Consider the following 144,179-nt stretch of genomic DNA (forward strand, 5'->3'; position numbering starts at 1 on the left):
GTATAAAATTAAGACCAGGGCTATGAAAGCAACTCAGAGGGAGCAAGATTCCCAGCATGCTCTGGGCTCTGACTCCATCATCACTATGCTGTGGGGAAGATGTGGTCGGATAATTCTTAGCAGAAGGAGGCAGCATCTGGCTGTTGGCTTCTTTTATTTAGTAATGAAGATGTTCTTTCCTTTTTTTCTCTGGAACATTGCCAAGTAGAAGTTAGCTCAGAAGTGGGAAGGCAGGAAAGGCATGCTTGGAGTGTCAGGGAGGAAACGGAATAGGTTTTAAACGAAAGATTCCTAATCCCAGATTGTATAGAGTTGGACCAGGGGTGCTGGTTGTCAAGAGTCTATGCCCCTACTTGTTGCTTGGATACGTGTGTGAAAGGCTGCTCACTAGGGACTTCAGGCCACCAACTCAAAGTACCACAGATAACATTCTCAAGCAGAAAGAGAGATTCCCAAGCCCACACAGCCGTACTTACCAGTCTCATCGTATCCCATTCTTATACTAGTTAATGACACAAAGACGTGTTTCGCTTGTTTGAGATACTGATTTCATTTCATCCACATTCACTGTCCCAAATGGTATTCTCAGTCAGTAGATTGCAGTCCTGTGGGTTAAGTACTCCTCAGGCAGCGATTAAACAGAAGAAACCCACATAGCTGGCTAAATAGGAAGCCCGTGGAGCATTAGTAACGCCACTGTCCGGTCCCTACATCTGTCATTCTCCTAGCTCAGACGGACACCTCCATAAGCTGATCCATAGGAAGCAAGCAGTTGCAAACAGTCTCTTAATTGCTGCTCATTTGCAGTTGAGACAAAATGCTAAATGCAAAAAAAGGACGTCAAAGCCAATGGAATCTTCACTGAAAAAAAAAATGAGTTCTTAATACACATAGCTGCTTATTATTGCAAAATTAGAATAACAAATGCACCCAGCATGAAGCCAACATAAACTTGCCTGATTTTTATTCACCCTGAGACCCAGGCAGCCTTCTTGTCTCTAACAGCAATAGACTAGGCATACTTCACAGTCTGTTTGTTATTCTATACTGTTCAGTTAATGATATATTTAGGTCTCCGTCACACTTGGTATTTTTACACGTAATTACCCATATTAAAAAAACACTCATTAGTGTTCTGTTCCACTGACTTAATTATGCCCCTTAATTAAATCTTGACTAACTGGGGGTCACCACAGTGGCAGTGGGATTTGTCACTGTTTGTCAGCAGGTATCTGGTTCCATCTATTACTGGTTTTCCTGTGGCTTGAATCTATTGAAGAATTGGTTGGGGTTTTTTTTTTTTTTTTTTTTTTTTTTTTTCCTTCTTCTTTCCTTTCCAGAGAGTTCTCATTGGAGGGAAAGAACTGTACGTGTATGACAGGCTCCCCCAAAGTGTGTGTTTGTAGAAGGAAACTTTTGTTTTCATTTGTCTGGAAAGTTTTCTTGGATCAGGAGAAAGATGCTGAGCACACTGAATAGGTTGCAACATACACTTTTCTTTCTTTACGACAGGGTCTCGCTGTGTAGTCCTGGCTGACCTGGAACTTGGTTTTTTTTTTTTTTTTTTTTTTTTTTTTTTTTTTTTACACATAGCTTTAAACTCTTCTGCCTCCTATGGGGATTAAAGGCTTGCATTTGCACAACCATGCCTAGCTGACATGAACTTTTTAAAAAAGATTGGTGTTTACATTCCAAAAATTAACATATCTGGGTATATCATATAACTTTGAAACTTCTTTGAAGAACAAAGATTCTTTGCTTAGTGGTGTTTTAAGCACCACATTGGGTGCTATATACCAGTACATATAGTCGTTACCTTATATGTATATGGCATTTCTGGGAGTATGGTACAGAGGTAGAGTGCTTGCCTTGCAGACAGGAGCCCAATACCACAGAGAATTATGAATGGCGGCTCACTCCGGCAATGCAAACACTTGGGAGATGGAAACAAGAGGTGGTGGTGGCACACACTTTTAATCCCAGCACTTGGGAGGCAGAGGCAGGTGGATCTGTGTGAGTTCAAGGCCAGCCTTGTCTACAGAGTGAGTTCCAGGATAGGCTCCAAAAAGCTACAGAGAAACCCTGTCTGTCTCTAAAAACCAAAAGCAAGAGAATCAAGGTCTCATCCCACACAATGAATATGATGTTCCCTGAGACCCTGTCTCCCTCCAACTCTTGCTCACCACATAGCAAGAGGAATCAACCTGGCGGGGGGAGGGGGGAGTCTACCATGGATTCAAGCACATTCATTGTTTGGAGGGCCTTACACAATACAGCTGCTCTGGCTCCCCATTTTACAGTAGAGTGTTTTACACTCATGGTTTTAGCACATTACTTCAGGGAGACATAATTCCCATGTTTCTGTGTATAATAGTCATCTAATGTTGATCTGAATAATTGATTAGTCCCATCAGGCTTTTGCCATGGATTGTCATGTTCTCGACATAACCCTTCAAAACACTGACTACACACCTAAAAAGCTCCCCCCCCTTTTAAATTATTAACGGACTTCCTTTTGCTTTTAAAATTATTATTGCAGTACTAGCGCTTGAACCCGGGACCTTTTATATGCAGGGTAAGAGATCTGCCATATCAATTATGTGTATATGTATATTTGTGTATATGTATATATGTATATACGTGTGTGTGTGTGTGTGTGTGTGCGTGCGCTCGCGCACGTGCGAACACATGTGCACATATGCAGGGTAAATAGCTATTTAAAAAGGTAAGGTAAAGCTCATGCAATGGCGTGAACCTGGAAATTGATTCTCTTTTCCCACCTTGCAGGGCCCAGGATGGACTCAGATTGTCAGTTTCAATGGCACATACCTTTAGGCACTGAGCTATCTTAGCATCCCTATTGTGGTGTGTCTCCCCCACCCCCACCCCCAGTCAGGATTACTCTGTGTAGACCTGGCTGTCCTGAAACTCACAGGCTGGCCTTGAACTCAGACATCTTCCTGTCTCCATTTCCCTAGTACTGGGATTAAAGGGGTCCCTTAGCTCCTTTAGTGGGCTTTTAATCTTGCAAGCTGAGAGCAATTTATTTATTGTTGGATTGGGATGACCCTTCTAACATGTGCTCACAACACTTAAGAATTTAAGCTTAGAAGATTTGGGGATTTTGGAATACTGTTTTTTAAAGTAATAATAAATATATATATATATATATAAATTTAAGGCAAGAGGTCATGATTTTTTGTACCAGTTTGTAGGTTCAGCTTATTAGACCTGAGACTTCTAATACTTCACATGAGACAATAGATTTCAGATAGTCTATGAATATAAAATAGTATTTCAACCTCAGTAGCGTTTTGAAAGTAATTGCACATTTGTTGATTTACCTATTGATACAGTATGAACAAAGTAAGGAAACACTTGGTAAAAGACACACACATAGTTCAACTTAGTACATTTTTGAAATTCAAACCAATTCGTTGTATCCTGAAAAATGAATTGCAGTTGCCTATTCTTATTGGCAAATGCTCTCACTGGCCATTCCCTTCTTGAAACAAGGTTGTGTCTGCTTATCCTAGACCTTGCTGTAAACCAGGCTGACCTCAATCTCAGAGATAGACCTACCTGCTTCTGCCTTCCAAGTGCTGGGAATAAAGGCATGTACCACTGGGTAATTCTAAATACATCATTCATTTGACATTTTCTACATTCTTTGACCTCTCTGAAGTAATGTAGAAGTTAAATATTAGAGGGTCTTTTCGCCAACTCAAATGATGAAATAAGGAAAAAAAATGTATATCGCTGGGATTCCAAAGGCCTGGATTGTTGCTGGGTCTGGAAAGACCGGGCTGTGTATCACAAATCAACAGTGCCTATTTCTTTCCATGTCATAGTTTAATAATCATAGGGTTGGCCAGGTATTCTTTTTTCCATTTCTCTTGTGTTTTGCGTTAAGATGGTGTTTATATAATCCAAGCTTGTCTCTAACTGGCTAGGTATTCAAGGCTGGCCTCAACTGTTCAGTCTTGCAGCTTCCGCCTTCCAAATGATGGAAGTATAGGCATTTATTCGTTGGGTTCCTTCTTTCATTTAATAAAGGTCAAGCATCAGTTGTGTTCAGGTAATGTTTTAGAGCTCAGAAATTGTACATGTAAATCCTAGACACCATACTTGCTTTGAAGAAGCACATTTAGTCTCTTCTAGCAACTGAAAGTCTTCTAGATAACCCTTTTCCAAGTTAGCAAACAGCCTGACCAAGGCTGTGGGTCCTCCTGCTTTCTCTGCTGACCCTTAGTCACCTTAGTCACCCACTGTGATGTCCCGGGAGTTTCAAGCTTTTCCCGCCCATCCATGCTCAGGGGTTGTTTTGTTACTATTGATTGGTTGGTTGGTATTTGCTTGTTTATTTCTTAGTTGGTGACAGGGCTGTCTTGCTTGCTATGTAGCCCAGGCTGCTCTTCTTATGCCAGCCCCAGCCTCTCGAGTGCTGGAATGTCAGGCATGTGCCTCTGTGCCCGGTGTTAGTGGTGTTTCCTGAAGCTCATGGTCAAACAATAATGCTGCAAGGAGTAATAAAGTGTGTGCGTTCGTGTGTGTGTGTGTGTGTGTGTGTGTGTGTGTGTGTGCGCGCGTGCATATGGGTGTGACAGGGCAGGTTTCAAGAGTGGGTTCCTTCTAACTTGTTGAGGCAGGCTTTCTTTCTCTTGTTAGCTGGCTGGTCCATCTCACTTTAGGATGCTGCGGTTGCAAATGTCTACAATTGCATCCAGCTCCTTTAAAAAAAATTTTTTTTTTCTTTGTTTTCTTTTTACATGTTAGCTTTAGGGATCAAACTCAAGTTGTCAGGCAGGTTTTCAAGGCAAGAATTTTACCCACTGAGCCATTTCACTAGTCCCCATTTGTGTTTAAGTGATAAACACCTTGTTTGTTGTTGTTGTTGTTTGAGACAGGTTTTCCTCTGTGTAGCTTTGGCTGTCCTGGAACTCAGCCTCCCGAGTGCTGTGAGACTAAGGCGTGCGTGCCTATGAATACCTAGTTTGTGACTTAAAGTGAACGGATCACAAAAATGACAGAGATAGGAAACTAGACAATGGGGGTGTTTTTATTTTCCATGTTTTACTATGACGTTTTTGTTCATGGTGCGTGTATGTGGGCACACGTGGCATTGTGCACATACCCAGATGCTATGTGAGTTTTGCAAATTGGTTTAGGGTTGTCATTCTTGGGGATAAGCACCTTACCCCACCGCACCACCTTGACCGTGCATTTCAAAGTAGACTCTAAGAATATTTTCTCATTACCAAAGATTTCAGAGAAAATTCTGTCTTGTGTAATCCTCAGAATTGTCTGCTATGTTTATCAAATAGCAAGTTATATTATGCAAGTTCATTAACAGTGCACTAATTTCTTTGTATTTAGTGCTCTTAATTTAGTCCATAACACGAGCAATAAACATTTCTAGTGGTTTAAAAAAAAAAAAAATGCAGTTCTGGGTAGAGTGCACTCTAGCTGTATCTGTGAGATGTAAGAGGAAAACAAGTTTGCTTATGTTGGGAGACCAGGCTGAATGCTACTAAATGGTAATCAATACGTGATAAAAAGTTCCATCATAGGACTCATTCAGAGAGATGAAAGTCGGGCAGGGGACCTGGAGTGGCCCCAGGAGGACCCAAGATAGCGTCTCCAGTCCATAAGGAATGCTTCTGCCTAGTTGTAGTCCTTGGGGGTAGGCGGGAGTGGCCACACCCCTTTCCTAGTTGCATGTTATTAACTTAGCTGTTTGCAGGTTGTTTCTTCAGCTGTAAAACATGCAGTTAACCTCTTTTGGAGAGCTTAGTGAGGATTAAATGACTTAACACACAAATCAAGTTCCTGGTAGATAGTATATATCCAAGGAGCGTCAATGTCATGCAAGTCCAAAAGGGCCCTCTGCTGTTGGATTTCCTCAAGGGAACGCTTGTTGTTGGCTCAAGGCGCTGGGTACAGCACATTCTCTTCTGCTATATATACACCAGAGGGCACCTGATTTGGAAACGGTGCAAAACCCCACACATGACACCTATTTGTGTGCAGAGCTTAGCAGACTTCTGAGCCATTGTGGGTAGGTGACTGTCCTGTTTCCCTAGGGTCTTGCTGTAAGGTAAGCTAGCCGCCTCTGAGAGGGAATGAGGTTTTTACTCAGGAGCGCCGTGTGTGTCTGTCTACCTATGCAGCAGTGAACACATGAAACCCTTCTTTGGAAGTGGGGGAGAAAAGGAAAAGAGCCACCAAGCACAATGCGATTCATTTATTATTATTGAGAGCCTTGTAGCCTTTCTTTTATTAGCATGCCAAACAAGTCTTATTTATGCCAAATAATTAAGCCCATTATTAACGGAAAGGTATGAGGGTGGGGAGAGAATAAGTTCCGGAAACTTTTTTAGAACTGAATAAGCTCACTAATTACCTTACAATATGGCAAGTGTGTTCAATAATAGAAGTCCCGTAAAGGAGGGTCACATCGAAGCAAACTTGAGTCTTTTTTTTTTTTTTTTTCTTCTGTAACCCTGACCTGGGTTAAAATTGGGGCCATACAAACAAAGAAAATTTTTAGTCTCTGAGGTAGCTGGAGGGGCTTTATTGAGTGGCCTCCGTCTCTTAGATGCCACTGTAGGCTTTGGGATTGTTGGCTAGACTCTCCACTAGCTGTTGAGTATGTCTGTGTTCCCATATTCCATGCATTTAGCTCCGCTTTTGGAATTTGAGCATACCGTTCTCAGTGTTCATTGCACATACAGCAAAACCTCAAAACACCCCAGCTAGGCGATACACTCTGAGCCATCCTTCCCCACAGACCACAGCTGACCGGACCAAGGCAAACCGTCACAGAGCCATTCCACCTCACAGGATCTGGGCTGCGTGAAGATTGCCATTGCATACTTTCCCCCAAGCTCACACGTCTGTCCCCAACCCCTGCTCATCACCATTTGTCCCTTAACTCAAGCACTTAAGAGTTTTGAACATAGCAATCCCTAGTATTCATTTATGATGTTATGGAAATGATTGAGACGGATTTAAAATAAATAAGGATCTTGCTTATCTCAGGATGCTCGGCATTCTAGGAAACAAAAATAATTTCCCCCTTTTTGGTGGATCTGTGGATGGAACTCATGACTTCCACATGCCAAGTACTTGGCTGTACAACTGAGCTGCACCCCACGGCTGTGTCAAAATTAATACATTAAGAGTTCAAAACAGAGAATCCCCAAAGCACACATCCCATTTGCCACCAGAGTGATGATGTCATTACATCCGCAGCCTCCAGGTAATCCAAAGAGGTGGAGGGTCAGAAGAGTTGAGAGGGCAAACGACATCTTTGGTATCACTGAGGAAATAATTTTAACCTCTTGTGGTCTCAGAGCAGACTTAGAAAACTACTGTTTTAAATATCATCACTCTGTGATAGATTAAAGTCTGGGAAAGTTTGATACCAACTGAATACAAACCCCAAATAGAATTTTTTTCTTCCTTTCTTTTTTTTTCTGTCTGTGTCTTAGGTTTTCTTTTTTTTAATAACTGGATAGAACCTGGGGCCTTGTTCATGTTATACACTGAATGGTATAGGCAGTTTCCATCGGCAGTTTTAAGATGGAGTCTATCTATGGTGCCCGGGCTGGGCTTCAGTTGGTTGTGATCGTTGTGCTCCCCATCTTCTGAGATGAGGTTATGGGTATACCTCACCAGATCTAGCGTCAATGTTTTCAAGTCACGAAGTGGAATAATGTCTTTGTCTGCACTCCTGGCTCAGCGTGGGAGGAGGCGCTGCTTATGAAGTATGAAGGATAGTATGGGTATTTGTGTAGGGCACTAGGTATTAGGGCACAGGATCTCTTGGTGATCCATCTATCATCATTTCCCCAGTACAGACCACACATACGCGTGCACACGCACGCGGGCGCACACACACACACACACACACACACACACACACACACACACACACCCCGCGCACGCGCGCGCACAATAGAATTTCTGAAGATCTCAGCATATTCCCTCTGTCTGGTGCCACCTTGAGTTTCCTCTAAGGGCCAGCAGGTCTCATTGGACTTAATGTAGCTAAGGTTAGAGTCTGTCCGGGTTTCTCTGACAGCTAGAGGTTGTTTTTGATTAACTCCCAGGACAGGTAAGAGAATTAATCAAGGAGATCATATCCAAAGGAAAGTCTGGAATTGTTTTGACAGTGATTTTTAAATAAGCCTTCCTTTGTCTTATTTGATCAAGCTAGGGATCATGGGAAAAATGTGGTATACTGTTACTTGTTGAGCCCAAGTTTTGTCTCAAGTCCTATTTGCACATTAGCTCAACTAACCCTCACAACAACATGGGGCAATGCACCAATATTACTTAGAACTTTCCAGAAGTGGGAAAAGGCTCAGTTGCCTATGTTGTCTGCCCAACTTCACACTGATTCTCTTAGCCCCTTGTGAAGCTGGGGTTTGAATCCACTATCTGACCCCGCAGTGGCTACCCTCAACTGTTGGAGCAAATGACCTTCATCTATATTCCCGTGCCTCAGATGTCAGTGTATGAACACCCCAACATGTGTGATGATGCAGCTTCCTACAGATTTTTATTCTAAGTGTGGTGCATCAACCGTCAGCACTGGTGGTCCACTCAACTTTGTTTAATACACAGAGTTCCACTGAGTCACCGTGAAGTCTCGAGATGGACTGTGTAGGTATATTAGGCTCTGAGAACACAGAACCTGCTGTGTAGACCAGGATGGCTTCAAACTCACAGAAATATGTCTACCTCTATGTCCTGAGTGCTGGGACTCAGCGCTACCACCAACACCCAGCTAAGAAGCATAGCTGGATCTCCCTAAAGTTTTAAGCGAGAATTAAGCCAAGTAGGACACTCCCTGCCAAGACATATAGTACCTGTAATAACAAAATGAAAAAAAAATACTCTTAGAACAATAACTTTATTTATGCATTTATGACATCATAACTGCAGACATATCCTTCATGGCCACCTCGCCTGTAAAGGCAGGATATATTTTCTGTGGTCATCTTGAGGTTGGCCTGCAGTGTGCTTTATTAAAAGCAAGCGAATGCTGAGGGTCCCCGTGCTTGACTGTGGTTTGTGGGAGAGTCTAATTTGTACTAGGGAGCAAAGGTCACGCGGAGGAGCTCGTCAATGCACTCACTCCAGGATGAGATCAATCTCCATACTTCACCATATTGATCCGAGGGCTCATTGGTACTCTCCTCCTTGAACTGGTTGGATGGAGACAGATAGCTATTAGCCTGAGGATGCTATCAGGGAGGATGCTCTCATCCTCACTTAGGCAGCCTGTCTGTCTCCCAGCATTAGGAGCTTCTCCTTGTTTAGGAAAGGGTTTAGCACAATAGGTTGTCTTTCTCCTATGGGTAGTGTTGATTTTCCTGAAAAATGCCGTTTCTCATGTTAGATAGGAAAACCACCTCTTAGTCATTTAGAGAACGTGTGTGTGTGTGTGTGTGTGTGTGTGTGTGTGTGTGTGTGTGTGTGTGTGTGAGTGAAGGACTATAATAAACCCAGCTTGAAGGTGGAGAATATCTTTGATAGCTAAGATTCCAAGTCTTGGTGCTTTGCCTACACCACCTTTGTTCAAGCAGATGGCCCCACTGAGGAGGAGGCTGCTGTTTGCTCTTTAGCCAGACTCTGCCTTCAAGCCACTAGAATCATAAGATGTCTGAGGTGCTTGGTCTGAGTAGCCATGCCTGGGCTGCTGCTGGAAAATGCACCGACAGGCCAGGTTGAGCTGGTGTAGAACAGAGCTGCTGTCTTGTGCAACTTGCCTTGGGCCGGAAGCATGGTTGGGTTGAGTGGCAGATTATTACCTCCTCTCTCCAGGGAGGGAACTGTGATTATTACTGGATATCTTCTAGAGAAGGGTCTTGGATCATCATAAAGACTTTAAAATACTTTGCAGTCTGGAAGATTCCCACCCAGTCATGATAGCAAGTACTTGCATGTTGGGTCTAGAGATCCCTTTCTTTCTAAATTGTGTGTGTGGTGGCCCCATCCCACAGACTAATAATAGGAGATTCTGATCATGGTGATGCCTGCTTACTACTCCAGTGTTGAAAACCCTACCTGTTCCATCCACAATGCTGTTTAGCACTTATGTACAACATTTACATGAGCAGCTGAATGAAAATTTGAGGTGGGCTGAAGTAAGGGTGGTGTGTGTTGCCCGCAGTCACCAGGCAGTGTCCCGCTGAGGTACATCCCCAGCCCATGGTGTGTGAAAACAGAACTGTGTGATGATGGCTCCGTATGTCTACATCTATCTGTACAGTGTAGAAGCCATTGACCAGATTTCAGCTAGACTTGAATTACCTTTCTTGTTTGTCATAAAAATAACTAGCCCACTCTAGCTAAGCAGCCTGCCAGCTCTCACTGGGGATGCATCCAACAGTGTAGCACACATGAACAGTCATGTGCATGAGAAGCCCCTGGGGGCCACGCAGCTCTGTCTCTGAAGAACTCTGTTCCTACAGTAACTGTATGTACGTAAAAATGGTGAACAACTTCCTCCTATTTAATTTTATATTTATATTTATAAGCAGCATACCTGCTTTTGTGGAGCCATTCATCGAGCAAATTTTGACTGTGAAACCAGGAGGAATACAGTTCCCTCCATTCCTCACACCTTTTCTGAGAGAGAGCGAGGATTCCATCATTCCCAGGAGAAAACCGTTCTTTATTGCAGTCAGCATCTCTCTCCTTTTCCCATGGGATTGAGTGGGAGTGTGGGGCTCAGGCCTTGAGCTCTGTTCAGCTACCTTTGTGTGTGTGCTTGTGTACCGGGCTTCCGGCTGCCTGCTCAGTCCTCAGTTCTTAGGCACTCAATGACAGACACAATAGTTTAGATTCTATTCTGTCTCTCTATATTTATTTCTATGTTTGGTCCTTTGAGACAAGAGTTTCTCTGCATAGCCCTGGCTGTCCTGGAACTCACTCAGTAGACCAGGATGGCCTTGAACTCAGATTTCTGCCTGCCTCTGCATTTCAAGTGCTGGGACTAAAGGCGTAAGCCACCACTGTCCCGCAGTTTTAGATTTTTATTAAAGGGTGACTAAAAGAAAGAATGCCTAGCTAGGAATATGAAAAGTGGAACAAACTGGCTTGGGTTAAACTACATGATCTTCTGTTGCACGGGGATATGCTCTGTCTCATGGGTTTGTACTGCATGAGTGTTTGGGAAGGGAGCAGATAGCATATAAACTGCAGGGTTCCTTTCAGAGTTATTTTTAAAATCCTTTCTACGTATTTATTTACTTGTTTGGGGAGGGGGACACCTACCTACCACAGCCCTTGTGTGCAGGTCAGAGGACAACGTGAAGTAGTTGGCAGTCTTCTTCCGTTTTGAGTTTGGGGGTTGAACTGAGGTCATCACCTGGGTTGACATTGAGCAATCTCACCGGCTGAGCCATCTTACTGGTCCAGCACGTTTATCTCTCAAAGTCAGTGGTTCTCAGCCTTCCTAACGCTGTGCCCCTTTAATACGGTTCCTCATGTTGTAGTGACCCCAACAAGAAAACTATTTCTGTAACTACTTCATAGCTGTAATTATGTTACTGTTAGGAATCCTAATGTAAATATCTGGAATACGGGGTGTCTAATATTCGTCTCTAGTAGGGGCTGCAACCCACAGGTTGAGAACCACTCTTAAGATGTAATTGAAACAATATGAAAATAGAGATCAAGGTAAATACGCTGTCAGGCGTACTTTCTTCACACAGGCAAAGAAGAGCTAGGCATGATGTAGCTAAAGCTGACTCTAAAGTCATTAGCTTGGGCATGTACGGGAGCTTCCTCTAACTGGGATGAGTAAGACACGGATTGAGACTTGTGTTTGGTGCTTGTGTTTGGTGGGCAGTGTGTTCGCGTTAATGGCGACCCTGCTTTAGTTCCCGTCGAGGCCCTTTAGTGGAGGTTTAGGGTCTGTACTCCGCCATGCCAAGTTGTAGATAGCTAAATGGGACACCTGTTGGACACAGCCACTAAATTCATCTATAGATGGCTCTTCTGCAATTGAGAGGCTTGGCTCTTTCCATGAAGACTCAGCAGGGGACTGACTGTCTTAGTTACTGAAGAGATACCACTGCCAAGGTGTCCTATAAAAGAAAGCATTTAACTGGGGATTTGCTTAGAGAAAAGAGATGTGGGGACAGGGAGACAGGCAGAGGAGAGAGAGAGGGAGGAGAGAGAGAGAACAGTTAAAGATGGGAGGCGGGCAGGGCCCCTTTAAAAGGGACCCTAGTGAATATGCACAGGTAGTACTCTCCGAGGCTGCAGCTGAGGGCTATCCCGAATGAACCCCAAGGGCAGGCCTTTGTACTAACAAACGTAGTTCCTCCAACAAGGCCACACACCTCCTAAATCATTGTAATCCTTTCAAATAGTGCTGCTGCCTAGTGACTAGACATTCCAGTATGTGAGCCTATGGGGACCATGTTTATTCGTACACCACAGGGACTAAGAAGCCAGGCTCCTCACTGAAGCAATGGCGCCAGGCGTTTCTTCCAGGCTGCTAGCACAGGGCTGTGAAAATCCCATTCTCTTCCCTATGCTGGTCTTGCACATACTTAAGTTTTGTAGTTTTACACTGTCTTGACTTCTATCTCAGGCAGTTTCTGCATTTCCATTCTGTCTTTCCAAGGAGCACTCCCTTCTCCTTCCGAGCATAAAGCCTGACTCCCCGTGGGATCTAGCAAACACCAGCTCTCCATCCTCAGCTGGCTTCAAAGCCCCACCCCCCACCCCCAAGGCCTGGAGAGCATGGGAAGCTCTGTTATGTGGGTGTCTTGTTTTTGCAACTTTCCAAAGGTCTCTATTTCCCTCGTCATAAATGTCTTTACATTTGAAATAGAGAAATTATATCACTGTCAACATATGTCCTTGTTGGCGGTAACTTGGGCCGTTTATGGTCAGTCCTCTGTTACTGTGACAAAATCCACGTAGTCAGAAGAACCACTTATTTTGGCTCGTGTGTCAGAGCTTAGAATTATGGTCAAGCCTATTCACTTTTGGACAGTTCATTGGCAGGGTGATGGTACATAGAATTATGGGAGCACACTATGGAGGAGCCTATTCACCTATAATGATGCGGGGGCCGTATCTGAACAACCCCTTCAAGGGGAATTGACCTCCTTCTATTAAGTCCCACCCCCTCAAAGGTCTCACCAGGAGTCTGGAAAAAACGTAAGACCCAGGCGATAACAGTTAGGGTTTTTTGTTTATTTTTTTGAGACAGGGTTTCTCTCTGTAGACCTGCCTATCCCTGTACTGGATCTGTCGACCAGGCTGGCCTGAAACTCCCCGAGATCTGCCTGCCTCTGCCTCTCAAGTGCTGGGATCAGAGGTGTGCGCCATCGGCGCCATGTTCACAGAGTTTTAAGGCTAAAAGCGAGCAGGCTGCTCTTAATTTCTCTGTGACTAGTGTAGTTAAATTTTACTGGGGTGAGATGCCTGGGTTCCTCTGCTGTTTCTAGCACCTGTAGTCAGTGTACTTTGAGATTATAGCATACCCATCATCTGGAATTTCTTCTTCTGAAAAAAAAAAAAAAAAAAACCGAAATCATTGAATCCAAGGTCTTTAATTGGGTCCTTTCAGTCTTGAGCAAGCAAAGTCTAGTTAAGCCTAAACGGTGAACCTAGAGCTAGGGCCAGCACAGAGTGTTGGGGATTAACTTTCATTCACACCGCCAGTGACGGGGTTTTAGTGGGAACTGTTTAACACTAGTGTACTATTTTACAGCACTGGGGTAAGCATCCCCAGACATACACTGCTGGAAACCTTTCATTTACCTAGAAATGACCTGTCCACACTTGAGGTCACACTTTCCACCAGGCTCTTCTGTGACACCCCCCCACCACCACCACCTCTGAGGGTCTGTGAAGACACAGAACAAACCTACATCGGCACTGTGGTGATCCGAAAAAGGAATATGAATATTGCAAAGGGACCAGGCCTGTGTCTATTCCTGGGGAACTTGGAAGAAAAAGTCTCCTAGGAAATTTTGTGCCCAGAGAATTCCCATCACCAAATAGTCCCTAGGGACCGTGGCTTCATTTCTGTCCTAATTTTAGTTTGTGTTTTTGGCAAAAGATATTTAGGCCACTGGGGTGTTTTTGTTTTGGCCCTTCCTCACCCACCCACCCACCTTTTTTTTTTTTTTTTTTTTTGGCTAACTGCCTTATTGAAGGAGCCAGCCAAAAGGAACCAAGGACATGTTAGCCTCTAAACACTTTTTTTTTAAAAAGACAAATGCATTCTAGAAAGGACAATTGTTAAGTAGAGGGCACAGTATGCTCTGTAGAAGAATATCGCCTGCCTTGTCATCTCAAGGACCTCAAATGTATTTTTCTGTTCCACCAAGAATGGAACAGTCAGAACCTTCTCCTATTCTTGTCTTAGTCTAAGATGCTAAATGATGGGCTTATCACATCCCTGGAAATCTCTCCCCTGTCCGGGTCGGGTGGCCTGGTTATTGTTAAGACAGTCACTGGAAATGGAGACCCACAGACATAACCACAGACATGTCACCATAGTCACAAATCCTTTCTTGACATCGTAGTATGCCAACAGAAAATACATGGTCTTCTTAGAATTTCTGTTGCTGTGTGAAAGCACCATGGCCAACGGCAACTTGGGCTTATGCAGCCATTTCTAGACTGTTTCAAAGCAGACTTGCTGACAATCTAATGATATTCTGACCCTCCTTCTCAGGTGTTCCCTGAGCCATAAATGTAGGCAAATGGTATTGATGCATTGATATTGGGACGATGTCCCCCATGATCCATAGATCTTAAATTGTGTTTTTTGTTTGTTTGTTTTTTGGAAACGGTGACAAAATATAAAAAATATAAATGAATGTGACATGGAAGTGGGAGATTTTCACAAGACCCCACATTTAGACAAAGAACTGGAGGCAGTTAATGATGCTTGTAGGACGAGAATTAGCCGGTCCTAGAGATCAGCCCCTGTATTGGTTATCCAGTACATTACGGTGAGCCACGAAACCATATCCACACAAACCACAAAGATGGATCAGGTGGTTTTGTCTGTGTGTCTGGTGTCTGCGTGTGGACACATACATGTACATGTGTACAATGAAAAAGAAATAGGCTGTCAACCTGAGTGGGCTTCACGAGAAGGGAGGGAATCGAGTCAGGGACACTGGCGCAATAGCTGGAGAGAGTAAAGGAAAGCGAGACCCTTCTATTTCAGTTAAAAAATACTGTTCTTCAGCAACTTGAGGAAGAGTTCATTTCAGCTTTTAGTCTACCGTGTAAGGAAGCCAGGGCAGGAACTCAAGGCAGATTCCCTGGGAACTTGAGCAGAGGCTGTGGGAGAATGCAGCTATACATCCAGCTTGCTCCGCATGGTTTTCTCAGCCTGTCTTCTTACCAGCCAGGATGGTTGGTACTCTCACATCACTCGAAGAAGAAAATGCACCGCAGGCTTGCCCACAGGTCCGGCTAGAGGGGCTGTTTCTCTCAGCTGAGGCTTCCCCTATGTACATGCGTCTCATCTGAGATAACAGCAGAGTCAGCTCTGCTGGGTTCTTTGTCTGAAGCTCCCTGGCCGTGGATTCAATAGTTAGTAAGACCAGGTATTGTTTTTTCCATTCTGTGTAAATTCTTGACATAAGAACGCAGTCACTGAGCCGGACCAGGTGGCCCATGCTTTTAATCCCAGCAGGATTAAGGCCGGCCTGAGCTACAAATCCAGTTCCTGGACAGCCAGGGCTACACAGAGAGACTCGGGGGCAGGGGCCACCAAACCAGGTCAGGTATTCAAGGAGTCTTCGGGGTCCTCAGAACATGTTGTTTAGTTTTTATTGCTGATTGGGAATTTGTTTACAATCTGACATAATAGTGGTTTTAGGTTAACTAGTTCCCTGCCTTTTATAAATCTTTTGATTTATTTAAGTATATGAGTGTTTGCCCGTATCTATAATGTGTCTTCACACCAAAAGGGGGTGTCATGTGGGTACATGGAATTGAACCCGGGTCCCCTCTGGAAGAAGAGCCAGTATTCTTAAGGGCTGAGCCATCTCTCCAGCCCCTCACGTGTGAGTTTTTAAAAATTACTTAAGTGTATAGATATTTTGCCCATGCACCACTTGTACGCTTCATGCCCCAGGAAGTCAGCAAAGGGCACCAAGAATCCCCCGGAACTGAGTTACAGATGGGTTTGAGCCTCCACATGGGTACTGGGAACTGAACCCAGGCCAATGCTCTTGACCGCTAAGATAACTCCTCAGCTTTCATGCAGATTTGAAGAAAGGCTCTCTCCATATAGCCCAGGCTGAACTTGAGGCTAAGCCTTTGGAGAGCTGGAATTGCAGGCACTCGCCTGTAATAAGTGATTTGAATATGTGTCTCTGAACAGTGATATCTGATGTTTGCATACTCTGCCAGCCTTATCCATCAAACTCTGAGTAATTCACATTTACTCCCTACTGTGAGCGCAACTTTACCAAAAGCAGGGTTTCCTAAACTTCCCTGGGAAACAAGGCATTGGGCACTCACTCACTCGCCCATAGTCTGGATAATTAATCTTGGGAAGCATGGGACTAGGGAAAAGTAAACCGTCTCTGATAGAAGTTCACATAGATGGGTTCCCAACACCCCTGGCTTCCTTCCTGGAGGACTGTGGGTTTGCTGAGGCCTCTTCTGATGGTGGGTGTCCACTGTTGGACACTTAGGGGATGGATCATGAGGTCCAGGACTCTGCTAATGCCACACCCAGTGTCTCTGGATAGTGCCCGTTAGTTTTCTGTCCAAGGTCAGTGTCATAGACATTGCCTGAGGGCTGCTTGCTTCCCTATTTAACTCTCAACCCCACACCACCACAGGAGGGGCCAGCTGGAGAGGACAAGCTTCCTCCGACAGCCGCTCTCCTTTATTCCTGGTTAGGGCCTTGCTGCACGTGGTTGCTTTGTTTTTAATTTTTTTTTCCGATACAGGGCTTCTCTGTGTAACAGCCCTAACTGCCCCTCACTCAGTCAGTGGAAATGATTGGGAATACAGCCCAGTGGTAGAAAGCTTGTATAGCATGCAGGAGACTCTAAATTCAATGTCTAGAACTTTAAAAAAAAAAAAAAAAACAACAACAACAAAACTGGTGTTAATGTGGTTCGTGAAGCTCTGTCCTTAGGGGAAGCTTCGGGGACAAAACCCTGGTTCCTGTTAGTTGCTATAGTTCAGTGTGCCCACAGGGAGATGACAGTAACCAACAGGTGATGCTCCTGAGAGAGAGAAAGAGAGAGAGAGAGAGAGAATGAATGACATCGGATAGGAAGGAGGGTCACCAGAAATCCTCACCATTTCTGAACCTGTCTCAAGGTGACACACCCACACCAACTGAGCCGATCGCCATTATCCCAGGCAACTCTGGTTAGCTGCTGGCTACTACGGCCATCCTGGCTGGGAGATCAACTTGCACACTGACAACTGTCCAGTGTACACCCATCCATCCACCCACTCTCGTGTGCTGAATGAAGCACCTTGGAGGAGAGTCTGGGGAATCTGGAAGAAGTTCAAGTCCAGATAAAGAATATGCACACATCAGATGAGTTCCAGTTTCCACCTACAGGATGGGTTTCAGCGAGAGAGAGTGTGTCCGCCATCTCAGTCCTGGGGTCTGGGGACTGCTTGGTCTTGGCCTGAATGGAAGGGGAGGTGGATGAAGATCTCTCCCTCTCTTCCCCCTCCCCCACCAGTGGCTTGTAGACATGAAAGGGGGGGGAGGTAGATGGGTAATTAATACCTTCTGCTCCCCTCCTTAAGGCTTGATGGAGCCTTTGTCACACCATCCAGGAAATATAGAAAGGGCCAGGATAGCTTAGATCCCAGTACGTTGTTACCAGACAGGTCCTTACATTGTTAACAATAGCAATACAGTTGGACGCCTCCTGTACTCCTCCAGTTATCTGGGAGGGGGAGGAACCAAATCTACCAGCATTGAATCAGCTGACTAGAGATTCACTAGCTGGTAGTTCTCTGGCTCAGTATTGTTTGCATTGCTTGTTTAATTATTGTTAGTGTGAAATCATTTTTTCCCCTTGGACTTTGTAGAGGTTTACTATAGATAGTCTTCTGTGTTCTTTATAAAAACACTGCAAGTTTAAGGTAGCCATGTGTCTCCGTCTGTCTTGCTTGAAGCAGGTTCCTATTGAAATTTGTTGACCTTTGAATGGTTTGGGTTTTGATTTTTCTCACCGCTTTTGAATATACGTATATGAATGTCACCATAGTTACAAACTGAAACGTGATGCTCGGAGATTTGTTTGCTTGCTTGCTTTTTGCTGGGTGGGTGGGGGGCATAATAGTACCATGGGCATTGTTTTTGGTGATGATGAAGGATGTTTAAATAGCGCATGCATAGGTATATGCTTGTGTGTGTGTGTGTGTGTGTGTGTGTGTCTGTGTGTGTGTGTGTGTGTATGTGTGTGTGTGTATGTGTTTTTTGGGGGGGGGGCCCGCGGGGGGGGCGGGGCCCCAGCCCAACCCCCCCAAGGGGGGGGGCCCCCCCCCCCCCCAGGCTCGTGTCTATCTATCTATCTAAATTAACGAGAAGGTACATGAACTTGATTGGAGGGTGAGGCGGGAAGGGGCCCTAGGAGGGGTCCCTCCCGGAAAAAAAAAAAAATATTTGTCCCCCCCAACCCCCCCACCAGTGCTGGACAAAGGAAAAGGATATGGCCAAACCTAAAATCCTAACACAACAAACACCCTGGGAGAAGGAAAGTGAAATATTAGTTCAGCCAGTCTGTCACCTCTTCAGAGTTGAAGGGGAGGAGTAAAAACAAAAAAGGCTTGATACCCTGAATGTGGAACTGAGAAGGATCCATAGGTTTTTCTTCTTTAGGTTGACTGCCAAGTCCTCTGGGCCCGAGAGTGCTCCCACTTCTAATGATGAACAGGCTTGGGGTATGGGAAACACCAGGATAAATCGTTTCTTCTGGGACAAGCTGTCTTATTACAGCAGATAGTGCATGCTTATAGGGGGTGCTGTCGCTAACGACCAGTGAGATGTTTCTCTCTGCAAGGGGACCCATAGCTAAATTGGTCCTCCTGGGCTCCCCAGATGCCACCCTAAACATCACAGCATTAACGCTAGCAGAATGTCCTTGTAAAACATAAGTCTGTTTTTCCTTCTGGCTCTTGGTAGTCATCTCTTTAAAGCTCTTAGGAAAAAAAAATTATACAAACACAACTTAAATATTGTATATACACACATGTGTACACATACACATACACATTCCCATGAATGTATCAAATTATCAGCACTTGTTATCCAGCGATAGATAAGAAGACATCATCCTTTCCCAGCCCCTTGTAATCACTGTGCTCATGAAGACAGTGTCATCTAGAGCAGCATATGAAGCCACGCTCTCACCAATTTCAAGATGTTGTAAAATATCACAGAATCAGTCACAGAAAACAATGGTACAGGATCCTTGGGTAGAACCATCAGGGGGTATTCAAACAAAGGCTCCATTTCTGGGGTTGGGGGGCTTTTGAAATCATAGTCAATCCAGAAGTCCTCACCAAGGGCCAGCTTCGAGTGCAGTCGGGCAAGGCGCAAGTGGCTGGTCACTGTTGGCAAAAGTGGTCATTTCTTTTACGAGGGCCAAAGGAGACCCTGGCTTACCCTGTTGGACTGCCTGCCTGAGATACACAGGAAGAAAGTCAACCACCACCATGGAGGGGGAAGTGACTGTTCCTTCATTTTCAAAGCACCCTGCGCCTCTTAGGGGAGGACAGGCAGATGAACAATTAGGATTTGTTGTGAAACAAAGTATCGGAGATTCTCAGAGAACAAGTGATATCACCATCAGCACAGCATCTAAAACAAAGGGCAAATCCAAACCACACTCATTGTAGAAGTGGATACTCTGTCACCTACCCATTCCATCAGTTTCCAAAGGCGGGGGTGGGGGGTGGGGACGGGACATAACCGAGCGGGTCTAAATGTGCCCCGTGAACTCTAAAGGACCAGGGAAGGTTGCACCGCAGCCGCCGTGGCAAGCCCTGTTGCAGTAGCCATGTCTCCTGTGTTACGTGTGGAAAAACAGGCAGTCATCAGATATAAACAAAGGGTAGGGGTTTATTTTTAATTACGTGTCTGTTATGTCTGTGTGTGGGCATATACACATGAATGCAGAAGCCCCAAGAAGCCACAGGAGTTGGATCTTTCAGAACTGTCAGAACCGGGGAGTTAGATCCCTCACAATTGTCAGTCAGACAGTCATAAGCCACCTGACATGATTTCTATAAACCCTGGAATAGTTAGTGCAGGATCTCACTATGTAGCTCTGTCTGACCTGGGACTTACACCAGGCTGGGCCTAAACTCACAGATCAACCTGCCTCTGCCTCTCAAGTGCCGGGGGTTAAAGGAGTGCTCTGTCACAATGAATTTTCTTGCTGTATAACTGGAATCGTACGCCAGAGTCCCCATTCTTTACCAGCGTGCCCGGACTTTGGAAGTCTGCCTGGCCCCACTCCCTGGAAGTTGTGTACAATGTTCTCATGTGTGGTCACTGTTGGAAAGGTGGCTCTGAAAGAACAGTTTTGGGGCTTCCCTGAAAAGAGGGCCAGATTAAATAACTAAAGCTTCATATCACGTTTTACAGGCCGAGCGGAGGCAAATTACCGCCGTAGACTGATACATTTGAAATGAGATGCTGATAGCATGGGGGTGTGTGTGTGCGATAAAACTCTGGGGAGCAGCCTGCACTTTGCTCTGAAATCACCCTTAGCATGAGAGAGAGAGAGAGAGAGAGAGAGAGAGAGAGAGAGAGAGAGAGGGAGGGAGGGAGGGAGGGAGGGAGGGAGGGAGGGAGGGAGGGAGAGAGAGAGAGAGAGAGAGAGAGAGAGAGGGAACTTCAGATTCTACTCTGGGGGCAATGGCATTCCTGTTGCTGGGTCATGGGGCCCAGGGCCTCGCCTGCAGTCGACCCTTGGCAGCGGGGTAAAGTACCTAGCTACTTACTGCACCCACCTGCCTCTCCCCCACGACACCGCACAGCTCTCGGGGGACTCACCTCTAAAGAGGGAGGAGGACTCCCATTGTCAACTGTCCCACGGGGTATGGGGCCCAAGCAAGTGGTTCCCACAAGTCAAGGGGTCCCTGCTTGCCTTGTTTAGCCTTTTACCCCAGAGCCCCACGCTTGGTCCCACTAAATCACTAACTCAAAAAATAGCCACTTGGGCTTGCTCATCAATACAGCATTTGCCCTAGGGTCCTAGGTTCCAATCCCAATCCTGAAAATAGATGGGATTCTTAGTGGCGTCCTTTTTTCCTGATGGAAGACTTTTTGCCTATCACCCAGCTCAGTGTAGGCTCCTTCAGTCCATGCAACTGGGATCTGGAAGTTAGGGGTACTTGGCGCCTAAAGGGTGGGGGGGGGTTATTTAGAGACTTTTCACACTGCTTGGTCTAATCTGGCGACAACCTAGATTTGGGGAGGGGGGAGAACACATCGCCGAGACCTCATTGTACCATCCGAGAAACGAGCAGAAAGGTAGCAATTTGCTAACTTCAAAAGTGTGTTCTGTGAGTCAAAAGCTGAACTAAAATACAGAACTCTTTGTGTAACCTGAGAGGCGGGAAATGCCTTCATGCCTGTAGGCAAGCTTTAAAGTCTACCGTGTTTTCTCATCATCATCATCATCATCATCATCATCATCATCATCATCATTATTATTATTATCTTATTTTCTCCCTTTTTTCTCTTGAATTTTGTTTCATTGGGAGGGTGGCAGGTGGACTCAAAGGGACAGGGATGGATGGGATCAAGATACACAAGGTGAAAGACACATAGAATAAAAATTATTTTAATTAAAAATTTTGAAAAAGGATTGTAGTTAACACTCACAATCAATGTGGCCGCTGTTCCTGTACCTCCAGAAATCCCTTGGGCTGCCCTGTTACTCTTCTTTTTGTTTGGCAGCAAGCTGTGATTTGTGACTTTTGCATGTCAGTCTCTCAGGGTCTGTTAAGGACCATCTAGGTGCCAAACTCCAGGAGCTCCTGAAATGCCAGCTACAACAATTTTATGGAATGCCTTTTCCAGCAACCCATTGATTACAAACACTTAGTTTATACTCTGAAGTATTTGTCTAAATAGAAACAGTGTTTTCCAAGCGTAGCAAGGTGGATGCTGAGCATCTGGATACGAGTGGTCATCGACGGGGACTTCCTCGCTTTATTGATTTCCTTGTTATTGAAAGGTAGCAGATAACACGCTCTTGTTTTCCCATTGCAGGTTGATGACCAAATGAAGTTGCTTCAGAACTGCTGGAGTGAGCTCCTGATCCTCGATCACATTTACCGGCAAGTGGTCCATGGGAAGGAAGGGTCACTCTTACTGATAACTGGGCAACAAGTGAGTATCCCGGTCAGAACAGAATAACATCAACAAAAACACATGCACAAAGCACTTTCATGTTTCAACAGGGAGGGATTTGCTGCAAAAACTGAGAAACGATGACCCTGGTAGGAAAAGAAACAACCAACAGCCTGCAGGCCGGAGAGACTTGTCTGTCCCGAGCCAGAGCTACAGCTAAATCCAACTCAGAATCTCAGTTTCCAAATGAGCGCACCACATCTGTATGTTAGCCAGCCAGTTTAATCCCTTTATAAACCGGACAGTCCTTATTGTTTTGGTGGTGGTGATGATGATGATGACTGTGATGTGCTAAGGATAAAGCTCAGAGTCGCGTGCTCGTTAGGCAAGTGCTCACCACTGTTGAGATACCCCACCCAGCCCCGGAACCTTTGCTAGTTTGGAATGATGTAAGCAGAAGAGTGATTTAAATGTCGCATAGAGTCAAAACACTTGGTATAGGGACAAGTGCATGAGAAGGGGGGACAGAAGTTCCAGTTCTCATGAAAGAAAAATTCTGTGAAGTTAGGCTTGTTTTTGGATTCATATTTGGTGACTCTATAAATACTTCCCGGGTGCCATGCCGTGTGCCGGCCACTATCCTGAGGCGCTGGAGTGTATTAGGGAATAAAACAGAAAATAACTCCCTGTCGTTTTGGAACTTAATGTTGTAGATTTGGGTTGACAATAATAGTCTAATACACCAGCCGGTAGTATACTGGAGCAAAGGAATAATAAAGAAATCGGACCCAGCAGGAAACGGGCATGTGTTTCAGTGGGGGCCTAATTATTACAGAATTAACTGGGTTAGTTGTTGTTTCTTCTTCTTATTGAGAAGGTGACTTTTGATCAACACAAGGTGGGAGAGACTGCAGTGTAGACATCCAAGGAAAGGGAGGACAGTGGGCTTCATTCATGATTTAGGGTTTGGGTAAATTCTCCTGGTTTTGTTCTCTCTTCCCTACACATGATGGATTGATTGGTAACATAAACTCCCAGTGCACTGTGAGTTCTGTAGTCCATTTGGTCGTAGCTGTTCGGGGCATCGTTCAGCCAGGGTGACTCCTGCGCGGAGGCACCGTGATCTTTTACGTTTAGCCATAAATGTTTATGTGCTGTGAAACCACAGCAATGCATATTTGAAAACGAAAGGCTGTCTTCACGCCATTTGCCATGTTATTAATAAATCACGTTTCCCAATCAAATTAAAAGCAAGCACCATGTCAGGGCTTTTGCCGACTGGATCAATCCGACTGGCTTTGTCGCTATCTGGTCCATGATCTCAGACAGGAAAGTCTGTCTATTTTGACTTCCTGGACTTCCAAATCTTGTCTGGTGTTTTCATTCTGTGACCCAAGTCTTTGGACAGAACCTGGTCATTTTTGAGTTAATTCACAGCCACCCAATTAGAGGCTGTGTTAGAAGTAAAAGACACAGCAGCTCATGAGTTCATTCATTCATTAGTAGTTTCCTATCTTAATAAAACTGTGCCATTTCACCCCAGTTCTTTGGAAAGGTGCCTTATTCCTAATCCACTTTGCCTCGAGCACTTAGAGCAATGGTGATTACTGTTTGAAAAATAGAGAAAGCACATATACCTCTTGTCTCTCTGATTTTTAAAACCAGAGCAGCCACAGAGTAAACAGTGTTACCCTTGCTGTCAATTAACTGTCCCTGCAGACAGTACCATGAATGGAATCCCCGAGCCTTTTCCTTATACCTTTCCTGCAGTACAGATGGCTCACCTTCCCCCATGCCAGCACCCGATGTTGGCTCCTGTAACCAAGCATTCTCATTTATGGTAACTATGGGAGAAGAGGCTTTTACCGTCTATCATGGAGCAAGCAGAATAAGCATATGCCCGGGTTCCTGTGGTTACAGAGAAGGCAAGCAAAGGCAGCACCTCACAGGAAGACTTGAGGGAGTCATGATCTTTCCAACAGCATGGAAAAGAGGGTGTGTGTGTGTGTGTGTGTGTGTGTGTGTCACAGACGCCAGGCACAGAGTGTATGTATGATGTATTACGCATACTGGGAGAATATAATGTTGAGCCTCACACATGCTTTGCCATGGAGTCCCCCCCCCCACTAGATTTGAAAAGGATACTTGAGATCAAGCTGATAGGCATCTGCTAGCACCTGCTGTAGCATTAAATACACTAGCCAAGTGGTAAATAGTAGATCACGATGCATAAGGAGAAGTTTTGTATCTCCAGCCTAAAAACCTGATTAAAATAAGTTAGGCACAACCCAGATGCTAAGCCATCCTCCTCACCCTAGTCTTAATACCACTCTGCCATTCAGCCTGCTCTCATGGGTGTGGGCTAGCAATAATGTCTAGTCACTAATCTCCTTGTTTAGACTACTTTCTAACCAGTAGCTCAGGGACAGGAGAAATCCTAAGTACTTTTTCTTAGGATGATCTCAAAAGCAGGAGAAGAGGACTAGAACAACAGTAATTAATTTGATATGGCCTGTATGCCAATACTGAGACAGTTGGTGCAGTGATGGAAAGAGGAGGGATATATTTATTGAATCTAACAGCCAAGCAATATTCTAGAGAAGACAAATATATTAAGTACATGACAGAAACAAGGGCTTCCTCCTTGCTCATTATTTCGACAGCCTAGAAAAGGTAGGGACAACTTTAGGGGACACCATGAGTTTTCCTATGGGGACGGGTGGTTTTTTTTGAGACAGTTGACTATGTAGCCAGGCTGAGCTTAAATTCATGATCCCCATATTTCAATCTCCTTACTGCTAAGATTACAGTCATGTACTAACACACCCAGCTAGATTGCATTTTGACTATTAATACATTGACTTTGGTTTGGAAATGGTAAGAGTACGCGTGTGTGTGTGTGTGTGTGTGTTAGTATTATGAGTATATATGTATATGTCCATATGTGTATATTTGTATCTCTATATGACAGGACAGCCTTTGTACCTTTTTTAGAATTTACTAGCTACACGTAGATCTTAAAGTCATCCTACCTTTCATGTGTCAGTTTCCTTGCCTGTTTGGTAGGAACCATTATGCTATCCACAGGAAATAGTTGTATAAGTTCTGGAAACAAGGTTGACAAGGAGGATTGTTTAGTGTGTAGACTTTCACACTAAAATGAAAGTCTGGTTCCATGAGCCATCGCATCAAGGTCCTAGAGAAGAAATTCCGCCACATTGTACTGATAAAGCATGCAAAACAAGGATTAATGGCTGGCACTCGCCTCTAGCTTTTTCATTTAGGTAGAAGGTATTCCTGGAGGGTAAATGGAGAGCAACCAAAGCTGTGAGAGGCGAACTATTAGACACCACCCGGCAGTGAGCAGTAATAAGAGAGGCCCTTCCTCCATCTGCTTGATAATGGCACTTTGCAAAAGTCCCACAGCACAGTCCGAAGAGAAAGCGTGATCGGGACATGTACACTGAAACAAGACTTCACCTCCCCAAGCTGCTTTTATTTATTTATTTATTTATTTATTTATTTATTTATTTATCTATCTTAAGCTTATGCACATTGGTGTTTTGCCTCCATGAGGGCATTGGGTCCTCTGGAACTGGGGGTACAGACAGTTGAGAGCTGTTATGTGGGTGCTGGGAAATCACCTCAGGTCTTCTGGAGGTACAGACTGTGCTCTTAACTACTGAGCTATCTCCTCGGGCCCTGGTCATGGTATTTTATGATAGTAACAGGAACCCTAACTAAGACAAATACCAAAGCCACAAAGAGGAACCTAGACAGTAATTTCCTATTTCCTTGAAACACACGTGTGATTGCCATACGTACCTCGATGGCAGCCTTCTGGTCAACCAAAGCGTGCAAGGCCCAGTGTGTTCTTGCTTTCCTCCACTATGTGTGGGGTGCTGTTCTAGCAGAGGAGGAAGAAAAGTCTGCACTACGTTTTTAAAATGAGCGCTTTGAGGATGCAGCTTGGTGGGCAGTGTTTGCCTAAAAATGTGTGAGAGCCCCGAGCTCATCCCTAGAACCACAAAGAAAAAGAAAAGGAGAGAGAGGGAAGGACTTGAGGGAGGTAGAGAGCGGTAAAAAGCGAAGCGAGGTGTTTCCAGGAAACCATCTTGAAGCCTGAAGAGAATACAGGTAAGGAAGCATTAGCATGCACCTCAAGCCTGGGGGCAGCCAGTTGTCTCAGGCATCATCGGAGGAGCCGAGGCCTCCCGCGTCCAAGCTGCTAGGACTAGCTCTGTATTCCATACGTGAGTTTAGTATCACATTTTAAACTTATGTTTTATGTATGTTCACACACACTCTCTCCCGCTCCTTCCCCCACCCGTGTGTGTGTGTGTGTGTGTGTGTGTGTGTGTGTGTGTGTGTGTGTGTAATTCAAATACAGGGTCTTGCTATGTAGCCCTGGTGGGTTTGGTAGTTTGTTGTGTAGACCACGCAGGTCTGGAATTCACAGAAATCCACCTGCCTCTGCCTCCTGAGTGTACACAAGCATGTTAGCTACTTGTATGTTTTTATCCAGCATTGATACGAGTGCAGATTGAATAACTCTCAGGCGAAAAAGGAAAGTAATTATCACTAAATTCAGTACTGTCAAACTAGCTTGCTACGATCTTACATTTAAGGCCGTTCTTTTTTTAAATCCAGTATTTTAACCCCTGACACACACACACACACACACACACACACACACACATACCTGTGTATATATCAAATAACAGTAGAATAGAATGCTCTGACATGAAGTCAGATTTTAGTATTTGCATATTGTACCTAATACACAGCCAATGTAACATTATCCTAAGGGAAAGGTCTACTGTCAACTTAATGCCTTCTGTTATGAGCGTATTAAAATGACAGGAATCTTATAATGTCCAAGTCATCAAAATTTTGGGTATTTAGAACTAAAAGCAATTTAGCTTAAATTATTTCTGCATCTTCAGGATGAGTGAAATTTATCCAGAAGGGACACAGGCTTAAAGTGTCCCCCTTAAATTTAATGGCTTCAAGATTACACGTAAGAGCAATCAATTAATTTTACCAAGTACATAAAAGACAAGGCCAGCTGCTCCTGATACAAGCACAAACTCTCCATCCAACAATGAAAATATAATTATGTTTGCAATAAAATATAAGGAAGTTGCAGGTCTGTGATTTATCAGGAGGGAACCATCGCTCTCCTTCAGAGCTGTGCAATTTGATAAATCATCCTTGGAAGAAAAGTTATCATAGCCCCCATTTAATAAGCATGTTTGAGCTTTCAAATTAGCATGTAAATAAATGTATGACTATAAAGGTTGAGATGCCAATTGATTTCTTGAGGTATATCTTACTAAAGGTCTCTCACTGAATAGCTAATCCTGGGAACCCACTGAGATTCTTTTAACGTTGGGGGGAGGTATGGATTTTGTTTTCGACTATGAGACTCTGCTATTAAAACTTACAGTCAAGGACGTGTTAAAAGTTGACACACACCCAATTTGAGTTACCTCATCTTCATAGTAAAATTAACCATGACTGTGTGTTTGCATTTTATGTTAATACAGCCTTTCGGTTCAGGGCTTAACCACCTGTGACTTTTACTCCAGTGTACTTGTGTACATTAAGCAGAACCCACAGTGGTTCTGCTCCAAGCATCAATTAGTATTGTTCTTACTGGGATTATCTCTTCACAGCCACAGAAGTGATCGGTGCCTTTTCTAGCTCAACTGTTATTGAATGGTGCTTAACACTAAGAGACGGGGATGGTGGTATTCTACTTTCCCAGCTGTCTTGTTTGTAAGAGGCATCATTTCATCCATTTCCTCTGTCTTTGTCTCCCAATTTCTTCCCTCGTTGTCCTCTATTTGGATCTTCTGCTGTCATTCTCTCGACTCCCGCCCATTTGCCCTGTACAATTTCTCTTACTTACACACTGACTGTCCCTCATCTGGAAATGCTTGGGACCAAATTTTAAGTGCCAGAGAGTCACATACACTGAACAAGATCTCTAAGGGGCAGACCCAGTTCTAAATCTGCAATTCAGTGGTTTCATATATGTGTTATAGACATAGCCCAGAGCTGATTTTGTCTAGCACTTTTTGGTGAGCCCATGTAACACAGAGCCTGATACTTGAAGTTATCCTGTTGGTGCTCAGAAAGTTTTAGATCTGAGAGCATTTCTTATGTCTTTTGTTGTTGTTGTTTGTTTTTTCGGAGCCAGGGTCTCGATAAGAAGCCTGGGCTGGCTCTCAAATGAGTTCTGAACTTTAAGGATATGAGCAACCAGACTTGAATACTCGCCAGGGTTTTATATTTAGGATGTTCTGCCTGTGTTATTCCAGTAACTTAATGGTATTTACTTTGGTTTGACTGTTGAGGTTTGTGTCATTAAGTAGGCCTGGTTGGCCTAGAACTCGATGTGTAGTTCAGGCTGGCCCCAAGCATGTGGCAGTCTCTGCCTCCCCAGTTGCTGCAGATTGGTTTTTGTCACTGCGATACAAACTAGACTCGCCTCTCAGAGACTGGCCTGTGGCCAAGTCTCCGGGGTATTTTCCTGATTAATGATTGATGTGGAACAGTGCAGCTCACTGGCCGCTGCCACCTCTGATCAGGTGGTCCTGGGTGGCGTCCGCAGGCTGAGTGAGTCAGCTGCCGCGTCCCTCCAAGGTCACTGCCTTGCCTTCCTTCCATGATGGACCGTGACCTGTAAGATCTTTCGTGGTGTCGGAAATGCTGTCTGGATGTCACTCTGAAGCCCTACGTGCCCGTTATGCTCTCTCTGCACTGTTCCTTGATTCAGGGTTCAAGTTGTCTGCAGACTGACCCTTCTTCCCACACCCTAACCCTACACAGACTGACCCTTCTTCCCACACCCTAACCCTACACAGACTGACCCTTCTTCCCACACCCTAACCCTACAGCGGACTGACCCTTCTTCCACACATTCCTGAAACACCCTGAGGGAGCTCGTGGAACGTTGGACATTTAAACTGCAGGGGTAGATAGATGCCAGCCCAGGGGTGTGTGTGTGCAGAACAGTTGGATGGTACAGGGCTTGAAGCAGGAGCTCCGTTCCTGGGCAGCACATCAGCGGTGGGTGGCTTTTTCATGGGCAGTTTCTGTTAGCTGATTGACCCTTCGGGGAGGGGATCGTCTTCCCACTGACTCATAATTTTCCTATTCTTGAAAAAAAGATTTCTTCACACCCAGTATTCTCTAGTTAAAGCCGAAAATTCAACTCATCATATTTACACAATAAAAAAAAAATCCATTCTGCCTTGTTTTTAATTGCAAATTCTACTCGAGGGACTAGTTCTCATGCGTAGGAGGCTGCCCGGTGCCATCTCCTAGTGAAGCAAGTGCAGTCAATTATGGTAATGAAATGTCAATAAATATAAAAATTTAATACAGTCTGCTCTGGGTGAGTGGCAGATGAGGACTTGCCTCCCAGACAAATTTGCTGCTCCTGCAAAAATTAAATGCACCTAAAAGAGCATCTGGTTGCTTGAGAGTGGTCCAGAAGAGCCAGGCACCAACTAGATCTTCCCATGCTGTGAATTCAGGAGCAAGCCAGGACTACCAGGGTCAGCCACCCTAACCTCTTGTTATTATAAACTGAACTTCTCATGTCCCTGTGAATAAAAGAGATGGACGCCTCTTGGTATGTTTTACAAAAAGAAAATGGAAGTAAGACTTTGGGGGTTTGTTTTCCAGATCAAGAAATTATTCTGCATAGAAATTAGGACATGCGTCGGGGGTGTGTGTGTGATGGTAATCAGTTTGATGGAATCTAACTTAATCATCTCCAACTAACAGCTTCATGCCAGCTTCTAAGGAAGGCAGTAAAGCAAATAAATAGTCTTAGCATGGAGACAGTGAGTTGGGAATACTAAAGCAGGAGGATGATGAGTTCGAGGCCAGCTTGGGCCACATAGTGAGGCTGTAGTTCTAAAAGACTCCTTTAATCACCACACTTGAATACTGCAATCACCTGCAAGCAAGCAGTCTTGTACCACGAATATATTAAAATGTTTCACAGTGCCTACATTATTTTATTCTTCATGCCTGTTGATGCACATGTAGAATCATTATGTAGCTCATTTTGTGTGTAGTTAATTTTTCTTTGAATTTATAACTCAGAATTAAAATAACAACCTTGTATGGAGATGGTCACACTGCTTAGAACACAGGTACACATACCTGCAAAAATGTAGGCAATAAAAACAAGTCCCTATGAAAGCCATCACATTGGATTTTTATCGGAGTAAGTGTAATACATTTTGCAGGAGGTACCCCCCCCAGGAGCAAAGCTCTCCGTAGTTAAACTGATAAGTGGCTGTCAGCTTGAGTCACCTAAAAGGGTTGGAACCTTGGGTGAGGAATTACCTCCATCAGATTGGCCTGTGTTAGAGAGCGATATTGCAACCCGACTTTTCCCACAGGTCTTAGCAATGTCTGGGGGCGGGGGAGAATGGTGTGATTCTCGGCCTGTCGGTAGTTGTCACAGCCATGGTTCTGTGTTGCAGGTTGACTACTCCAGCATTGCCTCACAAGCTGGAGTCACACTCTCCAACCTCGTCAGTCATTCCCAGGAGCTCGTGCTTAGGCTTCGGTCCCTGCAGTTTGATCACCGGGAGTTTGTGTGTCTGAAGTTCCTAGTGCTGTTCAGCTTAGGTAAGTTTGGTTTTCTTGGTTTTTTTCCCCCCTCTCATAGTCCATGCAGCCAAGCATTCTTTTTTCAAATGCCCGACGCGGGGTGTTCGATGCTACAAAGATAATGCCTTTCCTTCCAGGTAGTGAAATCTTAGACATGACCGCGCTTTCACATGTATGATTCTTAGCCCTGTAGCACATGGGTTGGAGTGTAGGGGTAGTTCCTCAGATTTCCTCCCTGGTGGACAGCTGAGCAGTGGACAGATAGCAGCGACCGTCGGAAAACAGAACCTTTACCAAGCTGGCGCCGTGTTTCTGTCATTTGTATTTGAATGTTTTTTTAGTTTTCCTGTTCTGCCTTAACTAACCTCTGCTGCTTTTAGTCTTCTAAAATGGGTGCAGTAATCACATGCCTGCTTTCCACATTTCTATCAGCGTTAGTTGAAGAAGACGAGCCACTCTGCACAGATAAAGGATAGTGGTTGTCAAGGGGAAGGATGCTTCTTTAGCAGGGGTTTGGAGTGGAAGGATAACCAAGCGAGATAGATTAGCTAAATCAAGGTTCTCGGTGAGCCAGGTGAGAAAAATCACCCCTGCTTGGAATAAAAAAGGGATTAAGGAGATGGATTTTTATTGACTTCAAAGGAACAGATTTTTCTGCCTGTCCCTTATTTGATTTCTGTATTCTGTTGGCTTAACAAAGCCAACTTAAATAAACTTTTTGCCAAGTCCATTCATCCCTCATTGGCAGAAGGCTGAGGGAGGCAACTTCCCCTTGAACAAAAATAATGGCAGAAATCAGATTTACCAACACATGCTTTTCCTTTAGTCCTCGGTTATGAGACAGTTGTGAATTCATAGCTGAAGAAATAAAACAATAACGCTAACTGCAAAGTAAAGCAGATGTATCTGACCTCCAGATTGGACCCCTTGGTTTCGGAACTCAGTCTTCCTGGCAGCACTGTGCAACTTTTGCAAATGAAGAGGTGGCTTGAAGTCTTAGGACCATACTTAACTTTCCTCATGTAGTCAACGCCAAAAATAAAAGGTGTTTTTTTTTTTTTTTTTTTTTTTTTTTTTTTTTTGGTATTTTAGAAAATGGGATGAATACAGCAAAAAGAGATGTCAGTGTAAATGTAAAAAGACAACAAGCCCCCCCTTTTTTTTTTTTTTAAGATGGAGTGTCCAAAGGTTTACAGGGCCAGCGTGGGCCCTAAGTGGTTTCTCTATTAACTACAGCAAACAGGGCAGGTTCTATTCAAGGAAGTCTGTGTCTATTATGCAGGAACAGTGTGTGGACCATCACCAAGCATAAGATAGATAACACAGGCCGGCTTGCTGTGATCCCACAGGTTCTGTTCATGGCAACATCTTGATGTTTCCAGCTGGTGGGAAATAGGGGTGTGTGTCTGGCAGCTTCTTCCTGGCAGAGCACTGAGATCTCAGCCCAGTGGCACTCTGAATGAGTTAGGACTGCAAGTGAAGATGTGTGTGTCACACAGCTTGAATCCCAGCCCCTTGGCAAGCGGAGGTAGGACCATGTGTGTGAGTTCAAGGGCAACCAGGTCTACAGAGCAAGTTCCAGAACAGCCAGGGCTACATAGAGAAACCCTGTCTCTCGAATAAACAAAACAGACAAAAATGAACGCCATGTAGACTAAAGGAACTGTTTTGAATGTGTGTGTATGCATACATGTTTTAAATGCATGTGTGTGTCCGTGCATTGTGAGTGCCTGATGCCCAGGGAGGTCAGAAGAGGGTACCCAATCCCCTCCAACTAGAGTTTCTGCCTTGTGGGTGCTGGGAATTGAACCCTGATCCTCTGAAAGAGAAACAAGTGTGTTTAAGCACTGGGCCACCTCTCCAGCCCTGATGTTCATTACTTTTACCTTGCTTTCCTTTGTTGCTCTCCAAACTACTATATCTGCTGCCAGCCCAGGGGAGGCAGGTGGATCAGAACCACCTTCGACCCTTGACCTTACCAATGATCTTCTGGACGAACAGCTGTATTTATCAGAGCCTCCATTGCATGCTTCCTTGTTCGCTGGCTGCTAGGGAAGCATGAAGCACTGGGAAGGGCCAGCCTAAGTTATCTGCTAAAAACTTGTCTACTTAACTGCTAGAGGAAGAAAGGGAAATAAGGCCTTTTGATCACAGGTGTAATAAGTTTAGGTCAAGAGTTCATGTTTAAAGAAGTAGTAAAAATATAATTAGAAGTGTAACTCAGGTGGTTTCCAATTTATGAGTGGAAAACTTTCATTAATTTTCCCCATGGAAACAATAGATAATCTTAAAAAAAAAAAAAAAAAAAAAAAAAACTCGGTTGAGTTATGTAGCTAATGAACTTTAGATCCCAAGTAACTGTTTCTTCTGTGACTGAGGAAGAAGTCACATAGGGTTACCAGTCTGTTACCTAGGCCAGGAGCACCATTGCTCAAACTCAGCAACCTTGAGCCTGAATCAAATATAGCCGGATTCCAGATCTTCCCGGCATTGGCCCTCGACCGTCTACTGAGGCTGCAATAGAAGTGATGAAGGCCAGAGGCTGTGCTGAGAGGTGGGCTGCATCTCCTCCACGTGTGAGAGATGATGTTGCCCTTTCCCGGTAGATTGAGCCAGAGAAGATGAGTATGGTCTCAAGCAGGCACAACATTTTAAGCTGAATTGGCAGCCAGTGCTGACATTCAAAGGCAGGATGAGTTGAAGGAATGGGGAGGTGGGAAGCAGGAGACAGGCTGGGAAGGTAGGTAGGCAGCCTGGTCTTAGAAGGTGAGAACCAGCCTTGGTCCATCCAAGCGGACTGGGTGGAATGGACAGAGATGCTGGGACTCATTCTGTACACACCCGGGAGGCACATCACCGGGCTGGTGTGCAGGCAGACTGGCCAGCGTGTGTTCATGTGGCGTTATGGCTACAGCTCGGAAAGAAGTGGCTTTCCTATCTCATGGGAGTCTGAAGGAAGGTAGAGGCATGAACCAAGGAGAGGTTGCCAGGCTGTGACCGAGTTGGGGGGCAGAGACCCACCAGGACCTTGTGTTTTGGTACTTAGCCAGGAAACTCTGTAGGGACCGTAGCTGATAAATTAGTCAAGGCCGGTCACACACACACACACACACACACACACACACACACACACACACACACACACACACCTCTTACTAGTCACTCACTAAATGACAAGACTAAAATAAAAAGTACTTGACTGAAAGTTTTCAGGTCTACTGACTGAATCCACAAATAGACACACTTGGTTTATTTAGCTGGTCAAGAAAGGAAGTAAAAATGAGAAATACCAAATCTCTCAATAGCTCTTTGTATGTGACCTATGCTAGACTGAAAAGGTCAATCTCTGCTAGTTGTTATGTGTTCCTTCTACTAGACTGGGGTTAGGGGTGCAGCTTGGTTTGGAGTGCTTACCTAGCACGCACAAGGGCCTGGGATGGGGTCCCAAACATATGAGCTAGGCATGCTAGGAACACACCTGTGATCTTAGCACTAGGAAGGCAGAGTCAGCAGTCCAGGGTCATTCTCAAGTACATATCAAAATCAGCCTGGGGTAGATGAGGCCTAGTCTCATAATACATATCTGCCAAATTACCAAATTATCATGGTTTGTGGCCTAATAATGTAGTCTGCGCCGGTTTGATATTCTGACAGGGAAGAGACGTTGTGAGCCGGCTAGTTGTTTTAGTGTTTATTTAACTGACTTATAGGCCATTCTTTCTTACAAGGAGTTACAGAGGAAGAGTGTAGCAATAGCATCCTCACTATCAATACAGACAACAGCTTAGATGAGTTTGGTGACCACAGACTATAACGCAGGCGTGGACAGCACTTGGTTGTGAGTAATGCCATCCATGTTCGAGTCCACGAGGAACATTAACATGGTTTAAGTGTTCAGTGCAGCAAGTCACCAAAATGTCCCGTGGCCTGGAGACTTGGATGGCAGGATGCCGCCGGGCCTTTGTTGTATCCCAGGTGAAAATTGAAAGGCCTAGAAGCCTGTTATGTTTCATCTCCCTGGGTGAGTACCCCGGCTTTCTTGTAAACTGCCCTCTTCTCCGATCAGACGCCAGGTCTGGAAGTCCTTGTGATATTTATTTATCTCCCATACAGTTGTTTCCCTCGAGGAGAAATAGCCGCATCTAAGCAGCGGCTAAGGTAACTGTTGTCTCAAGTCTGAGTAAAGGGTAGCTCACGGAAGGACAGGCTTTACAGCTGCTTTTCGGTAGAATCCGGCTCCATTGACGTTAAAATTCCTTTTTTATGTTTTCTTTACATATAGGCTTCAGGCCCATCACTGAGTACACATTAGGGACCCTACAAAATGTTTATTGATAAAATACCTAAATAAATAGGCACAGGTTGTTTTCAACCCAAAGCCTTTGCCAGAGCAAGTGTAGGAGTAACAGTTCCGCCGAAAGGCTGCGTGCCTATCCAGCTGTTCCATGAATTTCCAGTCTCCAAGTTTATGAGAGGAGACTTTATTGATCAGCCCTTCGGGGCAGCTAACTTGCAGAAAGATAGAAAGGAATATTTGTGACTGAAACCTGGTCCTATGTGGGCATCTTTTGGAAGTAGGGTAGGAAACGGCAGAATCTCTTACAGTTCCTCCCTGGTGCTGAAGGAACCCTACACCCGGTAAAACACACAAGCACGTCCTGTTTTTATTCATCCATTCTAGCTCTTTGCTTCATCCTAAATTTCCAGTGTTGGCTATGGATTATCCATCACAGACGACCTGTGTGAGTCATCCTTCGGCAGCAACAACTCCAGACAAGAGGGGTTTGGTGGTCTCAGGGAGTGTCATGAATGGTTCACGTAGAAAAGCTACAGCATCTTGCCTGCCTTCACCTATCTGCCCTCTCTGTGGAGCACTGATGCTGCGGAGTGGGTTGCTCCAGCCCAGGTCTGGTCCTCTGCTTCTGAACACCACCCATTTATCTTGAGGGGACTACTCAATGGATCCAGCCTCTATAGGATCAGAGAGTAAATATCATGAACCTTGAAATGTTGAAGGATCTGAGGCAAAACAAACAAAAAAACCCAAGGCATTGTAAGGAGAGCAGATCATTGCGCAGACGAAGGCAGCTGCATGGTGAACCCTGGGCCTCTTCACTCCACCAGTCAATGTGCTGCACAATCATATGGAGCATATGTTTGGATTCTCGTCCTCTGCCTGACAGATAAGGGGTTTTAGTGAATATTTATTGCCTTCCCTCCCAATCTCTGCATTTCGAAAAATGTAACAGGAAATGAGCTAATAGCTGAAATAATAATTACAAAAAGCAGAAGCGTGAGATTTGGAGAAAGATAGCCTAGGAGGTCGAGCCCATGGAGAAATACTAGAGGATTTGGCGTGTTTTTATTTTAGAAGGCAGGGTTCTGTCTTTGCATTGTGAATATGGTTATAAGATGGAGTCCATTTCCTTCGAGAAGAAAACCATGCAGAACCATCAGTATTTTACAGTGAGAATGAAAGACCACGGTGAGACATGCAGGAAAGTTCTTTAACACCTTCAGTGGTGTTAACAGTAATTATCTTCACACAAACCCAAATTTTAATGTCTTTTTTGGTTGTTGGGGTTAGCGCTGCCCCCCCCCCAATCCTGGGTTTCTCTTTGTAGTCTTTGCTGCCCTAGAACTCACTCTGTAGAGATCTGTCTGCCTCTGCCTCCCAAGTGCTGGGATTAAAGGTTTTTGGTTCTTTTGAGTCAGGGTCTCCCATTGTAGACCAGTCTGACCTCAAACTCAGATACCCACCCACTTCTGCCTCTTAGGTACTGGAATTAAAAAATAAATGCAGCTAATTCGATGTCTTCTTGACAGGAGAAAGGGACCTAAGTCAACACCCCACTCCAGTTTTGCATGTAAAGAATGATTTACTCAGTGTGCCAGCAAGGGGTCAGGTCTGGAACCAATAGCTGGCTGTGTCAGGGAGCTCTCCTGGGCTCTCTGCTCTGTGCACTTGGCCTCTTGGAAGATCTTAGAAGCCATCACCACTGTGTATGTGCAATGATGAGATTTATATGGGCAAATCAGAAATAGGGCAATTAATTGAAAAATGAAGAGAAAGTTTTGGTGGCCACACTTGGTACCTCTTATTGCAGATCTAATGTTCAGCTGGATAAAACCCTTTGGGGACTGAAACTGTGGTCTCTGTCTCCAAGGGAGAGGCTCTGACTACGAAAGCGCTCGGCGTTCACTCTGCCGTTGTGTTGGTAAATACAATCACTCAGTGTTTACTGTCTGGACAGTGCGCACCATTTAGCCTTTGGTTAGTTTCCAGTGGTCTTCAGTTTCTGATGTGCACCCCACCCCCGTCTGAGTTTCAGCCTCTGATAAAGACCGTGTGCTTGGCTCACTTTACCTTTGTCTGTCTCTATGCAACATGCATCCTCTTGATCGCGGGGCTCAGTGGAGGGCAATGTGAGAGCTCCCTGCAGGCAGTTAATCACTGCGACATTGTGGGGTGGGGTGGGGTGGGCAATGGACTGCAGTGCTGGCCTCTTGAGTCCAAGCCAGTCAGAGTCAAAGGAGCCCATACAACCTTCCTGGATGGGAGTGTGTGCGTGCGGCTGCTGGGGATGCATGTGTCACTTGGAAAGGAAGACTTGATAAATGGGCACTGTAACTCTTCATCTCCTTCCCATCTGACACAGCAGGGACTTAGTGAAGAGTAAACCTGTGAGCATTAAATGTGGTTTAAAGAGGTCTCTGTCATTTCTTGGGCATCAGTCAGAGCTCTTTTTTTTTTTTTTTTTTTTTTTTTTTTTGGCTTGCTTGGGGCACTTGTGTTTAAGCCAGGGAAACTGTTTCTAGAGTTTCTTCCAAGACTGACAACAGCACTCGTGTGACAAGAAAGATTTCACTGCCCACAGGGCTTTCACCCTGTTTGCTCAGTGGCTGGCTGCTCCCAGGACAGGGCCCTGTCTTGTGCAGTTATTGGTACATGCTGGTGGCTTCAACTGCAATGCCATGTGCTAATTTCAAGTCCAGATGCCAGCAAGGCATTGGAGTGTAAATCCAGGAGGAAAGAGCTTGGCAGGCTGTCTGGTGACTGGGTTGGCCATGGGATATCTGGTGGAGCCAGGAAGCATCGCTCTGGCCTGGGCTGTGCTCATGCCTCATCTTCCTGATTTGCAAGGTCCCAGGAGGGACACGTAGGGCCCACAAGAGGTGTGGTGCCTTGGTGCGTCTTCCCTCAGCTTTGGGATCAGCCTCCATACACACATTGGGTGGGGGGGAGAAAGTACCCAGGGTTTACAAAAAGGCAGGAACTTATCTTATAACGCCCCCTCGAAGAGGACCAACCCACAGTTGGTTGGGCTTGGGAGGAGTCATTTCTTCATCATGGAGCAAAGTAACCCCATCATATCTAAGGCGAGAAAGAAAAAGAAAGGGAAATCAAGAGTTCCTCTTTTGCTTTTGCAACACTAAATTCAGAGACTCCCAAACCCAGCTGAGGAATCTGACGGCATTGATTAAGCTCTCTCTGTGTTTGCAGTTCTAATGCAAGAGGAACGGTTCCTTTCCTTTGTAAGTCCCAGGGGATCGTTTGCTGGAAGTCCTGTTCTCATTCTTTATTGAGGATGTGGCTCACAGGGTGTCTGGATGGATGGCTCAGCAGGTAAAGTTATCTGCCACCAAATCTGATGACCTGAGTTCTATTCCCTAGGACCCACTTGGTAGAAAGAAACAAACTTGTCAATGTCTACTTAATGCATTGCAGTCTGTGGCTTGAGTGTGGAGATAAACTACATGTGAAACCTGTTAAAAGGTGTTCTGGTCTTCCCACTCTGGTAGGCGCTGCCGTTTCTCGGACTAGCATGCTGTGTGCTGTGCCAAGTCCTCCACCTTCGCAGACTGGCCGACAGAGTCCAGCGATGCTATATATTCCTCTCACATCTTACCCCATGTGAATAGGTTAAATTGTTCCTTGTGAAGTCCTATAAGCAAAGGAAATATCTCTGGGTTCGCGTGTACAATTAGCATGCAGGGTTGGTTTTTACCTTTTCATCTGTGATATTCTAATTTAGCAAAACACTCACTAGACACTTGTCAAGTGGCTTTGCATATCTTCATACGGTCGCCCTGCTGAGGTATCTGTAGCTGAGGGAATGCCAGCAAATAAGCACTTCCTAAAATTTATGTAATCATTTGAAATTCAGAACGGATTGATTAGCATTCAGGAAGATGCCACAGTTCAATATTTATACCATAGAGATTTGGCAGAGGCAAATAATGGTACATAAAGCTGGTGCTTGCCTTAATTAAATGCAGTATAATAGGTGTTGTGTGTGTTTCCACACCCCCCTCCCTCAGTGAGCAAAGCAGTTTAGCCATGACCAGATATAATTCATTTTGGAGTTCTAAGTTTGAACTTAATCAATATGTATTTACCGCCACTGGAGAAGTGATTATCATTTGTTATCTGTTGGCACCAATATAATTGCCAAAATAGCATTCATCTCAGCATATTTCTGAGTAGATTATGTTTAAATAAAAATATTTAGTTTATTTTAGTTGTTGATGAAATACTGTCATTTTGCTAAGTACCGCTACTTAGTGAGATGACGTGGCGTGGCAGGTTGAGCCTAACCAGAAAGGCCAATAAAGGCAGAAAGGCATTTCTTCTGCTTAGTCACGCCAACTGCTCTGCTCACATCTCAGAGGAAGGGTTAGACCATAGTGTAGACCTTTGCACAAGCGGCTACTGATCATCCCAGATCAGCGCACCAGTGAGCCTCAGACCCAAACACCTTGGGCCTAGAATGGGGTAAGCCAGTGAGCCATGTAGCCAAGCTTCCTCTTGGTTGACTGATAGGATCCTGCGAGTCTAAACTTGTGTCCTGACAGTGTTTGGTTAGGAGGTAAAATTCTAAATGGACCCTCTATAATCCAGGAGGCAAGAATGGCTGGGAATGTGAGAGACACCCAACAAACAAACACCTGCTGTTAAAAGTGTTGTGTCACGTTGGGCAGTGAGGATATGGCCGCATATGGCTTTTGTAGAGAAGGGCTCGCCTAGCATAGACCTGCTCTTCAGATCTTGGGAACACCCTTCTAAACAAGGCATGGTGAAACGTTCGTTACCCTTTGCCCCCTTTCTGGTAGCTTTCCCCACTGACCCAAGGCATGCCCTACTAATGCAGCATGTAGTATGTGAGTTAGTGACAAGGCCTTTGTCACCTCTCCTGTGGAAACTGAGCGGGGCCAACCCCAGGAGCTCACCAATCCCCGAGCCACACAGGTTTTGAACATCTGTCTCAAAATTGGAAAGGTGGAATTCTAAAGCAGCTTAGAACCTCTAACGTAACAAAGCTGTGATGCTGTCAAACCCGATCAAGACAAAAACATTGAAGCCGGCAGAGGTTATGTGATCCGAACCCCTCTCTAGTAAGGGTTGGAAGCCAATTCCACCTTGGGACGGGGGCACAGGAGGGACTTGGGCAGACAGGGTTTGCTGTTCTTGTGTAGACCCTAGATTACGTTCTCGTGTTTGTTGGGGGCTGGGCATGTGCCACAGCTTGCTGTCTATCCAAAAAAAAAAAAAAGGACTTTATCATCGCATCGGGATGGGCAAACTTTCTCAGAAAAGGACAGAGTGCATGTCCCAGCACCATACATACCACCATGCTATTGTTTGTTACATTGCGATCAGTTGTGGGGCCTGCACAGTCTGGGTGTTTGCTCTTTGGAAGACAACAGTTCTACCTTCATTCTCTCATGGACTTTCCTGCCTTTGCTGAGGCTGCGAGGAACTGTGGGCCTTCTGTGTAGGCCACTGTGACCCGAGTGACGGTTTTGTGTGTGTTCAGGGCTGCCTAACTAGTCAAGAATGAATGACTGCATTTCAGCTGTGTGTCCTATGTTTTTCCTGTGTTGCTTGTATGTAGACACATTGATAGCTCATCTGAAGGAATCCTTTCTTTCCAATATTTATCCTAAGAGAAGTAATTGTTAGACTAGGCTTGCTAATAATAACTATACATTTTAAATCTTCCCTCTTTCCCCTTGGGCTTTGTATACACATAGGTTCTTTTTACCTTAATTTGGTCTTTTTTGGAAGTCCACCCCCCAAGATGAGGTCTCGTGTACCCCAGCATGTCCCAAAAGGCCTGATCTTCTTGCCTCTACCTGAGAAATTTGACAAACATACTTAACAGCTTTCGGAGGTCCATTTTTCTGGCTTTGGCATGGCTCAATAGTAGGCCAAGGGCAGTTATTTCTCAGCACTGAGCAGCTCTCACAGCTGACAGCCTAGCACTCACTAGGCCAACAGTCTGTCCCTGAGCTGTAACCCAGCAGGCTTGTTAGCTTGGGGTGAAATCTATACATCAAACTTAACATTTTATAACATTTCAAGCATACAGTTAAATACATAAGCGCTGTTGTAGAGGCTGTCTATCCCTCTCCTTCCAAAATTGAAACTTTGTTCCCATCAATCTGTAATCCCCATCTCCCCTGCCCCTGGAACAACCTTTCTAGATTCTGCGTAGCGACTCATCTAAAATAATCCTTTCCAGTATTTATCCTAAGAGAAATATTTCTTACACTAGTGTCACTAATAACTATAAATTTTAAGTGTGTATTCTCTTCCCATCTTTATTTAGGAAGGATCCTCTACATTTAACATTGGCCTTTGCCTATCACATAACGTTTGTTCTGTAAACTGTGCCTAGCTTCTGTGTCAAAGGTCACACATCTAGGAAGCCAAGAGACTCCAAGCCTGCTTTCTCACTCCATACCACAAATGTGATTAGAAAAGAGCACGAAGGAGCTAGTAGGAAAGGGAGGCATTCTTAACTAGTTCTGACCAATGGGGATGATTGGGGGGGATGGGGTGTAGCATGTTGGTAAGACCTGCAGGCTTGAATTTGGACTCTTTCTGGTGTATTTTGGGGGAACTATCTCAGTGTCCATATCTGTAAATTCAAAACAATCCAGCTCTACTTAAATACTAGTTATGAAGGATTTAGCAAAGCATCTGAAATTGTGTCAATAAATCATTATCTCTAAAAACATCTGCACTCCCATTAGTGAAAGTCTCTACGTGAAGGACTCTTTTAGGTGTAATCTTTGGGATGTAGATGTATGGACAAAGGACTTTCTCCTGCCAACATAAAACTGTTCAGTGTTTGTTATAGTTTTGGTTTTTCGACACTAGGGTTTGCCTCTGTGTTATCCTAGAACTCATTCTATAGACGAGGAGGGTCTTGATCTCAGAGATCCACTTCCCTCTGCCTCCCGAGTAGTGGGATTAAAGGTGAGTGTCGTAGCTGGTTTGTCAACTGTACTCCAAGCCCCAACTTTAACTGATTCTATCCACTAACCAGAAGCATTATTTTAACTTTTAATATTCTGAAGTTTGTCAGATGAAGCAACTCTAGCCATCCCTTTTAATCCGTCTACCATATACCTCCAAAGCAAACCAAAGTCAAACAGCAAAGTTGGGCCTCTTTCCACTTCGATACAGAGCTAGTTTCCTTCAAGTGTAAATGCTCTCCATCACTCGAGCTGCCTACGACAGACAGCTATAGTTCTCTAGATCTGCTGTGGGTGGGTGGTCTCTAAGACTAGTGATTAAACAGAAATCTTCGATCTCAAGAACACAAAATGTGAAGGCTTCACTTAGGAAGTCTGTGTTAGTAAGAAATAAAGCCCTACACCAAAACCTGTCAGAAAAATTAGTCTAGCTTTGTCCTGAAACATAGTTTAAATGAATAAAAATATGAACAGCCATCATACTGTCCCATCAAAGCTATCTATGTGCAATAGCAGTCCAATAATGAACCCCTTTATTCATATTGCTAGTTTCAAACGGAAGGGACCAAATGGAGTCAGAGAGGAAGGGATGGAGAGGAGAACATGAATTTGAGCCCAGCGTTGGTAGCTCATGCCTTTAATCCCAGCACTCAGGAGGCAGAGGCAGGTGGATCTCTGTGAGTTCGAGGCCAGCGTGGTCTACAGAGTAAGTTCCAGGACAGGCTCCAGAGCTACACACAAAAACCCATGAACTTTTAGCCACCGGCACTACACAGGGTACATGAGGAACTGTCAACCATGAAATCAACAAGCAAATAAGCTTGTGCATGTTTTTATTATATTTCCTGTCAAAGACGTAAACTTCAAAATTCCAAGATCTTCGTCCTGTCATCTAGGAGAGCAATTGTATCACAGGGGGTCATTTATCCTCACCTGTGACACTGGGAGTCACCCGGAGTGACAGTTTTCTTGGCTATCAAGCTTCAGACAGTGGCACACATGCTGTAGGCCGTGTGTGTGTATGTGTGTGTATGTGTGTGTGTGTGTGTGTGTGTGTGTGTGTGAGGGAGCCATCCTACATTCATTTCTTCGTCTGACTTTGTGTTTCTTCTTTGACGGGGCGCCATTGATCATTTTCTATGGTAATTGTTTTGTGCTCTAGAGTACTGGCTCAGTTCTCTCTCTGTATTTCGAGCCTGATTCCTGGAGAACCCTTCCTGAAATGCGGCTCATCTGTGAAAGCAGCGCTCTCGTAGTTGGCACGTGCGCTTATGATTGCCCATCCCATTGTTGTGTGTGAGCGGTGTGCTTGGCATCACCTGTTGTTTGTGAGCGTCACAGCAGGTTAAGGCATGGCTCCTGTGCTGGCAGAGAGAGCCAACAACCATGTAAACACCACCCAGGTGGTAAGGCGCAGAACCGAGCTCTGGTACAGGTTAGATACAAAGGCCAGAGTTTCTGCACAGTTCCCAGTTGCTTTTCTGGCTAACCGATGGCGGTGATGGAAACACAAGGCATTGTCCACATTTGTCAGTTTTTTTTTACATTGATGCTAACTCATTCTAAGTAGACCAGTCAGGAGCCTAGAGGAAACCAAATCCTTCCAGACTTACTTTGAAAATGGAAGCCAAGTATGGGCCCAACCACATGCCTTTACCCATATCCACTGCAGCCCACAGCTTACAGCCGGGTTCTCTCATTTCCCAGTCTGGGGGAGGGGGGAAGTCACTAGTTTCCTCCCTTCAAAACTAGAAGCTTGCAGAGTATGGATGTTTTATACTGGCCACCATGCCTCTATGCAGAGTTCTAGAAGCTTGCAGAGTATGGATGTTTTATTTTGGCCACCAGCTGCCTCTATGCAGATTTTCTTTTTTTTTAATATGAAGCATCTGGGAACACAGCTCCCATCCTGATAGTGGAAAGATCCTGGTCACAGGTTCTAAGCCTGGACTCACAGCAGATTCTCTGGCTTCCCTAATGAATGGGGGTCAAAGCATGGCGAACCAGATAATAAAAGAAAGCAAAGAATTTTAGTACAGTTAGTGATTTCTCCTAAAATTAAGAGAAAATAACCTGTTGTTTATCATTGGCAACAAGGAATTCCTAGATAAATGGGTTAAGCACATGTTCTGGCGTGTGTCCAGGGCAGGCAGGGCCCATCAGCAGACCTAGAGCCCCTGGATACTGTAACAGTATTATTTCTAATTATAACTTCAAGGAAATTCCTCTCTCAATGAGGTGGCCGCAGCAGCTTATTCTGGTCTTACAAAAGAATACAGCTTTTAGCATTTTGAAAACATCTTGACTTGCCCTCTGCTCTGGGTTATATTTTGCAGATTTCTGTTTTGACTTGAGAATCTTTGGAATTCTTGGGAAAGCTGGGTCACCTGTGACAGCACCACCCATATCATCCCATTATATGTGGCAAAGTCCGCCAGTTGGTGATTCGCTCTCCAGTTTGTGGATGTTTAAGAAAGCATTTTTCTCCATATCTTATCCTTTTCATTTCTAGAAATTTCTAACACTCTCCTGACCAATTTGGCTGTACCAAATGACATTCTACTGCATAGTAAATAACAGTTCCTATTAATCCATATCATACTCAACGCCATCATTTACTATAGTTCATTAGAAGAAGTTGCCATTATTTAGAATTTGTACTTGTGATTGTCACTGGCTTTCAACAACCTTCTACCCTGTTTCTTTAAACTGTTGGCCCACTGGGAAATATGTTTCCCTTATTGATGCACAGGGCCTTCCTGCTTCTATGGGAAGATAAATGGGTGGGTACTTTTTTCTTTCACAGAAGTTAATCGATATTTTCCTATGTGATTTTGGTGTTTTTATTTCCTTTAGGAAATACTTTTCAACTTTTAAATATGTGTGAGTGTATACTTATTACAATGTGATCCTTCTCCTTATCTTCTAATTAGTTTATAAACACATAGCTAAGCATGGTCTTATTATTTGAAATGGGTTTTCTGTTCTTTACGTTGGACTGATGAATATCATAGTCCAAATAGGAAGGTAAATATCTTATATATATAGACCTTTAAAATGCTCAGACTTTATTATTTTTTATAGTGTGTGAGCTTTTATTTTTTATAGGTAGTTCATCGTCCCAACATACTTATGAATAAATTACTTACTCATTTTTAATACTGTTTTTTATGTAATCAAAGTGTGTGTGCGTGCGTGTGTATGTACATGCACACACATGTATGGGTCTCTGAATTTTTTTTAAAATCATATGTCATTGACCGTTTTGTTTACTTCAAAGCAAAATCATGTGTTTTAACCCTTATAGAAATCCTTCCAAACTTTTTCCTTTTTCTTTTATGAGACAGGCTCTCTCTATATAGCCTTCCTTGGCTGTTCTGGAACTTACTATGTAGACTAGGCTAGGCTGGGCTCAAACTCACAAGAGATCCATCTGCCTCTCCCTTCTCTGTTCTGGGATTAAAGGTGTGAGCCACCATGTGTGGCTCCTTACTGTGGATCCTGATACCCAGGTAGCTGTTCTCATTTTTAAAATAGTCCTAATCTAGACTGTTGCTGTCCCATATACATGGTAGGACTGGGTTGTTTTATTCCACAAACAAAGGTAGGAGTTTAGCTGGGATTGATTTGGGGAAAGTTTACTTCCCAGAACTGAGTCCTTCCCGTTCATGGTGGTTTATCTTCTCTTCAGTTGGGGAGGGTATGTTGATAGCCTCGGGGAATCCGTGTCATTTCCTCTGCTCTGCATTGTCTCTTAATTCATGCTTTCCAAGCTACTGTGCAGCTTGATGTAACAATGCATGCCTTTCCTTGACATTAGTTAATGTTTACGCACTGAATAAAGGTCTCATAAGCCACCAGAGTCCCTGATTACATGAAATGGCTTTCCTGTGGTGTACTCTGGTCTTTTCCCTGTATTACTTAGTTGCTTTGTTGACTAGATAATGGTAACTTGGAGGTGTCATAACAATTCTACCTCTTAATAGGATGATTCTGAAGTCTCAGAAATTACTATGAAAAGTTTTGTTTCTATAGGAGGGAGAGAAAGAAATACATTGCTGACCTTGAAAGTAGGCAGCTATATTTTTCTTTGCCTGCGATCTCAGTAGATTCCCCTTCTTGAGTTGAACATCCTCATCATCTGTTTTTAGTAATACATTTATATTTTTCTGGAGAGAATCAGTTAGAAAGTTGCCTCTTGGCACAGCCATAGTTGTTATCTTCAGCAGCCATCACTTTCAGGGAGTCTAGAAGGTCATGCTTGTCAATCTCCGTAACTCTAGGGGGCGGCACTCACATAAGGGTCTATGTCAGAGCCTGGTATACACCTCCAAATATTTCATATTTCTGTTGTGTCCTACTGGGGCATTTAAAAAAAAAATCAATGGTTTCTCTAGCAGTACGCTTTTACATCCCGAAACAAATGTGAGTTTGGCTACGTTTTCAGTTCTCAATTGTAAACCGAGCTATACATCACGGACACTTTCTTTGTAATGTGATATTTTGTTCATTTTTGGGAAGTTTGGCTTATGTAATACAACATCTGTGTCAAGTGTTAGGTTTTATTCATTTTCGTCATTCTGATCATTTTGATACATTTTCTTGGTAGACTCTTAGCTGTAAAAGAATAGTTTCACATAATTTTTTTGTAAATATGTGGGGTCGGTGGCACATATGACTGTGGGTGCCTTCAGAGGGCAGAGGCAGCTGGATTATAGGTGGTTGTGAGCTACCTGGAGTGGGTAGCTGGGGACTGAACTCAGACGGCTGAGCCATCTTTCTAGCCCTGCACAATAATCGTGTTTATCATATCCCCCACCTGTCACCTCTATCTCATCAGTGTTCCCCATCCCAAATGCTTATTATTTATTGTCCTTTTAATCCTGAAGAACATTGCATCATCTTTTTAAAGCGGACGTTGCTGTTTCTCCATCGGTTTAGTTTCAGCTGCTTGGCTGATGCAGCGGTATTTCTTGAGCTTCTGCGTGGCTTCCCTGGAAGCCCCGTGTGGTTGTGCTGTATTTGTTTAGTCTCTTTTGAGCCTTCTAATTTTGATAGAAGTCAGGGGGAAAATACTCCCCCAGGAGGTCTGCGTATGTTCTAACATCCCCCCCCCCAGCAAAATGCCTTATTCTTGTGATATAAATGGGAAAGGTAGTACTGGTTCAGTCCAGTGAGTGTGTATAGCTGCTGTGTTTGTGTGCTTCTCCGGTTTCTCATGTGCTCATTTCTGTGTGCACGGTACAGTTCCGTCGGGGAAAGTCTGATCTGCCATTTCTTTCGCAACCCATCTTCCTGTTTGAACCGCGACATGGACTCTAGGTTGCCTTTCCAAATTCACGTGGCCCTGTCCTGTCTTCATGTGGCCCCGCCCCTAGCAAACCTGATGATTTGGGGAGTTTCTGCCAAGTCTTTAACCATTTGTTCTGCCTTCTAGAAACAGCTTGCCTTTTATTTCCCCGTGTGAAATTTCTGTCGCCACAGTTAGAAAGACGGTCCCTTAGCCAGTCTTCATGAGAAGCCCAGATTCCTGGGACTTTGCTTAGGCCTACTAATTGGAAATGTCAATGGTTGGGGCCCAGGAATCTGAATTTTTGTGACCTACCCTCCACCATCCAGTGTCTGAACTCCTAAATGCTGTTGCTCCTCAGGAGTCAATGGAGGGTGAAAGGGTTAGTGAATAATGCCCAGAATTAAACCAGAATGTTTCTGGGCAACAATGTCCATATTTTCAGTAGCTTCCTGGGGCCAGATGGCCCACTTTCTCCTGCATGAGAAATATATTACACTACACAAATGTCTTAACACAGAATCCTCTCGGCAAGGGTCTCAGAAAATGGGAATCTGAGGACCTGTCTGAAAAGCGGGGCACCTGTCGATATATGTCCCGATGTTCAGCTTTGTAAGTGTGCCTCGATGGCCCAGATAGATAGCAAAAGGGAGGGGACTGGAAGAATTAGAGACATTGTCATAGTGATGTCTTCTCTGCTGTCAAACATTTAGACACAAGAGAGACAACCTTCAAAAGAGATACATTTATAGGGCAATTATACTAAATCAACTAAGTAAATTATCCACTGTTACCAGAACCTCATTTCCATATTGAACTTTATTCTTCAAAATGGTCGCTTATGAGACGGTATTGGTGACTGAAATGGCTCAGCTGAAGGGTTGCTCGATGTCACCAAGCCTGATGACAAACCCTGGGGACACACATGATGGAGAGAACCAACTCCTGTAAATTGTCCCCTGACCTCCATGTGGTATGTACACACCATACACACACATCTGTGTATATACAAAGTAAGTAAAATAAGTAAAATGATTACTAAATATGGAAGACCACTACATACAAGATGCTAGATCGCTAACAAATTCACTAAGTGTCAGCCAGGAGATTGCCACAGACAGACAGACACACACAGACAGACACACACTCTATGTCACTGTGCTACATACACCCTGCATCCAGGAAGCCATCCTTTCGTTTTGCATTGGTTTATAAAGATTCTCCTCAGTGCATCTGACCTTCCTTTACACTCCAAGCAGAAAGGACAGCAGTCGAGCCTGCTGTTCTGTGACTGCCATGGAAATCTGGCTGAGGAGGCGGGCCCAGGGTTGTTTGTCTGTCACAGAGATAACTGGCTGTGATTTTTAATAGGTTACATAAAAAGCTGTCCGTGCGTCCGTAGGTAGCAGTCAAACCTCACTTCATGCCATTCTTTATCCCTGGCTTAGTGAGCCGGCGACCTTCTCAGACAACCTGTTACATGTTTAAAGTCTTACCAATTAACAAGAAAGGGCATCTGTGGTCATGAAACAAAACTAAATTGGAAATTAATATGAAATTAACGCGCACATCACAAGGGTGGCCACTCTCCAGGTCTCTGGGAATCTTAGCTTCTGGACTAGAGGGCCAACCAGGGCTGGATCTCAAAATGAGTCACCAAGTCTCTCAAAGTACTCTCAGCCCTCAGAAATTATATTTGAGAATTTGCTCGGGACTGGAGAAGTGCCACCAGGGGTTAAGAGCATGGACCGCCTCCCGAGGATCTGTCTTCTGTTTCCAGCAGCCACCCTGCACAGCCCACAATCATCTAACTCCAGTGCAGAGCTCCTGCCTCTGGCCTCCAAGGTCCATGTACTTCCATGCTCACGTGTGTGTGTGTGCGCGCGCACACACACACACACACACACACACACACACACACACACACAGAGAGAGAGAGAGAGAGAGAGAGAGAGAGAGAGAGAGAGAGAATTAACAAATCTCAGTTGTTTGCAGAGACTCGCTTGTTCTAAAGCAAGCTTATGATGGGTAGATAACACAACGTTTTCGTTTTTAAACTGTCAGAAAAGCAGCTATTGAATTTTGTAGGTGTCTGAGTTACCATTAAGCATGAATTTGATTGGCTCCAAAAACAAAGCTGGATAACTAGTAGTTAAAGTCACATTAGTGAGAAAAACTCAAAGTCAAGAGAGAATGTTACTGTAGTGTAAAGAATAAAGAAGACTCACTGGGAGAGATTTCTGAATTTAAAAAAAAAAAAATGAGAATTGCAAGCTTAAAGGGAGGACGATTAAAGGGAGGCTCCGGGATGCCAGCACGCAGGATGCGGAGGTCACCCTGGGCTGTGTGGTGTGACCCTGGTCAAAAACAAGCGAGACAAAGTCTCCCTGATAAACTCTGGTTTATTTAGGTTGTTTTCCTTGTGGGAGACTTTCCCCTTGTGTATTTCATTGACTCGGTAATGTTCTACAAGAAAAGTGAAGTGGAAATTGATTTCTGGGCATATAGTGATGGAGTTTTCTGTCCTTGTCTCTAGCTGCACTTTTTAGGACGGTGTGTTTCCCGCCCTTATTGAGAGGGTTTGTGGGGGAAACGCCAGGTCAGATGCAGCTGCTAGGGACTTCTCCCCCAAACCCCCCATCCACTCCTGTTCCAAAACTCAGCGATGAGCTATAGCTTCAGATTTGGTTTCTGGGGCCCTCTGCTTTGTGGTAAGACTCTTATAGGTGTTTTTTTTTTATTTTTATTACTATTATTATAATATAAAAGAGCCTTTCTTATTATGCTTGTGGCACAGTAAGTGTGCCTGTCAGCCACTGACTCGTGGCAATTTGAGAGCACCCGACACATGGGTGTGTCCACCCTCACTCAACACACCAAAGCACAGTAGAGGAAGGCAGAGAGGCCCGAGTACAGCACCCAGGCAGCTCTCAGGACACAGCAGCACAATCGCTCATGCCATTGCCAAGAGCACACACCCCGAGCTCCTCATTGCGAGAGCTGCCCTGCCCCTGAAGCCTGAGCCTGTGTCTACATTATGAGCCCCTGGCCATCACTTAGACCTACGTGCTGATTTTTCAGCAGTATCTGCTTGCCCCTGCCTCCAGGTAGTGCCTGTATCAGAGTTATTGTATGAATGTTTCTGCCGCTTATCTGAAGTCTATGATGCCCAAACTGAGCACAGAGTAGGAGTAATGTATCCTAGAGGTGGCTGGCTGGCTGGGTGGGTGGGTGGGTGGTGGATAACTGTACAGTGGTTGAGGATTAAGTTAGAAGCCGTAACAGGCCGTTTGAAATCATCTGCCCCCTCCCGCCCGCCCGCATGTCCTCACCATCATCTTCAGTCCGTTCGATCTCTGGACTGGTGATGAAACAACCAAAGCCAAGTGGAGAGATACAAGACCACACCCTCTCCTGCCTCCCTTGGATCCCCGGCATACAGGTTAGTGGGGAGACCCTCTCCACTTTGTCTTTATGCCGTCAACCTGGTTTAGAGACAAGTAAGTCTTCCATGCCTGCACTGAGTACCATCCATATTTAATGCTCCATGCAATCGTGGTCAAACTACTTGGATGGTCATCAGCACCACTTAAAAAAATATGACTCCTTGTTAAATAATAAATAAGCAATGCTCAGAGCTCCAGTAATTAATGGACTGGTTACAAGATGCTCATAGGATGGCTTAACCACTAAAGCTACCGTAGTAGTAGCTTTCAGTGTCTTAACATTAATCCTGTGTGCATAGATGACAAACAAGAAGGTTTGGTGTAGAGCTTGGAGGCTTTAGCTCTTATATCCAGTGAGTGAATACAGCCCTTCCTGGCTCCAAGCATCCCCCACCCTGTCTCTAATTGCAGTAAGATCCTTCAATAGTTGATGCTTTTTTTTTGAGGGCAGAAGCTGAGACTTCACAACCCTTCTGTCCTGGCTTCTGTTTCTTCATCCACCTCCCTTGGGAATTAGGGATGAACCTGTTTGCTTTCTTGTTTGCGCTCTATTGTTGGCTGTTCTCAGAAATTAACCTGGGAGCTTTCTTGGAGGAATTAGTCAGCATCATCTCAGTTCTAGGAATTGAGAGAGGAAAATGGCCCCATGACTGCTCACCAGCAGGCAGGCCCCCACTCAGCCCACCCCGCCTCCCCTGAAGGGAAGAAAGGCTTTGAGAGATGAAACATTGTCTTGCGTTGAAATGCGCCATTCTGGGCAGTCAGTCTGGTAGGAAGTATGGGGCGATAATAGGATGGTCTTTTCAGAGAAAGCCCTGGGTTTCAAGTTAGCAGGAGCCATCTATCAATGTATTCTGTGATTTTCTGCCTCCCATGAAACATTGTGCTTTCCTTTTCTATTGATGTATCAACTATAATAGTTACAAGCAGCTACAGAAAAATCAATAGAAAGCTTTCGTTACTGTGTACATCAAGTAGAGAGCCCCACGCTTCAAGAGCATGCCTTGTTAGTTACTCACCAGTGGAAGAGGGCTGTACTCTGGTTTTTTCCACCCCCAGCCTGAATGAGAAAAACCAACTTAGAGAATTCTAAGCATTTAGACTGTATAAATATGGTTGTCATGAATGTAATATAATTATATGTCATTTATATATATACACATATATGTATATGTATATATATTCATATATACATGTGTATACATGTGTATACATATACATATATGTGTATATATATATTGTCTTCTAAATGGAAGCAAAGAATTCTGCATAGGGTATGGATGGAGGTTTCATCTTTTCATCAAAGGAAAACAACCATCTGAAAATGAGCATAGAGGTCAGTTGCCACGTGTTCTGTGCTGCAATTTTCTTCAGGTCATCCAGGCTGCAGGAGTAAGAACTGGGATGGTAATAGCATGCTATTACCATGTTCCACACCAGGCAAGCAGTCAGCCTCAGAGAACTAAGAGGTTGATGTTAGCCCGGTCTGAACCAAACTTTCATTCTCCTTCAGAGTACATGCAGCATATAGAGAAGGGTGTGGGGTTTAAAAGAAGAAAATGTTTACTGTGTTTGGAATCATATTTAGCTATAGTACATGTAAATAAGGATGACTGGAGAATGAAATGCATGTACAGGTATTTCGGGGGCTGCCAAAGCCACCAGGGTTCTCTAGTACTTCAGGGCTGATTTGAGCAACATGCAGAGAAAACAAGCAAAGCAATTCTCAGGGGTCCTGATTCCGAGCCATGCAAAATCATAAAACTCAGTTTTAAAACCTGTGTGATGGGGTGCATCTAAGGCTGTGTAACAGTCCACATAAGTAATTTTCATCTGCCATGATTACCATCCAACTCCAAACCCCCATTTGAGCTTGCGAAATGAGAGAGGAAAATGGCCCCATGACTGCTCACCAGCAGGCAGGCCCCCACTCAGCCCACCCCGTCTCCCCTGAAGGGAAGAAAGGTTTTGGGAGATGAAACATTGTCTTGCGTTGAAATGCGCCATTCTGGGCAGTCATTTAGAAAGAAGGGGGAAAACAATCTATGCCTTGGCCATTTTTGTGTTCATATAAGAATCCTAAACTATAAAATACTTTTAGAGAACTCTCACCAACATTTGAACCAAACACCCCAACAAACAGAAACCTTGAGGGCTATCTCAGTCTCTCCCAAAAGGCCACGTGGAAAAATTGACGAATCTAAAATACCATTTTTGCCCTTTTCACATTCAAGAAGAGTGTGTGCATGCGTGTGTGTATTAAACTAAAAAAAATATTTTTTTTAAATTTTAGTTGTAAAACTAAAGCCAGGCAGGTTTAGCATCCTCCTCTGACATCTAACAGTACAATAGACTGCCTTTCCATGGGAAACCCTGCACTCAGTGCTTGGTACTCTGTGTGCATTATGCAAGGATTTCTTGTAGTTAGCCCATGCTGGTTACAGCTGAGAGCCCTGGGAAGTCAGCCACAGGCTCCCCAACCCTTCTTCTGTATCCCTTCCAGGGAAAAAGCTTTCCATTGCCCAAATTAGCTAGGCAATGGTGACATCAACAAGATTAAATTGTCCCTTCCCTTTCTTTCCATTGCCGAGTTGGAACCTATAGTCTCATAGCATTAGGCAGGCACTCTGCCATCCGTTTGCATCTTCTGTGAATGTATAGTCAGATGGCACACCCCACGCCAAATATACCACACTCCAGTTTTCCCCCCTTGAGGATTACAGGATCATGCCACTCCACCTGGCCTACTATTGGTCTAGCAGTTAAAACATTTTTTTAAAAGAAATCATATAATTATATCTGTGTGCCTCTGTGTATGCATGTCATATGGTTGGGTTTCCTGTGGAGATCAGAAGAGGGTATCAATCATATTCCCTGGAGTTGGAGTTTGCGGACACCAGTAAGGCGTTTGGTGTGTGTGCTGGGAACACCAGAACCATACATCATACATGAATGTTAAACACTGAGCCATCTCCAGCAACACCCCCTCCCCTGCATGAACACACACGCACGCACACACGTTAAAAAAAAAAAAACAAACATACATTTTCAGTATGGCTATCCCAACTCTAGGAGATATGTGTAAACATCATTCAGAAGATTACAGAATCTCTGATTGTTGCAGCTGATACTCCCTCTGGATAGCACTTAGGCTCTTGATAAAAGTCTTTCCAGATGCTTGCATAGTTGAAAGGGAATCCTAAGACTGGGGTATGACTCAGCTTAAGATGGGGGGTTGGTCCCCAGCTGGGGTAGAGGGAGAGACCCACCCTTCCATGGCATCCACAGTCACCCAAGAGAGGGTTTGCTCTGGCTTAACCCGGCTCATGCCGGAGGGGAGGTCAGAGGGTGCAGACTCCAGCAGGATGTTGTAGACAGCAGGGACTTTCCAGGCTGGCTGTTCCGAGCTCTGTGGGACCACACTGCTGGGGAAATCCAGAGTGAGAGCAGGCATACCACCCACCCACCTACCTGGCTCTCTGCCAGAGAGGTTGCCAAGTGTGTGTGTTTTAGTAGGCTTTAAAGATAGATATTGTGGAAAAAAAATCTTAAGCAGAAATTGTGAGTATATTAAGAGTCAGGCAATAGCCAGGGAACGGTGGCTCACACTTCTAATCCCAGCACTCAGAAGGCAGAGGCAGGTGGATCTCTGTGAGTTCAAAGCCAGCCTGGTCTACAGAGTGAGTTCCAGGACAGCCAGAGCTGTTACACAGAGAAACCCTGTCTCAAAAAAGAAGAAAAGAAATAGGGAAGGAAAAAAAGAACCAGGCAATAATGAATATGTGGACTTATAGAGAAAGAAAGAGAGAGAACGTTGGTTTGTATCAAGCAAATACAGCTGTGGTTTCAGTTCCTGTCACTGGTCACATAGGATTCGAACTTTCTTCCCAATTAAGGAAAACAGAAGAGGCTTATGTTAACATTTTTTGTTGCAGTCACGTAAGTGTTACTCCGTGAGCCCGTCGAATTCTTAAACTAGTGTGGTGTTCGGTAAATGACCTAAGACGTGACGTCAGGTCTTTCCTATCCCATGAGGCATTTTTCACTTTAAGCCTTTGTTCCCCACAAGTGTCTTGGAGATCCTCATTGAGGGGCCCTTCAGGCTCCTGCCTGCTGACCCGGTGCTGTGCTTGTGTATAAGCCATTCGGTGTGCTTGTGTGCAACTGTGGCCTGCCCCGCGGCTAGTGTTATTTCCTGTGTTGGACTTCCTGATCGCGGGTAACTGCTCTCACACCGGACATACTTGGGCAAGGGACAGACAGGGCCATGCTGTGTTCTCTCTCCTTACTGTGTCTAGCCCAGCCACGGGCAAAGGCTTGCATGAAGCCTGACAAGTAACCTATAACCAGGCTGGTTCCTCAATCCTCACTCATCCCCAGTGGATAAAGAGAAAGGTTCACTCTCCACTGGTGCCTACTACCTGACAGTAGGTAGATAATCTCATCAGTAGGGGCCTTCTGGAAGTTTCAACTAAGCATGTGAGGATTTCTTGTTAGTGACCAGAATGGTTACAGTGTTGGGCGTGTTGACTACCAAAGTGTGGGCTATCCTGCCTCTTTCAGAGGTGTTAAATGAGGTTTCCTTTTGCTGCTGACTCATTAATGTGTGTGCCCATCACAGCAGCTCACCCCTGCCTGCAACTCCCAAGTCCGGGGAATCTGACACCCTCTTCTGGCCTCCATGGGAACTACCACTCACGGAGGGTTGTAGATGGGGCTTCTAGCATAGCTCGGATCCAACTCTGGTATCAGGATGGGGCGGGTTTTTGGTGGTAGGAAGTACACCTCATATCCATGCCCATCAAATTCTTAGTAACAAAGGGACAAGGAGGTGATAGGCTTGTAGGGGGTGGTGCTTAGACGGGGGTGGGTCTTCCTCTTTAGCCAATGTTAGAAGAGGGAATAATATTGTCAACACCACTGAGTCTTAAGCATTACATCAAATAATGCCTACATGGGTACTTAAATACTCATTGCTGAATTAGTATTAGTTAATACATCATAACTCCAAAGCACAAAACTTCCTGCACTTATAAAACTGTTTAGTCACCACTGGTAGGTGATACGGAAGTCCTCTGAGCGGTCACACACTTTCTACCAGGGTGTGGCCTGGGGTAGACCGTGCCCTTGGTTTTCTATGAGTTGGATGATTAGGAATTTGTGTTGAAGTGGTGTGGGGGAAAGTAAACAGACTTCCTTCAGTAAAAGAATAGTCACATGTCTGTTTTCTCTTGAAATTGCATTGAAGAAAAATAAACACCCTTGCAGGCAACCCCGCCCTTGGCCACAGCCAGGATGGCTTAAAAGCTTGCAGTTCTCTAGCAAAAGCTATCTTCAGTTTCCTTCGTTGTTAGTCTTCTGTCCACAGATAACCCCAACATCAAATCTTGGGCACCAAAGAGAACTTGGCTCTGGAGGCTGCCCTGGACTCTGGCATGGGGTAGAATTGATGATTCTGCAAGAGGCTCATGGGAAGAATATTTGGTTTGTCTTATCCTTTAAAGCATAAGATCCCATGAGGCAGTCATGGTTCCACAGTGACAGCCTGAGCTGAGTCAGCATCTGGGGACCTGTGTCCTCCCCTGCCTCAGGGAAGGCCAATGGAAAGGTCAGAAAAGCCCTAGGGGCTAGTGTCTGGAAGCCTGTGGGTGGGTACAGAGTTTTATATGAGCTTTCCTAGGCGAGGAGTAACAAGGACAGTTGTTCGGTTAACACTGCAGGGAGAGGGCATAACTAAGCTGTCCTATCGTAGCCTGTAGCCATTTCTGTTTCTTCTTTTTAATTCATCTTGAAGATGAATAAACTGGGTTGGAAAGGCAGTCTCTGAAACCAACATAACCGGAGATTTAGGTATAAAATAATACTATAGCTGTCTTAGCAACATCTGGAGTTAGTTCTATTTTTTAAAAAAATCACAGATGAAGATAGCTTCCTCAGTAGAAGACAAGCCTGCTGGACCTGAGTTCTCAGCTAGATCTCTGCCACATGATTACACAGATACGAAACAGATTGGTGATATAGATTTTCTGTCTTTCACAGAGAAATATAAATCCATGAGCAATTGAATGAATTATTAATTTATGTCCAAAACCTAGATAAGTATTTGGCTCTCACAATCTTGTTAGGTAACCAGTTGTTACCTAACAGCACCCCACCCTGAAGACCCTCCCTTTTCCCTTTTAATTTTTCAAGCCAAAATTCAAGCTAAGTATTGGTTTTCTGAATAATTTTTCCTTCCCTTCTTTTCAACCTCTGTCTCACTGAGCAGAATTTCAATAAGCTAAGGGAAATGATACAATAACAGGCAAGGCGTGCTTCTGGCTCTTAAAAGGTGGTTTCATTTGAGCTTCACACTCGTACTAGTTAAACCCTGGGTACTAGGTGTGAGTGTGTAATAACAGTTCTCACGGGTCTCTGTGCGCAGGGTAGTGTGGATTGTCATCTTCAGAGGAATTGGGGAGAGCATCCCAGTAGAAAACCCCACTAATGCAGATCCTTGTGGCACCCAATAGCCAAATGTACAAGTCTGGTAACCTCAAGCCGGTGCTTTCTCCAAGAAAGGGGTACTAAAGTTAAGTAAATGTGAAGGCTATGGTAGCATACTTAAAGGCTGGAGAGATGGCTCGGTGGTGAGAGCACTAGCTGTTCTAAGAGGACCAGAGTTTGGCTCCCAACACCCAGATTGGCTACCTAGAATGTCTAATTCCAGTTGCAGGTTCTCAGACGCCCTCTTCTGGCCTCTGTGAGCACTGACTGCACACAGTACACAGACACTAATACACCCTTCTCCTCCTGACTCTATCATTTGTTCATCGTATTCAAAAAGTAATAAAATAAATGGAGAGGCTCTGGCAATAATTAAAAAAACAAATTTTAATTCACAGAAAACCTGCATTTCATAAAATGTTGGTGATACAATGATACTCTTAATTCCCTGATGTTTAAGAGTCTGCTGTGCGTTGAGGGTTGAATTTATTTCTCCTAAGTAAGATCTTCAGAACCCAGAAAAGAAAGTAAGTTTAAACTTCCCAACACAGATAAAATTGAAATCTAACATCTAAAGTGGTGGGGATCAGACTGCTCGGGGACCATCACCAAGCTCCATAGGACATCTGGCTGTTAAAAGTCACGGCTTTTCTTGTTGCTTAGAGTTTGAGTCCGGTTCTCACCTTGGGACTCTGGCTGAATTGCAATTCACTAGGTAGACCTGGCTGGCCTTGAACTCACTTCCCAGGTGCTGGGATTAAAGGTGGACACCACCACACCTTGACTTTTGTTTGTTTTTAAGACAGGGTTTCTCTGTATAACAGTCCTGACTATCCTAGACTAGGCTGGCCTTGAACTCTGGTGCTAGGATTAAAGGTTTGCCACCACGCCTGGCCTTATTTTGTTTTTATAAACTTGACACTTCATTTTTCCCTCCTTAAAAGCAGGGCCTCCAGCCTGGGGGGGGGGCAAATGTCAGATATTACACTACAATTCATAACAGCAAAATTGCTGGTATGAAATAGTAACAAAATAATTTGTGGTTGGGGGCCACTACAACATGAACTGAATTAAAGGGTTGCAACATTAGGGAGGCTGGAAAACCACTGTTCTATAGCGATAAGTATTCTTTTAAATAGCAAGCAGATTGTACTAGGATTCCCTTTCTACCCAAGTGAGAGGAACCGTGAGCATATTTCTCCTGCACTCACAGCCAACCACACACCCCCCCTACCCTCCCCACGCCCCATGCATCCGTCATCGCCACAGGACGGTACGACACTGAAGTCTGCTGCTGCTGGGCAGGATGCACAGGACAGTGGAGGCTACATCTGGCTTAGTGTTCAACTGTCCTATGAGCAGGCTGTTTCCGTTTGACCTTTGTATAGGCAGCAGGTAGCAGCGAGGACCCGGTAATTATTTTGTATAATGTTGAAGGTCATCGTTGCCGTTTGGAAAAGACTTTTAAGACAAGTATTCTGATACTCTTTGGCCTCGAAGAAGCCTCCTTTTCCTGGGCTTCTTTCTCCCTTTTCCATCTATGTCCATTTTCTACCTGAAGTGGTCTCCCTTGCTCTCCGGGGAACACGTGGCTGTGGAACAGGCTAGAAGCTGCCTTGTTCAGCTAGCAGAGCATAGAAACAGCAAGTGGCCCCTGGCAATCCACAGTGTAGGTTATCTTCTGGTCAGGCTGGCGTTTTAAAGGAAGGAATTTCTGTAAAAATGCGGAATTATGAAAGAGTATTGATTGTGCGGGTAGAAGTATCTAGAAGTCTCCATCTTTTGTCTTCTAGACTTATTATAATATACTCAATGCAGTGCCTTGAAAACATATAACAGTTTTGGTGCTCAAATCTTACCTTTCTTCCTTAGACATCATCTCTGTGGAAGTTGATATTGCTAAGTGAGGTGAACCGGAATTGAGTGGATAGGTGCATGTACCCAAAATAATATTTTAATTGACTGAGCTAATATTTGACCCAAGTTCATAAAAGTTTGAAGTCAGATAATTAAATGCAAATACGGTCTTCATCCCAAAGACAATAAGAATGCCTTTAAGCTAATATTTTTAACAAGAACTGTTCAACTGCACTCTCTTGTAAATTTTATCATACCTGAGGCGGTTTTCCTCATTCGATTAGCTGGAAAGCTGAATTTATCCCGAGGCAAACCAGACATCTAGTACAGGCTAAAACTCCACAACTGGAGCTTAAATTTGCCTTAATATATCCCCACTTGGATCTGCCTGTTTAATTCTCTTTCATATGATAACGTTGGTTTATTCATAGTCTTGACTTGCCACCTGAACAAACCGAACCTCCTATCTTATTTTAAGAAAATAAGAAAACTTTGCAAAAAAAAACTCACCAAAGATCCTGAATGGAAATCAAATGCAAATATGCTTCAAAACTGTTTTGCAGTGTGGCTGTCCCCTAGGACTCCCAAGACCAGCTAAGGTGGCTACAGTTCTGACGCTCACACGTGAAATGTGGCACCTGCCTATTTTTTTTTTTTTTTTTTTTTTTTTATCAAACATTAGGCTTTAAGTCTGATTCACACACAGTCTTACGACGTTTAAGGGCATCAAGGAAATATTAAGTACTATGATGCCACCTTTAAATTCTGCCTCTTACTGTCTGTGCACGTAGAGATAGATAGTGCCACTGGCACCTGGCCTGAACACCATGTGATCTGTTTGCTGCCCTTACAGTGCCATACACCACCTTTACTTTCTTCCGCATGTTTTGTCCCTAAGGATTTCGGAAGTTAAATCGTAAATCGTTACAAAGACAAAGGGCAAATTGTTACAAAGACGTTAAAATGTTGCTAGGCACAAGGGTACATACATACCTTGGAGGCTGAGGAGCATGGGCTTTAGGTCAGCACCTGCTACACAACAGGACCATATCGTATTTCAGGAACGCAAGGAACACTCATTTCTTCCTTTTCCACGTTACCTGATACAGTGCCCCTAACATACACTACAGTTCCAAACCAGCGCTTTCCCACTCTTCCTGGACCTCCGTTCCTACAATTTTCAATCAAGTTGTACTTTTTTCTAGAGATAAAATATAGGAGATGTTTTCTACTGTACCTGAAATTAGTTTTGAATTTGACAAGGCAGTAAACTTAAACTCCGTAGTGGGGGAAAGAAAAAAGCTTAGTAAATTCCTATTGGATTAGTTTCTCTACATGTCATACTAAGTTCCGTAACCTGGGCACTGGGTTTGGGAGGGCATGTCTGTGTGTGTCTGTGTGTACGTACTAAACCACAAGAGAGGCTGGAGGTTGTCTCTTTCCAAGACAGTGTGCCTAGCAGCATAGACAAGAACAAGCCAAGGAGTAATGGAGAGAAAGGAAGGTAGGAAGGAAGGAACACAGAAAGCTTGGCGAGAAAGTTGTTACCAGACACAAGCTAGGTCGATGTGTATAAAATTAATATTCAGGCATATTGCTTAACTTGAAAGGCCAAGACATCATCCTAGGCTGGCGCTGGGCATGTTGCTGTCTTGCAACTAACAGACAAGCGGCCATGGAACAAACACTCAGTGCCCTGATGGGGAAATAGAATGTGTCACTGAGGCATTCGTAGACAGTGGTGTCTGCCCTGAGTCCCGGGATCAAGACCAGTTAGTGGAATGAAAGTGAAGGGAAAGAAATCACGGTTAGAGGGCCCAGCACAGGTCCAGGCCCGTCTGAAAAGCGGGGTGAAATCAGACCGGAGAGGTAAATGCTAGATGAATGTCTTTAATCTTTAGCCCAAGGGCAGTAGCAAGCCACTGGAGAATTTCAGGCACACAATCAGATTCCCATTTAAAGCTATCCTTCTGACTGCGCCGAAGAATTGAGAACAGTTAAAGAGGTTGCTGAAGCAATAAAGGCAAGTGATGGTGGTGACAGAAAGTAAAGGATAGATTGGAGACATCATTAGGAAGCATGTCGTACAGGACTTGGTGGTGTGTGGGCTGGCAATGACGATCAGCAAGTGTCTCCACCTGAGACTTGCAGTAGAGCCAGACGTCTGTAATTGGATGGATTCGGGCCCAGGAAAGACAGAACACTGGAGATTGGGGCCGAGCTGTAATCATTACAAACTTAAGAACTCCCTGGCCATCTGGGTAGAGAGGGTATACGCTCCCTAAAGCCAAATTTCATTCGGCAGCCTCCATCCAGCATGGGCATTGACAGGGCTGGTGAAGACGCTGAGCACAGTAGAGTACCACATGTCCCACACGGAAGAGTCTAGATGTGAGAGACACAGGTACGCCACCACACAAGATACCTGGCAAGACTCCCGACTGTTTGCCCAGACAGAGCAATACAGGATGGAATTGGAGTGTGCGTTGCTTGCTGCTAGGGAATGATCCTACAGGAAACAAACACAAGGCTGTTGTGAATCCATTGTGAGCGAATGTCAACTTTGGGAGGTGGGGGGGACAGATGCTGGTTTGGAATATTCAAGAAACTATTACATTTGTCTAACTGCTGGGGGACTCAGCTGCAAATACCATGTCTCTCCCTTAGTTGTCTTTCCCGCCTTCTAGAAAGGCAGTTCTAACTTTTAAAAACTTTAAAAACCACACAAACAAAAACCTGCCCTTTACTTCAGGTACTTATTTTTTTTTTTAATTAACCAAAAAGACTTTATGCAAACTAACAAAAATCTAGGAAAATATATGTGTAATGTAAGCCACCAAAACCCAGCAATGGTACTGATGACTCTGGGCCTGGGTATTGATAATAGGGAGAGCATACAGATGACCCCTATCTCACAGAAGCAGTAGACTGTGCATGTTAGATTGTGCTTAGAAACATATGCATTGTATTTTACTTTCCATGTTACTGGAGACAGGAGCATGGTCTCCTACATGCTAGACAAACTCTATCATGGCCTTAGTCCCGTGCACATTTTTTTCTAAGTGTTTTATGTGATCTTATCAGGGAGAGAGAGAGAGAGAGGGAGTCCGGTTCCTCTCATGGCCTACATCTTGACTCCTCTCTACTACATCTCTCAGAATCCTTGTCTCCTAGTCCCGCCTATCTTGCTTTCCTATTGTCCAACAGTGCTTTATTCATTAACCAGTAAGAGAAACATATTTACAGAATGACATCTCCCATATTTGTTCATTAACATTTAGCAGGATTTAAAGAAAATATTCTATCATCTTATCCTATCTTTCTGAGTCTAAAGTCCTATATGTAACTAAGGAAAACTATAACCATAACTATCTGTCTTCGATTCCATCAAAGACCACAGAAGGATAATATATAAACTCTAGAAATGACAGAGAGAACTCATCTGGGCAGTCACCTGAAGTTTTTCTGTAATCTTCCATCTTCAGCCCGTAGGCCATAGTGTGTCTGGCAGACTCCTCAGCAAAGCAGGAAACTTTAAACTGTCTACCTGTGTTGACAGTTTGTCAGTCACTTTTCTCTGTGTCCTGCAGAATGTCTGGCAGACTCTTCCATGAAGCAGGAACCCTACAGCAATGTTCATCTTGTTTCAGCAGTCACTTTTCTGTGGGTGGTGCATGTCCAGTTTATACACCATGAAGTCAAACAGTTCAGACTAGACAATATCTTGCCGAAATGGCTAGTTTTGCCATATTGGGAGTAAACTCCATAACCGAGTTTCTTCAATGTCCATCTTCCATCTTCCTTTGGTGCGCAGGTGGTGTTGCCAGGAGCAGTTAGGTCTCACTGTCAAGAAGGAAAACCTTAAACCATTTTTAATGCCATATTGTGTAGGTCTTTGAAATGTTTGAAGAATGCCTATCCAATTGAAATATATCTCTACATATCTAGAAAACCTAACCAACCTAAGTATAAACTTTGGCTCTCATAGGTAACTATATACAATCTGTACTTAATTATACATTACATTTTTAAATGAGCTATGCAAACACAATACCTAAACAAGAGGAGAAATATACTTACCACAAAATTGACCTTAAATTTGTATCAATAAATGAAAATCCATTCCAAAACAAAGTATCCATTTCTATACCACAATCCCATTTTTGCCTTTAAAAAAGAGATTGGTTGTGATCATTAACTGTTTATAACCAACCCCATTTAGAGGAAAACAAACATCTATCGACAATATTTGGGAATTTGGGCATTGTTCTTTTCAAACTGTTTCCTATCTTGGGGATCCTAAGACGACGCAGCAATCCTGGCTGTAGTGGTCTGCAAGGCTGCCTTGTCCCAGCTGTGACCCTGTTTCAGGGGGTCTTGCTTTTTATTGAGATAGAGAGAAAGAGAGAGTGTGTGTGTCTATCCAGACCTCTTATTCCTCTCATGGCCTAGATCTTGACTCTGAGTTTGAAATCTGTTCTGAGCCCCCTTGGTTGTGTTTTAAAAGACTGTGTCTCAGGAAAAGACACTTGTCCTGGCCCCTCCTTGCTCAGCGAAAGAGCTACCTTTCCAAGTGTGTACAACAGCAAGGTCCCGTGACGGTGACCAGGGAGGCCAAGGTTCATCTTCAGAGAGCTGAATCTGCCCCATGACAAGGGAAGTCAGCAGCGCAGTAATATATTCAAGAAGGCCTAAGGGTCTACTTCTCAATAAGGATGGGGGAAAAACCCTGAGCAACCCACTGTGAGCTTATCGTAATGTGCTTCATAGGAAAAGTTGGTAATTAGTCCCCGAGTGACTAAAGTAGAATAGATAAGCGATTGATACTTAGAAGGAAGCGCAAAATGCTCTTGCCAGTCATCAAATTTTAAAGGCTGCGGTGGCAAGAAGGGGTTGGGGATGCCTCTCTGCCTGTCTGTCTGTTTACATTCTTCAACACTGTAACAACAACTAACGGGCAGGTCCTTTTAAATTGTATGAGAAAGAGGGTTATGTAAACGCCAAAGGAGCCAAATGCAAGATGTTTGGGATCAGGTGTAAGGCGCCCAAGGAGCTGAGCTGGTGGGAATTCTGGCAGGTGTCACTCCCTTCCTCCAGCTGTTTGTTCCCCTGCTGCAACCCAGATGTGTCACACACAGTATTTACTGAGGGAAAACTGAACTGCAAGTCTCGGGACTTGCGTTTTAAATCAATTGCATTCTTAAATGTTCATGAAAGGAGATGAACTTAGGGGGGAAAAAAATTGCAGGTTTCCCGGGAGGAGAGGTTTTCACCTATATTTTGGCATTTACCATCTCTGCTGCTTTTAGGTCCTTGTGAGCTCTTCTCTATGTAGACTGTTAAACCTTGGTTTTTCCACCCAGTTTAATCTGTCAGGCCCAGAGATTCAAGAGACACAGGATACCACCCCCCCCCAGGGAGGATTGCATTTCCTATGGGGCTGCAGGCCCGATTCCCACTCGAAGCCCTCATTGGTTAAAACATCTAGAGCCAAGTCTTGCTATTTGGACCGCAAAACTTAACCACATTGTGATTTAGTAGTGAACTTTTTTTTTTTTTTTTTTTTTTTTTTTTGGGAAAGCAAGCAGACTGGCTCACAGGGTCATTTCATAATTATAGTTCAACCATTTGTGAAAATATACCAATAGTGTATTTTCTGAGGATCCCTTGACTAATGTTTCGCCCTCACCCCAGCAGCTAGCAGTCTCTGGAGGGAGATGGACAGTCTGATAGCGGAGGCAGCTCAGAGGCTGGCAAGCAACTGCTTGCCAGCAAATGGGAGACAGTTCTTCAACATGGCCTGCCTGCCTTTTTTCCCTTTCTCTCCCCTTCTGGGTTCTTTCTATGTACTCCAGGCTGGCAAGGAGCCACAGTTCTCCTGCTGATTGTGTACCGAGATTACACATGTGTGCCACCATGCCTGGCTCACCTTAAACTTTAAGTATCAGGATCTTGGCCACCTGCCTAAACATAGAAGTCTTTGGTCCAATTGACAGCATACATCTTATATTTAATGCTTAATTCGTTGAAGTAGTTTAGGCAGATAATTTAGGCCTGTGCATTCAACCCTGATATTTGCCCGGGTGTGGGGGTGTATATTTGACCAAAATATGTGAAATCTAGGTACTTTCCTCCTATGTGGAAAACTGCAAGTGTTTTGAACTTTTCAAAGTTAACCATAAATGACCATCTGAGATTCTTTAGTGCTCAGTTTAGAATAGTAGTATACAAATAATGTTCATCCTATATGTTCCATATTGTTCAAATTCTTGCATCCTCCCAACTGGTCTCTATTTCTAGCTTTTCTGCCTCATACATATCTTTAAGTGACTGTAGCCTAACTCCATGTAGAATTCTCTTTTCCTACTGAAGGAGAACACGCTGGAGGTATTTCTGACCATTTACGTTTGGTAATCTTGAGCCAAGCATAACTTTAGATCACAGCCATATCTCTAATTATTGTTAGATTAAATTACTTAACTTGAAAAATGTTTCCCATTAAGGTGGGCAGTGGTGGCACACGCCTTTAATCCCAGCACTCGGGAGGCAGGAGGCAGATGGATCTGAGTGAGTTTCCAGGCTTGCCTGATCTACAAATCTAATTCCAGCTAGGACTAATTACACAGAGAAACCGGGGTGCATGTGTGTGTTTTGGGGGTGGTGGTGGTGTCACATTTAGATGGAAGTATTTGGTTGGCTGTCAAATAAATACCAGGTGGTACAAAACTTCAATGTCCCACTCAGACAATAACCGAGTATGTTTGTACCTCTGATCTCTCTCATGTAGAGCTAGGATTTTGTCTCCAACTCCATGTCATGTAGCTACTTCTTGCCGATTCCTCACTGGTTTGAATCTGGGCCAGAGACCTGGTAATAAAGAGAAGCTGCTAGTGCAGATCTCGATTCAAATGTAAACACTCAGATCCCCCTGAACAGTCCAGGGGTACACGAAGGGAACCTTACTATATAGAGACTCACAGAGAGACGGCGGATGAACGAGAGGAACACACACGGGCGAAGCACAGCCTAGCTTTGATGGCGCCTAACATGTTGGCTGTGAGTTACTATGGTGACAGCGACCTTTCAGCCAACACGTTTAACTTTTTACTCATTTTGCTCATAGTATTTGGTTTACTTCAGAATCTTGTTTATTTTTGTCCCATTAGAAAATAAAGGGTGTGTATATGTGTGTGTCTGTTTACTCTGTGTGTGTATATATATACACACACACACACTTTCGTATTAGTTATACAATGAATATAAACATTCCACCCTTCCCGAGTCCCTCATCTGTGTGCATTTGTACGCGAGTGAGCCTGACTTTTGTGGTTCTGTGGCTCTTTCTTATTCAATATGTAGAAATACCTCCAAGGTGGATGTCTTAGAACTAGGTGATCACCCAGAGCTAGGCAGGGGGTGAATTGCCTGTTCCCGGCTTCCTCCTAGCTGTGGCCCAGGACCAGGAGAAAGAGAGGAGAGTCAGCCTTATTCAGGTTAAAGGGCACCAAGCATCCTGGCCTGTATTCTGCCTAAAGGACAGGGCTTTCATTTGATAAAGATCATTAGTCACCGAGATATATATTTGAGAGAGTTCCCAGTAGCGAACCTTCAGTTGGCAGTCACTGGAGTGTACCAGATGGTTCATTAGCATAGGCTAGACAAGGCAAAGGCTTTCAGAATCATTTAGAAAATGTCAAACAGAAACAAGAACCCTGTCACTTTTTATTAGAATTAACTACATCACACCCTGGACACAGATTTCACCTTGGGTCAGAAAAATTAATACAGAATTATATGAATTGTGTAATATACTGGTTTAAGATAGGTCTTTCTCTAGGGACTCATTTGCTGGCAATATATTATGATCCTTCTCCTCAAGCCTTTCCTTTTGTAAGATATGAGAAGAGTTGACCTTGCTCAAAATCCATTGGTGTCTAATTGGTTTGAGGTATATGCAGAATTTCAACAAGACTGCCTTGCAAAGATCTTTTGCAACCCTTTTCCCAGGAAGCTTGGTGAGTGGGGCTTCCTGAATATTCAACAGCATATAAAGCACACATTATATCAAGGGCGAAACACAACCACGAACTGAGCATTGCTTTAGTAAATAGGAATCTAAATGGAAAAACAAAAACCCACCATTGAAATCTTGTCTTTGTGTTTTTAAACGCAGACGTCAAGAATCTCGAGAACTTCCAGCTGGTGGAAGGCGTCCAGGAACAGGTGAACGCTGCTCTGCTGGACTACACAGTTTGCAACTACCCACAGCAAACGGAGAAGTTTGGACAGCTACTTCTTCGACTTCCAGAAATCCGAGCAATCAGCATGCAGGCAGAAGAGTATCTCTACTATAAGCATCTGAATGGGGATGTACCCTACAATAACCTCCTCATTGAGATGCTGCATGCAAAAAGAGCCTAAGTCACCACTCCTAGAAGCTTGCTCTAGGGACAGAGAGACCGAAGGAAGGCGAGGAGGAGGAGGAAAACATAATACTCTGAACTGCTCCAAGCAATGCAAATTATAAACTCGGTTTAAAGACACTAAATTTTAAAAAGCGTAATAATCAAATGCTTAATTGCAAATAAATGACGTATCAGGGTATTTTTACTGCAAACTGTGAATCGAAGGCTTCTCTCATCCCCAAAGGAGTAAGGATTCAGAGGTAAAGGGGTGATTGACCTCACAGTCCAATGCCGCAGCAGAATGGAAATAGACAGAGAACAACAGTTCTTGTATATTTTAAACTGATGGGTTATTAAGAAATTCAGCAGTTGATCGGTGTTATTAATTGGATTTGTCCAGAATTCCTCTCTGCTGAAGCTGAACAACAACTCTCACGAAAGAATACATGGGTTAGGCCCCTCCCTCCTCCCAGAAGGCCCTACACCTTCTGACCCGTGAGCTCTGAAGCGACACTAAGGACTTTGTTCAGCCACACCCAACAGTAGCTCCACTAAATCCTGAGTTCTCGATGTCCGTCTTAGACCTGCCAACAGCTAATAAGAACAATGTATAAATATGTCAGCTTGCCATTTTAAATATGTTCTGAAGTTGTTTTGTCGTGTGCTCGTAATTAAAAACAAAACAAAAGAGCAGGCAGTATCCCTCTTCTAGATAAGCATTAGGAAACCAAACAAATTTAAGCAAATAATCCCAGCAAGCTAGACCTTATTTCTGCTATTGTTGCCGAACTGTGGCTTTGGCATGGTTGGGTTTCACAAGAATTTTTGGCCAAGACGCTTGTTTAGTATACATCTGTGTTTAGTCGTCAGGGTTTGTAGTTCACTTAAAAAAAAACAAAACACTTAACATCTTTTGCTGGGATGCCAAATAATCACAGTCTAAGTAGCCAACAAGTCGAAGCGCGTTAAGCAATGCCAAGGGAAGAATGTATGTCCTGCAAAGGTTCACTGACAGAGAGCATCCTCCTTAACCTGGGATGCAGAAGGCAGTGGCAGTCACAGCCTGGAAAGACAGTAAAGTCACTCAGATCTGCAAAGGGCAACGGAAGAGATACTGGCCTCAGTCATAAACCAAAGTCTGCTGGAGAACAAAACTACGGGAGGGCGGAGATGGCAAACACTCTCCAAGCATGCTGTCAGTATTAATACCCAATGGCCACAGGTATGAAAGCCTTGCCTTACCTTCCTGGTCCTGAAAGGGAGCTGTGCGGATGTACATCAGCATTTGTTGAAAATAAAGTATTAATACTTTAAAGTCTAACAAAACATAGTGTTTACATTCTTTAGGTCCTGGGGAGAGTTGTTGGGGGGGAGGGGGTGCTCTGATACTACAAGATAAGCAAAAGCAGTCATTTCTCGAGTGTTATTTTTCTGGTTATTAATTATTTTAACTACTCAATTACCGTTATGTCGTGAGACACTAAAATCAAGAACGGGACTCTCCCTTAGTCCTTCATCTGTTGAGATCAGCAGCACAATCACTTGTAGAAACTGTAAAAATAAATAAATAAAAAGTATCTCCCAGTCCCTTAACTTTTTTCCACAAATGTTTCTGGCTTTGGAATAGTTTATTTATATTGTATATCATAGTTTCAACTGTAGACAATTATGATGCTAATTTATTGTTCCTCTGGTTCCCCTTTGTATAAGAAGAAACCAAATATGTGTTTACTATATATAGCATGTCTTCAAGTAAATGGGACATAGTTCAGGGGTATAGGAGGGTCTTAATGATTCAAACCATCCACTTGATTACATGTCTGCAAATTCCCATAATCCTTCTGTAGTTTATTTAATATCCATTGTAAATCACATGACTTGTAGCTTTTTCTTGTTTCAAAGTTATTTTAACAAGACTGAGTCTTACCTGGTTTTCCTTTCCAAACATAGTAAGTTGAATACCAAAGATATTAGTTTATTACTTCAGTGTGTACAAAGAAGATTATTTTATTACATTTATTATTAATCACCTCTACGCTCACAAGGGATGAACATTACCTGTGCCAGGCATTGACTCTCAGTGTTATCTTCATGGTTCGCAGAAGGAGGGAAGGTCATTAATCAGCTCAGATCCAAAGCATTAAGTAAAACAGGAGCATGGCTATTCCTCCCGACTAAAAACCACGTTGGTTAAAGGCACATGGAGAAGGAATGATCAATGAGAGAATATTAGCCTGCCTATCAATGTGGGCTAGAGGCTAGAAGAATGGCCGTGCAGAGGATTTTTTTACATTGAAAAAAAAATCCATGTTTCTTTATTTCAAATATATTGTACTCCCCACTGAATATTAAGCCTAAAATTGTCCTGCTATGGCATTAACCTCGTAGCTCTTATCCTGAGAATGGTTACAAAGGTAAAAAAGCAGGTGAGTGGGTGAGTGCTAGCCCAGCGTTGATGGCCCCTTCAGAACTGGCCAGTTGTCTGACATCAGTTGGTAGCCAGTCTGTAACTTAGCCAACTGCCTTGTCTATCAATTACAACACTTGTAGGCAGACTCAAGTGGGAAGGTACTCCGCTGAGCTAGGTGTCTCCTGTAGTTGGCCTCTGTAAACTGTCTGTAACATCTACGTCTTTGGATTATGGCTCTTCCGGAACCAATGCCGTCCGTGTTCATATGTGAAGTTGGTTACTTGTTGACAGTTCTCTTACTGTTTCAGCGAAATACATATTGTCATGTCAGTTCTTGCCAGGAATTTCTCAATAAAATGGATTTTTTTTCAGTATTTCAATAAATATTGATATGCCCACCCGGTAACTTTTAAAACCCTTTATGTTGTCCTTGTGTGTTGGATATGAAAGCATCTAATAATTAAATACACGTGCCTAGGAATGGAATCCAAAGAATTTCACAAGAACACAAACATACTTGGTGTGTAAGGGTTCGGATGCAGCAAATGGCAACAGAACATTTAACTTGTGCACTATAGTTCCAACACTGAGATATGAAACGAGACCATGTCATTTACTGTTTTAAGCAGTTGTCACAAAAATTCTTAATCTAACTTTTAGTCTACCAAACAATGCCCTAATAACTTTCCAAAGTGCCTTTTAAATTCAGATCCTCAGAATGGCTTCATTTTAAAGCCCTTTGGACAAACCACTACATGGGTCAGAGGCTAAGAGCAGGGATTGTGTTCTAGAATTCATGGCTTCACAAAGCAAGCCAGGACTTCTGGGCTATACCCTGTCCATTGAGAGCACTTTGGATAGGGGTGGTTTGACTCAAGGCGCACTCTGACAGCTTTTGCCAATCTGCCTCTTCACAAAGATGCTGGGCACCAAAAAGCAAAGAAAGATAAAATCAGGTATCAGTATTTAAAGCATTAACTCAGAGCCAGAGGCTGGGGACATGGTTCTACGGTATAGTACTTGTACAAATATGAGGACCACGGTTCAAATGCCCAGAACCCAGAAACGGTAGATAGCTGGCGCATCCTATCTATAACCCCCGCTAGGTTCCAAAGTGATAGAAGACATCCAAGTCAACATCAGGCCTTCATACGCAAACATGCAGGCATGAATGATCATAGGTCACATATATGTATCATAGAAACAACATGCATATATCTGCAAACCAAACATTACCCTCAGAACCCTAAAAGCTTTTATTCCCTAGAGTTTAACCCTAAAAATAAAATGTCTTAAAAAAAAAAACATGAACGAAATAGGCCTCCTTCAACACTACCTAGACTTTGGAGACATTCAAAGCCAACCGTAACAGCTACAAAAATTCATTTCGAAAATAAAGTATTGTAAGAGTCACAAACCACTTAATTATAAAACATCAAAGATTAACCTCCCTTTTCCTCTCTGTCCTCATCCTTTGCCGGCTAAGGCAGGCAGGATGCCTCTGTCCTACACCAGGCATTCTAACATTTATGGGAAACTGCAGAAAGTTACTAGTCAGATGTATCTACATGGGCACATACACATCATGGAACTGAGATTTTAAGCAACTAGACTCTTCTACCAATCCCAACCCCAAGAAAGAAAGAAAACAAAAACAAACAAAAAAACACTAAATGATTCTTGGCGTGTCAAGAAAAAATACAAATACATATTTGTGTTTAATTGTGTGCCCAGGTTATCACCAGATCCATCAGCTGAGGTGAGAACATCGGGTTTTTAATGTTTTTCTAAAGCAGGGGAATTTCTCCCGAGTCCATTGGCCACAGGCAAAGGTCATTCTGACAGAGCCAAGGGGGCCCAACTTCCATTCCACCCTTAGAACAACACACACCAAGTCGTTAAATCCACTGCGACACAAGACGACGCCCAAAGGGGTGGAAAACGACTCCTGCTGATGTGCACTCGGCTGTTCTGTGGGATATTCAAAATAACTCTGGGGGGGGTTTCGTACCTTTAACAAAGTTTGACGTTCGGGTTGAAGCCATCTCTGATGTGCGTCTTTTTGAGAACCATGTGGAGAACAGAGGTCAGAGAGCTCCAACACTTAGTGGTCTTGACATTTCCCTGCAAGAGCACAGACCAATTTTCGTTAGCGCCCAACAGGAAGTGTATAGTTTAGTCACTCAAAATAAATAATCTTGGAGAAGCCTTAACTGCTTCACAGAAGCATTTGTTTTATGTTAAGTCAGGAATTAATAACGTGGTGAGTGGTGGCGGGCTAGGCTTGCGGTGGTTTTGTTTGAAGAGCCTTCCGCGTTTGCTGCTAAGAAAGGGGAAGGTGGCAAAGAGGACGTTATGATTAGACTAGCTGCAGGGTTTGAAGCTGAATGATCCAGAACCCCGGTAGGATACGGAGGACCGACTCTACCTGCTCCCTCCGTTCCTCAGACCTGAACCTGGAACTTCGGCCACGCCCAGGTTGAGATCCCAGCTGCGGGACAGGTTCTGGGTTCTCACCAAGACCTTATTAGTTCAGAATAACCAAGGAGCTTCACCAACGAGGTATAGACACCTCGCTGTCTTAGCTCATCAACTTGAGAGATCCTTGCATGTGAGCCCCATCCTCTGTGGTCAGAGGCATCCTGTGAGGGTGAAGCCCAGCTCCACTAGCTATGGCCAGGCTAGAGCTTCCCTGCCCGGCTGCACCAGGAGCTAAAGCCTGGTTTCTCACCCGCAGTCCTTTACTTCAGCTCCCCTGGCTTTCTAAAGCCCACCCATCCCTTTCCTGCTTCTCAGGTCAGTCTGCCTGGCCTCCCGACACCTCAGACCCTTGGCAATTGTGGTAGATCTGTTAGTCCTTCTATTCCCACCTTCACCGGGTACAGCCCAATAGATTCACCCCAGTGCAACCTTCCCCACCACTCCCAGCCTCCGAGTCCAAGCCCCAGTCCCAGAGAACCATGGCCTCACTGCCCATGCGCAGGCTGGCCCCTCCTGCTTCTACTTCCCCGGGAGCTGGTCTCCATAGCAGACGGACTCCAACCAGGCACAGACCCCAGCCCCCGTCCAGTGTGGCTTATGCCTCTGTTTCCCATATCTGATCCCGGCCCTCACCACAAATGAATGGGAATATCGGGGCAGGTGCAGTAACTCGGTTATTTCTAAGCCTCTGGTTCAGTGCGGACATTGACAGATTCAGATTCATCCCATAATTTCCACACATAAAAAAATTAAAGCTCCCTGAACCACAGACCACATTAATACTTGCGCTACTGGTTTTGTTGTTGTTTGTTTTGTTTTTGTTTATTTTTTTGGTGTTTTGTTTTGTTTTCCTAAGACAGGGTTTCTCTGTGTAGCTTTGGAGCCTGTCCTGGAACTAGCGCTTGTAGACCAGGCTGGTCTGAAACTCACAGAGATCCACCTGCCTCTGCCTCCTGACTGCTGGGATTAAAGGCATGCGCCACCACCACCCAGCTGGGCTAGTTTTTTAACCCTTAAAATGCTAGCAATAATTAACAAGAAAAGCTAGGGTTGGTCTTTGGTATGTGTTATTTGCGGTCTTTCACGGGGCGGGGGGGTGGGGGTGAGGACTCAGACCGTCTTAGTTTCCAGCCTATGGTCAATGGGCCCCATTGTTTCTCCCCTGAGGAGAGATGGTAGAAACACTTGAGGCAACTGTTCACCTCATGGCCAAGAAGCAAAACAGAGATAGGAAGAAGTTGGGGGGTGGGAACCACGCCCACAGTTCTCTTTGGTAACCTGGGGTAACCTGTGGAGCTCCCACAAGGCTCCAACCTCCTAAAGTCCCCATCACCCCGAGGGCCACGATTTTAGCCCATAGATCTTTAGGAGACATCCTCATTTGCCTCAACTTGGACCGTGCACATCTTAGTGGAACACAGACTGAGATGTCCTAGTGCCCATCTAAGATGCGCATGTACCCCAAACCTAGAGTCACAAGGGTATTTCATATTCTTCCAAGGGCAATCCACTCCTGTTGTTAAGTGAGGTCTGACTCTTCCTGGAAAGACACGAGTCAACACCGACCAAAATGAACAACTCCCGCCCTAGTGGTAGACCAGTTAGCTCACTGGGGTCACAGGCGCTTGGGTGACTCACACATAGTGATATCACTTGTAAATTCATCTTACTTGGTGAGACTACTCAACTCTCAAAGCTACGTCCTTGGAGTTCCCTCACTAACTGGCAGTCAGCTCTACCTAGCTGTTCTGGGAAGGAGAGTTTCTCATTTTCTGAACTTATGTCCAGTAAGTTGCAAGCTACCTTCCTCCCTCCAAGACAGAATTGCTTCAATGTGGGAGATACAACCATGTCCTCATTTCATTTCTGTTGCTATGATTAAACACACACACACACACACACACACACACACACAAAAGAAAAAACCAAAAAAACCAAAACCCTAATGAAAAAATCCACTTATGGGAGAAAGCATCACTGTAGGTTTAAAGAAACTGGTCCCATTACCTCCACAGTCAAGAGCAGAGAAACAAATGCATGCATGAATGTTGCTTAGCTGAATATTCTCACTGAGTCCAGGGCCCAAACCCAGAGCAGGCTTTTCCACATCAATGAAGGCAATCACGACCATCCTCCACCCGCCAACACACTTAGAAAATCCCTCACAGAGACTGTCCTTCCAGTGCTTTTAGGTTTCATCAAATTGACAATTAAAACTAACTATCACATGCCTACATGTTTGCCCCAGGAAGTAGGCAGTGAAAAATGACGTTCTATTTACGCAAAATACCTACCATCTGGTTTTGGGTAAAGATGTGCCACGGACAAAAAAATGATACTGTGTAACTCCTGAGAGTAGAAACCGGCCTGAGTAAGACTGACAGGAGCTGCCATGAAAAAGCTTATCACCATGCAAAGACTAAAGCAAACAAAACTGCTAACAACCAAAGAGGCCCCAAACTTAGGCCACCTGTCCTAGAGGCCAAGACCTTCCAGAAACTGTCCCACTCAAGGCCAGGCTGGACGTGGGACCCTGCTTGGGTGGCTAGCCAACGCTTGTTCCTCCAAACCCGACAGTGCCCAATTCCAGAATAGCCAGACAATAGCCAAAACTTCCCCTCCCACCTCCAGGGACAATCTGCGTTCAAGGAAGATCTAATACCAATACTCCTCAAATTATTCCACACAATAGAAACAGAAGGAACATTGCCAAACTCTTTTTATGAGACTACAGTTACCCTGACACAAAGACGCAACTAAGAGAGAGAATCAGTTTCCCTCATGAACATAAATGGAAAAAAAAAAAAAAACTCAATAAAATACTGGCAAACTGAATTCAAGAACACATCAGAAAAATCATCCACCATGACCAAGTAGGATTCATCCCAGAGATGCAGGGATGGTTCAACATACAAAAATCCATCAATATAATCTACCATATGAAGAAACTAAAAGAAAAAAAACACATGATCATCTCACTAGATGCTGAAAAAGACTACAAAATTCAACACTCATTCATGATAAGGTCTTGGAGAGAATAGGGATACAAGGAATATACCTAAACATAATAAAGCCAATATACAGTAACCCAACAGCCAACATCAAACTAAATGGAAAGAAACTCAAAGCAATCTCACTGAAATCAGGAACAAGACAAGGCTGTCAACACTCTCCGTATCTATTCAACATAGTGCTTGAAGTTCTAGTTATAGCAATAAGACAACAAAAGGAGATCAAAGGATACAAATTGGAAATGAATAAGTCAAACTTTCATTATTTGCTGATGATATAAGATAGTACACATAAGTGACCCCAAAATTTCTACCAGAGAACTCCTACAACTGATAAACACCTTCAGTAATGTAGCAAGATACAAGATTAACTAAAAAAAAAAAAAAAAAAAAAAAAAAAAAAATCAGTAGCTTATCTATATTCAGATTACAAATGGGCTGAGAAGGAAATCAAAGAAACACCCTTTGCAATAGCCAAAAATAACATAAAATATAAACAACTGAAAGACCTGTATGACAAGAACTTCAAATTTTTAAAGAAAGAAATCAAAGAAGATATCAGAAAATGGAACGATCTCCCATGCTCTTGGATAAGTAACATCAACATAGTAAAAATGGTGATCCTACAAAAAGTAATCTACATATTCAATGCAGCCCTCATCAAAATCCCAGCACAATTCTTCACAGACCTTGAAAGAACAAAACTCAACTTCATATAGAAAAACAATCCTGTACAATAAAGGATCATCTGGGGGCATCACCATCCCTGACTTCAGCATCTACTATAGAGCCATAGTAATGAAAACAGCTTGGTATTAGCATAAAAACAGACAGGTGGACGAATGGAAGTAAATCAAAGACCCCACTATCAACCCACTCACCTATGAACACCTAATTTTTGACAAAGAAGCTAAAAATATAAAATGGAAAAAAGAAAACATATTCAATAAATGGTGCTGGTATAACTGGCTGTCAACATGTAGAAGAATGCAAATAGATCCATATCTATCACCATGCCCCAAACTCAGGTCCAAATGGATCAAAGACTTCAATATAAATCCATCCACACTGAACCTCATAGGAGAGAAAGTGGGAAATATATTTGAACATACAGGCACAGGAAACCACTTCCTAAATAAACACAAGTAGCACAGACACTGAGATCAACAATTAATAAATGGGACCTCCTGAAACTGAGAAGCTTCTGTAATGCAAAGGTCACAGTCAACAAGACAAAAAGGCAGCCAACACAATGGGAAAAGACACTCACCAACCCCACATCTGACAGAGGGCTGACCTCTAAAATATACAAAGCACTCAACAAACTAGAAATCAAACTATCAACTACTTCAATTACAAAGTGGGGTACATATCTAAACAGAGAATTCTCAACAAAACAATCTCAAATGGCAGAAAAACATTTAAGGAAATGCTCAGCATCCTTAGACGTCAGGGAAATGCAAATCAAAACCACTCTGAGATTCCACCCAACACTGATCAGATTGGCTAAGATCAAAAACACCAGTGACAGCTTATGCTGGAGAGGATGTGGAGAAAGGGGAACACTCCATTGCTGTGGGAGTGCAAACTTGTACAGCCACTCTGGAAATCAGAATGGTGGTTTCTCAGAAAATTAGGGATCAATCTACCTCAAGACCCTGCAATACCACTGTTGGGCATGCACCCAAAGGAGGCACATTCACACCACAAGGACATTTGCTGAAGGATGGATAAAGAAAATGTGGTATCTTTACACAATGGGTTACTACTCAGCGGTAAGAAACAATGGCATCCTATAATTCATTTACAGGCAAATGGACAGAACTAGAAAAAAAAATTTTAAGTGAGGTAACCCAAAACCAGAAAGACAAATATTGTATGTACTCACTCATTAAGTAGATACCAGACATAAAGCAAAAGATACCCAGCCTAAAATCCACAACCCCAGAGAAGCCAGAACCCTCTTCCAGAAACAGATGGAAGCAGATGAAGAAATCCACAACTAACCATTGGGTCAGGCTCCCGGAGTACAATCGAAGTGAGGGAGGAGCGATGATATGAACAAAGGAGTCAAGACCATGACGGGGAAACCCACAGAATCAGCTGACCCGAGCTAATGAGAGATCGCTGACTCAGGTCTGACAAATGGGAAATCTGTATAAGACCAAACTAGACTCCCTAAATATAGGTGACAATGGTGTGACTGGGACGATATGGGCCACTGGCTGTGGGTCCAAGATCTAACTCCAATGACTTAGTGGAGCCCACTCTATATGGAGAGACACCTTGCTCAGCCTAGACACAGGGGTGTGGGGCGGAGAGGTGCCTTGGTCCTGTCTCAAACTCAGACTTCCTAGGGGAGGCCTCACCCTCTCTGAGGAGCAGATGGGAAAAGGGGGGAGTGGAGAGAGGGGGAGGGAAGAGGAGAGGGGGAACTGGGATTGGAATGTAAAAAGTAAATTAATTTAAAAAAAGGAAAAGAAGAATGCCATAGTTTGCCTAAGCCCTGCGGTCACTAGTGTTAGGGTACCAGGCTTCTGTGTGGCTGCAGAGCCTGTGGAGGCTCGGTTAAGTAGACAGAACTGTCCCTCAAGCACTCACCAGGACACCCCGAAAAGCTGCTGTCCCTCCCTCAACTGAGAGGCCTTTTTTTTTTTTTTTTTCCTTTTAATTTTTTTCCAGACAGCTTTTTCTGTGCAGCCCTGGCCTGGCTGTCCTGGAGCTCTGTAGACTAGGCTGGCCTTGAACTCAGATCAGCCTGCCTCTGCCTCCTCAATGCAAAGCTCAGGTTCAATCCTCAAAGCTGCGAGAACGCTTTGAGGAGCTTTGAGAACGAGCGCAAGTCTTTGAGTCTTACACGAGTGAGAACACAGATCCAAGAACCTTTGCGTTATGTACTGTCTCAGTAGGCGACGGCCACCTTTTCCCAAACAGGAAGCCACGCGCCTACCAGAGTTGCTTCTTAATTAGCCCATCCTGAGCATCTCAAACACAGCCAGTCAGCGGCAATGGACAGCCTTCCTGCATACACGCCCAGTTCTCTTCAAGAACGCCTGAGCTCAGGGCTGGGAAGACAACTCAGGGGGTGAAGTAATGATACCCACAGCCAGCATAAGGAAGCCGGGTGTGGTGGCGCAGGCTTGCATGCCCAGTGCTGCGGTCCTGGCCAAGGACAGACAGACAGCTCCACAGGGTTTGATGAACAGCTCAAAAATGAAATGGAAAAGAGAAAAAGGCCTGTCTTTTCAGGTGACTGTAAATCGGTTAGTGGTGTCTTTCCATTAAACGCTTATGTTCACACGAAAAAAGCACGCAAACAAACAAATGATGCATGCAGTCTCACAGAAACAAGCAAAGAGGTGGTTCCTTCAGGACGTAGGGAATGGGAGGTGCTGGCCCAAGGACACAAAGAAGTAGCGAGTAGGGAGAACAAGTCTGGAGATGTGACGCGTGCCTGGCCTGAGTTCTACAGTCAACAGCACTGTCCTCGGCGCTCTTACCAAAAGAGCGGACTCGGCTGGTCTTACTGACGGGTCACAGAGCACTGTAGCAACTCTGCTCTCTGTGATCTCAGAGCATGACAAATGTATACAGCAGGATTTAATTTAAGCAAGATTTTTTTTTTTTTTTAATATACTTAATGGAAGGGTTGAAGGAGTAGATTTGGAACTAGTTGATTAAGAAAAAGGAAAATGGGGGGCTGCTAAAAAAAGGGACAGTGTTGTTCCTGTGGCCCCAACTTCGGTCCCCCAGCACCCAGGTCTTGTGGCCCACACCCACCTGAAACTCCAGCTCCCGGGGGACCTGATGGCTCTGGCCTCTACAGGTACCCACAATCATAAGCTCCAGGACAGCCATTGCAATTTAGTCACTTTCTAATTTTTTTTGTTTATTTTAGGTAGAACAAAATTGATAGAATTATTCTAATAAAGGGGGCTGGGAATGAATTCACAATCCAGAGTCGCACGTCATATACAGTTTAGTTAAATATGAGCACTTGTTCCTGGGCCCAGCAGGGTCAGCAGGACACACACACTGTAACAGGCAGCCCTAGAAGATATGACAGAAATCAACTGGCTGCCAGGTAAACCGGTGGCTCTGGCCTGCAACACCAACTACTTAGGGAGCTGAGGCAGGGGGAATCACACAAGTTCAAGGCTAGCCTGGGCAACTTAGAGAGCTTCTATTTCAAAGATAAAAGTGTTAAAGGGGCTGGGGATACGGCGCTCAACAGTAGAGCACTTATCTAGCATATACGAGTGCCTAGGTTCAAATACTTGGTATGAATATATAGATGTGTGTGTGTGTGTGTGTGTGTGTGCATGTATGCTGCATGTATATATGGAATATACAAATATATCAAGAGCCGGCCTCGACATTTGCTATGTTGTCCACCTTTGGCTTTCTGTTGGTAACAGAGCTGTCCCCTCATCTCAGCCCGGTCCCTGTGTTAGCTAGCGGATCCTTCACCCTCCACGCCTGGCTGATTTCTCAGTCATCATTTAGTCTGTGTCTCCTGGGGCCAACTGTTGCCAGCCCACCTCGGGCATCCGTGGTTTCTCCCCTTCCCTACCGTCCAAGCAAACCCGCAGCTTCTTCTGTGTGGCTGCCTCCTTCTTCCCAATGTGCCTAGTTGTGTTGCTTTTAATTCCTCCGAGGGGCTCTTAGCCCTCCCACAGCCTCCAGGGTGCCGCTCCAGATGTTAAACCCACCCTCCTCAGCCTGTAGTCTAAGGCTTGACAGGTCAGTCCCCCAGGCTGTGCCATTAGCCTTCCAAGGTCGGGTAGCACATCCCGGACCAGCACTGGCAACCCTGCCCTCCTCCACCCGGGCCTCTACTTAAATCACCCCACACTCGGCATTAGTTCCACACGCGCTAATGTCTAAGAGCAAGAACACGTATTAGTGCCTAACAAGCCAGTTCCCAGGGTACAATGTGATTGATTCTAACGGTTTCTTACCAGCCATCGGGACTGGGATCGTTTCCCCGTATCCATTACGCTGGCCTCATCAGACACAAAACCAGGAACTTTCTTGTATCAGGGCAGCATGTGCAGCATTCCAATAATTAAGAAATGAAGGAAACTTACAAGAGCTGTCTCTTGGAAAATAAATAGCGCAGTCCGGCCCTTGGCCCAGCCCGCCCCCCACCCAGACTGTGGTGCGCTACACATATTTGACTGCAAAGAGGGAAAATGTGCAGCTATGTACAAAAGCACCGTCTAGTGCAGTACTCAGAAGATGCACGTGCCTTGTTTCTTTTCAATATAACCTCGCCATTGCTTTCAGTTTTACTTCTTTTGTTTCTTAATATAAACCATGCTTAGGTTAACCATTTATTACCAGTCATTTTCGATTCAATTCTTCTCCTCAACGTTAAGTATTTTCCATCAACTGGAGAAGGGGGAAAAAAAAAAAGGTTTTGGACAGAGTGTCTACGTAGCCCTTGTGCGTCTTGAATTCCCAATCCTCCTGCCTCAGCTCCCAGATACTGGTATGACAAGTGTGCGCCATCATGCCAGCAAACTGGGAAACTATGAATAGATTTCTAGTTCCAGAGATGTGTCTAAATCATGTGTTAAAAAAAAGGGGGGGGGCTTATTCTTGTATCAGGGGAAACTCCAACAAGAACCGTGGAGTTTGGACAGTGCTTCGAATCCCCTGGGTTCATCTGTAACAGACAATTCTCATCTTTAAATTCCCCTAATGACTAAAACTTAGTTGTAGTAATTATTTAAGAGCTCCTTGAGGAGGAAAAGGAAGATAAAAGTCTAACCGCCAGATCAAAATGAAAGGGCTCTAATTTCACGGGGATCAGCACAGCTCGCTGGAGGTTAGAGATAATACTAATTCCATAACTGTTTTTTCTGTGTCTCTTTCATTCTACTTAACAATCCAAGTAATGACATGGGGTAGGGGCAGGGGATGGTGGCTGCTGGATTTTCTTTCTTGACGTATCCTGAATCGGTATGAAGTGGGCAGGAAGCTCCAACAGCATTTTCACAGGGAGAAGAAGAGACTGCAAATCCGCAGAGATGATATAGAAAATACCAAAGCATGTTTACAGATTCCCAACTCCAGTTGTCATCTTGTGTTTCTGATGCTTCGAGACAGGGCCTTACTCTGGCCGCAGACTCAAGGCGATCCTGTAAAGGAGCCATGAGACTTATTGTGTAGTTTCTTTTCTCCCCTCCCTTAATTTATTTTGAGCAGAGCTGGAAGTCAACTTCAGGCCTCAGATGCCAGCTGCGACACTGACCTACATCCCTAGATGGACCACTTGTGATTTTAAAATGCAAATAGGGGAGGTGTGGTGCTTTGAATGTAACTGGGCCCCCTAAGCTCACAGGCAGGGGCACTATTAGGAGGTGTGGCCTTGCAGGAGGAACTGTGTCACTATGCGACCACACTTTGAGGTCTCATATATTGAAGCCCAATGTCTCAGACCACTTCCTGTTGCCTGCGGGTCAAAATGTAGGACTGCCTACACGCCACCATGTCTCACCACGATGATGACGTACTGAACCGAAAATGTAAGCCACCCCATTACATGTTCTCTTTATAAGAGTTGCTGTGGTCATGGTGTCTCTTCACAGCAATAGGAACCCTAACTAAGACAGGACTGAGAGATTGTTTAGTGACTAAAATCAAGGAGACCCAGGTTCAGTTCCCAGCACCCACATGGCAGCTCACAACTGTCTGTAACTCCAGTTCCGGCTCTGACCTCCTCCTCTGATCTCCATGAATACCAGGAGCATATAATGATGCAGCTAGAACACTCATACACATAAGATAAACCTAGCTAGTCATGGTGGCGCACACCTTTAATCCCAGCACTTGGGAGGCAAAGGCAGGCGGATCTCTGAGTTCAAAGCCAGCCTGGTCTACAGAGTGGGTTCCAGGATAGCCAGGGCTATGCAGAGAAACCCTGTCTTAAAAAACCTAAATAAATCTTTAAAAGTGTCAAATGTAAATAAAAACAACAACATGACATTTCACCAGCATTTATTTAGAGATACCCAAGGATCTAAGTTCAATGGCCAGAACCTGTATGGGGGGGGGGGGCAGTTGTAGTGACACATGTATTGTAAACCCGGGGCTAGGAGACAGAGAAAGGAGGATTCCTGAACCTTGCTGATAAGGCTGGCCTACTTGGTGAGTTCCAGACCCATAAGAGATCTTGTCTCAATTTTTTAAAGGTAGATAATTCCTGAGGAACAATACATTGTGTTGTTCTCCAACCTTCACATACATATACAGACACACCCATACACATGTATGCACACCTACATGTGTGTACCTACCTACACACACATGGACAGAAACATGTACATATACAAACAAAGAAAAATGCTTTGGAAATGAAAAGATATTGACAATCTTCTGGGAGCCCAATTTGTTGATACTTATCCAAAGTTAAAATCCGTATAACCTTGAGCATATCTTTCTTGAGACGGGATCTAGCTCAAGCCCTAGCTGTCCTAGAACTTACGCTGTAGAGCAGGCTGCCTTCAAATTCACAGAAATCCTCCTGCCTTGAGTCCCCAGTGCTGGGATTAAAGGTATGATCCGCCATGTGTGTCTATAACCCTGAACATATTTGATCTCTAGGAATTTAGGCAATAGCTGTGTTTACAAAAAGATACTAAGCTCTGCATACAGGGCTGTCCACGACAGAATTGGTTGAAACAGGCATTAGCAGGAAAATGACTGAACATATTACAGCGCATTCATCTTAGGAGATACTAAGTGGTTTCTAGAAAACATTTTTTACACGCTGACACGGGGAAAAAAATTTATCAAGACCTACAAGGTGAGAATCGTGTTGTAGAGTGAATAATATAATTCATTTCTTTAAGAAGAGAAAACATTAACCGAGGGAGGAAATATGTGTTAAGAGACCCATTTTCTACAACACCATGCTAGGGACTGGAAACTAGAACTGATCTGTACCATGGTCACTTATATTTTAAAGGAAGAAACAGAGGGCCTGGGACATAGAATGACCATGGTGGCTGGATATAAGGACATGCTGTGTCCTAAGGCTAGTGCAGCCCTGGACTTCATGGAGGGGGGTTGGCGACGGGATAATAAGAGACTCTGTAGACACAAGCCCTTTGCGGGACAACTGCTTTTTGCCTGTACAACATCCCTTTCCCTTTCTTTTGGCAAGAAGACGTGTTCTCCTTTCAGGAGCTAATCTCCCTTTAATCCGCATTTCATGTTGGGGGCTGGACCAAGACCTCCAGTTACACGAGGGAAGAAGTATCATGATGTCTTCCAAGACAGAGACTGCCCAGCGATGGCAGGAGAGCGCCACCCACAGAACATCTACCGGAGCTTGCAGACAAAGGCGTTCATGTCCTCCGAGGGCATGGCTGCCACAGCAAATGTCTGCGACCAATGTGACCACGGTCACCAAAACCTGGGGAGTGATCTGTCTGAAAAAGCAGCAAAACCCAGGAAGGCAGACTGTGTGATGAGAGACAGGTTCCCGCGGACGTGAGACACTTGCATCCAGACTGCAGAAGACGTCCGTTTCGTACCAGCTTGTAGATGCTCGCTCTTCCCTGAGCTGCCGCGAGCTGGGTACCTGCCCGTTTCAATCACAGGAACTCAATTGGGAATTTGTTCCACAGCTGGCAGTGCCCACAGATGCTTTCTGTCCTTCTGTCCCACCCAGCCCAGAAGGAGGAGCCAAAAAGAACAGAACTTTGGTGACACTCCTGTGGCACACCTCGTGAGACTCCTCAGTGTTCTTCATCGCTCCCATTTTCAGCACGTAAGTACGTTTGTATGGCATCAGTGTCTGGTGCCTCAGTCTCATGGTGACTGAGACCAGGCTGCGGAGATGGTGAATGTACATTGCCTGCTCTGCAAGTATAAGGAACCTGATTCTGGATCCTCGGGACCCATGTAAAAGTGACACATGCCCAGAGGGCAGAGACAGATTAATCTCGGGGGTTCATTGGCCTGCAAGTCTAGCAGAATTGATGAACTTCAGATTCAGTGAAAACCCAGCCCCCCCCCAAAGAAAAGCTAAGGCAGGAAACAATTGAAGAAGATACTAGCATGTACACATGTATATACTTACACACACACACACACACACTCACTCACACATCCATCCCATGAAGTCTTAGTTTTACTAGCTATAATATAGATATCTAAGCTAAGACACAGGCATCATTTTTTTTTTTTTAATTTTTAAAGCAATCTTATTTGGCATACCAATCCCAATTCCCTCTCTCTCCAGTCCTCCTGCTACATACAGGCATCTTATGGATATAAGAGAATTGCAGTACAAGACGAGTAAACCCCAAGGCTCCTTCAGGGACGAGCACAGAGTGGCCAATCTCTGTGGTCTCTTCTGTGCACAACAGGGAAGTCACATGGCCAAAGGTCTCATAACCTACTGTATCCCAAGCTCCACATTCTCTACTCTGGGTGCAGAGGTAAGCTTCTTTTATTTATTATTTTTTAAGTGGGTTTCTAACACACTTGCAGACACCCTCAAGCAGGAAACGTGGCTGGAGGAGACGGAGGACATTTGCAGGCAGCCAGGGCTTTCTCCTGCCCCTAGCATCTGTACCATTAGTATCAGGATCCTGCTAACTCCGCAAGCTCAGGATCCAGTCCCTTCAGCACCTGCCACTCACGCCCATTGCCAACTGCTCCAGCCACCTGGCAATCCTAGGATCACCTGCCCCGAGAAGATGCCTTACTCCCTTGCCACACCCACCACAGTCCACAGTCTCAAACCTCATCAACACGCCCAACAGGGAAAGTGACAGTCATAACAAGCCACCTTACAAGCCGGTCTGCACAGATCAAACGCCATCTGTTAGCTGTGAACATGCCTCCTGTAACTTCTTCGAAGAATGACAGGCTGGCATTGACCCGTGGCAGCTATGGCTCAGTACAGTGGCCCCGTGTCCGGCTGCCGAGCTTGACAGGACTCTGGGGACCCCAGAGGCATTTCAGTGTTAGGCTTTTTTGGTCTCAACGATCTCAAAGGCAGGCACAAAACGAAGGCAAGGCAAAACCCAAGTGGGAGGTGGGAGGTGCCTCTGGTGTGTGTCGCCCAGCTGTTCCCACAACTCCACAGCTGTGTGACCTCAGGGTGCCACACACACACACACACACACACACACACACACACACACACAGCCTGGACCACTGGAATGAACACATGGCTGTAACCATGTGTTTTCTCAAAAGATAATCTGCAGAGGTGATGGGCAGTGGGTGATGAGGGACAGCTCATCCGGTTGTCTGAGATGGAGGAGTGTGGTGAGGTGAGTGAGCCTGCTTGGGAGCACAGACCCACACCCTCGTGGGTTAACTCAGAGGACTGGAAATGCTCTGCTGTCCCTCCCTCCCTGCCCTCCCTCTCTCTTTTTTTCCTCCCTCCCTCTCTCCCATCTCTTCCCCAGGGCTAGAGATGGAAGCCAAGGTCTTGCCTCGCATGTGCTAGGCAAACACAGCACCATAGAACCACATTCCCAGTCTGTGCTCCCTTCCGTCTGGTCACTGGTCCTGGTCATGCAGCTCCAGTCCACATAACGTCCATCTCTGTGTGACTTCGGAGAAGATACACCCGTGCATGACACCACACCGCTTCAAGGCCTTCTCCGGCTTTGCTGACACACTGAAGCCCACATGGCCTGCAAGGGTAAGCTACGGCACTGGCTGCCATGAGCTGAAAGCAACAGCCACTGGCAATTAAGCCTTGGGTCTGGCTCAGACTTACACCGACTGGTTTTCTAGCACAGAGCAGCTTTCCCCGGCTCTGAGCCGCACACATTCTCCAGAAGTCCCTGCCTCAGGCTTGAGTGGCCTCAGGCTTGAGTGGCGGCCCTGCGACCAGTCTTTCCTTATTTCAATCTACCCCACACACTGCCATCTCTGCGTAGACATGTGCTCTCTGAATATGGAGAAACTGGGATCAAAGAACCTTGGTATTCAATTCCAGAAGGTAATATAAGGGGCTGCAGTGGATGAGGGCACTAAAATCCGATCTATTATCTATTATCTATACTATCCAACCGGCTTCCCCATGTCTGCAGATGCTATCTAGAAGTCTACCAGGCTGTAAAGCATAATGTCCCCCAGGGGGGCATTCATGTTTGAGCACTCGCCCCCCCCCACGCGGAGGTGCTGTTTGTGGAGGTTCTGGAACTTTCTAGACACGGGACCTACCTATAGCAGACATAGGGCCCCAGCATGGAACCACAAGCCAGAATAAATCCCTCCCTCCTTTAGGTTGTACCTTGTCCAGAATTTGGTCACAGTGACTACGAAAGGATCAAAGCGAGGCCTCTCGCCATCTACTAACCGACTTCTGGAGACACGTAATCCATGCAACGTCTCTTTCCAGGCTAGTGAACCAATCGCTACCCTCCTTAGGTCTTTGTGTTTTGGTTTTTTTTAATTTTCCACTTTTATTTATTTATTATGTGTAAGGGGATTCTCTCCTCTCACCACCGAGTTGCCAGGAGCAGAACTCAGGTTTCCAGTCTTGGCGGCACATACCCACTGAGCCGTCTCACTGGCCCAACCACCCTTAAACCATCCCATTTTTTCAAGAAAGCTTTCTCTCCTTGTGTGTGAGTCACTACTACAATGGAAGCATCTTACAGGGAGGAACGGTTTCTATTTGCTAGCTTGATGCCCGACACATGGGTGATGGAGAGATCCTTCAATCAGCTTAGCTTTCTTCTTCATCCTTGTAAGACACAGCTCAAACTCTGTCACTTCCGTAGGCCTCTGGCCGTTGACTCAGGAAGGGTTCCCTCCACCCTCGCTGTTAAGAGCCCAGTGTGGGAGAAGGAAGTGTTGTTGAGGGAGCCCTGTATTGATGCCTTCACACAGGAGAGGTTCCTAGTCACAGGCTTATCGGAACCCTCTGCTCTTCCCTTCTGGTTTTCACTGAGTAGTAACTATTAATTCTAGTGCCTCCCACACCCGACTGTGAGCAAAGTCAGCCATGCTGAACTCGGGGCGCTGTACAAAAGGAAACTTGCCTGACGTCAGTGGCCAATAAAACTCTTCCTGGGCTCTGCCTTCCAAACTGGACCTGCTTCTACACCACACATCTTTGGCTCCTTCCGTTAGTGGGGTGGGAGGGGAGGCCCCATGCCCTGTGTTTGTCACCTGGGTCATTGCTGCATCTCTGAGAACTGCATGTGGAAAAAGTGTGGAGAAAGCTGGAAATGATCCACTTAATCTTCTCACTTATTGACTGAAGGCCGCTTGAGCTAGAGCCCTCCTTAATGTGGGGGAGTGTTCTAAGTGCTTCTAAGAAGCGTCCTTCATACTGCCTCAAGTTTTCTGTAGTCCAATGTTGTCACTGAGTAGTCCCATAACTGCCAGAGCTGGAAGGGGCAACACCCCAAATTGATGAAGCCTTAATATGAGTTAATCTAATAACAATGAAAAGCCAATTGCTTTATAAGAGCCCAAAAGACACGTGACTTTTAAAGCGAAAGATAGAATTCCCCCATCTTTCAGATTCTCAGATTTTTCTCTGAAACATTTTTTTTTCACTGTAAAGTTGTTTGAAAGTCAATTTTTCTACCACAAAACTTCCAAGATAGCAGGGTGCAAGCATGAACATTTTTCTCATTCTAATTTTTTCAAAACACACTTTTTAACTAGGATTCTCCAAGTGGAGGGGTCCACAAGCTAACACAAGTTAGAGGGTGTCATTGTTTCTTATACACTATATCCTTGCGATCGTTGTAAGTGTGAACCCAGCTGCTCCAATAATTGCCCACATGAGTAGAGTGGACAGGCAAGAGGTGGCCACAGTTTCTTACTTTGCCATGTTTTGCCCAGATATGATCGTGTGAACATGTGAGACGACATGATATAGACAGCCTAGCTCTGGAGGCTCAGGATGGCGAGTGTATTTGCATTCGCCAGATCCCAGGGCAGCTTGTCCTCTCTCCTCATTTCCCTGGAGAGATGGATTCCTGGTTCCTATTGAGGAGCCAACTGTCCTGTTCGGGCCCTTTTGTGTTAAGTTACTGTGTGCTTCTCTTTAGCTCAGTCTCGCCTCATCTCAGAACCTTCTTACCCTCGTTACAGTGAACCAGTAAGCGCCGAGGCTTCGGCTGTCATCTTGCACACAACCCACACACTGAGCTGCGCCAGGCCCTGCAGATAGGGCAGAGTAGAGTATAGGTACACGGGGCCTTCCACTTGGGTTCTTAGAAGGACACAAGGGACAAACCATCAACTCTCGGGAAGAAATGGGTGACGAGGAGTGGCTGGGCGACCTGGGCAGAAAGACTGAGCAACGTTTAAGATGAGACTGCAGAGAAGGAAACAGCTATCCAAAGATGGCCAAGGTCAGTGACTTGTGTAAAGCCGTCAAACGGACACAGAAGGCAAAGCCTGTGGTAACAGATGACAATTCGGCCCTTGCAGTCAGAGGGACTTTGGGTTTTCTTCCAAGTGCGGTGAGAAGCCTTGAAAGGGCTGAGGCTCCTAGTCATGGACACCCTCAGGGTCCCGATGTCTCGGTGGAAATTAAAGGAAAGCACGCAAGCATTGCACACAGTTTGTTGCTAGGCACCCTATCACCATGCTCTCCCCTGCATGGAAACCTGGTCCCCGGCAGGAGTTCCCAGGCAGTCAGAGCTGATGTCTCTGTTGCCCTTCTCTTGTAGTTCAAACCCCACCATGCCCGGGGGTGGGTGAGCCTTCGAAGCCATCCAATCTCACAGAACTGCTTTTGTGAGCGAGAGTCTCTGCGAAGTTCAATTGCGCTGGAGTCTGAAATCATTTGCCATTCTCCTGTCCCTAACACACAAGTCCCTGTGTGTTGATCTAACCAATTGGTAGTGTTTTGAGTAATACATCATTGAGGCCAACGGCGCCTTAACGATGTATTACACTAATATATCATCAAAGCCCTGGCGTTGTTATGATCTATTACTTTAATACATCATTGAAGTGCCACAGCTTTAATGATGGATTACTCAAAACCATAGCAACAGCTAGAAAGATCAAGATAAGTTTTGTATTTTTAAAAACTTATTCTCAGTAAATACGATCTTTTTTTTCTTCTACTTCTTAAGTTTCCACAGTAAAGTGCATGTTCAAAGGAAACAGGAGACCGTGGGTCGCGGGGACAAGCAGTCCCACGCCGTTTCCTTGGCTGACCTTCTGTACTGTTGACTTGCTCAACACCCAAATCTATACCTGCTTCAAAATTTATTTAAAAATCCTTTATCCATCCAGGCTTGGTGGCTCACACCTCTAATCCCAGAGTTTGGGAGGTTGAGGCAGGAGGATTGCTGTGACTTCAAGGGTAGCCTGGGCTATTTAGGGAAACCCTCTTTCCACTCTTGCAGGGGACCCGGGTTGGCTCCCAACACTCCCACGGTGATCAACCATCTATAACTCCAGTTTTAGGGAACCCAACACCCTCTTCTGGCATCTTCAGGCACTACACACATGTGGTACGCAAGCATCCACATGAAATAAAAAGTAAAATCTTCAAGTAGATAAAAATAAAATGTTTCCAATGTCACAAAAACAATGTCACTATTGAACAAAGGATTTTGTAAAATTGCTAGAGTTCTACTAGTTACAATCACACTTCTATAGTGGTTTCCTCTTCTGATGGGTGTGTATCCATGACTTTTCTAACACACTTTCCCAAGGATCCTAAACTGTCTAAATGGTGACATCCTTCAGCACACTGTTAGGGCTGTTTGCTTTTATAAGCTAGACATGGTTGCTCACACCCATAACCCCAGCATTTGGAAGGCTGAGGTAGTGTGATTACTGCCTAAACAACAAAGTGAGACCTTATCTCAAAAACAAAATAAAAACAAAAACAAAACTTCCTGATCTACCAATATCTTTACATTCTCTTGCCAATTGTCATACAAATATGTGGACATACACATGTAGGAGGAGGAAGCCCAGATGGATGGATAAATGGATGAGTGAATGGATAGATAATAGATAGATAATAAACAGATGATTGATAGGCAGATGATAGATGATAGACAGACAAATGATATAGATAGACAAATGATAGATAGATACATAGATAGATAGACAGATAGACAGACAGACAGACAGACAGACAGATAGAGCTCAGATTTTCTAACCAGCAACCTTAAGCTTTCATTAGTTTTGGCACAATAAATATTGTCAAGAAATTAGTAGCAGAACTGAATGTCCTACAACAGATAGAGTATTAGTATAAATATGGGAAAATTTAAAGCGTATTTCAGGGTAAATCTCAAGTGTTTAACCAGAGTGAGGTTCTACTAAGAAATGGTGTGAACAGCAAACGTGTGTAATATAAAAAGACACGCACAGATGTGTGAGGGCATGAATGCCCCAAAGACCAGATGCCGGGGTCAAATAGCTAATCCACAGCAAGCCTCCTTAATGGAGACACTGATATTCTAATAACCATAGCTCTCTGAATTCAGTTTTTACAAGTTGATTCTTAAGATAACTCAGAGCCAGGTTCCTGGCTGCCCTGCCTATCCCTCTCCTGACTGACTACTGGCCATTCAGTTTTTGTTTTTTTATTAGCCCAGCCAGGTGCCTCAGGCAGGCAAATGAAACAGATGCAACACAACTTTACATAGTTAAACACACATCCGAGAAACTTTCTCAGTGTGTTCTTCTCTCTCTCTCTCTCTCTCTCTCTCTCTCTCTCTCTCTCTCTCTCTCTCTCTCTCCCTCTCCCTCTCCCTCTCCCTCTCCCTCTCCCTCTCCCTCTCCCTCTCCCTCTCCCCCTCCCTCCCATCTAGGTTGAAGGGCTGCTCTGAGGGAGCCAGCTGCACAGAACAGTTGAGGCTAGAGAGGCGCTGACTCAGCACATGCTGCTCCTGCCTGCCCCGCCTGCCCAGCCCGCCCGCCCGGTGCTCAAGCTCAGTGCTCAAGTAAGGCTGGGCCAGAGGTGTCCACAGTGCCATCTTGGGGGTAAAGAGAGCCTGGCTGTCTGTACTCCACAGTGAACCCCAGGGCTCCGAAGGTCCTCAGCCACCTAGGAAGCACTGAGTGGCCCCCCAAAAGCTCAGCAACACTTCCAGAGAGCCTCATTATTGGGCTCGGTGACCATTATTGGGCTCCGTGGAAAGCAGACGCGACCCCCACCTTCTGCCCTGGGCCCCAAAATGCGTCTTTAAAACCACAGCCTAAACACCTCCTCCTCCTCCTCCAGGAAGCCTTCCTGCCTTCCCTGAGCCTCTGCACAGTTCCTCCACTCCTAGTCCTCTGCAGCTGACGGGACCTCCACTTATTTCAGTCTTTATATTACAGCCTTTCTGTAAGACGTTCAACAATCTCAACTCCAAGATCGCTGGAGGGCTGGGGTAGATAGTTCAGACAGCAAAGAGCTTGCTGTGCAAGCTTGAGGGCCTGAGCTCATCCTCAGCATGTGCACGCACATGCACACACATGCACACGCACGCACATGCACACACACAGGCACATACACATACACATGCACGCATGCACACGCACACACATGCACACACACGCACATACACACACATACACGCGCACACACAGAGGCACACAGGTACACACACAGGCACACACATACACACACACATACACACGCACACACACGCACACATGCATGCAAGCACACACACAGGCACACACATACATACACACGCACGCACATGCACACGCACACACAGAGGCACACACACACAGGCACACGCATACACACACACAGGCACACACATGCATACGCACACACACACGACATAATGGTGTGCACCAGGAAAGCAGAAAAGGACAGGTCTCTGGGGCTCGCTGGCCAGTCACTCTAGCCTAACTATGAGTCCCTGGTTCCAGGAAGGGACTCTGTCTTCGAGGAATGGCAGGGAAAGTTGACCTCTGGTTTCCACATGCAGCCGTGTGCACATGTGAACACCCTCTAAGGACTCAAGCACCTTCTCTGGGCAAGAGGAGGAGGGAATGGAAGCATTCGCCTTCAGGCCAGAAGATAAAGCCCGTAACATACTACACACTGCTCTTGCAAGAACTCCTCTTATAAGGTAGCTATTTAACACAGATTCCCGTAAACTCAGAACAGACTTTATTCCTGCACTCATTGTACAGGCTGAGGACACTCCCAATACCATTATGTGTATTTACATGGGTCTAAGCTTTATGGCAAACTGGATGCGTCAGTTATGGGCAAAGTTAAAGGAGATGGCATCAGGTTAAGGTCCTGGCACTAGTCCTTTAAACGGACTTGTAAATAAAATCTTGATCTCGGAACTTCTGGCCTCTTTTTTCATCCCTATCTACTATGGTAATTTATTTTTTCCTGACGTTAAATTTGTTACATCATTTTAATGTATTGTTACAGAGAGAAATATTCTGTGTACTGGGTACACAGAATATGCAGTCTGCAGTTAATTCTAAAGCACACGCATGCAATGTACACTACAACATGTTTGGTAACTTCAGTACAAGTTCCAAAACGGGATTAGGAGCTAGCAGCCTCACTAAAGCTTTCTTTAGGAGGCTCAATGACTAGCCAGTCTCCTGAGGACGCCTGACTTTCTGTCCACACACACATTCATAATTACCCTCAGTAAACCAAAGTTCGCACATGTTAAAAGAAGATTCTACCTTAATTCTTCTACAAACCAGTCATTTGCTCAGAGAGGACTGAATTTGCACTATATAAGAAAGAGCCCCTCCCCTGCCAAATCACTCATCTATAAGCTTTGGAAACTGAGTCCTCCTCACATAGCATCCTTACAAAGCCATCTGCCATCGAGCCAGCAACTGCAATGTAGAGGTTAAAGACTACATGCTGAGACTTAGCCGTCCAGCACACTCACACCGTAAGTCAGCTTTTCTAAGCCCCGCGTGGAATGCACGCCTTCCTCCCTGGACTAGTTCAGAACGACATGGGAACACTCTACAGGAACAACACACGTGAAAACTTCCTTTCCTGTCAGGGTCAGGATGCAGAGCTCTGAGCTTGCATACAAGGGACAGAGTCCTTTTTCACTTTCTACCGACTGCGGCGGGCGGTGGCGTGTGCGGCTGGTGCAAAGTGATGTCCACATGATATTTTTCAGAGGCCAAATCCTTCTCCCCAGGAAAAGAAAGCTGTGACGGGCATTATAGCTTCCCTGGTAACTCTAGTCTCCTCTTGCCCTTCCTTCCTGCCTGTGCCACATCCTTTGTTACCAAGATAGATTGTTTACAAAATCCACAACAGTTACTGAAAACAAGTGCAGAGTGCTTTACCTGGGGGGCGGGGAGGGGGGTGACCCAGAAGCAGACACAAGCTCTGACCCAGAAGGCAGCCTGTTCTCAGACCCCAGCTCTATTCCTGAGAGTACCGAAATTTACAAAATTGCTCTTTGCGTTCCAGAATTTCCACAGAGTAAAAGTTTTACTGTGCAAGCTATGGATGTTTTGAATTTAATCTCTTGATGTTGCGTGATCTCCCATGGTGTTGTAAATGACTGAAACACATATCCATACACTAGTAGGTATGATTGGCACATCTTGTTAAAAAAAAAAAAAAAGGAAATAAAACAAAAAAAGCAAAACAAAAAAACACCCAGGCATTTACTGTTTGCTCTGTCCGAATTGCATGAGGCCATTTCCAAAGAAAGAGCTCAGCCTCCTTTGAGTCCCAACCCTTGCTCCTCCCCTGGGACATTCTTGGGACACCCTCCCTTCACCTCCGCCAGGCTGAGGGCTATTTGTAATCAAGCTATGCTTCCTCCGTGATGTCCACAGCGTCACCAGGGTTAATGTTTTTCCTCTGCACGCCCACAGGCCAGGGCATTGCCCCTTACCAGAAACTGGCTGCTTTCTTCTCTAACTTCCTCCTGAGTGAGACTCCTTGGGGACACCTTTGCGAAGGAGCTGAATGTGACCCCTGAGTGCAAAGGTTTGGAGAAGGTGCGGAGAGCAGTTAGGACCTAACCCTACTTCAATAGCTCAATGCTAACTCACCTGCGTCCCCTCAGCCTCCTGTTCCAGGCCACCAGCTGCCTCCATTCATTGAGCAACCTGTTCTTCCCCGCTTAAAATTTCACTCTCTGGGTCTCCGTGTGTCCAAATGCTGAGGTGTTGAGTGTCAACCCTCAGTGTCACCCAGAGAGGCCTCGCCTGGCCATTCGGTCTGAATGAACTACCTGAGGACTTGATATCATCTGACGGCTCACATTGCCGTTGGATCTTGTCACTCCCTTCCCTTTCACCAGAATTTCAGTGACGATGGATGGAGAGTGTGCTCTAAGCTGTGTTCTCCACAGCGGGAGGTGTTAGGGGTACAGAGTAGGTGCTGAGTGGAATGGAGGCGATGTTGGGAAACCCTGGGTCAACTGCTGGACAATATGCAGAGAGAACACTCAAGCCTTAAAGGGGATGTCTCCATCAGAACCCTCCCCCCACCCCCACAGCTCAGAGGGCCCTGCGGAAGAGGGGCTGGAAGAGCATAAAAGCCAGAAGGGATGGAGCACGCCAAGGAAACCAGGCCCTTCCAAATCAGCAAGATCAAAGTACGTGAACTCAGAGACTGAGATAGCAGGCACAGAGCCAGCCGGGGTCCGCGCCAGCCAGGGTCCGCACCAGCCGGGGTCCTACTGTTGAAATGAGAAGCAGACACAAGCCCCCATCCCTAACCACCCCGGAAGCCGTCTCCAATTGATAAGAACTTGCAAATGAAAATGTAGTTTCATCTGAGGGAGTCTCACTGGGAAACAAACTACTCTTAAGGGTTGGGCATCAGTAGACGGCCAACAGAAAACGAACTCAATGGCATCTTTGGAGGGTCCTTGTCTCCTCATGTCAGGACTTTGTGATTTTTTAAAAAATTTTAACCATATATATATATATATATATATATATATATGTATACATATATATGTATAAGTATATACAAATACTTATGTATCTTTATTTTTTAAAATTATTTTTATTTTATGTGCCAGTGCCTGCCATGTAGTCTGTATGAGGGTGTCGGGTCCCCTGGAACTGTAGTTATAGACCGTTGTGAGCTGCCATGTGGGTGCTGAGAATTGAACTTGAGTCCTGTGAAGGAACGGCGCCATCACTCCAGCCCATTATTTTTACTTTATTTTTATTTATTCCTTTTGCTCTCTTCTGGTTCTTTGCATAATTATGGTATCCAGTTTAGTGTTCCTAAGGGACTCCTGCTTGTGTGAGCGGGCGGGTTTCTCTGTCTACGTCTGTTTCTTGTGCCTTTTCTTGGGTTCCTTTCCTTCGGACTGTTCATTTAATCCTATCCCAACTTGTTAGTTTTTGTTTCATTTCATTTCATTGTTATCCCTTAGAAGACCGTTTTCTAATGAGAGACAGAAAAGTGTGTGGATTCAGACGGGAGGGAGGGTGGCGGGAAACGGGGGGGGGGTTGCATAATCAGAATATATTATGTGCGGGAGAAAAACGTCTATTTTCAAATATAGGAAAGAGAAAAATCTGGGTCAAACACGTCATCATGAAACTCTTCAACACAGGGTTCAAGCTCAGCTCAGGAGCCACTGGAGAGACAGTACTGGGTGGCTGTGCTTGTAGGATCTTAAAGCAGAACTGGTACCCACGGTCTCCAGTACGGGACACTTAGTCCGGCTTGCTCAGGATGCTGCTGCTCAGGATGTGATCTCTCAGCTTCCTGCTCCAGCCTCCACACCTGTCGCTTGCTGTCACGCTTCCCTGCCCCATGGACTCCTGTCTCCCTGTAACTGCTTGGTTGTGGTGAGCAGGATGAGAACCGCCTCCACAGGGAGGGGCATTGCTTCAGAGAGATTAGGGGGTGTGGCTTGCTGGGGTGGGCGTGGCTTTGATGACGGAAGTCCATCACTGGGGGTGGGCTTTGCAGTCTCAAAAGCCTGAGCCAGTCTCAGCGTCTCTTTGTCTCTTTCTGCTGCCTGTGGGTCAGTCCAGACAGAGAACTCTCGGTCACTTCTTCCATGGCTTTGCATCGCCATGCTTCCCGCCGTGATGATAATGGACTAAACCTCTGGGATTAGGAAGCAAGCCATCAATTAAGCGCTTTCTGTTCCTAAGAGTTGCCTCTGCCATGGCGACTCTTCACAGCGCCAGAGCACAGAATGCAGGGCTCTTCACAATCCTCCTTCACTCTGAATTACAGCAGGGCTGTGATACCCAGAAGGACCATGGGCAGGCACCTTGTACAGCCGATGGTTGAGGAGTAGACCTGGTACAAAGAGGAGGCCACTCTTGAAGAAGGCACCTTCAGCCTGCCCCGAGTACATGCAGTCCCTTGATCTGCCCAAGTTAGCAAGAAGAAACCTCAGAAGGGGTCCACGTCTACCGGACACGGTTTTCAGTAACAAGAGCCATGGAGGTGACTTTACCAGAATATTTTAGATCAACGAGTGAGCTCGGAAATCTGTGCCTCCGGTGCTTTCTAGAAGGCAAGCATCTGGGTAAATATGTCATCCAGGTGACACATCTGGAACCTCTGTTGATCCCAACAAGGTCTTTCTTTAATCAAGCTAACAGAGGTCATCATCGAGATCAAGGGTCATGGCTGGTGTCCCTTTGCAGGGCAGCCTGCTTCCCTGCCTCCAGAAACGTGCAGTCTGGAGAGCTACAACATTGCTCCCAGTCTCAGAACTGGCAATGGCTCAGTCAACCACCCCAGTGAGACTGCCCAGCTGAGGTGACCCTGAACCTAGGCTCCTCCACTCACCAACTGTTCCTTCTAGGACAAACTATCTTATGTACTTAAAAAAAAAAACTATTAAAACTATTATAAAAGAATCAGGGCTAGGGGTGATGGCTAAGTAGGTGATTAGTCTTGCTGTGAGAGCATGAAGACCTGAGTTCAAATCTCCAGCAGCCACACACACAAAAACAAAACAAAACCAAGCCTGGCTCCAGGAAGGTATAACCCCACCCTATAGGGTGGGGACAGAGATGGGTGGACCACTCAGCCCTGCTGGCCACCAGCTTAGCTCCAGGTTCAGTAAAGACCCTGTGTTGAGGGAGAAAGTTGGAGGCTGGTACAGCAGGACACACAACATCCCCCCGACCTCAAGCCTACGTGTGTGTGTGTGTGTGTGTGTGTGTGTGTGTGTGTGTCCATCACACATACATAAAGAGAGTAGAGACTTAATAACATCTCACCATGATTGCCAGGGCTCAAACAGGTAAACTAGCTAAATTTGCTAAGGCATATGAAGCCTTTTGCCAAGAGAGAAGTGATTAAAGTTATTGTCACCCTCAATAAGTCGTTCCAGCAATTCTAACTTTGCTGACCAGAAAATGGTGGCTCTAAATGTTTAGGTGAATGAACCCCTTTCTCAAAGAGCTTTGTCCAAAGTTCACATGGCTGCACTCTGGTTCTCTGGTTCCTTTTGAGAAGCTGTTTAGCGGTTCTGGGTGTATACGCTGATATGGCATTTTATTAACTGCATGTTAGTACTTCTCTAAGCGGAATTCTATTATGTACCCACAGGATGAGGCTCTCCACTCTTGGGCTATAATTAGGTATCGTCCATTAAATAGCAGTTACACAATTTCCTTGTAACTTACTGGCATTCCAAATTGTAATGCTGTGTTTTGAAAATTTTTCTGCCTGTGTTATTTTTCCTCCCTGTCCCCACTGAAGCCTGGGTCTCTTGAACTAGAACACAGATTCACTGATCTTTTGCCTACCATTTTCTGGTCCCACATACAGGCTCACAGAGACTGGAGCAGCCTCATCAGGAGCTCTGTGTACTGGCATATAGATGGCTATTAGCCTGATGTTTTTGTGGGTCGCCTAAAAGCGTGTGTGTGTGTGTGTGTGTGTATGTGTGTGTGTCTGTGTGTGTGTGTGCATGTTCATGTACACTTGTATGTGTGTGTGAGCGTGCCTATGTGCATGTGTGTGCATGTGTATTTGCATGTGTGTGTACCCATGCACGTAGGTGTTGTGTGTGTGTACATACATGTGCGTGTGCTCATATGTGCATGTGAGCATGTGTGTGTATGTGTATGTTGATCAGGATGGGACCCAGGGCTGTGTGTATACAAAGTGAGCACTCTGCACTGAGCTACTCACAGTCCCTGTGAGTAGAGAAAAGTGATTCTGGGGTTGGTTTTCCTGTCTGAGCAAATGCAAGAAAACACAGGTCTTAGGGGTGGGGATTCCTTGGGTGGAGACTATTCCCCTGGCATGTGCAAGGCCCTGGGTTAGGTCCCCAACAAAGATGGAAGGAAGGGGTGCTTTCTGGAAATAAAAGCAAACATTTTTTAAAAAAGGAGTCGTATCATACATATAAATATGTATCTGCATTCTTTTAGACAATTTACAACAAGGCAGCATCACATGAGAATTGGGCAGCAGTTGCTTGGAAATACGTTATTTATACTACCCATTAATACCCCGCCAGGCAGCACAGTAGAAGCCCAACCCCAACGCTGAGTGGGATGCAGAGCCAACTGTTTGTCCTACTCAACCCACATCCTCACAGAAGCCACAGCCTAACTCCTCAGTGACAATGGGGCTCAGCCACCTCCTCAGGGAAGAGGGGCCTTGCTTGGTGCCTCATCACCGCCCCCTCAACTCCACACCTCTTCAAGTTAGACCTCGCTCAGTTCCTCACTGCAATGCAGAGCAAACTTGGCAAAGACTCTGGCCTGTGTTACCTTATTAAACCTTTTATGAAAAATCAATGGCATTCCATCGTCTAGGAAGGCTGGTCCCTGCTGACTTGTCCGGGAGTTGGCCGGCGGGGATAGGGGATAGGGAACCACTCTATCCCCAAATCTAAGGGAGAGATTTGAACTGCAAGGAACTTTTACTTTCTAAGCTAGGATCCAACACATAGGAATCTCTCTTCATTTTCTAAGCTGGGGTCCAATGCATAGGAGTTTCTTTTTGTTTTGTTTTGTTTTTTAAGATATGGCATTTTGCTGTGCATGACACATGCCTGTAATCTCAGTGCTAGACTTTGAAAGTAGAAGGTTCAGGCATCCAAAGCCATACTAGGCAGCAATACCAAGTTCAAGACCAGCCTGGGCTAGATGAAACCCTGTCTCAGTGAATTAATTAGTAAAAATTTTCAGGACTTGAAACCTTGTGCAAATGAACTGGGAAGGAAAACAGCAGAATGAAGCTTTCATGGCCCTTCTTTCCCCCAGTGGCCGTGCCCCAGAGCAGTGACCCCATCTCTAGACCATGGCAAGCCCAGGAAGCTGCTGTGCCTGGGGAGGGACAGGACAGGGGAGTTATGCCTGAGGAGACACAGGTCTGAGGAGTTGTATCTGAGGAGGGACAGGTCTGAGGAGTTGTATCTGAGGAGGGACAGGTCTTAGGAGTTGTATCTGAGGAGGGACAGGTCTGAGGAGCTGATCCTGAGGAGGGACAGGTCTGAGGAGCTGGTCCTGAGGAGGGACAGGTCTGAGGAGTTGTATCTGAGGAGACACAGGTCTGAGGAGCTGGTCCTGAGGAGGGACAGGTCTGAGGAGCTGATCCTGAGGAGGGACAGGTCTGAGGAGCTGATCCTGAGGAGGGACAGGTCTGAGGAGCTGATCCTGAGGAGGGACAGGTCTGAGGAGCTGATCCTGAGGAGGGACAGGTCTGAGGAGCTGATCCTGAGGAGGGACAGGTCTGAGGAGCTGGTCCTGAGGAGGGACAGGTCTGAGGAGCTGATCCTGAGGAGGGACAGGTCTGAGGAGCTGTGCCAGTAGAGAAGGGTGCTGGTGCTTAGAGCACATGCGCACTCAAGAGCTCAGACCTCTCAGGGGCTGCCATCCCAAAGCTCTCACCCAACCCTTCCCACTCAGGGCTTTGTTAGAGCTTCGCATTTTCAAAGAAACGGTAAATTGTTACTTCATCGAGACCAGGCTGCCTTTCTTTCCCTGCCTCCTGCCCATATGGCAGGAGATTTCACAGATTTGGAGCCAAGAAGCTTTTAAAGGAAAATTTCAAGTCAACTCAAGAACTAAGAGAGGAGAGTATGCTTACCTATATGATGGCCAAGGCCCTCGGTTCAATATCCAACACTGAAGTCAGAGAGAGAGAGAGAGAGAGAGAGAGAGAGAGAGAGAGAGAGAGAGAGAGAGAGAGAGAGAGAGAGGAGAGCACACTGAGAAAGCTTCTCGGTCAGCCTGAAGTGTCCACTCTACGCCCAGCCCATCTTCCTCTCCACCCTGAGTCCTGGATCCCTCCACTTGACTTCAAATCCTACTTTGTACAGACCTGACCTTGTGGCTGCTGCCCCTGCCTCTTGCCCTACAAACTGCTCAATGGTGTGTATTGCTATTTCCCAGGTAACCTAGAGCCTAACTAGGACACTCTTACCTTCTGAGCCCAGCTCACATCACGGTCTTCAACAGCTCTTCTGGGCTGTGGCAAGTAGTTTCCTAACTGTCCTCCTGGGCTCCCAGATGTCCACAGGTATGCACAACCAAGCCTCACGCCATAACGATCTACCCAAGAAGAATCCTGACCCCATTCCTCTAAGATCCTTCAACGTCCCTAGCTGTTCTGAGACGAGGAGTACTGTGGTCCCAATGTGTCCTCCAAAGCTCATGTGTGATCTCCAAGTTCATTTATACAATGCCATTTTCAAGGTGAGGAACTGGAGAGATGGTCCATGCCATTAGATGAGGTCATGGGAATAGGGGCTCCACAGCAACACTGATGGCTCTGCAAGAGATGACCCCAAGCTCACAGCCTTGCTCTCCCTCGCCACCTTCCCTCCACTAGTTCACGATAGAGCAAGACGACAATGCCCCTTGTCAGATGCTGGCACCACGCCCCTGACTCTCCAGCATCTAGAACTGTGAGCCAAACGAGCATCCATTCTTCATAAATCACCGATGACAGGAACTGAGTTATAACGACAGAGAAATGGACTAAGACGAGGGACCAAGCCCCCTCTGTCAGTCTATCGTGGCCATTTCCAAACCACTCTGTGTGAACCAGGCCATGCATGCCTAACAGAGTCAAGGGTTCTTTAAAAACAAAACAAAACCCTCCCTTGAATCAAGGGATCTCACAACCTGGTTTTTTTCTTTTTAAATTATGCTTTACAAGAACGGAGGGGGCTGGGTTCTGGGCGAAGAGATGCTCAGGAGTAATATTCTCTTGTTCCTTTTCCAGGGGACTGGAGTTTGGTTCCCCTCACTCACACTCAGAACCTATACCATGCAGCTCACAACCACCGCTGACTCCAGAGAGACCCAACACCTCTTCCCTCTGCAGACCTGTACCCATGCACTCGCCCACACGCACACAGACATGTCATTTATGATGACCTTCCTCCTGGGAAGGCAGATGAGCTGAAAAGTCCAATAGAGATGATCAGCTTGGTTGTTCTATGCCTGGCTGAGGCTGAGGCTCCTGAGAGATCAGAGCATTAAGGAGAAACAAGGGGCTGGAGTGATGGATTACTACACACACACACACACACACACACACACACACACACACACACCAAGGGGCTGGAGAGATAAATACATACATACACACACACACACACACACACACACACATACACACACAACAAGGGGCTGGAGCGATAGATTAATACACACACACATAAACACACACACATATACACACACAACAAGGGGCTGGAGAGATAAATACACACACATACACATACACACACACACACACACACACACACACACGGTAGGAGATTTCTGAATATGGAAACAGAAAAATAAAAGCCTTTTAGGTGAGAGGCAGAAATAAGATTTGAGCCCACATGACTCAGTCCTCAGCTATCAAACTGTTCCCCTAATCACTTAAAGTTTTCCTATCCTCTGCTTTCTCTTCAGGCATACATATCCTTTGCCTTTTAAAAGTTCTCCAAGGGCTCCCTCATTTTGCCTACAGAGACTTCACAAGCCATACCTTTCTTGCTGACTCATGCCATCCATCCTCTGAATGGGACAGTCACCTAAACTTCATACCTTCCTACAGAAACTCTACCCTCCATCCTTAGTTTTTATCCTACGTTTTGCACGTTTGTTTCCTGTTTGTTCTCTGAGACTCAGCCAAGCTTTGCTTCCTTCCGAGATCTTCCCAGACATTAAAAGCTAGAGTTGACTGTACCTACCGATTGACCCAGGAATATCAGAAATTACTTACAGCTGCTAACACTTAAAAAGTTCACAAAATGAGCTGGGCGGTGGTGCACACCTTTAATCCCAGCACACAGGAGCCAGAGGCAGGTGGGTCTGTGAGTTCAAAACCAGCCTGGTCTACAGAGTGAGTTCCAGGGCAGCCAAGGCTGCACAGAAAAATTTTTGGGGGGAGAGGGGAGAGAAGTTAATTTAAAAAAATTCTCCTGAGCCTATGATCACCAAACCAGACAAATCCTAAGAATATCTTTAAGCCAAGTCACTGGGGGAAAAAAAAAAAAGATAAAGTATATCAATAAAAGACAGCAAATCCATTCTCCTAGGCAAGAGTTACTAGAAGTCAAGGTTTTCTTAAGAAGAGAGTCTACAAATGTCTTGGCAGTGAGCTGGGAAAGTGAAGCTTAGTTACAGCAGTATTATCATGGAAAGGACCTGGCCCAGGCTACTCAGCTTATCATGATGCCTGCCCTCTGATGGGGATACAGTTTTTCTCTGCCTTTGACCTCAATTACCATGGGGAAAGCCTTAAAGGGGACGCCTTTTTTTGATGATAGATAAAACACGTGTGCTGATGCCTCACACAATGTGTTTGTGATTCTCCAAGGGTTTCATTGTTTAGTCGTTCTGCTCCCCGCACAGACTCATCCCCTCTCTGATGAAGCTGTGCTTTTAAATATGGCCGATTGTAGAGTACTTGCAGAGAGAGGGAGTTTCCACCGCCTTATAACCAGTTAGTTAGTCATAAAACATAAGATCATGACGGCTCAGGAAGAATCCCACTCAGGAGAAAGACACAGAGAGAATAGTGTCATCTAGCATTCACTCTGAAGGTAAATAATTCTGAGCTGCTGGATAAAGGGGAGCCCTTGCTTTAATGAGGACTGTCTGGAAGGACCATGCAGACATCCAAAGCTGAAGGGGAAACGCTCTGGGAAAGCAATCAGACCCAACAATGTTAGCACTAAAATAGAGGCCTTACAGTCCTAAGATTTTGGCTACTAGATACATTTCTTACAGAGAAAAGCAACAATGTACGGTGATGGGACTCTTGTTAGCAAAGGTGTTTCAGTCCTAATCAAACAAGCAGGCCTTATACTGCTCATGCCCAGAGCAGCTAAGTCCTTGGGGTTCTCCTCCCATTAATATCGGATGTGCTATATACTCCCTTGACTTTTTATTACATGTTTACTGTGATCACTCCATATATCAACAATGTTACAGGGAGACCTAGTGTCAGACTAATACAATCTCCCCAACTTTAATCTTGTGCTCTTTTATAAATCAGACTACAGGGTGCTGAGAACCTAGCCCCTCCCTGTGACTCGAAAACCCTGCCCTTAGTGTGGTAATTACAACACAAACTGCAAATAAACATTTAGGAGCATGAAATCAAAACCATAGACTCAAAATCACTAAGGAACAATCATCTTCAATCATGCTATTCACTTCTGTCTGTTTTCAAATAAGCCTGTAAAGAATTCATTTTCTATAATCAATTCATTTGCCATCCAAATACTTGAGTGGCACACTCGGTGCCTAGGACGCGCATGGCCAGCTCTCAGGAGGGAGAAGGGAAACTGGGAAACTGAGGGGGAGTTCATGTCCTTTTTTGTTAAGAGGTATTAAAAAAAAAAATCTTACATAATTCAAAATTATTTGGAAGGATTAGGTGAGTTTGGGGTTTTGTTTGTTTGTTTGTTTTATTTTGCTTTTTGTTTTTGGCATAATTGGAAGGAAGGGGAAACTAGACATCCATTTGTTGACACAGAATAGAAGCAGATTCTCACTACAGACTCTAACTTAGAATACCTAAACCTGACGTTTTGATAAAGTAGACAACATCAACTGATGAGCACACAAATAAGACCACACAGGTCCGGCTTCAAGGAAACCCCCCTCCCTTTTTTAAGCTGAGATGGTCACAGGGGTTCCCAGGAAACTCTGCTTGCTCCCAGAAACTTCTTCTGTCCAGAAAACCAAAACTTCAGCTTCAGACCTTTATTTTCTCAGTTTGTGCTGTTATCTTAACATACGAACAGCCCTTAGAAAGGATGACTGTGTTATTTATACTCGACGATGAACAAGCGTATAATCTCACAAAGTGTTATAAGGGGCAGAGAAATTACGAGAACCCCACCCACTGTGAGCAGTACGTAAAATGATGGCGGAGGTCGCCAACCAACCATCACTAATTCCACACATGTCCACAACCAAGCCAGCTCCTAAATTCTGAACCATTTAGGAAAGAGAAAGCACTAAAACCTCTTCGAATAAGTAGTCGGGTTAGAAATGGTGTCAACATGAGTTTATATCCATCCCCAAACCCTGGACAGCAATGAAGCTGTTGTCCACTCCTCTGGTTGACGGAGTTTGCTGTAGAAGCCTGCTTCACTGAACTCTCGACAGCATGTGTAAGAAATACCATCCTCCCTCTGAAAATGATAGCGTTCTGCACGCACAAAGTAAAACAGGAATTAACAAAATTCCAATCGATTACTAAGATGACAGATAGTGAGCCAGCTTGAGGAAGAGATCTCCCAGGGTGTGTGTGTTGGGGGGGGGGGACCTGCCTTGCGGAAGGCAAGCTTGCAGGATGTGGAACTCTGCACGCATAAACAGGAAACCCAGCAGCTTGTGCAGGGACTGACAGACAGGCTTGGAATGGCTCCTCTGAAGTGGGCACGGTATCTGACCCTTGGCAAAAGCAGGAGCTGGTGTTTGTGACATTTTATTTTCACGTCTGTGTCATCCCTGCCCTCAAAATCCAAAGCGCCCCCCCCCCCCCCCCCGCCCAGGGGATGTCTTTGAAAAATATCACACACAAACAACCACAAAAATTAAGTTCTTAGTGCAAATAACTGAGGTGCAAATGGATGGCATTAGGGGAAAAAAGAAGGGGAGGGGAGGGGACAGTTGTCATGGCAGAGTCTCAAACTCTAACAGGTAGTTGTTCCAGGGAAGGCCATGTCCACCGCACCTTTCTAAGAAGATGCATTTGTCTTTGAATTTAAATGTGGAAGCCAAAACGTTGACTCTCTTATGCTAACACAAGGAAGGTCAAGATCTCTGTAAAACCTAGGAAGGCAGAACCTGCTCTTAGCATGTTTAGCAAAGTGGACCTATTTATCAGATCAGTTGTGATGAGTCCAATGTGTCATGCTCACGGAACTCCCCACGCTAATCCCTCACTAAGGACATTACATATCAGTAAAATTGGGCTCTGCGTCATTGCTCAGTGTGACATTGCTCAGTGTCAACAAGATCTCACCCCCAAACAAGGGCTGTTTCTGCAGAAAAGGTCAACAGATCATGTTTTTAGGCATTTCAATTTATCACGGAGAGATAACTTTTCTTTACAAAAGCTTCATTAAAAACTTGAAGTGCGGTAATTTCAAAATGATACAACAAATGATGAATAATTATCCTTAAAGGCATAAAATTCAGCCCATCGTGACATAAAAATGGTATCAACAATCTACTTACATAGAAAATAATTGTTAAGCTTGCACTAGCTAAGAGTCCTTTATGGTTTTTTTGTTTTGTTTTGTTTTACCAGACCTTGAATTTTTGGACAAATCCATAAGTAGTATGCTATTAATGCCTTACTTGTTTAAGTATATTATCATAGGAGAAAGTGTAGTCAGCAACAAACTGAATACCAGGACAGTTTCCTAGAATCTTCTTTAGAGCAATAACGTGGAGGACCTTCCTATTAGTAATGTTATCAGTGGCTAAACTACCCTTTAACAATACGGCCTGTGTGTGTGCAATGTGTAAGGGTATGCCATAGTGAAGTCAAAGGAGGGAGACAGCAAAGCGTGGGTTCTCACTGATGTATATTAATCCTGAATAGACAAGTCCTGATACCACGGTGCCTCGGAGGAAGAAAACAGAACCGTGACCACATAAACATCCCCCACTGAGGAGACAAGGAGACTCAGAAGCCCTGTCTGCAGAAGGAGATAGCGGTCCCATCCATCCATTCACGGCACGCCCCCATCAGAGAAGAGGGTCTGCTTTTGGTGTGTTGGGTGTGGAGCCGAGTGTATAATAGACGATCAGTTAATGCAGAACGTGGGCCAGCGGTTTCACACATGGCAGGCTGCAGAACTAACTGGTCAACCCCCTTCACGTCCCTAACTTCTTGTGTTCCGTTTTCTGCTTAATGCCCAAGTGCCTGAACCCGGTGCAACAGGAGTTTATAAAGGGCTGGTCCTGGTGAGGGTGACACAATATAAACTTTGCTACATGAAATCCTGGAAGTTGATGTAAACAGCTTTTAATAGCAGCGAACATTTGTCCCCTTTGTTTAGACCATCTGGATGTCCCATTGTGTTCAGCCAACACTCAGCGCCGCTGCCGGGTGACAGTTGATATATGTTAAGTACAAGCAAAGTGCCTCTGTCCACTCTGGGGACCTTAAAGGGAACTTTTCAGTGTTTTGTGGGATATTCTGTCAGATCGCCGAGTCGCCTGCATCCTCAATGGCCCTGTGCCAAAGTCCTCTGGCCCTTTTTTTTTTTTTCTTTATCAAAGGAGACTTTTGCTTTGAGTGTTTGAAAGGTTAGGAAAACTATGCCAAAGTTCTTCCAGGCAGCCTGCAAGCTCAAGCTGACAGCAATGATTTTCAATGTGGAGGAATGAATAACGAACTCCTGGGCTCCTAGGAGGATCCAGGCTTTGCTTGTTTAACATGCAGTGTGACTGACAAACAAGCCATTAAAACAGGCTGCAGAAGGCCTCACCATAAGGCAGCTGGCCCTTGGAAAAGGAGAGATTACTCCAGCCTAGGCGCCCACACCTGCGCAGCCTCCACTGCAGGCATGCGCGCTCGCTAGCTCCATGCACTGTGCACATGCCAGCCGGCTTTCTCATGCAAAGTGGCCTCGCTGCTCATCCTGATGTGGCGGCGTGCCTCAGACTTACTCAAGTGAGAAACGCCACTGCAAGAAGAGTTGCCAACTAGATGTAGATGAATGCTACTATGTAGAAAGATTACCCAAGCAGAGTTGGTACCCGGCAGGCAGGCTCGGAATGAAAAGGGCTTAGAAATCTGCCTGGGCGCACTAAGCAGTTGGTTTGGAACATCTGTGGCCTGCTTAACAATATCTGGGCTCTTCCCACCCACGAGGGGAGCATCACCGCTGCCTGAGTGACTCTGGGTGAGTCTTCACATAGGAGCAAGGAGTGGTAAAGATAAAATCACAGCCCTAGTGTTTTGTTTCTGTGCCCTTTATAAAAGTGGTTGGATAAACAGAATTCCACTTTCCTACAAAAGATGCAGCGATTAGATGATAGCACACGTGAAAACAGGTTGATCTCAGGTTGGTGCTCTGAGCAGGGCCACGAGGGGCCCTCTATATGTGGGGTCCTGCCAAATCTCAATGGACAGCGGGGAAGTGAAAGAAACCCTACGCATAAGTGAAATCTCTGACACCTGCACTGTTCCGTGCACACAAGACGAGGAAAGTGAGGAACAGGTAAAGAAAATCCTCCAGCAGAAACCAAGTGAGCCGAGAATGCTCACCTGAGAGGCGGAGCCACAATCCCCTGGGAGTTCTTCTGAGGAAAACAACAGACACACACACACACACACACACACACACTGGCTGAGAGCTGTAACTGAAATTCTGATCACAGAAGCCTGCCGTACCAGCAAATAAGAACTTACAATAGCATATTTAAAAAAATACAGTAACGTGGTTGCGGGTAAATTTCAGTGGTCAGAGTACTTGCCTAGCATGCTTGGGAACCTGGATTCAGTGCCCACCTCAGCGGGAGGGAAATGTTAATAGATAGTAATTTATTTTGGAGGAGAAATCTGTATGCTCTATTGAACAAATTCTACCAAAGAGTCTAAGCAGAACGTGTTAACATAAAAGCAAACTAAATTCTCCAATAGCTGCTAAAATATGCCTTGATCATTTCATATTTCTTTTATGATTGCGCAATTAAAGAAACTACTCAATAGTCCAAAAGATAAGAGTACAAAGAACAAAGAGAACACTAGAAACATTCTACGTTATATCTGATGAATAAAGTCTACATGTGCTAAGGACAACAGAAAATGTTCTCTGAAGGACTAAAAGACCTCTTAAGGGACCACAGACAGAGAACTCCAAGACAGCAATTCTGAGTTTTAGAAAGCATCCAACACAATTGTCCAGAAGTTGTGCTGGGAGTCTCACCAAGCAACAAGCACCAGACCACAGACACTGACGCTGTTGCTGTTGTTTAAACGAGGCTCCTTCCATCAGAACTTCACAGAGTTCAAAGGATGCTGATGTACATTGGACTAAAGAACCATTGCTGTTCAAAGCCTTTTTTACATTTACTTATTGGGGGGTGGGGCATGCACATGCCGCTCTGTTAACCCCCCCTCCCCGCCAGAGGTCAGAAGATAACTCTCAGGAATCAAACAGTTCTTGTCTTCTACTGGGTGGGTCCCGGGGATTGAACTCAGGTCATCAGGCTTGGCAGCAAGCGCCTTTCCCGACTGAGCCAGCACATGGCAACTGGTTTCTATAGTCTAATCCATCATCTTCAATTTTCATTTTATCTTAGATATATGTGCTTTTATGTCCATCATTTCATTAAAAAAAATAGCCTATCTTTCTCCCCTACTCTAAACTAAAACACAATTTTAAATCCTGTTGTCTTAAGGAATAACTGTAGTGAATTCTTAGAATTGTATTTTTCCATTCACTCTTACCTCTACCAAACTAAGCTGCCTCCAGAATAAAACACTTCATATGACATTTCTGAGCAAACCATGTGTGTGTGGTATGCTGTACCCAAAGACAGCCACAGCATCTTCCATCCTTCAAGGTCAGTGATTGTCCATTCAGGTGTATGACTCTTCCCTTCAACCTGGGATCTTTAGACTGCTTTCAGCCAATGGTGTGGTATCAGTGAGACTTCCCAGGCTGGGATTGTTCCTGTCAGGTGCTTCTGTGTGCAGAACGTTTCCTGGGGGTGGCCCATGCTGCCTGTGTGGAAGTCCACATGGATAGCACACACTCCTTGGCTCTGGTGGAGTACCTAATGACACTGTGTTAAATCGCCAGCCTTCAGAGTGTGCACCCTGAACACAGCCCTTTCAGTATTCATCCTCCGTTCCCCGTGGTGCCACAAGGGGCAGAGATGAGCCCTGATCACACTGAAGAATCAGCAACCATCTTTAGTATAGACCACAGTTTTGCAAAATAGATAGCATATACAGTTTCTAGGATACATTTCAGCAACCTTCAAGGGAATGTGTATGCTAATGATCTGTAAAATATGCCGCTTAAATGGTTGGTAAGCACAATTGCTATTTGTAGGACTCTGAGACTCTAGGTAATTTCAATAGTAAGACTTATGGTGGATGCTCTACTTTCATCTACAAAATACACTGAACAACTTAGGTTTCTAGAAGCTAAATATAATATAGAGTCTACGAAATGATGACGTGGCTTCAAATCATTAGTCCTACTAATAAAATGAAATCAGCTGAATAAACTCAGCCACAGGTTTTTTTTGTTTTTTTTTTTAATTACAATACATTTCCTAGGACATAAAACTCGAGTTATTGATCAAATGAAATACTACAAATGGAAAAACGCTTTGTGAACCGTCAATCATCCTAAGAGAAGTTCAGATTCTAACGCGTACATACACACAAACTTATCATTTCAAAGTCTAGCAGTTAGCTTCAGTTAGAGACATGCTCAGAACATTGTAAATAATACATTTATAAATTCATTAATCCTTTTTAAAATTCCAGACTAATGAAAAATAGTGCATTTTTAAACAGCTACTTTGGCAGCAGGGGACTGGATTAGATGACCTCGTAAAGTTCTTGCAGAGCCCTCCAATCTGCAGAACGCAAGCTGCCCTGCTACTCATAGAGGACTCAAACATCTAATTTCGCTCATTTAAATTCCATGCTGATATGAAAATAAAAGGGCCCTCTTTGATGCCTGTGTTAATGAAGTATTAATTCAATAATATTTCATAATACTACCCATGTAAAGATTACTGCTTTTGCAAAAACCTGAATGCTATTTGCCTCTGGGTTTACAAATTACTACTGAGTTTTTTCTAATTTTTCAAATGCAGCTATCTTCGAAGAGTCCCGAGAAAAAGTGCAATTATAAGCCAAGAGGCCAGAATGTAGTACTAAATAATCGGATATCATTCAGGTTCCAAAAATAGATAGTAAAAAAAAATTTAATTGAAGAAATATTACTTAGGGGGACTTTTTTTTTTTTAAATCCTACTAAGGAGGATTTGTTTTAAGTGTTAAATGGAATCGTATTAATATTCATGACTTAATTTGCATAACATTGGGAAATGCCGTATTTGAATCCTCGATTTCCTGTATTGATATGTGTTTAAATATTTGCTGTTTCAAAAGCAAAACCATCAGCCCACTAGATTCCCAGGTAACTAAAAGAAAACATGCAGAGTAAATTTGTTGAAATGGAGTCCGGGAAGGAACAAGCCAGTGATTCAAACATCCGAACCTTAACATGAAATGTCACCTAGTTTTTTTTCTTTTTTTTTTTTTTTAAAGTGAAGATGCTAATTCTGCTGATGAAGATATTGTCCCCCCCCCTCTTGTGCCCTATTCATTATGCAAGGCTGCAGAATATGAAGTGTGGATGTGTGATCCCGACCATCTAATGATCTCCCACACCTGCTCATCTGGTACAATTTTAATTAACACTCCAAGGAGGTTTGTCAAGAGTAATCAAAAACATTGTCGCTTATAAAGCTGTGGCAAGAAATCAATAGTTTTCATCAGAAAAGGTAAAGGCTAGCATAACTGAGCCATTTAATTGCTTCATCCCAATAAACAAAAACTGCACATTTTAATGAGTTGATTCTGGAGATCAATATCTAAGCACATATTGCATTAAACAGCAACATGTGGTGGGTTATTCGTAGTCATTTCCATTCTGCAAGCTGTATTCCTCTTTATTTCATCCCGAGTGGCAATAGGGTTTCTGCGCCTCCGAGCTGCTATGATTTATTTCAAACGAGTGACCTCTAGGGCCGTAAGACTAGAACGGGTGACTAGTTCTCAATGGTAAAAGCTACTGGCACTTGACAAAGAGCCTGAGGCAGAATGAATTTACTTCTCTTTTCCTCAATCATCAACAGGCTCTGCCCTGACCCCGGTTCTGACTCCTATAACAAGAGCTCCTGTCTCAGCGTGAAAAATTTACTGCCACCTCTACTTCTCATCGAGCTCGAGTGAGGGCTTCTGTCACCTTCAGTGAGCTGAGAGCAGAGATCTAACTAAGCAGCCGTTCCAATTTTAAAGCTACCTAAGTGTGTTTCCTATAAAGCGGGTGGCGTCTGCAGGCATCTGTATGTTTGCAAAAACAGCACGGTTTTTTTTTTTTTTTTTTTTCTACAGAGTTAAATCTCTGCACTACGCTTAATTCAGAGCAACACGAATGCCCCAAAACTCGCTTATTGACGTGGAGTCATGGACAGTGCGAAGTGCTCGTTAATACTGCAGGCTTGGAGGGCTATGTGTTTATTACTGGTGGCCATTAGAAGCCTGAAGAAGATGGTGTACTTAAGTCACTTTGAAGGTTGCTTGAAAATAGAAATTCCAACTAACCACTGAAAAATACTGTCTGTGATAGGTATAAACTCCATCCCTCCGCGTCTAGCCACAGAAATACAAGCGCACGCAAGACACAATAAAGATATCAGATTAAACAAGGTAAGCCGGCTAATAACACCTGTGGTGTGTCAGCATAGTATGTGGCCCTCGGAAAGGAGGGGGGAAAGGGGGTACAGGGGGAAGGGGCAGACACGATCCCCCATGTACCTAACACACACACGACTTTTAACAATCGCCTTAAAATAATTACGCAGTCAAAGTGAATGCTTCGAACCCCACAGCAAGCACAAGGCAATTAAAAGGCTGGCGTTTGATGGCTTAGTGTCTCCTTGCCTTACGCAAAATTTCCACTCCCTCTTTAATTTCCAATCCTTCTACCCTCCCTGGTTCACAGCTCCTGGCTATTGGCTTTTACAATCTGTCCCTGGGGACCGAGGAGTTATTACCCCTGTCGATGGAGGAGAAAGGGATGTTATTCCCTTGTCGCCCTCCTCGGCTCCTGCAGATTCCAGGCTCTGATGGATAGCCTTCATTGGAGAGAGGCGGATGCGGTGCGGTTAGTCCTCGCACTTGTCAGATCCATCTACCTGTGCCACTGGTATTACTTACTGGAGTCACTGTGACACTCGTTGTCCCCAGAGCCGACAGGAAAAAAAAAAAAAAAAAAAAAAAAAAAAAAAAAAACCCTAGAGTCAACGCTGCCCGGGGCATTCTGCTACTGTGTGGAAAATGGCAGGACAACACCCAAGTGCCACAGCAGAAGGGACTCAGGCTGCTGTGACTTCATGTCCCAGATACAAACAAGTAGAAGAGCTAAGGAAAGCCTTTCAGGGTTGGACCTGTGGAGGTAAATACTGTGACGAGTTGGGGGGACCTGAGAAAACTAGGTAAAGGCAATTGGAGATGCCCTGCTAGGGTTCACAATTTCATCATGACTTAGAGACATGGACACCATCCTCCCCCTGAATCTTTATCCGCGGGCGCATCTGCTTATGCTCTGTCTCATTTAAATTTGGATGGGTGCTTCAATCAATTGCCAAAACAGAATCATGATGTTTTCTTTTCCCGAGACAGGGCTTCTCTGTGTAAACAGTCCTGGCTGTCCTGGGAACTCACTCTGTAGACCAGGCTGGCCTCGAACTCACAGAGATCCGCCTGCCTCTGTCTCCTGAGTGCCGGGATTGAAGGCGTGCACCACCAACGCCCAGCCAGTCAAAATGTTTTCACATAGCCAGAGAAATATCAATTTCTAGAATGAAACGGTGAGCTCCCATCCTAAGAGACGTCTGGTCAAGCTCAAGCTCTAGCAAGCCCTTCATCCCGTCTGTCTGTGGTCTGTACCCCACGTCTGTCTGCCTCACCTGTCCCAACTCAAGGTGGGTAGCCAATGGGCATCAAGAAATCATTGTACATGGTGCTCAGCCAGACCTGCCTGCCTGCTCGGTGAAACCTGGGCCTGCTGGGGTTACTGTCGGTGACCACAGGTTGGCGCAGTGAACTGAGAGTCTCATCACACAGCTCTATCGACAGAAAACACAAACCACAATAACACACTTCTGGGCCTGCACCTTCAACAGCTTTATATCCATGTAATTCTCTTCAAGCACAAACCTACCCAGTGCTTAGAGGCAAATGGACCTTCAAGTCTTCAGTTGTCTACAAGACCCCAGCGTTCACATATCCTAGAAGGAGAACTGAGCCAGCCGCACACAGTGAGACACTGTATACCTAGAGACACTGATGATCGCTGGTTTAAGAAAAGGTCATTAACGGCCGCGTACCTACTCAGGTAAGTTCAGGCTGAGTGATCAAATGAGTTACCAGACAACTGGCTTTCTGAGCTACGTAGACGCCAGAATTACAGCTAACCGTGAGCTCGGCTGCTGTAGAACTCTAAATCATCCTTAAATAAATAAATAACAAATAAATGAGAGAGAGGAATGGGACCCAGTGACACAGAAATCTAGCACGTTCCTTCTGTGTGCCCATGGTGCACATACTCAGTTCTGAAAACTATCAGTGGCTGGTCTAGAATAAAGTTACAAAGGGCAGCCAGACATGCATGGGGCAGGGACAGCAGGGACGGAGAGGGTTAGTTCCACTGGCACCTGGCTTATGGATGGACAGGGAAGCATCCATTGTGTACTTTCAATCTTAGGCCTACATGGAACTCTTTTCAATTATTCTTTTAAACTTTTTTTTACATGCATTAATGCTTTACCTGCATGTGTATCAGTGTAAGGGCACCAGATGTCCTAGAACTGGAGTTACAGACAGTTGTGAGCTGCCATGTGGGTGCTGGGAACTGAACTCAGGACCTCTGGAAGGGCAGCCAGTGCTCTTGACCCCCTGAGCCTTCTCTCCAGGCCCCTGAAACTCTTCTGAGAACCTAAGCTGGGCACTGACGTCCATGGAACAGGAGTTACAGTCTGCTGTGAGATTCCTGATGTGGCTGCTGGGAACCGGTCTTCTGAAAGAGCAGCAAGTGCTCTTAACAGCTGAGCCAACGCTCCGTCCGAAGCTATCCATCATTTCATGTACATTTAAATTAATCAAAATGTAAAATTTGACCAGGAGGTGGTAGCATCAGCACACACATTTAGGCAGAGGCAGGCAGATCTCTGAATTACTTAAATCCAGCTTCCTAGTTACCACAGCTGCATTATGAGTGCCCAGTGGCCTCCTGTGACTTGTGAGGTTCTGAGGGAAAGGGGCAGCTGTAGAGGAGTCAGGTTGGAGGCCAGGGAGCCGCTTCTGTCCCCTTTGGGACTTTGGGATATCTTCAGTCTGACAACCAAGCCAGTGTTTTGTGTGGCTATCTCTCCACGCAGACTTCTCAGCCATTAGAATCATCACAGGGACAGCTTCTACAGCATCATCCGCCGTCCTCTTGTGAGGAGGCTGTGTCTGTTTTAGGGCAGGCTTCTGAGTCAGAGCAAGACCAGAACTAGGGACTAAGGGACTTGTTACACCCTGCTTTATTGGCTTTGCTGCTTCTCCAGGTCTGCCCAGAGCCACCTACGGAAGAGGCATCAGCATGCTACTTGGCCAAGATAGCAGAAATCGGGGAGAGGTTGTAGGTAAACAGGTGGGGCATTTTCCTGATCAATGCCTGATTTGGGAGATCCCAGACCATTGTAGGCAGTGCCAGCCTTGGGCAAGTGGTCCTTAGTCATGTAAGAAAGCAGGCTGAGGGCTGGAGAGATGGCACAGAGGTTAGATGTACCGGCTGCTCTTCCAGAGGTCCTCAGTTCAATTCCCAGCAACCACAGGGTGGCTCACAACCCTCTCCAGTGAGATCTGGTGCCCTCTTCCAGTGTGTAGACAGACATACATGCATGCAGAACACTGTATATTGCAGTAAATAAATCTTTAAAAATTAAAAAGAAAATAAAGCAGGCTGAATGAGCCATGGGTAGCAACAAATACATCTAGCATTATGACATCAGATCATCCAGGAGGGATTCCTCACCAAGATGGGTGCCAGATTTACACCCTGGAAACTCCAGGAACAATGAACAGAATAAGCTTTCTCTTCTCAGCTGAGTTAATTCACTGTAGCAAGAAAAAACAGGCTAATACACTAAGCCCTCCCCACAGGAGCGCTCCGGTCCTTTGAAAGGCTTCAGGAAGCCTCTCAACACGCCAACCACACTGACTAGCAGCTCACTCCACCCCTCCCTCCACCACCACCCTTGCCATAAGATGACACCCTACCCTCCATTACCGACTACCTGGTTCCTTATGCCCCCTTTCTTCAAAAGGATGCAAGAGCCAGGAAGTCAGTGACCTCATCTTCCTTGCTCACGGTTCAATCCCCCACCACGAGAGTTGCACCTGGAGCCAACCCGCCTCTCAACCTCACTCAGTACATTTGTGATAATGGACTAATGAATGAATGGGCAGCTGAAGCATGAGCTAAAGAGCTAGTTACTGTTTTGTTATCAAATAAGAAGCAGGGGCCAGAGATTAAAAATAATAACAATCGGGGGTGGCTGGAGAGATGACTCGGCAGTTAAGAGCATTTGCTGCTCTTTTGGGGAACCCAGATTTGATTCTCAGCACCCATGGGGCCATTCACACCTGTGTGTAAATCCACCTCCAGGTCACCTGGCTCCCTCTTGTGGCTTCCAGGGGCAGTACATGTATGTGGTGTCGGGAAATACATGCTGCAACATACATAACCTGTGGTGGTCTGAGCGAGAAGGGCCTCCTCAGGCTCATGTATGTGCATGCTTCCTGCCCAGATGGTAGAGCTGCTTGGGAAGGATTACAAGGCGAGGCCTCTCGTTGGATGAAGTGCGTCACTAAGTGTGTCTTTTAAGATTCCAAAAGCCTATGCCAATCCCAATTGCGTCTCTCTCTCTCTCCTCTGTTTTGTCCTTTATTCCCTCCCCCTCCTTCTCCCCCCCCCAGAATCTTACTATACAGGTCACTCCAAAATAGGCTAGCCCTGAATTCTCAATCCACCTGCCTCCGCCTCACAATTGCTGGGATTACAAACATGTGCTTCTACACCTGCTTACACTTAGCATGTTTCAATCCCTCAAGAAGCATCTGTCATGGAATTGAATGAAAACATTTATGACTGACATCAGTGTTGGTATTACTCACTCACCACCTGAGTACTGAACCCAGACCTATACATTTCCATAGCAAATCCTCAGACCCCCCCTCAGCCAGGCTCGTGTTCCCTTGTTAAAGACGCATAGGGCCGGCACAGGGGACTTTACCTCAACAGATCAAGGTCTGGCGTTTGTCACCCTTGTCACCACAATGACTGACCTGAATGTGACAATGACTTATGAAATGGCTAGACTATATTAACATGTAGCATGATTGCGTATGTTTATGCCATATTCAAAGTTCACTAAGAGGAACCACCGTGGATTAAGTCAATGCTTACACAGTGGACAAACAACACAACAAACTGCAACTCAGCATTCCACGGCGAAGCACTGGCTGGTTCTGAGGTTCACCCTCTGTGTTGTTGCTGTATCACGGGTGAACATCAACTGGCTAAGCTATGGGTTAGGGAGAACCCTGCTCCACACATCTCTGGTCCACAGTAGACCAATGGCTATCTGGGGCACTCTGGAACACTCACAGATCAGCAGGGCTCCCTGGACCCAAAGACCCCGGTCTTGTGTGCAGCCACTCCAAGTCCCAGCTCATGCTACAGCTCCACATCTGGCCAAAGCAAGTCACATGACCACATCCAAAGTCTAGGATAGTGTGTCTTAAGCTTTCGCCCTGGACGGGGTTTCTCTGTGGCTTTGGAGCCTGTCCTAGAACTCACTCTGTAGACCAGGGTGGACTCACAGAGATCCGCCTGCCTCTGCCTCCTGAGTGCTGGGATTAAAGGCATGAGCCACCAGTGCCCAGTTGCCCTGGACATTTTTATGTAATCCAGGTATGAAGGTATATAAAATAGGAATATAAGTCAAACATTGGTAATAAATAATAAAGACATTTATTTTTAATTCTTTAGCACATGCACACACACACACATACATATAACATATATAACCGCATCATGTACTTTTAAGATAAAAGCAAATTGGCCTACTAATAAAATAGTGTGCTTGTCTATATTTACATCAAAAAGTAAGTGGGCAAATAGTCGATTCTACTGGATGAGGTGCTGAGAACTGCTTCACATAAATATACGACACCAAACACAGCTATGTTTAGGTCATTTCAGAAACGGTTGGGCACTTTTGTCCTAAACCCAAGCCAAAATACATTTAGCACTTTTTTAGAAAAGTCAAGTAAACATCATACTGGGTTTTTTGTTTTGTTTTGATTTGTTTTGGATTTGGGTTTTGAGAAAGGATCTCTATGTATCCTAGAATTGCCTAGAATTCACTATGTATGCCACAAACTTAACAGAGATCTGCTCGCCTCTGCCTCCCCAAGTACTGGGATTAAAGGTGCATCCTGCGACACCCTGCTCAAGTAAGCCTCATAAACTACATTTACATTTTTTTATTTATTATGTATTTGTTCATTTTTTATATGGATTGCTACACCCAATGTATGTCTGTGCGACATGTGCGTCCCTGATGTCCTAGGAGGCCAGTAGAAGGCATCCGACCTCTTAGGACTGGAGTTACAGATAGCCGTGAGCTGCCCTGTGGGTACTGAGAGCAGCCAGTGTCTAACCACTGAGCCACATCTCCAGCCCTAAACAACAGTTCTTGAACCTAACTTTCTAGGGCTTGGGAGATGGGTCAGTGCCTAAAGCACTTGTCAGGAAAGTGTCCAGAGCTACACTCTAACTAACCCGAAGAGCCCACACCAGGTACTGGAGGAATGACACCCGCATCAGGCGGGCTGCAACTGCCTGAAACTCCAGCTGGTCTCTGCGAGCACCCAGAGACAGGGCACACACTCACACAGACACACAAAGATAAAACGGGACTAGAGAGACGGCTTACTGGGTAAGAACCCTCACTGCTCTTGCAAAGGACCTGTGTGTGCTCTCTTCTGACTTCTGAGGGCACCGAGCCCCCATGTGACGCTCAGACATATACGTGGAAAAAAGAACACTCACACACATAAAGTAATAAATCTAAAATCTAAAAAAAAACAGACATCGGGAGGCAGAGACAGGAGGATCTCTGTGAATTTGAGGCTAGCCTGGTCTAGTGGGTGCCAGAGCAGCTAGGGTTACATAGAGAGACTGTCTCTCAATAAGTAAGTAAATGAGTGAATGAATGAATGAGTGAGTAAATGAATGAGTAGATAGATAGATAGATAGATAGATAGATAGATAGATAGATAGATAGATAAGGAAAACCTCATGAAAGCTGGGCTGGGTGCCTTACTGGGCATTCTGTGAGATTCCCTGGAAGCTCACTGGCCAGTTTGTCTGACATACACAGTGCAGATATCAAAGACCCTTCTCAAACAAGGTGAAAGGTAAAGACCAACACCGAGGATGCCCTCTGACCCTCACATGACCACTGTGACATCTGTGAACCTGCACTCCCACACACAAATATGCGTGCAGACATCACACATCACACACACACACACACACACACACACACACCTTACACATGGACCCACAAAATAAAATGATTTTTTTTTAAAAAAAAAACTCTAAAGTTTAAACACAATGCAAATCCAAATCTTATGCATCTGAGGAATAATGATTTAAAAAAAAAATGAAGTCTTTGCTTTTCCTAATTAAGTCACGCACTCCTATAGTAGCAGAAGACTGACTTTGTAGCATATGGCAGTCACATGGCAGTCTCAGGTCTGCCCAGGTGTGTTTCGGGCAGTGTTAGCTGACATTATTACAGGCACAGCAGACAGTAAGCTTGCTGTGCCTTAGCCTCGGGCGCAGTGAAGTCCCACAATGCAACACGGGCAGAGCATCACGGGTTTATGCAGGCAGAGCATCACGGGTTTGCTTATTTTGGTTATTGTGCATGCTTGCCAAGTTTTTTTTTTTTTTTTTTTTTTTTTTTTTTTTTTACAACCCTCACAGTCGGTTAAGTGGCTCCTGTGGACTATGACACAGTTTAAGGAACTGGGACCCAGCTGGGTGTGGCGGCACGCATTCGGGAGGCAGAGGCAGGTGGATCTTTGAGTTCGATTCTAACCTCCACTGTGTTGTGAGACCCTGTCAAAAAGGAAATTAAAACTGGGGTTTAGGGACCAAGAAGTCTCCAGGCCTACAGAGGGGAGTATTTGCTAAAGAGTAATCTCATAATCTCAGTTATCGAAGGTGGTCACGCCCCAGAGCAATCGCATCAAAGGTAAAATGAGAAGCCGGAGCCCACAGCCTCGGGAGACACGATACAATTATGAAGTCGCTGTGAATAGAGAAGACAAACAACAGTATCCAATGTAATCCCAGAATTCAAGTAAGAGCCACCCCGGAAATTGTTTACAATTGAGACGCTGCTCACTCCAGCAACCCTGCAGCATGCACGGGGGGGGGGGGGGGGGGCGGAACAGCTGGGATTTATTTGCCGTGGAGATGCATTGTAAAGAGGCCTTCTAGAACAGCTGGGAACAGTGCAGAGGAGAGCAGGCTGGCTGGGAAAGAATACAGAAAAGAGAAAGGGGAAAGAGATGTGAGTGCAATTTAAGGAGGAGAATTAAGGGCAAATTTTAATCAGCACGGTTTGAACTTGTCCTTATTGTGGGTTTTGTTATTGTTTTGTGGTTTTCTTGAGACAGGATTTCTCTGTGTAGAGACATAGACGAGGCTTGACCTCGAACTTAGAGATCCGCCTGCCTCTACCTCCGGAGTGCTGGGACTAAAGCCGTGTACCACCACCGCCAGGCACTTGCATTGTGTTTTTTACAGTTTCTCAATTCAAACACAAAAGATGGTTTTAAGGTTTTCACCCGGCTCCACAGTAAATATCCAATGAAGCCCCCTGCTTACACCTTACTGACGACTGAAAATGTAAATTTGATCATGTCACACCCTAAGGAAAAGTCGTTCAAGGGTCCCTGGTGCCCCAATAGAAACCTTCCTTTCAGGGTCTAGAAATTCCCCAACCCACCCCCTTCTCTCCCACGCTCCCCTTCACGTTCCCCGCGCTGCGCTCTACTCTTTAGAGAGGGCTATGTTTAAGTTAACCTCGTGGTCTCCTCTGTAGGATTTTACACAAGCCCCTGCAAACACTGCCCTTCTTTGGATGTCCTACTCATTATTTTCACAGACACCTCACTTCCTCAGAGACTCTCCAGGAGCCGAGCCTCCACACATTTCCACCCACTATTTTGTCCTCACTGGAGGTGTCCCAGAATATTTACTGAATGAAACTCAAGGTTGAAAGGCTTCTAAAAGTACCCCAACTAATTCAGGATGACTTCTTCCTGTTCACCGCACAAACGCATTTTTACTGTATTCCAACACATTCATTTACACTGTACAGGCTCGTTTTTTTAAGCGTGTCAGTTTAAAAAATCAGAGCATTTTTTTAGAAGCCATAGTTTCTGCCATCTTTGCCCACATCTTTTGCCTTATATTTCTCAAAGGCTGCTAGAACTGTCTCTACAAAAGAAATAGCTTTCTCTCTCCCTATCTCTCTGTGTGTGTGTGTGTATGTCTCTCTCTCTCTCTCTCTGTCTTTCTACAGTGCTCAGAGTCTACAGTGCTCAGAGTCTACAGTGCTCAGAGTCTACAGTGCTCAGAGTCTACAGTGCTCAGAGTCTACAGTGCTCAGAGTCTACAGTGCTCAGAGTCTACAGTGCTCACAGTCTACAGTGCTCAGAGTCTACAGTGCTCACAGTCTACAGTGCTCACAGTCTACAGTGCTCAGAGTCTACAGTGCTCACAGTCTACAGTGCTCACAGTCTACAGTGCTCACAGTCTACAGTGCTCACAGTCTACAGTGCTCACAGTCTACAGTGCTCACAGTCTACAGTGCTCACAGTCTACAGTGCTCACAGTCTACAGTGCTCACAGTCTACAGTGCTCACAGTCTACAGTGCTCACAGTCTACAGTGCTCACAGTCTACAGTGCTCACAGAGTACTCGATGCACCATGCGCACAGTGCTTATACATCTCAGGCTACAAACTGGAGTCTACAGGGCCAACACCCAGCTTCTATGACCCTATGGTGTGAAAGAGGAATTGAAAACGTAAGTTCAAAGCCTGAAGATGCCAGCTCTGCCTCCCAACACTGATTACACTTACCAAACGATTTTCTTCTTTAAAAGTAAAGGCCTGGGTGTAAAAATATGTACCTTTAAGCTACGCAATGCCACCACTGTGTCCTTAGAGATAACTATGACAGAAATAATAACACCTTCGACACAGGGTGTTCGGCTAACCTTGCCATAACTCCATGTTCTCCTGAGGGGTCCGTGATCGCCAGATGACTTATCTAAAAACAATGGATAAAGAACAAATACTTCAAGCAGTTCTCAACAAATATGATGTCCTCTGCAAGCTTCAGAAGGTATTAATGGCAGTGATAAGAGGCCGGAAGGAATGTGCACATGTGTTAAATAATTAAAGAGACCTGATGCGTCTGGAAGCCACACCTTCCATCCTGGCCTTTATCATCGTCATTTTCTACCTTTAATTTTGGTAACCGACTCAAGCATAATTTACTGTAAGACAGACACGCCGCTGAAATAAAACACTGAAAATGAAATGCGCACACAGCACACAAACCCTTGTGTGTTGCGAACGACATCAAATGGGATTTGACACTTCAGGACGAACCGAACGCTTTATAAGCAAGAGTAATATTTCATCCTGCAGCTTGTACACACACTTACTGGTTTACATATCCCCCCCACTCCTTTGGTAATCAAGAGAGCCAACCAAAGATAGGCACCACCATAATCGGTCATTCATTTTGAGATGGGATCTATCCCTGAACTCAGAATCCTCCTGCCTCAGCCTCCCAAGTGCTGAGATTATAGGCGTACAACTCAAACTTTTTTGATCCCCAAAATGAACCAGTTTTGAAAGTCTGAAACAGCCTCCGTGCCCCAAGTAAGCAAAAGTTTAAAAAGAGAAAAGATGAGCTATTATTAGTCAACATATATAAAACTCAATAAATTTGGCGACAGTGAGAAAGCTGGAATGGTGCTGGCAAATCTATAACTGGGGATCTAACCGTTTCTGGGACTCACGAAGAGTGTAACATATCTACATGTTTACAGAAAATCAGAACAGAGTCCTACGATGAATCAATCACTCCCAGGCCCACAGAGGCAGGAGTCTCTAAGATGTCAGCCTGAATAACAAAAGTAGAATGATAAAACCCATAAGTTATGATCAACATCCCAGCCTCCCATGAATCAGCTTCTAACTTCTGCTATCAAGTAGCCTGTACCGTTGAAACCTCTCACGAGCCCCTCTTGCCTGGAGGACCCGGCTGTCCGCCATAGAAGTTCTCACTCGGAAGTAGCCCGGCTGACAGCTGTCAGGGAACTGATCAATCGGCAATACTGAACGATATTCTTCTTATGGGAATGGATGCCCTGTGATGATGAGTCACATGAGGTCATTTGGAAATGAGCAGGAGTTGGAGTTAGGAGTTCAGCATCACAGACCAGTTGGCTCGGGGTACTTTCACAGCCCGTCAGGTCCCATGATCCAAAATTTCCCTTCCCACAACTGCTTTGACGCCATACCCTTGTACTGGACCCTCCTTTACTCTGCTCCAGCCGCGCTGGCCTCCGGGCTGCCTGTGGACACACTGGGCACACATGCATCTTGGGTTCTTTGCAGAACCTCTTTCCCACCTGTCTATATGGCTCCCACTCCCCTTCGTGTTTGACTTCAACGCCTCCCATTTAGCGGGCCAGTGGTGCTGAGGATGGAACTCACAACCACACACATGCTAAGCAAGCACTCTACCACTGAGCTATGGGCCCTGGCCAGTTCTTTGTATATTACAAGGCTTCTTCTCATAAACTAAGCAGCTTAAGACTCAGGTTTAAGTTGTGAAGCCTATTTTCTCTGCTTTAACATGTATTAGTATGTATATGTTTGTATAGACATAACATGCCATAACACACACACACACACACACACACACACATATACACACATGTCACGTGACTTCCCTCCTTTCACCGAGTGGGCCTCGAGGTAATTTAGCTTGGCTTGGCAGCAAGCACCTTTACCCTCTGAGCCACCTTGCCAGCCCCGTGTTTCATTTTAAAACAGTTGCACCATGTAGCCTAGGCTGGCTTCAAACTCTCCGTCTTCCTGCCTCAACCTCCCAAGTGCTGTGATTATAGGCATGTACCACCATGCCTGCCGTAAGACCTCTTAGTTGGGTTGGAGGTTTTCCAGGACTGTTTTTAATGGCAGCTTGCCTCAGTGGCCAGGAGCCTTCCTCCCACAGGCAGGAACATTTGGTCCCAGATGGAGTTGCTCTCCTGGGAAGCTGTGACACCCTTGAGGCAGGTGGTCTGGCTGGCCGGGTGGCTCACTGGGGGTGTGGTGATGAGGATTTCAGCAGAGACCTGCTTCCAGCTCTGTGTCCTATAACCTCCACCCCCTGTCCTACGTCAGCCTCCATGACGTAACCATTATAAGCACATTCCCCCAGCTACAGCGCCTTCTCGGCCACTGAGAGACTTTCTCCCCTTAACTGTGCCGAGAAAGCTCGCCTCCCTCTGTTCCTTCTGTCTCAGGCTGTATCACTGCAACAAGGAGAGTAACAAATAGAGAAGTTTACCTAAATAAAAATGCTTAGCCAGTGGGGCAGGGTTCAAAGCTCAAAAGAAAAGAACCCTGAAGATGCAAGTCTGGGAAGACGAGGAGAAACATTAGATGTAGATGAACCCCGAGGGGGACATTTCCAAGCCATAAAAACTACACAGTGTTCTTTCAGATCATCAGTTAATTTTAATCCCAAAAGTCCAAAGCCACTATTTATGGGAACTAATTAACTGACCACTAATGCTCCCTCTAAAGTAATCATCCAGGTTTGTAGGAGCAGAGGTGCCCAAGGGTTCCTGCTGCTTCTGGCCATCACAAGCGATGCTGCATGAAGCAGGGCTGGGAAGTCCAAGGCCTAAAGCAGCAGCAAATCCCAGTGCTCACCCAGCCTTAGCAGGCAGTTTGGTTACTGAATCCGCGAGGACTGGACACCACATTAACCCCTCCTCTAGGCCACTGATTCTAACCTCCCCAATTCTGCGACCCTTTAACATAGTTCCTCATATTGTGGTGACCCCCAACCATAAGATTATCTTCGTTGTTACTTCATAACTATAATTTGCTACTGTTATGAATTATAATACTTTTGTTTGGAAATAGAGGTTTACAAAGGGGGGGGTCTCCACCCACAGGTTGAGAACCACTGCTTAGGCTCTTTTGGAGAAGGGGCCGCTAAGGCCAGAGATGCATCTCACCATAGGTAGATGCCGATGCGTCCTCCATTAAGTTGCTCTGGCTGTTGTGTTTTAAGAGAGGTCCTAGCGCAGCTTCTAATTTTTGCTTATGGTCATCTGTGCACGGATGAGCACGTTTAGAGGGAGACTAGAAAGGGACACAAAAGAGAACAGAGAGACGGTGGCAGAGTACATTCGCCGTGAGAACACAAGAGGGACTAGGGGTCAGAAGGGAATGGCTTGCGGGGGTGCGGGGAGAGCCAACCAAAACTAAACACCAATGGGCAGCGTGCCAGGAGCCTGCTACTCTGTAGGCCAGTTTTTAAAAGTCTTTCTTAACCTCCCTTCCCACCCATAGGTAGCTCTCTCCCAGGGTGTTTAGTGCTCATTTTGCTGACTTGAGTATTGCTATTTTGTGCCCAGGTATTTTTCTCAAAACCTCCCGACTTGCATGTCTTTAATCCACATTACAATCCAACCCATATGTAACTGCATGCCTGTGGTCCATACCTCCTTTAAAAATCAGTGAGAGAATCCCTATGTCCTCGTTTTACAATGAACATTTTTATCACGAAGATTTTGGTTTTCTTGAGTTTTCCTTGTCTGCTCTAGTCCTCGGTTGGGTTTTGTTGGTGGTGGTGTTTGCTGATGGTGGTGGTGGTGGTGGGTTTTGTTTTGTTTTTTTTTTTTTTCTTTTATCTCTGCACCCCCAGCAACTGTCTGAGGCTTGCAGTATAGGGGACGTACCCTCCACACAGCTCTCCAGGATTGCTGAATCCATTCACTGAGTGGGCACAGACACATCTACGGGCAGGCGGGAGACCAGGCTTAATGAAGCTAGAGTCGCAGACCCACATGTATGCAGTTTGTTTTTCTCATGTAAGAAAACGCCACGGGACTGGGGATGAAGCCCGCTGACAGGGATGCTTGTCCAGCATGCACAAGGCTCTAGGTTAGATTCCCAGCACAGCAAAAGAAAAGATAAAAAGAAAGGGAGAGAGAGAGAGAGAGGGAGGGAGGGAGGGATGGAGGGAGGAAAGGCATTTTTTAAAGCCCAGAGGATGCATCTTAGTTGGCAGAATGTTTACCTAGCAAGCACCAAGCTCTGGGTGTGGCCTCCAGCACCAGGTAAACAAAGTAACTGTGGTAGAGCACTCTAGGCAGAAAGATCACAAATTCAAAGCTACACACTGATACTCTCTCTAGGAAAACCTTTCTAATAATTACACCCTGTGTGGCAACAAGCATTTACAAGCATTTACAAGCATTTATGTTGTGCATGGGTTTTTCCTTTTTAACCACTTCAAATAATGCTGCAGTAAAGACAGACGTGCGTGAACCCCTATGGAACACTCACTTGTGTAGGACAGAATCATTCTAAGAACATTTATGTGTTTTTACTGCATAAACAGCATTGGGCTAGATGCTCCATCTTCATTTTCCCATGATGCATCCTTGAGTTTCTAGAGGAGTTAACACTTGCAGACCTACTCTTTGGTTTAGATTGTTGCACAGCATTGCAGTGAGTCCCTAGGACTTATCACCAGTCATATGCTGGATGGCTTTGTAACCCCTAGCACACTGACAATGTACTGTTCAAATCAGACTGAAAGTTAACACACTTAAAACTCCAGGGGCTGGAGAGATGGCTCAGGACACGCTGCTCTTCCAGAGGATGCATGTTCAACCCCCAGCACCCACATAGTGGTTCACAGCCATGTGAAACTCCAGTCCCGGGACATCTGATGCTTTTTTCTGACTTCTGAAGGCACCAGGCACACAAGGGGTTCACTGGTAAATATGTAGGGGAAAACACCCACACATGAAACAAAATAAAATTCCAGGCCAGGCATGATCGCACACAAACAATCCCAGCATTTGGGGGGAGGGGGATGCTGCAGCGTAAGAATCTGAAGTTCAGAGGTAGCCTGGGCTACATATCAAGAACCTGTCCTAAAATAAACAAACAGCTGTTCACAGTTGCACAAACATTTAGTTCCAATGCCTGCTTAGTTTATATATAGTGAGTTTCAGGCTGTCTTAAAATACGACAACAACCACCAAGGGGAAACAATAACAAATCACAACAGAAAAATCACCCCGTAGAAAAGAAAATAAATAATTCCAGCATTTTCAAATTCTTTGGAAGACATTAGGGAAAGCGGCAATCCCAAGGTTAAGGGGAGAGATATTCTTGTACGGATGCCAACAATTTCACAAAAGCTCAGGGCTGAGATGTGACACAGTGACAGATCATTCGTCGCCTAGCACATGCACTCATCAGTTCCATCCCTATCACTGAGGAGGGAGAACCTGGGGTGTGTGTGGGGGGGGGGGGTAACACTTCCACACTGACCAGAAACGGACAAATGGTCTTACTCAGTTGTGCATCCGTGGTACAGCCGCCCATGGCAGCTTCTATGGGCAAGGCCTGGGCTGTCAGTCTGCAGAGCCCTTCCAGCTGTTTCTGTGGATTTAACCCAGGCTAAGCTCTTGTAGGAGCATTCTCCGCACGCATGGGAGGTGCTGGAGAAAGTTGCAAGAGTTCTTCGGGACTTTCAATCTACAGTTTCATCAAGGGATTCTGGGCACACTGAACGCTCATGTGCTACCTAACAAAAACAGCCTTAAATCAGAGTCCCCAGAAGCCCTAAAAGTCTAACAAATTTATAGAGCTTTTGTGGAAGACGGTCGTGTTTCCAGCAACAAGATGACTCAGGGTTGAATTCTGGGTGCACCCAGCCTGGGGAGAGGAGGGACGGCATCAGAGAGGTGTGTCAAACAGGGTGCAATCATTAGAGGTGCTCCTGGTACAGAGGGGGTGTGGCTGAATGTTCCAGAACATGGGCAGACTTCTGCTAGGGATCCTCAACTGCACAGGGCTCCTTTCCTGTCACTGAACTTTCTCTTCACAAACCTGTGTGTCAGGTCGGAGGGTACAGGACTGTAAACTCATGTACTCAGGGAGCTGAGGCAAGAGGCTCACGGTTCACGGCAGCTTGCACAGCTCCGCGAGACTTTATCTCAAAAAGAAAAAAAAAAAAAAAGAGTTGAGGGTATGGTTCAGTGGGACACTACACACACTACACACCCCACATATGCACATACACACCACACACACACACACACACACACACACACACACACACACGATCTCAGAGCTGTGAGAAGACTGGAGAAACCATCACGATGCAGTTTTTTGGTACCTAGGCCTGCGTGCCAGGCCACGAGACCGCACAGAGCGGGCGAGAGGATCCCAGGTGTAAACAGAGAGGGTTGGCGGCACGCACAAGTTCTAGACTAGGTGATCTGACCCTGCATATGTGGCTGTGCCAGGTCCTGGTGACACACACGGCAAAGCCATAGAGAGCAGAACCCACCCTAACCCTGAACGAAGAGGACCCTTCCCCACGGTCGCAATGCAAGCACACGCTGTGTGGAGGGAACCTAGCAAAGACAGACGGAATCCTAAAGAGGGAGGCGAGCAAGGTTGCCGCCTCACACATGGCGGGGAGTTCTCCGTCACCAAGAAACCACACAAGGGCGGGTGAGTGAGCGACGGTGGGCAGGCGGGTGGGAGAGCTCAGCGCCAAAGCCCTTGCCTAATATGCACAAGGCCCTGGTGCGTCCCAGCAAGCAAGAGAGCGTAGGGGGACTGGTAAGGGAACTTGATTCTAGATAGCACCTGACCGGGGCCCTTACGGGACAGCCAGAGACCGGAGACTTCCCAGGAGCCACTGTTTGCTGGAGTTACTTCATGCTGAGTACTGTTGCCCTCCTGTGCAGGGGACCCCATTTCCAGGGTTCTCTGCTTGCTGCCATTTGTTAGGAGACTTAACGTGCAGTACGCCACACGGATAGGAACAATGGGATGCTAAATCCGTCTTTTTTTTCACTCCAAGTCCCCAGATTCCCTTAGTTCCCTTCCTTCCACATCTCGTGAAGATTCCCACCAAAAAAAAAGCCCTCTGGGAAGATGTCTAAGCCTTAGTGGTGGGACTCACCTCGCTGCCACCAGGGGGCAATAGACAGGGAAGGGAGGAGACACCCTGTAGAGACAGGAGGGTCCCGAGAACTTGCCAAGAGCCTGCAGCCAGGTTCAAGGGGACAGCAGGCTCAGAAGTGTGTGTGAGCTTTCCCGAAGAGCCATCACCCGGCTGTGTTTTGTTTCAGTTACAATGAAATACAAGTTAACAAATTAATGGCTCAAAACAAACAAACCCATGGTGATTAGCACTTTCACAGTATTGCACAGCCACCTACCACCTCTGTCGAGTTAGATTGCCCAAATGAGTTAAGTGGTCTTTGCACAGCTCTCCTCTGATGTGCTCCCCCCCTCCACCCCACACACACACCCCAAGCTGGTAACCGTCAATCTGCATTTTATTGTGGTCTGGGTGTCTCATAACCGGATCATGCACCGTCTGGCTATTTGTATCTGGCTTCTTTTATGTGTGTTTTCAGGGTTCATGTAGCACATAACCACCTTCCATTCCTTGTAATAGTCCATTGTGTAACTATCCACAACTTGTCTCTCCATGCACCCACTGATGGACAGTTCAGTGAGGTTTTTCTAGAGGTTTCTACAGTTTAATGCCTGAAACACATATCGTAGGAAGTTACTGTCAGTTGTCCACTGACTTATATACAAATGCTACGGCACACCCATGCAAACACACAAGACATGCAAAGGAAAAAACTTTCTGCTTTAATACTTCTGAAGCTACCAGGACAGTGATCCCAGGATGACAGGGATCCCAGGACAGTGGAAGCTGGAGCAGGAGAATCATGGGTTCAAGGCCACCATGAAGAATGTAGTCAGATCCTGGTGGTGGTGGCGCATGCCTTTAATCCCAGCTCTAAGGAGGCAGAGGCAGAGGCAGAGGCAGAGGCAGAGGCAGAGGCAGAGGCAGAGGCAGAGGCAGAGGCAGGCGGATCTCTGTGAGTTTGAGGTCAGCCTGGTCTAGAGTGAGTTCCAGGACAAAGAAACCCCATCTCAAAAAAATGGAAGGGAAGGGAAGGAAAAGCAAATCTCTTGTTCCTAGGACACACAGTTTGCATTGTTTCAAGTCCTCCATCTTATACCTCAGATACTAAGGCAGGGAGTGACCCTTCAGTTTTCTTTATACATACTGCCTTTCAAGCCTCTATTTCACTTAATGATTAACGTGAATGCACAATTTTTATATCATGTGTATTTAAAAAATACCAGTTCTAATGTGATAAAGGACACTGAAAACGCCACCAAGAGTTAAAAGTAAATCACCCCCATTTAACCCCTTAAAAAAAATGCAGTGGATCCATTCGTTCTAATGGACTACACTTAAAAATCCAGCCAGTGTACTGAAGGACAATTGGGCAGAGGACAGACACCCTGAAGTGCACAAAATGGTCAACGGTGCACTGTGTGGCCTAAGGGAGCCTAAGGGGGCCAGCCCACAGGGATCCTGTTTCCCGTCAGCACAGGGTACAACACGCCCACACCTGGGAAGCTGTGTACTGAGGGGTGGTGCCTTTGCCCCATCGCTCCAGGGCACCCTGTTTGTAGGAGAGTCTGGCAATCCCTCACCAGTCTGGCTCACATGGAATTTCTCACTCCCACATCTCTACACTAGCAAAGCCCTTACTCATCCACTGGAGGTGTTCAGCCATTCTGTTGTGATGGATGGAGCCAAAGGGTAGGCCACTGGTGATGACAGGCTCACTCTGATAGGAGGAACCAAGAAACTTCCAATAGAAACCAAAGGGAGTCCCTGACACGTCTCCCCTCACAGGACACTACAGCAAGCATTATTGCATGGTGGAAATATCAACACCTTTTACATAGCTAAAATAACGTATCCGCTATTACAAGATACATTTTTTTGTTTCATTGCTTGATAATAAAATAATAAAAATCAGCCAGGCAGTGGCGGCGCACACCTCTAACCCCAGCATTTGGGAGGCTGAGACAGGAGGATCTCTGTGAGTTCGAGGCCAACCTGGTCTGCATAGGACCTAGTTCCAGGACAGCCAAGGCTGTTACACAGTAAAACCCAAAATAAATGAACACATAATGACAATAATCACCAACAATGGCATGAGCACTTTTAAGAAACAGACAAGACCAAGATTCATATTTAAGGACCTACTCTTTTGTGTGTGTGTGTGTGTGTGTGAGAGAGAGAGAGAGAGAGAGAGAGAGAGAGAGAGAGAGAGAGAGAAAGCCACTAAAGATATAAGATGTCTAGTGTTATTAATGTGTGCAACCAGAGAGCCTGGCACTATGCCAAAGGCTGGTGGCACTCATGTTTCCAAGTCCTGAGCACTACTAGCAGAGCAGAGCTCACCTGAGGGCCCCTCCCCTGGCACCCTGCCCGTCACAGCCTACGATACCGCCTGTGCGCTGCAATGCTATTTTAAATAAAACTTGGGTTTTAAAAAGGGTTGCCAGGATGGGATGCTTGCCCGCTCGCTCTACCTCCTAAGCAGGGAAAGGAAGGGTCACAGGGCCACCAAAGTACCAGTCCCTGAGAGTAAGAGACGGCGCCAAAGAACCTGCAGGGGACCTCCAAAAAGAGAGGTAAAGTGCTTGCCTACCATGGTCAAGACTCTATGTCCAATCTCCAGTAATAATAAAATAATAACAGGTGCTTAGTCTAAATTCAATTCATGGTATTTGGTTAGACACATAATAAATCTAAAAGCTGTTTTTGTTGTTTTTTTTTGTTTTGTTTTGTTTTGTTTTTGAAAAATGATGTCTCATCTACTCAGGCTCCTGAGACAAATATCATAGACAGCGGCTTACTCACCGAAATCCGTTGACGGGTCTGAGAGCAGGTGCCATCGTGGTGGGTGGGGCTTGTGACGAGGCTCCTCCCCCTGGTGTGCAGATGTCCATTTCTTGCTGTATTCCCACCAAGCAGGGTGAGTAGCACTTCTCAAGCCGGTTCTTAGGACATCACCATCTCGTTCTTGAAGGCTCAGCTCTTGTGCCAAAATCACCATCCAAAGACCAGAACGTCCACTCGAGGTGAGATCAGGGTTTCCACACACAAACTGCAGGGACACAAACATTCAGCCCTCAGCATGTGGCAGAGAAATGCATCATGGCCATGGCAAGTCTAGGATGGGATCTTAGGACTTCCAGACCTCACACTCGGATTTCTAAGAACTCCTACCGATAGGTCAGTCACTCGGGCCTTGTGAACTTTTCCCAGTGGTGTACGCCTCTAATCCCAGCCCTTGGGAGGCAGAGGCAGGAGGATCTCTGTGAGTTTGAGGCCAGCCTGGTCTACACAGCAAGACCCAAGATCTCAAAAAACAAAACTTTCACAAAAGAATCTCAGACACACCAGGGTCTTTCCACAAGGCAAGACAGAGAAAATTGGAACATTCCAGAATATTTAAGACAGAAAGACACCAATATAATACTTGATATCATATGTTGTCATATAAAAAACAAAGTTATTGATTTCAAATACCAGAGAGAGAGCCTAGCAGTGATGGTAACTAATATTCCCTCAAACGGGCGGCTGTGTGAACAGAGAGGTCAAGCGGGAAAATCAGTTCATCTACACAAAATCAGGACATCAATATCTGAAAAAACAGTAGCTATTAAAAGTAATTTTTACAAAAACTGTTCAATGATATAACTAAAGCTTGGATGTCATAAACTTGATGCATGTCTGTAACCCCAGCACTATAAACAAACCAGGAGGATCTCCAGATTAGGGCTAACCTGAGCAACATGGTAACATCTGTTTGGAAAAAAAAAAAAAACAAACCCTGGATGTGATAGGACATGCTTTTAATCGCAGCAGGCAGAAACAGAGGCAGGCAGACCTCTGTGACTTCAACACCAGCATGGTCTACACAGCAAGTTCCATGTCAGCCAGGGCTATATAAAAGACTCTGTAAAAACAAACACACAAACAACAACAACAAAAATACCGACTAGATGTCCCACTCCAGCATCTTTAAGATGGGCAGCTCAGCCCCCGGCACACATTAACCAACCTGTGCTCCGGTTTGGACTTTGCCACACAAAACAGAGAACAAAGCTGTTCGGAGCTGTCCCTGCAGGTTCCCCACTGGAACCCAGTCCTGCCACTCCGGAGCTTCGCGCCCAGACCCTTGACCTACATGGCACCAAGTTCAACAGCTTTTATTTCCTAAACAACACATCGTCTGACCTAGGAGGCCGCTGGCTAGGAGACACGCCAGCAAGCCAGCAACGTATCTGCCTCAGTAATGAAAAGTATCCTAGCTGGAAACACAAGACTGGCCTATGTTTCAAAATCAATGACAGGTGGTAAAGTCCCGAATCTAAGATCCTTCTGACGCCGAAGTGCCCGTGCTCTGCCCAAGTCCCCTGAGCTCCAGCAGTACTTAATCTGCTTGTGTGTGTGTGTGTGTGTGTGTGTGTGTGCACGCACTCACACGTACCACAGAGTGCACGAGCTTTGGAGCCTGTCCTGGAACTCACTCTGTAGACCAGGCTGGCCTCAAACTCACACAGATCCCCCTGCCTCTGCCTCCAAAGTGCTGGAATTAAAGGCATGCATCATCATTGTCCAGCCAAATTTTTGTTTTAGTCAACTTTTTTTTTTAATAAACACCTCTAAATACCTATCTAGAAATAAATTCCAGGTTTAACCCACCAGAGACAGCTGTTATCTTATGATATTCACCTGAATGTGGCATCCCTCTGGAATATGACAGGCAGGGCACATGACCCTTCACTTCACTACACTGCAGTTTTTAGAAAGATCTATCTTATGGGCTGGACATGGTGGTGGAGCCTTTAATCCCAGCACTCAGGAGGCAGAGGCAGGAAGATCTCTGATAGTTTGAGGCCAGCCTGGTGTACATAGTGAGTTCCAGGACAGCCGTGGCTATGTAAAGAGATCCTGTCTCAGAAACAAATACATCATTTTGTGTGTCTGTTTTGCCCGCATGTCTGTGAACTGTGTGCATGCAGTACCTGGGGAGGCCAGAAGAGGGCACCAGCTCTCCTAGACGTGGTGTTAGACAGTTGTAAGCAGGTGTGTAGGTACCCGGATTGAACCTGGGTCCTCTGGAAGAGCAGCCAGTGCGGTATTTTAGGTCACAAATACATATTCAGGCAGAACCTCGTTTAGATTTTTTTAAAAATACATTTTGGGGCAAAACAACTAGTTTCCACTAAAAAATGAAAGATGTTCTTAACCTACACCAGCAGCAACAGAAGTATGTGACCAAAGGACAGGGGACTGCCCCTACTGGATTCTGAGGGAGGGCGGGCAAACGTGAAGTTGGAGGGTGGGTATGAGTGAGGGAATCTGGGAGGAGTAAGAAGCAAGGAGAGCTGGGCAGGGGTGGCGCAGCCTTTTATCCCAGCACTCAGGAGGCAGAGTGGGGGGGGGGGTCTCTGAGAGTTCAAGGCCAGCCTGGTCTACAGAGTTAAGTTTCAGAATAGCTAGAGCTACACAGAGAAACCCTGCCTCAAAAAAAGAAGACAACGAAGACAGAAGAAAAAGAAGATGAAGGAGAAGAGGAAGAATTCCAGGTGAATACGATCAATGTATGTATTAAGATCTCAAAGAATAAATAAACCCTATATAAAAATATAGGTCCTGATAGCCAGGTGCCTCCTCCACGCCACAGTGAAAGAGGTCACCAGATACTATGACAAACCAGAAAACCAGTGCTAGAGAACTTGCCTAGCATGTGCCAAGACCCTCGGTTCAATCCCAGGCTGGGTGGCTGGGGTGGCTGGGGTATTTTATACCTTCTTTAGGATCTGAGTAAAAACTAAAGATTTGTTTTGATTTTACGTGTGTGGGGGCTCTGGGTGCATGGGAGTCCCTGGATCTGGAGTCATGGGCTGTCCCATGAGGGGCGCAGGGATTGAATTCACACCCTTTCCAAAAGCAGCGTCGGTGTGCAACACCTATGGTGGTCCCAGCGATGGAATGAATGAGGCCAAGCCTGAGATGCAGCGACAGATCACATTCCCAGCGTTCAGGGGGTCCTGGGAAAAGGGGGAGGGGGTGAAGGAAGAGGGGGGTGGGTGGGGTGAAGGGTAGAGCTTTCACTGCTGCGATAAGACACCAGCGCCATAACAATTCGGGGAGGGAACAGTTTGTTTCAGATTACAGCTCTCAATTCACACTTCAAGAAGTTGGCAGGGCAGGAGCCTGGAGGCAGGAGCTGATGCAGGGGCATGGAGGGACGCTGCTTCCTGACTCCCTCCTCGCGGTTTGTTCAGCCTGCTTTCTTATGGAACCTAGGACCACCCGGCCAGGGGTGGCAGAGCCCACAGTGAGGTGGGCCTGCCCACATCACTCATCAACCAAGAAAAAGCGCCACAGGCCTGCGACCAAACCAGTCTAATCACTTAAGCCTAGGTTTGGCCACTGTTGATACCCTGGCATTATGCTGACCCCGCCCTCTGACAACTGGCATTCAGGCAGATACTTTTAGACAGCTCAGAGAGCCGGGTTACGTGGCTGCATAAGACCGCTGCACGTGCGTGCAAGCCTTCCCTTTTAAGTGAGCACTTCCCACCTATTCCCCCCTTCCATCCCTGTCCCGGGTTGGCCAAAGCCTCCCCCTCCCTCCCTTTCCCCAATAAATGCCACGTGGGTTCTATTGTTTGTTTGTTTGTTTTTTTAAATCATCGCCCACAGCTGCAGCAAACAACAGCCACCATAACCACGGTGGGAAGAGAATCAACTCCCCAAGAGCTGTCCTCCGACCTCTACACTCCTGCTGAGGCAAACATGGACCTGCACATGTATGTGCAAATAAACAAGTGAAAAAAAGTTGTCCTCTGACCTCCACACGCCTGATGTAGCACATGTGTACATACACTCGTGAGCACACATTATACACATAAACATGAATAATATTTTTTTTTAAAGAAAGCAAAAGGCAGGTGGCTGGAGAGATGGCTCAGAGGCTAAGAGCACCGGCTGCTCTTCCAGAGGACCTGCGTTCAATTCCCAGCACCCACATGGTGGCTCACAACTATCTGTAATGAGATTTGGCGCCCTCTGCTGGCCTGCAGGCATACATGCAGGAAGAAGGATATAACGCAATAAATAAATCCTAAAAAAAAAAAAAAAAAAAGCAAAGGGCAAATCTACGGTTTGGCAAAGACTGTTTGTTGTCTTTGAAAGTTGCGATGGGCCCCTGAGAGTCCCCTGCCAGAGCTCCTCCCCGGCTGTTTTCAGCCTGCCTCATCCAGTTTTTAGATAAACATCTCCTCCATTGCTATCAGACCACCCTGCCTGCCTTCAGGAAGAGGCCTATCCTGGCTGTTTAGCAAGAATCCCTGTAGGCAGATGGGGAGAGAAACAGACCCATAGCACACAAGCAGACATCCTCCAACAGTGAAAGACCTGGGAACACTCAGCCTGAAATGTGCAGTCTCCATCCAATCCCTCCCCTGGGGGCTCGGGCGCCCTTGGAAAGAGGAGGGGGGAAGTGTGAGTCCCAGGGGTGTGCGCGATGGATGGCTTCCCGTTTAGCGCTCTACGGGGTCCCTTGGCGTGTGGACCAGGGGTTCCTTTCTTATGCCTTCCCTTGGGCTCTCTTCCTTCTGTTTGTTTTGTCCAATTCCAATGTCTTAGTTTTTGTGTTATCGTATAATTTTGTTTATTTACTTATTGGTTTGTTTTGGTTTGGTTTTGAGACAGGGGTTTCTCTGTAACAGCTCTGGCTGTCCCGGAACTCGCTCTGTAGACCAGGCTGGCCTCAAACTCACAGAGATCCTCCTGCCTCTGCCTCCCGAGTGCTGGGATCAGAGGTGTGCACCTCCACACCTATCGAGCAAAGTCCATTTTCAATAAGAGGAAAATAACCATGATCTCTGCAGTCATGTCCCTGCCTCTTTGCATTCCGTCGTGACAGCCACCACAGCCCTGGATACAGTGCTCTGGCACCACCGGCCGGAGCAGGTTTTTGTTGTTGCTGTTTAGGCTTAAGTAGCTGGGTAGGATGGCACACACCTTTAATAAGGTACAAAGAGATTAGGGGAAAGGAATTAGTTCTCACACTGCCAGATCCAATGGTACCTGGCCACGTACAATAAAGCTGGGACCCTCCAGGGAAACCTTCCCTCTCTCTCTCTCGCCAACAGAGTTCCAGCTGCCACTCTGGTCATCTGGCCCTGCTCCTTCCCGGCCACTAGAACAAGCAATGGATTATTCCTCAGCTATAGAAGTCACTAAGACAATGTCAGCAGTTCATGCCAATCACCCCATGGGGGGGAAGGAGAGAGGGAAGGGGAGGGAGAGGAGGAGAGAGGGGAAGAGGAGGAGGGAGGGAGGGAGGGAGGGAGGGAGAGAGAAAGAGAGACTAAATACCTGGTCAGGAAGGAAGGCTTTTTCCAGGGCAGGCTTCTGAGGCTTCCGGTTCTCACAGGTTCCGGGGTGTGCGCCCCACCACGCCCCACCACACTCCTCCTCAGGCAACATGGAGTGAGACAGCCTGCATCCACCGCAGAGGACCAGGACTCTGCAGCCAACCAGCCAGCCAACAGGAAAGCGTGCCCTCTCGGAATCCAGCACGGGCCAGCTACTCACCAGGTGCTGAAAATGTAGTTAATGCAAGGAAATCAGAACCCCGAGCAAGACCCACCTGAGGTCAGTGAAGGGTGGCTGCTGGAGGTGATTCTGGCCTCTGCAGTCTAAATGCCCCCACCCCACCCTTCTACCCTGATTCCTTTTCAGAATATCATTTTCTTTAAGGTACACATCTCTGGGGAGCGGGCACTAGGAAGGCAAAGGCAAGGGGATTTATTTCTATGAGTTCATGGCCAGCCTGGTCTTACATAGTGAGCTCGTGGGGTTGGGTGGGGATTTCTTCCTGCTCATTTTTTTCTCCCACTTTGTTCGATTCTGCTTTTTGAGACAGGGTCTCTCTGTGTGCCGCCCACTGTCCTGGAACTCCCTCTGTAGACCAGGCTGATCTCAGACTCAGAGATCCACCTGCCTCTGCCTCCCCAGTGCAGGCGCGTGCGACCGCACCTGGCTCTTTCTCCTGCTTCTTAGAGGAACTCCTCCTGTATTAACCGGTGAAACGCCTGAGCTTTATAAAACAATAGTAAGCACATAACAAGGATATAAAGCCTTCCAGACTTTATATCCAGGTGCCAGGTCCTATTTAGGAGTGTCTGGGGAGCTGTAGGGGCTAAGCAACATCTTGGATTGTTTTCTCAGAATCCAGAGCATCATTTCCTGGATGAGTGGTTTGCTCTTCCCTTCTCTAAAACCTCCTAAAACACCATGAGTCCCAGCTCCATGCTGGAAGGAACCTGGGCGCACAGAGGGAGATGTGGGACAGATCCCAGGCTGCCACACGAGGCCGTGAGGATTGGATATAGTGGATATAGCCTGGGTATAGTGGAAATAGTCTGGGTATAGTGGGTATAGCCTGGGTATAGTGGGAATAGTCTGGGTATAGTGGGTATAGTGGGAATAGCCTGGGTATAGTGGGTATAGCCTGGGTATAGTGGGAATAGTCTGGGTATAGTGGGAATAGCCCTGGGTATAGTCTGGGTATAGTGGGTATAGCCTGGGTATAGTGGGAATAGCCTGGGTATAGCCTGGTATAGTGGGAATAGTCTGGGTATAGTGGGAATAGTCTGGGTATAGTGGGTATAGCCTGGGTATAGTGGGAATAGCCTGGGTATAGTCTGGGTATAGTGGGAATAGTCTGGGTATAGTGGGAATAGTCTGGGTATAGTGGGTATAGTGGGAATAGTCTGGGTATAGTGGGTATAGCCTGGTATAGTGGGAATAGTCTGGGTATAGTGGGAATAGTCTGGGTATAGTGGGTATAGTCTGGGTATAGTGGGAATAGCCTGGGTATAGTCTGGGTATAGTGGGTATAGCCCTGGGTATAGTCTGGGTATAGTGGGAATAGTCTGGGTATAGTGGGTATAGCCCTGGGTATAGCCTGGGTATAGTGGGTATAGTCTGGGTATAGTGGGAATAGTCTGGGTATAGTGGGAATAGTCTGGGTATAGTGGGAATAGCCCTGGGTATAGTCTGGGTATAGTGGGAATAGTCTGGGTATAGTGGGTATAGCCCTGGGTATAGCCTGGGTATAGTGGGTATAGTCTGGGTATAGTGGGAATAGTCTGGGTATAGTGGGAATAGTCTGGGTATAGTGGGAATAGTCTGGGTATAGTGGGAATAGTCTGGGTATAGTGGGAATAGCCCTAGGGTGGGGGCAGTCCCGGCTAAGCCACGGCAGGGAACCCCGCTCCTGCATTTAAGAATCGCATCTGCTCTGCAAACCCGTTTGCAGCCTTTTTTATTACCCGTCCTGGGGGATGTCCTTGTTAACCCAGCCTGTTCCAAGCCTTCTTCTGGAAACCCTCCCTTTTCCGTTTCAGGTGGCCTTGCTGAGAGGCGCCAAGGTCATTCCCAGCATCTCGGCTCTAACCTGATGCCCTAGGGAGCTGTGGGACCACACACCCGGACCCCGTGGGGAGGCAAAAACCACACGGTGTCTCCTTGATGCAATTGCTGCCATCACTGAGAAGCGGGACACGTGGGTTTCGCCGGTGGTCTCGGGGAAGCTTGTTAGCCTCCCATTCTCGCAGCTGGCACCACAACGCAGCTAGCTAAAGACCGACTGAGGCTGGTCTTGCTGTCACACCCTTCCGCTGCCGTCCTGCTGAGCCTCAGCCGCTCAGCTAAAGCGGGGCCAGCGTTGAGTACCTACAGGGAGGGATTTCCATCGGGCAAAACTGCCTGACGATGACCAAATTCCTCCATTCAGAAGATAAATTCGTCCTACCCACGTACTGGTTTCCCTTCTTAAATTATCCATAAAAAGCCCAAGCTGTACACGGGCCTGTTTTAGATGTTGCAAAACATGAATCTTAAGACGGTTGTGCCCCCAAAATACGTATTATCGGAGACACACACTACTGTATAATTTCATATCTGTCCTCCTAAGCGTGCTGTTAAAATTCTGTAACGTTCATTCCTTACAATGTGTTCATTCACTGCCTTACACCTGCCTGCTGCCTTTTCTGGTTTCCAATTACTTTTGGGGGGACATAAAAAAAAATACAAAATTTGAGATGGCAAAGATGGTCTGGCCACTAAGAGCACTGAGCCCATTTCCTATGAGCCAAAGTCAGCAAGTTATGTCCTGTCCCTAACACTGGCCCTGTGGTGCATGCGCGCCACACACACACACACACACACACACACACACACACACACACACACCATCTTTCTCAATAAGTGCAAAACACATTTTTAATATAATACACAAAAGAAATCGAGTGTGATGGCACACATATAGGGAAGATTAGGGTTCAAGGCCAGTCTCCTCCACATGAGACTCTACAGCAAAAGAAAGGATGAAAAATTAATTCATTTTTAAAAATTCCGAAATGACATATGCCACCATATCATACTGTAACTCACCTTCAATGTTCTTGTTTAGTTTCTGTTTTCTTTCTTTCCTCCTTTCTCTCTTTCTTTCTTTCTCCTTCTTCGACTTTTGAGACAGGGTTTCTCTGTGTAGCTCTGGCTGTCTTGGAACTCACTCTGTAGACCAGGCTGGCCTCGAACTCACAGAGATCTGCCTACCTGCCTCTGCCTCCTGAGTGCCAGGATCAAAGGTGTGCGCCACCACCTGGCAGCTTCTGTCTTCTTTTGTGATGGTCTTTTTAAACCTGAGTGGATTCATAAGCAGGTATTTCCTAAGTCCTACAAGGCATTGTAGCGCCCACGCATAGTCTCTCTGGGCTTCAGACTTATACATTCGTTTCCTGTCAAGAAGCCTTCTGAGGGCTGGGCTGTGGCTTAGTTGGTGGAGTGTTTACCTAGCAGTGAGGACAGTGCGGCCCCCGTGGGCTAGGGTTAGGGTTACCTGGAGCAGCGGTACCTGTCTATGAGAGACGCTGGCAGGAGAAGCTCACGGTCATGCTCCGATATGGGTCGGCCTGAGCTACATGAGACCCTACCTTGGGGAGCCCTTCTCCAAAACTGGGTATGAATATGCTGTGCAGCTGGTATTTCTAGGACCATACTTTGGAGAGCAGTGATTTAGGCCACGTAACAGGTGTAGTATAATAGTTATGCCTCATAAAGGCTAGCCTGGGCTCTATGAGATCCTGTCCTAAACAATTAATCCATGATAACAGCATGCAGTATAAATGAAATTTTAAGGAAGTTGATGGGCACGGCTGTCCTAGAATTAATTGACTATGTAGCCCAGGCCAGGGACAATTCGCCTTCCTCAGCCTTCTCAGTGTTGGGATCACAGGCCTGTACCACGCCTGACAAGACACCAACCTTAATTGCTGGAGGTTGGGGAGGCTGCGTTGGGGGAGTTGTCTTTAGTTTTGCTTTGCTTTTCTGCCTTGAGGAACCATACACAGGGCCAACCTGTAAAAATCCTGAATAATTAAGGTTCCCAAAACAACCCTCTTCCTTCAGGGAGAAACTAAGCCCAGAGTGTGGTGCATTCCACAGCCAGTGTGAGTCACTGTCTCCCCTCCCCTCACACCTGGAGCTTTTAAAATGGTCCCCTAGGTGTAGGCCTATGAAGTGGTCAGGAGCAAAGGCCACCCACTCTGGTCCAGACCTATCAGGCCCTCCCGTGTCAGAGTTCACAGGAAAACACACACACACACAGAACAAAATGGTGGCAGCCTGGGGGCTTTCAAACAGGAACTGTTATCCAATAAAAGCATTTTATAAAAGAAACTCTGTGTCAAGCACCAGGACTGGGTGAAGGAGCTGGAGTGCACCTGAGGGACAAGGCTCCCACGAAAACCTTCTAACCAGGGAGCCTGGTGGAAGCTGGGACAGCAGGATTGCCAAGTTCAAGGCCAGCCCCGGGGGAATTTGGAGAAGCCCCATCTCAAATTTTATAAAAAGGAAGATCACTGGGGATGTAGGCTCGGCAGTAGAGCACTTGCCTAGAGTGTCTGAGGCCCTGAGTTCAATCCCCAGTGCTTCGACAAATAAACAAACACTCAACAAACAGTGGCCTTTGACCCTCTGTCTCCACCAGGCTTCCCTTGCCGCGAGGCTCCGGAGTCAACAGGCACGCAACCGGGGGCTTAGGCTGCAATTTGTCTCCTGTTGCTCGCGACAATTAATGGAAGACTAGACAAAAACCGAATTTCCATAAATACTAATTGATTGGTGGCTGATTGATCCGCTGAGGTCCCTCTAACAGTAATTATTAGCCCGAGCCAGAGGAGCTGAACTCAGATGCAAATTCCTGGCTCCGCTTTTGCCTGGAGGTTATTTTACATTTCAAGGGAGCCTCGCAGTTTGAACCGGACTGTGAAAAATGAACCCAAACAGGCCGGCAAACAGTTTTCAAATCCTATTCTGCCCACGACATTTGCATCCCTTCTGTTGACATTTGTCAACTGTCTCTAAGCCCTCTCCATCTATCACCTTCTCCCGCGCAGGACAGCCTGCCACAGTGAGGACCCATCTATCTGCTCCTTGTTCCCGGATAACAGCATTTTACGGCAAGTTTTCAAAGAAAAGGAAGGGAAACCCATGATGCACCTCATCAAACCCACCGTTTGTCCTGTTGAGATTTGACCTTGGACTGGTTTAAAATTAAACAAAAGCTTAATTCCGCCTCTAAGGATTACGGGGCAACACAAAGCGTATAGCAGTAAACAAATGAGCAAATCCTGAGCTTTGTCGTTGCCATCAGTCATATTAAGGACCCAGAATCTTCCGCCTAAAATGCTGACATCTGAACTAGCTAGTTAGGTTGAAAGAGAAAAAGGGAACGCACGGTTAAGAATCCATAACAGATATCCACCTCCGGGGTCCTTGTGAGTTCACAGAAGCTTAATTGCTAAAATTAAAAATTCTCAGAGGCACAGAGCTAGACAACTTCCTCTGTTTCTGTTCTCCAGGCTTGTGGGGACCTTTGATTCAGCCAGCCGTGTGCTTTTTCTCTCCCATCAGACACTGGCTCTCCGCATCCCACATTCCTGACTGCTGGTTAATTCCACTTTACCCTTCCACGGAGATTTGGGGACAGTTTGATGAGACACTTTGTCCACAATCCATCCAAGTCGCAGCTAGGTTGCTAATGGGATCCCAACATTACGTTTTACGGGTAAATTTATTTGAGGTCAGGAAAAGCGGGGTAGGAGGTGGGGGGGGGGGGTTTGAAGGCTGATGTCTGTGCTGCCACCTGTTGGCCGTATGAGGAAATACACAGAGAGGGAAGAACGTGCTCTATTTGTATTCATAGCCTGCTTATATTCTGGTCCATAAATGCTTCTTAGATTCGGGGGACGGAGCTCACAGACCATTTTGAGGATATTGCAAAAGCCTGGACCTGTCCTCAGGAAAAAAATAAAAATAAAACACAAGCAATGTAGATGTTTACAAAATCTTTTTAAAGCTTTATTTAATTTAGTGTATGTCCATGAGTGTTTTGCTCACATGAATGTCTGCACACCACATACATGCCTGGTGCTCCTGGATGGAGGTCAGAAAAGGGTGGTTGTCCCGCTAGAACTGGAGTTATGGACGGTGGTCAGGTGATATGTGGGAGCTGGGAATCAAACTCAGAGCTTTTATAAGAACAAGGTACTATTAACCACTGAGCCATCTCGTCAAGCCCCACAATATTTTTGTAGACAAATCCGGACAGTCGAAAGTCCATCTGCATACCTAAGCAAAGCAACCTCATTTTTGGTGCTGTGGCAAAAAGAAAAAAAATTTGCACAAATAAAAGAAATCAGACATGCTGGGACAATAATTTGAATGCAAAATTATTCTGGGAAATTCTTTTTTTTTTTTTCTTTTTACGTAAAATGACTTGTTTGTTTGTTTCAAACCTGGTAGTTTACTACTGAGAGAAAGAAACAAAACAAAACATTTTAACTCTGTTCCACAACCACAAACAGTTGCACTCTGAGATATGGAATGGGAATGACTCTGTGGGCTTTTTGGGGTGATGTCCCGTTAGGAACAGGATGCTTCCACACTCTCC

General features: G+C 45.4%; 1 protein-coding gene across 1 annotated transcript; it reads left to right on the forward strand.

The window, feature by feature from the left end:
• The first annotated feature begins 22,274 nt into the window (after window positions 1-22,274).
• Window positions 22,275-67,886, forward strand: LOC127221297 (nuclear receptor subfamily 5 group A member 2-like). The gene is made up of 3 exons (XM_051183193.1): window positions 22,275-22,393; window positions 30,865-31,012; window positions 67,512-67,886. The coding sequence occupies exons 1-3, from the start codon at window positions 22,286-22,288 to the stop codon at window positions 67,757-67,759; spliced, it is 504 nt and encodes a 167-aa protein (XP_051039150.1). The 5' UTR covers window positions 22,275-22,285; the 3' UTR covers window positions 67,760-67,886.
• Window positions 67,887-144,179: the final 76,293 nt, after the last annotated feature.

Source organism: Phodopus roborovskii, unplaced genomic scaffold, assembly GCF_943737965.1.
Source record: "Phodopus roborovskii unplaced genomic scaffold, PHOROB, whole genome shotgun sequence".
NCBI classification, from domain to species: Eukaryota; Metazoa; Chordata; class Mammalia; order Rodentia; family Cricetidae; genus Phodopus; species Phodopus roborovskii.

Bases quoted from the DNA above. Each gene is read 5' to 3' on its own strand.
- LOC127221297 (XM_051183193.1), top strand. From the start codon at position 22,286: ATGAAGTTGCTTCAGAACTGCTGGAGTGAGCTCCTGATCCTCGATCAC. The intron at 22,394-30,864 runs GTGAGTATCCCG...TCTGTGTTGCAG, and splicing joins TACTGATAACTGGGCAACAA to GTTGACTACTCCAGCATTGC. The intron at 31,013-67,511 runs GTAAGTTTGGTT...TTTTAAACGCAG, and splicing joins CCTAGTGCTGTTCAGCTTAG to ACGTCAAGAATCTCGAGAAC.